General features: G+C 38.4%; 3 protein-coding genes and 1 pseudogene across 4 annotated transcripts; all 4 read left to right on the top strand.

The window, feature by feature from the left end:
* The first annotated feature begins 830 nt into the window (after positions 1–830).
* LOC148818536 (cytochrome P450 3A40-like) lies at positions 831–15,714 on the top strand. 2 transcript variants are annotated; one of them, XM_088936560.1, is made up of 13 exons: positions 831–963; positions 2,007–2,100; positions 2,619–2,671; positions 3,450–3,549; positions 6,076–6,189; positions 7,486–7,571; positions 8,201–8,349; positions 9,165–9,292; positions 9,445–9,532; positions 11,673–11,833; positions 12,518–12,741; positions 14,029–14,191; positions 15,301–15,714. In XM_088936560.1, exons 1-13 carry the CDS (start codon positions 893–895, stop codon positions 15,403–15,405), a joined length of 1,536 nt encoding a protein of 511 aa, XP_088792686.1. In that variant the 5' UTR covers positions 831–892; the 3' UTR covers positions 15,406–15,714. The 2 variants fall into 2 exon arrangements, with proteins under 2 accessions (XP_088792686.1, XP_088792687.1); XM_088936561.1 differs by lacking the exon at positions 2,007–2,100 and having other exon boundaries at positions 859–963.
* Positions 15,715–16,969: 1,255 nt separating this feature from the next.
* Positions 16,970–42,294, top strand: LOC148818535 (cytochrome P450 3A27-like; annotated as a pseudogene).
* Positions 42,295–53,966: 11,672 nt separating this feature from the next.
* On the top strand, positions 53,967–65,956 carry LOC148818534 (cytochrome P450 3A40-like). Its single transcript, XM_088936559.1, has 13 exons — positions 53,967–54,144; positions 55,828–55,921; positions 56,611–56,663; positions 57,495–57,594; positions 58,387–58,500; positions 58,952–59,040; positions 59,890–60,038; positions 61,031–61,158; positions 61,525–61,612; positions 61,869–62,029; positions 63,330–63,556; positions 63,758–63,920; positions 64,380–65,956. Exons 1-13 carry the CDS (start codon positions 54,074–54,076, stop codon positions 64,470–64,472), a joined length of 1,530 nt encoding a protein of 509 aa, XP_088792685.1. The 5' UTR covers positions 53,967–54,073; the 3' UTR covers positions 64,473–65,956.
* A 5,348-nt stretch (positions 65,957–71,304) lies between these two features.
* Positions 71,305–114,395, top strand: foxk1 (forkhead box K1). The gene is made up of 9 exons (XM_088936576.1): positions 71,305–71,822; positions 93,683–93,880; positions 100,801–100,957; positions 103,574–103,720; positions 104,623–104,816; positions 108,475–108,641; positions 108,877–109,146; positions 110,227–110,457; positions 110,943–114,395. The coding sequence occupies exons 1-9, from the start codon at positions 71,422–71,424 to the stop codon at positions 111,155–111,157; spliced, it is 1,980 nt and encodes a 659-aa protein (XP_088792702.1). The 5' UTR covers positions 71,305–71,421; the 3' UTR covers positions 111,158–114,395.
* The last annotated feature ends 2,473 nt before the right edge of the window (positions 114,396–116,868 follow it).

The following is a 116,868-nucleotide window of genomic DNA, read 5'->3' as shown; positions in this document are numbered from 1 at the left end:
ATTCCCAAACTCCCAGAATCATTTGCTTAAAAACTTAACTCCTGTACTTGATATTATATGTACTGTACTTCCTCTTGGTTTTCAATTGTGTCAGTTTGAAATTTTAAACCCGTATCTAAAATACAGCTATTGATGGTTAAATTATATATACTTATTGCATATATAAACAATCTGTGTACTTGTACATCCATTATTTGCATCTGCAACTGTCTTTTCAAAACTTCCCTTCAATTTAAAGTTTAACTCATGTAGCTATTTTGGTATGACGTTCTGCTTAATTTATGATGTTTTTAATTTTGTTAGAATGTTTTTTTAAATTTAAAGGAATGTCTTCTGATTAATTAATGTCAGTCTGGCCATTTGTGTTATTAGAAGTCATAACATTTCGTACACACCTCACTATTACATGCTTCTTCACAAACATATTGGTGAAGGACAAAATAGAACCATAAATCCAATAATTATGTAATCTACAGATAAACATTGACAGATATGACATCACACTCTTAACATAGTGTAATGTCGCAAAAACAAATGTATACTGTAACAAGCAGATTGAATTAACAAGGAATTCAGTAATTTCATAATATTGTTCTATAATATTGTACTGTATGGTTAACTTCAAAATATAAAGGAAAAAGAAAATAATTAAGAAAAAGGTTTCTTGGCCATTTAAGACCATTCTTTGATCATATGTATCTGTCATATTCCGATAACGTTCAAGTTACCTACAGCCAAGTTTTCTTATCTGAGAACTTGGAACTGAGAAGTCTCCGCCCCCGCTTCAAGCTCTTGGGATAAAACGAGTTGATATACACGGAACTGTGTATATATACAAAACAAAACTATAGCAGAAGGCGAGAAGGCAGTGAATAGAAAGGAAAAGTGCATCATGGCCGTCCTTCCATCTTTTTCAACCGAGACCTGGACGCTTCTCGTTTCGTTCTTAACTCTTCTGATCCTGTGAGTTACATTATTCGAAATTTTTGTACTGTTCGTAGAGAAATTTAGTCGGACTCTATATTACCCGAACGATTTATCATTTTAAAGTAATAAATAAATAAACCAATTTTATTAAAAAAACATACTTGAATTTAAGCGATTGTTAATAGTTACCGATTTGTCACTGCCTGAATTCTTTAAAGAGTACTGTCATATAGGTGGGTGTTCATTCCGTGTTGTTCGTCGTGAATTACGTATCAATGCAGAACACATTCAATTAATTGTTGAAAGGGTAAATGAAGTGCTCCTTAAATATGCATGAACTTTAGTAACCAGTAGGGTTATTACCAAATGTGCTAATAACATTAACGCCCAAACATCTGGTGTTTTATTTTACCAATCGACTAAAACGGGTAGCAGGTTGGGATGAACGCTTAAAATGTTTTTGACATGAATTTGTTAACCAAACTTAATGAAATCTTAAATTAAAACAACAGAAAAGGTTTTTTTATTTTTGGAAAAGGTTGATTAATTTGTGTAAACTGCTATTATGTAGTAGTACTGGACAAAAGAATCTGTTTATTTTTATTATCTCAGATGTTGCTTATCGTTGTGTTTTTAACAGTTCACTAGGGATTCTCAACCAGTAATGAAACGGATTTGAGCCTGGACCATGTCACTAATCTGGCTGTATTCTGGCCAGTATGGCCAGTATTCTTGTGGTGCACAGCAGCCTGGGCTGAGGGTAGGGTGAGATTAGTGGGTCTGAGCTCTCTGCAGAAACACAGCATGAGCTGTTGCCTCCTGAGCTCTTGTAAGCATGGGGAGCTGTTGGTACGGGGAACACCTGAACACTGAAGCTCCGGTACAGGGTTGAGGTGTTAAATGACAAAGCAAGTGTCTTTACTGTTTAAGCCACTTGGGAGGCATCAGAATAGCAAGAGCTCTGTGTGTCCCAAAACCCCCAGGTGAATTATTCTAGCCAAATCCAGATTTGTTTGAGTAGATAAAATTTTAGTTAGGTAAGTACTTTCAACTGTCTTGTGTGTCTTTTGTGTCTGAAGGTATGGCATTTGGCCATATAGTTTCTTCAGAAAACTGGGAATTCCTGGTCCTAGACCTCTGCCCTTTTTTGGGAATTTCCTGGAATTCAGAAAAGTAAGTTCTAACAAATTTTGTAAGTTTGAAACAAATTATTTCACAGCCATATCATTACATGTGTATGTACACATTCCTTTAGACAGTTTGAAATATAAATATAAATATAGCTCAGCATTTGAGAAACCATGCTGTACATTTCGATTATCCTTTGTCATTGCTATTTCTGCTTTTTTGAATTTGAGTTCTGCAAATATTTTTTTTGCTTCACAGCTACAATATAGTTTTGGGCAAGGAAGAGTAAGAATTGGTTAGTGTTCTCTGGTTGCATATGCTGAACCTCCTGTACAGTATGTACCTACTTCTGTTGGTTACTGAGCCAAGGACAACAGAAGGTGGTTCCCATATGGGGTTTTCAATATTCTTTCAATCATTGTTTTAATCTACTACAGTCTACAGGAATGGAATGCAAGATTTGCAGTCTATTTAAATATCCAATGGAAAGAGATACTCTTGTATTGTATTTCTCTATGGTTTTGACTGACTTTGGAAAACAATAATAATACGTTTTTCCACAGGGTGTTCATGTTTTTGATTTGGAGTGTTTCTGCAAATTTGGAAAAGTCTGGGGGTGAGTACAGTGATATTGCTGGAGTTGGTTTCATTCTAGCGTTTTTATTTTAAATTCCAAGCCTGAATTGCCAATTGTTATTCTTTTCAGAATAACTTGTAACTTGAGTCTTGTAACTCAGGGCTTTGTGATGTCTTCCCATTTCAGAGATTGCATCACTGTAACAAGAAGCTTAAAGTGAATGATCCTGTTGCACTTGCCTTCCCAGACAGACACTGTCAGAAGGTCCACTTTGTATCTAGCCACAAGCCCAAAAAACAACAGAGCTGGGATATTACATTAAGCTTTTGATCACAGACACACATGCACTTGGGGAATTTGGTGTTTTAATTGAAAGAATAGAAAACCATGCTTGGCATTTAAGCCAGACAATCAGAGGCGCACATCTCCTGGCTCTTTGGGGGCTGCACATCACAGCTGGCTAATGATGTCATCAATCAAAATCCATCCACATCAGGACTGCTGAATTACAACCTGTATTACACGTAGAGCCTTTACTCAGGTGTAATTTGGAATGGAATACTTAGACAAAGTTAGCTGTATAATGACCTGTCTCAAAGAAAGGCACTTGTAAATCTTACTGAACACCATAGGATGCTTGAAATAAACAGAAAATGGAGGATATAACTTCAATTTATTGTGCTAATTATGCTTGGTAAAGTTTTGAGTATAAACATTTTGTAAGCGCACACATTCTGAAAAAAATAAGGAACTTGACATCTGGGACTGTATTTCAGTTTTGTGGTCTCACTTTCAGTTTTTTTCTTTTGTTATCCAGGGTTTTTGAGGGCAGGACACCTACACTGGCTATCGTGGATACTGCAATAATCAAAACTGTAATGGTGAAGGAGTGCTATTCTTTGTTCACTAACAGGAGAGTACGTAATTTTTGTCATCTCTTTAGATCTATTACTACTATTTTTTCAGCATTGAGGACATAATCACATAGAAAGTTTGGAAATGAGAAGAGGCCACCCAGTCCATCTAGCTTGTTTGGTTTTTAATAGCAATGTGATCCAAGGGTTTCAGGTTCAAGTTTATTGTCATACGGTATAATCCGGAAGTGACTGGAAAATGGCTATGGGGAAAACACAGTTAGGAAAGGAAGGGATGGCGAACAGGGGGCGGTGCCGACGGTGATCAGGTGGGGGGAACGCTGGCAGACAAGTCCAAGGAAGTCCAAAAGGGAAACCGGGGCACAGTCCATAGTCCAAAACTGGGAGGTCCATCCAAAACAAGGACGATTGAAATCCCCAGGAAGGGGGAACTCGAACAGGAACACAAAGGTTAAAAATAGAGTGACTAGGCCGGGCGCTCTGAGCCCCAAACTGAGCTTGGTCAGGACGCTTATGCCTTCAAGCCGCGGACGTAGGGCGACCTGAAGCTAGGTGGGCATCCGGGTGTCCGTCTTCCAATGCAGAGCCCTGATCTTCCAGAGCACCAGGTTTAAATAAAGGACGGAACAGGGGGCAGGTGAACGTGATAATGAAAAACACAAAAGGCTTGGAGCGCCCTCTAGAGGATGGATGACGATCGTGATAGTATGTACCTGAGAACAATGAAATGCTTACTTGTGTGTTTTCCTCACATTACAAATGACATAACATTGACAAAGAAAATGACATATAGTAAGTAACAAATGACATCACACTTCTTGGAGACAGGGTACATGGTAATAGCTACACTTTTAACCAGCATTTACAGTAGATAGCAGCTGAGTACAAAATTCAGCAGTGGCAGTATTTTCAGTTCAGTCTAAAATTCGAGTGGTGGCAGTATTTTGAGTTCAGTGTAAAATAGGGGTGTAAGTGGGGGGAGGATTTCAGATGTGAAGTTCGGGAGTCTGATGGCTGTGGGGTAGAGGCTTTTATACTCCTATAGCTTCTGCCAGAGGGAAGAAAAGAGTAAAGTGCTTTCCCAGGATGGTTTTGGTCTTTGATTCGATTATTCACCATTCTGAGGCAGAGTGTGGAGAAGATGGTCTGAATGGAAGGGAATTCTGTGCTATTGATGGCCTCAGGTGTCTCCACCACCTTCTGTAGTTTTTTACATTCATGAGCAGAGCAATTGCCATACCAAAGTGCAATGCGTCCAGTGATAATACTTTCTACAGTGCATCTATAAAAATGTATGAGTCTTTGAGAAGACATATCAAATCTCCTGAGTATGTAGAGGTGCTAGTGTGCTCTTGTCATTACTTCATCTATGTGATGGGACCAGGTCAGATTGTTGATGATGTGAATACCCAGAAACATGATGCTGCTAACCATCTCCACAGCAGCCCCATTGATGAAGTCAATAAATAGCCCCTTAGTTTTGCTGACATTGAGGGAGAGGTTGTTGTCTTGACACCATACCACCAGGTTCTCAACTTCTTTCATGTACTCTGTTTCATCATTATTTGTGATCAAACCTACAATGGTGGTGTCATCAGTGAACTTAAAGATGAAGTTGGAGCTGTGTCTTGCTGCACAATTGTGGGTGAACATGGAGAACAGCTGGGGACTGAACGCACAGCTCTAGGGGGCTCTTGTGTTGAGGATCAGAGTGGAGGAGGTGTTGCCTATTCTCACAGATTGAGGTCTGCCTGTTGGGACGTCCAGGATCCAGTTACAGAGAGAAGTACTATGGCCCAGGTTTGAGAGTTGGTGACTAACATGAATAGGATTATGGTATAGAAATCTGAACTATAATCTATGAATAGTAATCTATTACTTTCAGCCATTTCATCCAGCTATTTCTCAGTAACTTGTTTTAGACTTCTACAGCTATTCTACAGTGCCTTCAGTTCTCAATTTTAAAAGTGCTTTCCCATTGGAAGAGCCAGTAATGGCAGTACTACTAATTTTGTCAAATTTAGTCCTGAATTGAATCTAAATATTTTGATTTTTATGTAGTTTGTACAGTGTTTGTTAATCCTTCTATTTTGGAATCATATGAGAATTTCACTAGTTTGCTAAACATATCAGAATCTACAGATTGTGGACAAATCTGGAAACATCTGGGTAAATGGGCATCATGTGTAGTGAAAGTAAGGGCTTCCACACAGGGGTGGCATATGTGCTAATAGAGCAGATACATCCCAGCATGCTTAGGGTGTATACATGTATACAATGCTGGACAGGCCTGGTCGCCCATAATATTAATATTATATATTAATATTGTCAGATGTTGGTAATAGTGTTCATATTGATAGAGTATTGTTACATCAAAATTGTAATTTGTGTTGCCAATATAGCAGATTATATTCTCAAAAGCTGGACATATTCTTTATTGTGAGTTGTTTGCTATCATTTTCATTTTAAAAGAATTGCTTTAACATCATAGTTTTGTTTTTCAGAATTTAACACATAACATAATATCTGTCAAACCTTTTTATTGTAGTACACTCTATTGTATTTCAGGAAGCAAAAATGGTAGGACCAATGTATGATGCTCTGTCATTGGTAAAAGATGAGAAATGGAAAAGAATTCGCAGTGTGCTTTCACCATCCTTTACCAGTGGACGCCTGAAAGAGGTCAGTGCTTTTTTCCCTTGTGCCTGATAGCAAGATGCATTCATTCAAAAAGCACTGGCCTTCCATGCAAACCACGTGGAAGGATCCAGAGCTGTGAAAAGAGCTACAATAATTTCACACCACTTTTTCAACAATTTGTTCAAGTATGGTATTACCAAAATAAAAAATGGTATTGGCCAAAATAAAAAAATGGGGTTATGGCAGTGCAATACTTTGAATTAGTTAATTGGCAGAAGTGTTGTGTTTCTATTTGATTGGCATGAGAGTTCAGGAAAAACATCCCTCTCTTTCAAAAGCAATCAGTCACACAGCTACAAGAACTAGACACATCCAGCTAAATAAGATACAGTAGTTGGAATTTGGACTCTGTGAGAGCCATGTCAGTGAAGTCTCAGACTACTATAGTGATAAAACATTCGTGCTTGTCGTTTGTTGATTGTACAGTATGTAGATTACATTGAGGAACTACTAAATGTCTGCATGTAGGTTGCAAACAGAGGAAGCAGAGATAAATTCAGCACTCAAAAAAAGAGTGAAATATTTGTAGTTTCAGGTGTACTCTTCACCTGAAATACACCTGAAACATAGTATTTGTTTTTATCAGTATCCACATCCACAAGAATTAAAGCATTAATTCTGATGTGTTTCTCTTTTTTTATATTGTTTTGTTTTATGCAAGTTAAATAGAACCTCAAGGGTCCTGAAAATTTAATTTGTAATATATTATACCTTTTTTGGATTTGAAATGATTATACTATACTGTATGTAATGCCCCCTCAGATTTAATCATACTCCTAATGAAACCAGAACAAAAAATGCACACAACAGAATGAGTTATGGATTAGTCTTGTTTAAAAAATATCAAGTTATACTATAATAGTAATAGTATTTTAACACACAGAGCAAAATCATATTTGGTGTGAATCACTGAATTCCAGAAAGTTCAGGGGTCCTTTATTCAAACCTTTAAGTATTCTTTTAGATCAAGGTGGCTCTTTTAGATGAAGGGAGGTTGGGTGGCAGGGAGACTCTGTGCTTGCCCTCACAATGGAACAGTATCAAAGCGTAATGTGTAAAAAAACAATCAGGCTGACACATCTCAGGTGATGCATGGATATCTGTTACCCTGCAAGCTCAGTTAGGAAATGCAGAAACCTGCACATGCCAGCTAGAAAGGCAGTAAATATATTGATGTGCACTGTAAGATAGAACCTTGCGGTTATAAGGTTTCCCGTTACTTTGATGTACAGGTCTTGCATTCTTGGAGGTGATCATGAAGGAAGCTTTCTCTTACAGGTTTTTCCAATTGCAAAGCAGTGTGCTGACACTTTGGTTATAAATTTACATAAGAAAGACCGGAGTCAACCTGTCCAAATTAAGGAGTAAGTAACTTAGATACATTTAAGCTTGCATCCATCTATACATGACACAATGAATAAACTGTAGATTCACCTATTAATATTGCTAAGCAGGTGTGAGCCTGGTCAGTACCTGGATGATAGAGACCACCTGGGAAAAACTCAGGCTGCTGCTAGAAGAGGTGTTAGTGAGGCCAGCAGGGGGCGCTCACCCTGCTGTCTGTGTGGGTCCTAATGCCCCAGTATAGTGACGGGGACACTTTACTATAAAAAGGCGCCGTCCTTCGGATGAGACATAAAACTGAGGCTCTGACCCTCTGTGGTCATTAAAATTCCCAGGGTGTTTCTCATAAAGAGCAGAGGTGTTACCCAGGCATCCTGGCCAAATTTCCCCTTGGCCTTTACCAATCATGGCCTCCTAATAATCCCCCTCTTTGAATTGGCTACATCACCCTGTTTTCTTCCCCACTGATAGCTGATGTGTGGTGAACGTATTGGCACACTGTGGCTGCCGTCGCATCAACCAGGTGAGGCTGCACATTGGTGGTGGTGGAGGGGAGTCCCCATTACCTGTAAAGCGCTTTGAGTGGAGTATCCAGAAAAGCACTATATAAGTGTAAGCAATTATAATTATATAATATCGCTTTTTCTAGTGTCATTGGACCCTACAGCATGGATGTTGTTACCAGTGCCTCCTTCAGTGTCTCCATTGACTCTCTCAACAACCCTGATGACCCCTTTGTGACCAATGTCAAGAAGATGCTCAATTTCAATTTCTTCAACCCTATTCTGCTTATCATAAGTATGTTTTTATGTTTAGCTTCTTCGATTGTCCAGATACTGATTCAGAGGATATAAAGTATAGGGTTAGTCAAAATGCTGTCGACAAGTTTGACATTTTATTACAAATTAATTGCATGGGTTATTGTGACAAAAAAGGATTCAAACAAAAGCATAAATATCAAAGTTTCTAAATGTTACCTTACAATCCTTCGCCATCTGTGGAGGAGAAAACAAAACTTTAGTAAAATAATTGGCATTTATACTTGTCAACAACATTTTGACTAACCCTGTATACAGGTACCTGCAATTTTATACTGTACTGTTGGTAAACGTTGAGATGATTTAGATTTCTTATGGCATGACAGTTTGAATAGTTTTCTCTGACAGTGATATGTTAGTTCTTTTGTCAGTCTATCTCCATTTCATAGTATTCTCCATGAAAGCACTATTCTCAAACTGGACTCTTCTTATTACTGCAAAATTAAAAGTTATCTTGTCACCACTGCTAAAGTCCAGCAGCACCTGTTCTGCATGATCATCTGCACTAAAATTATCATATTCTGAACAATTAATTAATGAGTTAATAGAAGAAATCTGAGGGGAACTTTGTACTTTTGTCAGACATGTATTTTTCATTTTTAATGGTTCCAGTGTATTTTGTAGTACTATCTTTATACTGAAGTTATAATGCTCAAGTTAATGAGGAAGTGTTACAAATGCATGTATGCATGTGAAATGGAAAAATTCCACTGAATAGTTTTCCCATAAAATATAAAACTGTTGCTAGTTCTTATTCATTGGAAGACCTGATTGTTTTTTTTCCCATTATTACAGCTATATTTCCTTTCACTGCTACATTGTTGGACAAGCTGAATTTTAGCCTTTTCCCTCAGTCAGTGATGACCTTTTTCTACGACTCCTTTCGCAAGATAAAGGCAGAACGTAAACAAAATATTCCCAATGTAAGTTCTGAAAAAGACAAATGCTTTGTGCGTGCATACTAAATACATATATACTATACATCCATATTATATACATTACTATACAAAATTACCTTATATAGTCTGTCTCTTGAAGAGTAAGGTGACTTCTGTCTATGTACTTTTCTCTACAGAATCGAGTGGATTTCTTGCAATTGATGATGGATTCACAACTTCCTGAGAATAACTCAAGCATATATGGAGAAAAGGAAGTTATAAAAGGTGCTGTACATTTATTTAACTGTGTTTCATTAGATTTTAATTTTAAATATCCAACGATTACAGTTTCTATAATTTTTTTTCATGCGCCCTTCTTTTACTTTATCTGCTTGTTTATCTGATGTTACTATGATTTATGCTGACTCGGGTATATATTTATGAATACATATTCAGGGTGTTATATTTGAGCTTGACATCTGAAACAGTTTTTGATAAGCCAAAAACAAAATGAAAAACCCTGTTTGGTATAGCCTATGAAACTTATGCAGATACACAATGAAAATCATGCCTGTATTAAGCATAATAACTCATTAGGCAATTATTTTTTAGGCAAAAGATAGTTTTAATAAATGCAACAACCGCTAAATATATGACCATGCCTCACTCAAGTAATGGGGATCAACTAGTTGATATTGGTATAATTTAATGGGGCCCATCTGTGAAGAATATGTCTGGAAATGAGATGTTCTGTTTCAATGACCAGCAGACTAAAGCACGACAGTTTCTGGTATAGATCAATCCTTATTAAATGATGACCATCCTCTTTTGGATATCAGGGCACAGATCAGAGAAATGAGGAAATTGGCTCTGTAAGTGACCGGCCACAACCAAGAAGGCAGCCATACCAGATCTGACTTACCAGTATTTCACTCTTATCCATCTTTGTTAAAAAGAATTCCAGAAAGAAATAGCCTGCATGTCAGCTGAGAGAGTAAATCCCTCACAAAGTTGGAATGTTTGTGATGAATTCTGTTTTGCCTTTAAGAGACACTGAATAGTGACATTGCAGTGAGCTTTATGTTGCCTTTTGTGTTTAAGCCAATCAATGGGTCAGTGGAAATGTGAAAATTGTGGGAAGGAATCTCCTTTAACACTAGAATGCCTTATGTGTAGACAGTGGACGACCTTACTACTTGGAGATACAATGACAAAGACCCTGAGTTCCTGGAAATGTCTGTCAATTTTCCAGTAGGACATTGACAGAACACACAAGTGCTAGGATTACAGTGGAACTACAAGAAGAAAATAAGAGACAATAAGTCTTGTAGCGGCCAGTTGTTTCTCCAGATCTGAGTCCTATGGAACATCTTTGGAATAAATTTGCCAATGGGAGACGACCTTGCCAACGTCTTACAGCAGGCAATCCAAAGGCTAATCAGGCCTATCTATCAACATGGAATTTTTAAGACTCAATAAGGTTCTACTAACTTCAGAATAATTTTTTGACTTGTATTTTCTTCAGATTTTCTTTGACGTTGTTTGATGTATAGGTTTAGACTGCTTGATTAAATCTACTAGACTGGATTGTTTAATTCCTTTTATGCATCAGTACATATAAAAGCAAGCAGAAAATAATAACCTTGTGATCTTATAGTGTGACCATATTGTTATCCAGACAGTTTTTATGCTGCTGTAGTTTGAAGTAAAAAAACTTCAATTGTAAATTTGTATGCCAAAAACAAATCCATTCATAGTGGCTTGATGACTGCTTCTTGACCACAGCATTTGGGCTTTATGCTTCTGCAGCATTTCTGCATCACTCAGTTGTAAAACCTGATAATGTCTAAGCAGGGACACCAAAAATATTATTGAGGAGCAAGTACTGTAAGAGAACTATGTGTTTAGACATGGAGTCATGATTGAACTGCATTCCCCAGAAAACTGTAGATAAAAAATAGAGAATGACCTGTCATCACATGGCCAATCAGACTGTTGGTCTTGTGATAATCTAAGATAAGATCAGGAAGCAGAGGCTTTTAGATTTCTTGTATCTGCTATCTGGAGACTGAGGGCAGATACATGTGTGTGCATCGCACCGTGGGAGAAGTAGCCAAGACAGAATGAGTGAAAGACAAAAGACCAAGAATTACTGATTTAAAATGTGTCTTTGATTTTATAATGGCATTATATACTGTACCAGTGCCGGTAAACAGCTTAGGTGCCTGGATTTATGTTTAGTCAGGGTCTAAAAAAGTCACCTAAAGCTAAATAAAGGTACCCTTAATCTGGGATAAATGACACCATTGTCCCAAAATATTGTGAGCTGTCACAATATGTTCCTTTTGTTCTATAACACCATGTAAGATACACTCCATTTTGTATATTAACCTATATCAATATTTTGCTTTTCTACATTCAACAGGTCTAACAGACCATGAGATCCTGTCTCAGTCCCTGATTTTTGTTTTTGGTGGTTATGAGCCTACAAGTACATCCCTCTCCTTCTTAGCATACAATCTTGCCACCAACCCTGATGTCCAGAAGAAACTACAAAAAGAAATTGATGAAGTCTTCCCAAACAAGGTAGTAATTTCTCACTACTCATTCACATTCTTGAGCAGCCAATAGTTAGGTGTGTTTTTTTTTTGTCAGGGAGCAATTGAAACAAAGCTGCAAAGTTTGAACTTTATTATTTGCTTCATTTTGTGTTTTGATGTTATTTTTTTAATTGTTTCTTTTGTCATACTTCTATTTTACCAACATCCTATTGTTCTACTGCCTTGCTTGAATTGTCCTTGACAATGAAACCACACATTACAGGCTCTTGACTGTTCATGAATATGCTTTAGTAATTGGCAGCTTTAGACTGCATTTAGCCATCAAGAACTTTTGTCAGGCCAGACAAAAACATAATTTAATGTAATGTTTGTAAAAGTGTTTTGGCTTTAAAGTGCTTTAGTTGAGAATAGCCATGTGGGCAAGGTAGACAGAACTACTCTATAAAATAATCCAAAGGGTAGCTGTTGTGTGGGTGGCAGTAATGTTGGTGGAAGAGGACATGAGCTAAAAACTCTGTGAAAGAAAGTCTGAGTTGCTGTACCCTAGTGAGCAGGTAGTTGATGGGAGTTGGGGTGAACGTATGTTATTAAATTATGTATTAATGAATTACCCTCGCTAAACAAAATAATTTAAAGTTAGAAAGAGCAGCTTTATTGGTCTCATTGGAGGCTGGTGGCTTTACAAATTACCTGCTGCCATGTTTTCAAGGCTCCTGTAACATATGAAGCACTCATGAAGATGGAATACCTGGACATGGTCATCAGCGAGTCTCTCAGGCTGTTCCCTTCACCCCGTCTTGAGAGGATGTGTAAGAAGACTGTTGAGATTAACGGGGTGACCATCCCAGAGGGAATCATTGTTACAATACCAGTGTATGCTCTTCATCATGATCCCGATCACTGGCCTGAACCTGATGTCTTCAAGCCTGAAAGGTTAAGTTCTGTCTGACTTGGTTTTTTGGTTTTCCTGAGAATATGCAATATCCTCATTGTAGGCTTATCATAGTCTCCGATTAGCACAAACCTCCTAATTACCTGCCTCTTTGTCAAATGTTTAATCCAGAACTAAATGTCAGTTTGCCATTGTGTAGACTAAAGTAACCTCAGACTTACTTCATGCTGCTTTCACATGGCATTTGGAATTAGTTATGGAAAGTTGGGTAAAATATTCAATTTCATGTGGGTCTGGGCAACGCCACTTAGTTTTCTGTTATACTTATCTGATGTTTGTCATCTCCAGTTGTGTGCTTTTTAAAATCTCAGCTCACTTCTACAAACCCCATGACCACACACAGGAGATAATTAGGAAGTGAAGGCAGACACCTTTGACCTGCCTACTGTCAGGATTGACCCACTGAGGAAACGGGAAGATGGACCCTATGTGGTACCTTAGGGGTCTAGACGAGAGGCAAAGTCCGCGTCAAGTTCCGAGGATCGTAAAAAAAGGCAGGAGAGAAGGTTTCCAATCCAGAATAGGGCAAGACTGAAGTTGTAGTCGAAAAGGCAGTTCCACGAGTCAAAAGGTGAAGGTCAACGAGTAGGCTTCCAAATCCGAAGGGGCAAGACAGTAGATGTAGTCAAAGGTGAGTTCTGTGGTTAGTAACAAAGAGCAAGAAGGAAAACAGAATCTAAGGGGAGGTAGGTGAGCAAACAAACAAAAAACAGGGGCTTCTGGAGGGTTTAAGTATTGTGCAAGGGAGAAGGTGCGCTGATTGATGGAGTGTCGTGGTTGGCTGATTGGCAGGAGCGGTGTCGTTTAGCAGAAGTGCTCAGGGCTGGAGTGTGATTAGTGCGAGTGCGCTTCCGTGTGAGAATGTGGTGGGATGAAGGCGCGACACCTTCCTTCAAACCACGTGTTTTAACACATCATGGGCACCACAGCCGCATAACAGACGTTCAGTGTCAATTGGAGAGCTCCCAGAAGGCCACAGAGGTCATTTTATTTGTCAAGAACAGAGAGAGGCCTGGCTGAATATTCCTGTTCTACTTGCTTGGAGAATCACAGTCCCAGTTACCTAGTGACATGACCCTGGCTCAAACCAGCAACATAGACCATAGCTCAGCCTGTGCCCAGATATGCCCGTCTACCAGTTGAACCACTCAGGAGACTAGGTTGGGGTAGCTTCAACTTTAGTAAAATCTAAATGCTGCTTAATGCATTATGCATATACTTCTATCCGAAAGATTCTGAAATTCATCATCTACCTGGTATGTTTGAAGATTTAGCAAAGCCAACAAGGAAAGCATGGATCCCTATGCTTACTTGCCATTTGGAACTGGACCTCGCAATTGCATTGGAATGAGGTTTGCCCTAATGGTTATGAAACTGGCTGTTGTGCAGCTGCTTCAGAGCTTCAGTTTTGAAACCTGCAAGGAGACTCAGGTGAGTCATTCTGTTCATACAGTCTTTGTTTTAATTCAGTCACCTTCTTCGTCTTAATCTCTGGGGAAGACACTCTACTTAATTGCCTAGCAGACTGAGTAGAAGACTATAGATTACAATGTAGTTCAGGTGGGTAGCTGCGTCAGCATGCGTAGGCTGCAAAGGAACAAGTAATAGGTTTATTCCATGCTGAAAAAAAGAAGAAAGAGAACACAACGTTTCGGCCGTGGAGCCTGAAGAAGGCTCCACGGCCGAAACGTTGTGTTCTCTTTCTTCTTTTTTTCAGCATGGAATAAACCTATTACTTGTTCCTTTATAGATTACAATTTCCAGCACAGTAGTGGTTTTCTGACTGCATAAGATTCAAGAGAATGGCATGGCATTCATTAGTTATTGGGATTTAACAAAATCCTTTATGTTAATGGTGGATGCTCTTAATTGTTTGCTCTCATCATGTCAACGATCAAATCAATTAACACTGAGATTGAATTAAGTGAGCATTCCTTTGACTGTCTGTAATTAAAGTCACTCAAAAACTGATCTGTTCTTTGATCTGTTTTTTTTATGTTTGTGAAACAGAATTAATTTAATCAAACAAGTAGTGTATAGTATATTGTATATATCAGCCTTAAAGTGAGAGCAATATGTTTTTTTAAAAACAACTACAAAAGATATTTTTCTCATTGCCATTGTAATTTTGGTGAGAATTTAGAATGCTTATTTTTATTATTTGATTTAAGTCAAATACCTATTGTAGTACAGGATGAAATATCAAAATCAAAATCATGGAACCTTAAAAGCTTAAAGTTTTAATTGAGGTGATTGATTATTTAAAATGATCAGCTTTAAAATTACATTGCAAAATTTTCTAAAATAAGGCTAAATAGATAATCCCATTAATTGAAACTGAATACATCAGTCATTCTAATAAACTGAAATGTTTCCCTTCAAGAGGATTTTATAAATAATTTCTTTTTAATATTGCTAAAGAATACATTTTTGTCTAGTGAAATGCATTACACATAAAGTCTGCAAATTATGTTTTGTTTTTTCCAAATGCAATTTAAAAATTATGCCCTGTATTTTTCTATTATTGATTGCTTTTTCAGGTCCCGGTTGAATTGAATGCTATTTTTCAGCCAAAAAAACCTATAACACTGAAGGTTGTCCCACGAACTCCGTCAAGTGCTGATGAAGTGCTGGACTGGAGATGAATTAGAACAGAAGACATTTTTATCTGAATTTTCCTTTGTTAATCACAAATAAAGTCCGTAATGCGATGTCAACTGATACCAAGATTCAAATAAATTTATCAGAAATACTTTTTAAAGTTACTCCTAATCTAAGAATATAGAAAACATATTTACATGCATCCTTGTCGGTCTAGTTGATGTGTCTAAAAAGACCTTCCTCCCCAAAAAGGATGAAGAATGAAGGATGATGAAGGTTTTTTACATTTCTTTGTTAAATCTTAAAAAGTCACATTTTTGTTTCAATAAACTACGCTTTTCAAAAAAGAAAAACTGTTGTTACATTTCTAGCAAAAAACATTTATCTTCTAAAACCATCCTTATCTTTAAAAAAAAGGGCAGAGTGGTGGCTCTTTGGCTAAGGATCTGCACCTGTGGCTGGAAGGTTGCCAGTTCAAATCCCGTAGCCTGCAGAGGAATCCTACTCTGTTGGGCCCCTGAGCAAGGCCCTTAACCCCAGCTGCTCCAGGAGTGCTGTACAATGGCTGACCCTGTGCTCTGACCCCAAACTTCTCTCTTCCTGTCTGTGTGCCTGTATGTCTCATGGAAAGCAAGCTGGGGTATGTGAAAAGACAAATTCCTAATGCAAGAAATTGTATATGGCTAATAAAGTGATCTTATAAAAACAAAACACTTTATATTTGTTAAACAGAAGAGATATGGTGACTTGGGTTACAGCACATACTCAAATCTCAAAGAGGATTGAGAAAGTACATTTTTTTGTACCTTAATAGTACACAAACTCCAACACAGAATCTGAATCAAAGCACATTGCAGGTTTTTAAGAATGAAGGAAAAAGTTTTTTAAAACTTCAGATACAATGAGCCAAAACAGAATTTCCCATCAAGAACTTGAAAAAGCTGCAGTTCTTCAATGAGGAACTTTTTTTCAGTTTTATTTGTATAGCCCTTTTTACAATGGACATTGTCACAAAGCAGCTTTACAGATTTCCAGGCCTAATCTCCCAGTGTGCAAGCATAAAGCGACAGTGGCAAGGAAAAACTCCTTAGACCAGTGGTTCTCAAACTGTGGTACGCGTACCTGCAGTGGTACGCGGAGTGCCGCCAGGTGGTACGCCAAATGACCCTGGAACTGTGTTGTGTGTGCTGAAAAGTCGGGACGGGTTTTCATTTTTTGTATTTTAATACGTGTCGAATACGCAGCCTACGTACTACAATACAGCACGCGCTAATACTTCAGTGGACACAAGAGATACTCTGTAATTCTATACCACTCTATAGGAATGCGTGCTACGGACGCAAGTGACCAATTGTATTTAAAAAAAGCTACTGTATCTCCAGCAAATAGGGAGGTAAGAGAATGTGCGTGATTTTGGAACAATGCCAACGTTGTAAACACAGGAATGCATAGAAATATGTGCCATGAACGCTGGTAATCTTGTGAGCACAGGAAAGCGTGATAGATAGAAAAATATTTAGGAACTGTTCTAAGTTAATTTGAGAAAAATACACAGAGCGTCTCTGTGTTTCGCTCCCATGCGCATGAAATAAAAACTTAAACACGGAAATGCGGAAAAATGCAAACTTGCGGATTGCTAAAGCAGGTAAGCTACACTATTAGGTGTGGAGAAAAAGCTGCTGAACAGCTCGACCTGCTGCCCCCCCGAAAGACACAGTCACTCATAGAATTATTGAAATGAAGTATTATATCGAAAGTACGCTGATAGAGCACGTTAAGATGAGCAGATGTTTTTCACTGCAATTAGATGAGTCTGTAGTCGATTTGGCCAATTTGCTCATTTACGTTAGATACGAGTTTGAGGGTACGTCCCGTGAGGACTTTCTGTTCTGTAAACCGCTACCAACAGGAACTACAGAAGAGCACATATTTCAGCTTCTGAATGAATTTATCGAAGAGAATGGCATCGAGGCTCGAAAAATTAATTCACATCTACTTTGCTCGACTAAACAGGCTCATCCCTCTGACTGAAATGGTGCCTTTTTATTATTTTTATTTGTTGTTGTTACTGTAAAACACTTTGAGAAGCCACCTTTAAAGGCGCTACGAAATTTATTATTATAATATTTATTATATGTATGTGTGAGTGTGTGTGCACTCACGCTCATGTTGGTCATTGAGAATTTCTGGGGTTCCTATGAGATGATGACTTGTAGGTGGTACTTGGATGCTTTGGTTGGATTAGGGGTGGTACTTGGTCCAAAAAGTTTGAGAACCACTGCCTTAGACTAAAGTAGGAAGAAACCTTGAGAGGAGCCAAGGCTCGAAAGGGGGAGCCTATCCTCCTCTGGCCGGCACCGGGTTAAATTGGAATTAACACAAATGAAAGTCATCTGTATTCTATTACATGGTGGGAAAAGTACAATCATGTATGTTAATGTCCAACAGTGTCAATGTTCAATTGGTTTCCTACCAGTTGAGATTTCTCTTGTAAGGGCATTGTAGAGGATCGGGTGTTGGTTTTACAACCAGTAAAAAGAGCTGGATTCTGGACCTGGCTTCCAAACAGTCCACCTCACAATGGATGGATAGAAAAGAGATAACAAAGTATTAGTGAATGACAATGAAAACAGAAATTGGTAGTTTGCATGTCTTGCTATTCCTAAGTATTTATTTGAAAGCTTGACTAAACAAATATGTTCTTAGCCTAGATTTGAAGATTGAGAGTGTGTCTAAATCCTACAGAGCCCGGGAGCTAAATCCTAAATCGTTCCCTCGTTTTCTTTAATCCATGCGCACGAAACAACATTTTCTATATCTTTCGTTTTCAAAGAAAAGGTGTGGTACTAGCAGTGAAAGAGAGGTGCAGTTCTTACTAGCAGTTCAAAAGTACAGTAGCTACAATGCCCTAATAACGCATCCCCAAACCAAAATAAAGCTTAATCAGTTCATCTCTATCCATTATCCTAATCTACAGCAGTGTCAGATAGTTAGGATTTATTATACTAATATAAAGACACAGTAACGTGTTAACTAGTGTTTGACAGCATTGTTGTTAGGAGCTGGGGATAATGCTGGTGCTTTCTAAACTTTCCATGTGCATGTGACTACCATGACACAAAGAAAATGAAGGAAAGAGAAAAGATTAATTATCTTGAAGTAATAAATGCATGGATTAATTTTTCAGCATCACGGAGAGATAGCAGCCTCCTAACCTTGGCAATGTTTCTTAAGTGGAAGAAGGCTAGAAATATTTTTAATGTGTCAAATGAAAGATCAGAATCTATAGTAATACTTATAGCATGACATAAGTCTTTAATTACTGTACTGGGAGCAACAGAGAAGCCGTTAACAGTCAAGGTGCATTCAGCTAGCCTAGTTTTAGCAGCCTTAGGACCAAGTACCAGCACTTCTGTTTTGTCAGAATTAACCAGAAGAAAGTTGCAAGCCATCCAGCTTCTAATGTCTTCCAGTTTTCTATCTTGGCAAATTGAAATACTTCATCTGGTTTGACTGATATGTACAGCTGAGTATCATCTGCATGACAGTGGAATTTAATGTCATGCTTACGAATTATATGACCAAGGGAAAACAGCAAAGGACCTAGCCCTGAACCTTGAGCGACTCTATATTTTACCCTGGTAGGCTCACAGTATTCATTATTTACCTGTACAAATTGATGTCATGATGTCAAAGAATTTTATGATCTACTGTATGGTATCAAACCAAAACTTTTTTTAGCTACACATTGAAAGCAAATTGACTGATGTATTAAATTAGTACAGTAAACCTTCATTATCGGCAACCACAGAATTTGAGTATACATGGTTGTCCTTCTGCAACCAGATCTGGTAACCCCAGGCTAAAGATTTGAGTATCCAAGAGTGGGGCAGCACGGTGATGCAGTGTTCAGCATTGCTGCCTCACAGTGTCTGGGTACTGGGCTCAATGCTGGACCTGGGATGTTATCTTTGTGGAGTTTGAGTCCACACACATACTGGTAGGTTAATGGTTTCTGGGAAGATCGGACCTGGTGTGAATGTGAGCATGTGTGTGGTTGTGTCTGTATCACGGATGTCGGAAAGGACGAACCGTGGAATGGCAGGAGAGTGAAAAGACCCTATGCGTAGCAGTGAGACAGGGGTTAGCCCGGGCTCAGCTGTTCAGGAAATGCCGTATAGAAACCTATGCCCTCAGGTAGTGGACGTGGGGCGACCTGGTGCTAGGCGGGTTTCAGGACATCCGAACGTCAATGCTGAGCGAAGGCAAATGAAAGACCCAGAAAGAGAGAGAGAAACACCGGAAGGACAGCAAAGCACCAGAAACAAGAGACAGGACAGAGAAGGAGCACCCTCTGGCTGCAGAGGGCATGACAGTCCGTGTGTGCCCTGTGATAGACTCAAGCCTGTCCAGGGTGTACACCACCTTGTGTCTGTTGCTTGCTGGGATATGCCTCGGCTCCCACCAACAAAACAACAAAAATGATGGTTTAGAGTTTGGGAACCATGGGAAGCAACTGCTTACTCATGTGCTCATGTCTATTCTGCATATTCATTCACAATACGTCCATGCTTTACACCCAGTGCAAGAGGTATAATGCTTTCTTTTGTGTCATTACTGTGGATTTTGGTGTAGAACAGTAACTTCTTCATTTTAGCACTTTTTTTTCAGACCTTAAGATTTGAAAAGAAAAGAGGCAATAAAACCATTGACAAAAGGCCTCAAAGGATAATGTCATTAGAATCAAAATTACCATTTTTAGATAAGCTTACCAGTGGTGAAACTTTAGCTTTAGTGGGGAGGATATCCGTGTATAATAATGAAAAAACCATTAAACATTTGGATCAAAGCCCATAACAAAAACAAAGGGGCTTTAATAACCCTAGTGATTTGTGAAAAGTCCAAAAACATCCAGGATCATCTTCTGGAATAGTTGAAAGGTCAGAAAGCTCAGAAAACAACATTTCAAGCCAGAAAAGAATGGATTCAAAACTTTTAAAAAATGCTGAGGCAGTGAAAAACTTCCCTGGTTAACTTATAAAACTTACTGAAGAGAGGTTCTTTACCAGAATACATCGTCAAGTGAGATCGAACAGGTCTGTACTGGAAACCCATGACTAACTGGATATTGATTTCTAAAAAAAAAAATTTCCACATAGTTTCAAAGCTGTAAAAGACTTGTGGAAATGCACCAGGAGAGTATCTCATCAAGCCTTTTGATGTTTTACTTTGCTCTAAAATCCCTTTCTTTAAAAAGGAACTAAAAACAATTCAATTTCTTCTGATGTGCAAATGCAAAAGAATGGATTACAACTGGAATGTTTATAGAACTGTTTTGTTCATGAAGTAGTGTATTATCTTGCCAAAAAGATTATTGCATTCAAGGTGCTACTCATTTTGGATAATGGATAATGCTCCAGTCAGTGAAGAATGTGTACAGTATTTGCATCCCAAAACTGAAGTCATCTTATTATCCCCAGATATAATAGACCTCAACCTGTGGATCAGGGCATTTTAAGAACCTTCAAGAATAATTATTTATGCTGCACTTTTAGGTGCATCTTGAACCTTATTGAGAATAAACCTAGACTAACTGTAAAAGCATTGTGAAGTCATTTTCATTACAGAGTAATGGATGAGTTGAAACATTCAGCTTTTAATGCATACTTGTGTAAACTACTTGTATAATATACTCGTATAATGGATAATGTATAAACTGTGGACAGCTGCAATATATGAATTTTGAAGATTTTGTTCAAAAGTGAAGAGGATTGTGGGTGCTGCACAATGATTGTGAGCTGACATCTTTGAAGACATTACTGAACTTCTGGACCCACACTTTAAAGGAGGAAGAAATTAAGAAAGTGTCTAAAAACAAAGGCAGAAAATGAGAATCTAATAGAAAAGCTTAGGATGATCTTGCCATAGGGATGCTTTTTGCTTCTGAGCTCACTGACTCCTTTATGGGGATCAATCACTTTACAAAGTCTTAACTTCAAGCAAGGTACATACTGTATGACAGTGTTGTGAAGGCCATACAATGAAGTACAAAAGGGTTTAGCAAACTAAGTAGAAGCAGACTACCATCCTGAAGTTCTTTTTTTTAAATCAGTTGGTGTTGCAGCACACTCAAGAGAAAATTTACATCACCCGAATCTGTTGCTGTAGATTCGTCATCAAACCAGTCCTCTAATATTGATCACCCAGAGGTGTTGCAGGAAGAGGGAGGTGCTGACCCTTCAAGACGCCCCCCTACTGCAACAGTAGGTTTTGCTTAACTAATGTGTCAGGGGTCTTTGAATATGCAAGAAACGTAATAGACTCACAGAATATAGGATATTGTGTATTTAGATTTTCAGAAGGCTTTTGATTAGGGCACAGATAAAAGATGAATTCTCAAATTACAGGCAGCAAGCATTTTAGGGAATGCATGATTTTTGTTTGAGAACTGGTTAATGGATTGTGATGCCACATGGTGTGGCAGCCACTTAAGGGTGTGAACCAGGTGAGCCCTTGAAGATACATCCATCACAGCTTTTTCATACTTATTTTCTACTCTCGCATTTATTCTCCTCCAAGAGCACTGTTGTCTTTTATATCTCTTTCAGTGAAACTCATAAGACCCAAGGCTCAGGCGAGAAAACCTCCAGACCACTTTCTCCCTCTCGCTCTGTCTCAATTTTAACTTTACTAAGGTGATCTGAGTTCTTACTGACAGTATTCTAACCTCAGAGACCTGTTCTCCAAATACACCGCCTTTGGTGTCACCACAAAGGTCTCATTCCCTCACACCTTAGTCTTTTCATGACCTCCTCTGAGGTCAACTCGAGGTACTCACAAACTCGTGCTACAAACGCAGTGACCAATTGTATTTAAAAAAGTTATCTCCAGCAAATAGGGAGGTAGGAGAATGTGCGTGATTTTGGAACAATGCCAATGTTATAAGCACAGGAAAGCATAGAAATGCGTTCTACAAATGCTGGCAATCTTGTGAGCACAGGAAAGTGTGATAGAAAAATATTTAAGAACTGTTCTAGGTTAATTTGAGAAAAATACACCAAGCATCTCTGTGTTCTGCTCCCATGCACATGAAATAAAACTTCTTTTAACTTCTGAGACAAACTCCTGAAATAGAAACGGGGAAAAGTGCAAGTTTGTGAATTGCTAAAGCAGGTAAGCCCCACACTTGTGAAGTACTTCGTTTACCATTGCCAAACAGCTGACACGTATTATGTCTGGAGAAAAAGCTGCTGAACAGCTCGACCTGCTGCCCCCTCCGGAAGACACAGCCACTCATAGAATTATTGATATGGCGGATGATGTCAAAAGTACACTGATAGAGCGAGTTAAGATGAGCAGATGCTTTTCACTGCAATTAGATCTATAGAATCTATACATGTTGTTGATTTGAGCAATTTGCTTGTTTACGTTAGATACGAGTTTGAGGGCATGTCCCATGAGGACTTTCTGTTCTGTAAGCCGCTACCAACAGGAACTACAGGAGAGCACATATTTCAGCTTCTGAATGAATTTATCGAAGAGAATAGCATCGACTGGATAAAATGCGTCGGAGTTTGTACAGATGGTGCTAGAGCGATGACAAGCTGACACAGCAGTGTCTAACGAATTAGAGAGGTTGCTCCAGATATAAACTGCAGCATCTACTGCGAGGCCTTGGCCATCAAGAAAATGCCTGATGATTTAAAATCTGTTAGACTCTGTTGTGAATTGTATCAAGGCTCAACCAATGAATTCACATCTGCTTTGCTCGACTAAACAGGCTCATCCCTTTAACTGAAATGGTGCTTTTTTATTGTTTATTTTTAATTGTTGTTGTTGTTCCTTTTGTCATTCTGTAAAGCCACCTTTAAAGGCGCTATATCAAATAAAGTTTATCATAATACTTACTATACGTGTATGTGAGTGTGTGCGCACACGCACTCATGTTGGTCATTGAGATTTTCTGGGGTTCCTATGAGAAGATGACTTGTAGGTGGTACTTGGATGCTTTTGTTTGATCAGGGGTGGTACTTGGTCCAAAAAGTTTGAGAACTACTGCTCTACACCATTCTAATACTTGGAGCCTCCCTGCTTCTCCCACTAACTGTAACTGAGCCCCATGCTACTTAATGTCACTGCCACATCTCAGGCAGTATTACAGGATATTTAATATTGTTATGAAGTGAATCTAGATACAATGGTATCTAGACAATAACAACTTGTCTACTAACAACAATAACAACTGGTTATTGTTAACATTTCCAGCTTGAAGGCAAGGGGATGTTTACTGAGATGTAGATGTTCAGATTAAGTGATTAAAGCAATCATAGTTTACTTTGGTTTACCTTAGTTAATTAAGTTGTGGGTAAATGATTGTCCAGGAAGGCAGTATAAAACAGGGAGCCAAATAGAGAGTAGGGGAGAGAGCTCCTTATTCAGATAATCCCGAAAGACTGGAGTTAAGTAATTGAACCTTGTTCAGAGAGCTTGCTATTTGGTTGTTGTTTTCCTGTGTAAAGAATACCTCGGTTTAAAAATGGTGTTTCCATGTTTGTGAATGCATTTTCAGCATAGGGAGATTGGTTTCTATTCATTTTCTAACATCCAGGTTTACAGAGAGAGAATGAACTGCAGGTTTATTCTGTTAAGTTTACAAGGCAACTTATTTCTTCTTTTGGCCTTTGTAGGTGTTATTTAAGAGTTACTGTATATACTTGGTAGCAGTCTAAGGTTTTTCTGGGTGCTTTGATCTCTGGCTAAGGATCTGCACCTGTGGATAGAAAGTTGCTGGTTCTGCGGACAGCATAGGAATTCTACTCTTTTGGGCCCCTGAGCAAGGTCCTTAACCCCAACTGCTCCAGGGGTGCCATATAAATGGCTGACCCTGTGCTCTGCCCCCCAAGCTTCTCTCCATGTCAGTGTTTCTCATGGAAAGCAAGTTGGGGTATGTGAAAAGACAAATTCCTAATACAAGAAACTGTATATGGCCAGTAAAGTGATCTTAATCTTAAATTTTTAAATAGTGTAACTTGTGTGTTGTATGTTTATATTATGTGTAGTTTATTGTTTGTTTTGTCATTATTAAGAAATATGTGTTTAACCCAGTGTGCTTGAATTATTGTTTTTATTATTATTCTTTTTTCATAAGATGTGCCAGAGAACAAAGAGCTCAGGTGTCTCTAAGTATGTCAACCGCTCGGCAAAATCTTTACAATAAAATCTTATTTTACTTACTGATTTACCTTCTTGGTTATTTCCTGATTTACCTCTTATTTGTAACAATACTGTATGTATAGGTGTGAACTATTGCATGCATTTTGCAAGCTCAGAAACTACAAAAGCTAAATGTCTCTGGAAAACAACTTCGATCAGACAGTTAACCTGGATGAGGCTTAAGATGGCACAATATCTGAGACTGACCCTCTTGACTAGTTATATCTACACATTGCACTGATGTTTTGTTCCATTAGTCACATAGATTTTCAGCCTGTAAACAATTGAAATTTGCCCTTGGAGGCATAAATGATATAAATCTTATCAAAGGATGTGGGCAGACTTCCCTCACTTGCCTTGAAGGAGAGTGTACCTTATCAGTTCTGACCACTTATTTATGATATTGGAGGCTGTGAAAATCGTGAAAACTCCATTATAACATTTGTTTAAGAATCCTTATCAAAGAAGTAAGAGATAAATAACAATTATTTAGAAAGAACAGTCCGCATAAATGTATAGCTATAACAGTTTTTAAGATCAAACTGAATGAGCTGAATAGCCAATATCTTTAGTTCAATTATATTAATCTTTCCCATCTTAATGCCTCATATGCTCAGTAAACAGCATATACTCGTACTATACATGTACTGTAATTCATTTATTTTATATAACTTAATTTAATAATTAATTAAATGAACATATATCATTGGCATGAATATATGATATATGGGAATGACAAAGAGAGCAGCAAAGACCCTATGCGTAGCGCCAAAAGGGGCAACACAGAGGTTAGCCCAGGCTCAGGGGGTCAGACTATGTTGGGGCAGAAACCTATGTCCTCAGGCCACGGACTTGGGGCAACCTGGTACTAGGCGGGTCTCACGACATCTATACCCTCAGTGCTGAGCCAGGAGCAGAGCAGACACAGGAAGTAAATAGGCTACACGACAAGACAAACCGAAAAGACATGAATAATCACAGGGAACTAAGAACAGCACAGAAGAGCAGTGCCCTCTAGGTGTAGAGGGTGTGACAGATACTTAATTTTGGCATCATACCAGAATGTTGATTAAAATTTATGCTGGGTTTTGTTGCTTGTACTGTAGTACCCATTACCTTCTTAATTATGGAGCTTATGCTTGAAAAATACAATTAATTTAAATATACAGATTTTTATTATTGATCATGGGATTTTGTGATCCCATGTATTCATGGGATGTGTGATATACTGATGACAAGTTACAAGTCTTGTAGTTCTTGTTAAGTATAGTTTCATTGTATGAGTTTGTTGGCTGAGTACTTTTATTGAGTTTTAAATGTACATAATTCTAAAAGACATATTTTTTTCCTTGCGATTTTCCCCACAGCCAAGCCCTGGAGGACTCCATTACTCTGATGAAGACCTCTGTAATAATTACAACAGAGCAGTGCTGACAGAGAACACCACTACAAAACCTATGGAGGTTTCTGAGTCAGAGGTACTTTTTCCTGTGCAACTTTATTTCTCTAACATCAGCTACAACACCAAGTTAAAGCAAAGTACATTCTCTTTGTTTCTACTCTACTCATCTCCTTCCATTCTGAGTACAGAAAGGGAAAGACTAGAAATATCTTGTTTTATATGTTTGTCCATCTTACTTACATTTATTTCTCTGCAACAGTGTGAGACATTGCTTTAAAAATGAACATAATAAGGGATAATAAGGGTGATAACACTTTTATATAGTCTTGGCTGTTAAGTACACAATGGACATAACCACTCTAAATTGTCATGAAGACAACAGAGTGATAGATACAGTGTCTTCAGACCCTTGCCCAATTTTCACATTTTGTTTCTTTAAATCTTGTAGTCAAGACACTTTGCAGTAGCGATTAATATTTGTCATATAAACAACCTACTCCACACATTGAAAGAAAAAAAACAAAATGAAATAAGTAAATAGAAAGTATGAAAGCAAAATGGACTCATTCATCACTCATCATGAGTGGATGAGTTAGGTGGCTGTGATAGGAAAATGTCCATGGGTCAACAATATTCTGGTCACTCCACAATGGGGGCTTGTATGAAACTGAAAAAAAAACCCATCTTCAATGTCTCATAGGGTTAGCAACAAAGCATCTACTGTATGTGATACTACATAAACGAGACAAATACTGTCATACTGCAGAAAAGAAAACTGTAACTTTTATCTTAAGCACTTTTTGGTCGAAGTGCAAAGTGTTACACCTGACACATGCCGTCATGCACGGTGGCAACATCATTATGTTACGATTCTGCTTCAATGTATTTTTTTCTCTTCAGAATTTGCTGTAATTTTTTTAACCCTTAGAAGTATTTCAGTTTGAGCATTTGGGTTTTTAATAAAATATATATTTTTTAAAAGAAATATGAATGCATCGTTTTAAATTTCACAAAATAGGACATTATAGGTAAGGTCTGAATACTTTCTGCCCTTCTATAGTTCTCTGATGAAAAAAAATAATTTTGATGTTTTATGCCACATTCCACTCCTCACAGTGCGTGGTGTCTCATAAAACTACTTCAACTGCAATTATCTTCATGCTGTGTATTGAATCTCTTGACATTACCTCTATGTCACTAAAATATTTTTTATATTTATTGTAATGGTCAACATTTTTGTACAATGACATGTTGACTTCAGTGAACCTGTAACCATAAATGAATTACAGATAGCCAGGAGTGCTCAGCAGGTGTTTGCTTAAGGCTGCTCTCATTATATGACATCCATCATCTGTGCTTATTAGATAATGTTTCAAAGGTTGCAGCAGATCCAACTAACTTATTGGCCATTTCTTAAAAGCAGCTAAAATCATCTTTGACAGTATGTCTGGATTCCCAGACTTACACAACTCTCTGTGTGCAAAAGTGCCTCCATGCACTGCCCCTTGGTTTTCAATTGTGTCATTTTGAGATTTTTTTAAATTAAATCCTTATCAAATATACTGCCACTTATAGTAAGGCATATATAAATAAATGTTGTCTGTATTTGTATATATTTGTATCTACACTTTTTCCAGAGAGATCTTAGTTGTTGTGTTCAAAACAGTTCACTAGGGTTTCTCAAGTGGTCCAACCGGGAATGACATGGGGTTTTTTTCTACCGCGGTAAAGACCGGGGTAAAGTTAGCTTGAAGTTCGAAAACGATTTTGGCACACCTGTACCATTTTCACGAAACATCCTAGAGTTACGAAAACATTTGCTTTGTGTGTAAAGTACATTGTGAATGTTTTCACAGCCTTCACTATGTCGTTTTTAAGCCATTTTTCTGACCACGCACAAATATTCTTTTGTCCCTATCTTTGCAAGGGAAACAGAGAAAGCCTTCAAACCAAATGCATTTTAAAGACCTTTTCTTGTGAAAATTTTCACAGCCTCCACTTAAAACTATCGGTGAGCTTATTCTCTTTTTTTAAACCTCTGGTTTTTCATCAATGCTTAATTACGCACTAACTGGAACCCGGGGGGACCGCTGTGTACACAGGTTCACAACGCGAGAAATACTGCTCAGTACGGCTTCGTGCGAAAAACCCGTATATCACCATAGGAAGCAGGACAGTGCAGTCTCCAATTACCCAGACTGTAAGCACGGGAATAAAGCTTTGTTTGATTTCTGAAACCCTTTCTTTATGTCCTGTTTTCAACTATATTCACAATACTGCTGACAGCAGGAAAATACAAATATTCTTTACTCAGCAGCTTATTAAAAACAGCTCCCATGATGTTCAAACCGATTTTTTACACAGAAGACTGACACAGCTTTGCGTTCTGAATCTCTTTTTCTCGTGCTTTTATTTAATGTGGCACTCTGCACTGGGATAGGGGAATGCTGTTCACAAGCCAATAGCATTTAAACCACAGCACCCACAATGCTGCAAGTAAGTGTTTTACACACTAAGCAGGTCCTCTGACCTTTCCAAGCCTTGCTTTGGGTTGTGAAACATTTCTTTATTTTTATGATTTTTTTGAAGATAACACTACAGGTTATACACTGGAATAGGGGGGACTTCTTAATGACTTAATAGCTTTTTAAGCATAACATTCACAATACTGTAACCAAGTGTTTTACACACTAGGCAGGCCCCTCACTTTATACAACCTTGCTTTGGGTTGTGAAACTTTTCTTTATTTTTTTAATGATTTTTCACACAGGGCCATGTAGGTTTGGATTTTTTTTTTCCTTAATAATAAAAACCTTCTTTTAAAAACTGCATTTTGTGTTTATTTGTGTTATCTTTGTCTAATATTTCAATTTGTTTGATGAACTGAAACATTTCAGTGTGACAAACATGCAAAAAAATAAGAAATCAGGAAGGGGGCAAACACTTTTTCACACCACTGTATTATTCTAATGTAGTATTATATAGAATTTAATACATAATACAATGCTTGATTGCTTTCAGTAAAACATATCTGGGCAGATGCCAACTTGGTTACAGTCATTATTAATCTGGTAATAAATGTTACTTCTTACTTAGACCATTTGTTTCTGTGATCCATGAAACAGCAGCTCAATCCAAAAACAGTTCAAGAGGCAATGATTAATTTCTGTCAGTCCATTGCTTTTGTGAATGTAGCACACCCTATTTCATTTCAGGATGTGAATTTGGTAGGACCTATGTACTGTATGATGCTCTGTCATTGGTAAAAGATGAGAAATGGAAAATAATTCACAGTGTGCTTTCACCATCCTTTACCAGCGGACGCCTGAAAGAGGTCAGTGCTTTTTCCCTTGAGCCTGATGGCAAAATGCATGGAGCATTATGTCTCCATCATTTTTAAAAACTATATTTTCAGATTTACTCAGCAGTAACCTTACACCAACTGATCAGTTCATGTATGGTATTGGCCAAAATTATGGTTATAGCAGTGCAATACCTTTAATTAGTTTATTGGCAGAAGTGTTTGCCATCCTGGAGCCTCCTTCTCATTCAAAAGCAATCAGTCACAAAGCTAAAAGAAATAGACACATCCTGCTAAATAACATTTGTTAGTTGAGTTTTGAATTCTGAGAGCTATGTCAATAAAGTCTCAGACCTGTACAGAGATAAAGCAATTTTGTGATTTAGATGGAGGAGCTATTTCAGTCTGCAGAGATAAACAAAGCAGACAAGACTGAAATAAAATTTTTGCTCTGGAATTAATCTCTGTTTGTTCCTTTATTTCTGTAAAGGTTTTCACCTTTTGTAATACTGTTTTGTTTTAATGTAAAGTCAGCTAGAGCCTAAAAGACCCAGAACATTTAATATTTTTATGTATGACACCTTTTCTGAACTGTAAATTAATACATACAGTGACCTCCAGATTTATTCATAACCCCAATCAAATAAGAACAAAACACATTATATAACAGAATGGAGTTATGGATTAGTCTTGCTTAATAAATCAGTATTTTAACAGGCAGAGCAAAGTCATACTTGTCGTGAATCACTGAATTCCAGGAAGTACAAGGGTCCTTTATTCAGACCTTTAAATATTCTTTTAGATCAAGGTGGCCCTTTTAGACGAAGGGAGATTGGGTGGCAGGGAGACTCTGTGCTTGCCCTCACAATGGAACAGTATCAAAGCAGATATGTGTCCTCACTGAGTACACCTATGTGTAAAAAAACAATCAGCCTGACACATCTCAGGTGATGCATGGATATCTGTTACCCTGCAAGCTCAGTTAGGAAATACAGAAGCCTGCACATGTCAGCTAGAAAGGCAGTAAATATATTGATGTGCACTGTAAGATAGAACCTTGCGTTTTTTAAGCTGCAGGTCTTGCATTTTTGGACGTGATCATGAAAGAAGCTTTCTCTTACAGGTTTTTCCGATTGCAAAGCAGTGTGCTGACACTTTGGTTACAAACTTGTATAAAAAAGACCGAAGTCTGCCTGTCCAAATTAAGGAGTAAGTAACTTAGATCTTACTTACATCCATCCATACAAAACACAATGAATAAACTGTAGGTTAATATTGCTTTTGCCAGTGTCATTGGACCCTACAGCATGGATGTTGTTACCAGCGCCTCCTTCAGTGTCTCCATTGACTCTCTCAACAACCCTGATGACCCCATTGTGTCCAATGTCAAGAAGATCCTCAAGTTCAGCTTTTTCAGCTCTATTCTGATTATAATAAGTATGTTTTTATCCACTCCTTGTACACAAATTGATTCAAAGGATATAAAGTATATTTTATACTGTACTGTTGGTGAAGGCTGAGATTATTTTGATTTCTTATGGGATGAATGTTTGAGTAGTTTTCTCTGACACAGATATGTAGTTTTTTTGTCAGGCCACAGTCTACATCTGTTTCAAAATATTCTCCAGTTTACCTACTATTTTCGAACAGGACTCTTCTTATTACTGCAGAATTACAGGTTATCTTATCACTACTGCTACAGTTCTCCAGCAGCACCTCTTCTGCTGAACTAAGTTTATTTTCTCATATATCGACAATTGAATGTATTAGTGAAGAAATATGAGGGAAATGTTACTCTATGCTTTTTTAAAAATGTATATTTAATGTCAAAATGTTTCAATGTATTTAATAGAACTGACTTTATAGTAAAGGCCTGAGTTAATGAGAAAATGTTACAAATATGTTACAAATGCAGCTGTATGGTGAACTGGAAAAATTCCAGTGAGCAGTTTTCCATCATATGAAAAAATATACAATTGTTGATGGTTCTTATTTATTGGAAGTGCTGATTGTTTCTGTTTCTACTGTTTACAGCTCCATTGTTGGACAAGCTGAATTTTAGCCTGTTCCCTCAGTCAGCGATGACTTTTTCAACGATTCCTTTCGCAAGATAAAGGGAGATCGTGAAAATAATGTTCCCAATGTAAGTTGTGAAAAAGGCAAACACTTTTTTGTGTGTGTGCATAAATAATATATATACAGCAATCTTTTGCCAATAGGGAGTGTTACATTCCTATAAACCTTTTTGGTAGGTACATTTGTGGTAAGCAAACCTAAGACCTTATGGGGAAAAATAGGGTTAGGAGAACTGAAGTCATGATTCAAACTATTCAAATCCCTCAAACATTTTTTTAACCTACAACATTGTAAAACAATAACATTAGAGTAAAGAAATCAGTGTATTCTGGAAAAAATATTGTATAGATATTTAAAACGACTATGATATAATTTCTTACCTTTATTTCTATGATGACGCTCGTGTATATTGGGTCAAGTGGCATGTACTAGACTTTAAGTGGGCTTAAGCAACAATTTGCTGTGGCTTCTTAACACTCACTCTGATAGCTTCCTCACTTATTTTACTGTACAAATTGCATATTCATTTACAACAAACTACCGACCAACAACACTATTACTCATTCTTTTACTCTACTTAGCAAGCACTTTATTTTTTTCTTCTAAGCTCATCATGGATCTAGATTGCTCAGCAACACTGGACTCTTTGTCCTTTCTCATATGCTTCAGAGACATTTTAATTATTAATTTATTTTTTATTATTAAATTACTGTCACTTTTGTTTAGGAAATCACAATCCCTGAACACTTCTTTGCACAATCAAATATTAATAACCATCAAAGCCTGAGGCAAGAATGCACACTAATATGCACAGAACACTTTAAGAATGTGAGAGAAATTGTGGACACATCTACACCAAAAGGAGGCTGACTGAAAAAAAACAAGGTCAGATCCTCTTCTTGTGAAAAGTGCTTTTGAACCAGCACACATTGCAGTTTATGGATGCTGAGATTATTGTTGGTTTCGGCAGAAAGGGAACGCTGGCGCGTTTGACTGCTGCTCCTCTCACCAGTTTTTCATTTTTTAAATCTATTTTTTCCTTTTTCTTCTCTGCAACACTAATTATTTGTTTTTATCCGCTTCATGTTATCCACTCCATGTTGCAATATAGAAATGCGACTTCCACTTGCATTGTGAAATTGCTCAACTGAAGACTTTCACCACCTGCTACTGCCTTACTCTGGATTTTCTTCCCGTTTTGTTGCACCGTCTTGGATTAATCAAATATGTCTCTGAGTTGCACTGCAACTGCTTCAACTAAAACAAAACTACTTCCTGGTAAAAGACACATTTGATTATTGCCGTATTACTGGGTTTTTACGACCAAGGCACTACTTCCATCGCAGCACAGGAGGCCGTTTCTTTCATTCGTCTGCCAGCGGAGTCTCTCTCCCTGCCTTACGGCGCAAGACTGTAAATCCATCCTGTACCGGCAATGACCTAAAAAATCTTCTCTCACTACCACGCCTGGAACGCACTCCGCATCCCCCTGCATCCCCGAGACTGGCCAGATCTGCTCTACTCAATATGTGCTCCATAAACAACAAGGCACTTCTTTTGTGACATTATTAAAGAAAAAAAATGGACTTTCTATACTTAACCGAAAACTGGCGCAGACAAAATGATGGACTGCTGTTTAACCAACTAGTCCCTCCTGGGTATGGTTTGTTTGACCTTCCGTGTCTCTCAGGCAGAGGCGGGGGCAACATTCTTATTTACAACCTTTTTTACAATTTAAGTCCCACTACTATACCTCCTCCCTCTTCTTTTGAGTGTCTTGTTTTAAATGTCTCTATCCCCCAATCTACTATCATTGCCACAGTTTATAGACCACCCAAACCCAGCGAAGCCTTTTCAGGTGAGTTGTCCGATTTACTCTGATTTTAATGCCTTAAGTTTGAAAGGATCCTTATTCCAGGGGACTTTAATATACACATTGACTCAAGGTCTTCCAGTCTGGCTACTGTTCTCTATTGGGATGTTTTGATCGTACTCAGAGTTTGTACCCCTACACATAACAAAGGACACACCCTAGATTTAATCATGGCAAACAACTCTTTTGTCTCCCACTGCTCTTCCCCTGAGCTAGGCCTCTCTGACCACTTAGCTATTCTCTTCAGTCTGGAATTACCTGTTTCTAACACTTCCCCCTCATGCTCTGTAAATATTCACAACTGTCAATCAATTGATCACCCAAGGTTTGCAAATTCTGTTCTGTTCTCCTTATCTTGTTTCTCTTCCTCTGACCCCCTAGAGGACAAAATACAGTTACTTGACAGTGCTCTTTTATCTACCCTTGACACCTTTGCTCCTTTAAAAACTCAAACAATCTCCTTCTATCGCACTACCCCGTGGTACACGACCATCTGCGATCTATGAAGGCAGCCTCCCGCAAACTTGAGCGTAGGTGGCGTCTTTCTTGTCTAAATGTGTATTATCAGGCTTGGAGAGATTACTTGTCTGAATATAAGGTTACAATAGAGTCTGCTAGATCCACCTACTTCTCTCACATCATTGAAAATTACCATAAAAACCCCAGACATGTTTTCTCCACCATCAACAGTTTTCTAGAGCCAAACTGCCCACCACATTACCTGCCACATCGTAACTTTGCAACAGATTCTTAGATTTCTTTACCTCCAAGATCGACAACATCTTGCATCACATTCTCTCCACTACGCATATCATTTCCATACCGTAGTAGTTCAGGTGGGTAGCTGCGTCACCATGCATAGGCTTCAAAGGAACAAGTAATAGGTTTATTCCATGCTGAAAAAAAGAAGAAAGAGAACACAACATTTCGGCCGTGGAGCCTTCGGCTTTTTTTTAGCATGGAATAAACCTATTACTTGTTCATTTCCATACCTCCTCCTTCCTTATCTAACTTTTCTGGTTCTTGACTCAGTATCCCTCAATAAACTAGTTACACACAAGAAACCCACCACATCTATTTTAGAATTTTTTCCCACCACTTTATTTCAGTCCTGTTTCTCTTCTCTCTTTCCCATTGTCCTCAATATTATAAATGAATCCTTGAGCACTGTTGGTCCTCAAAACTGCTGCCATTACCCCCGTGCCAAAAAAGCCTTACATGACTCTCGACAATCTAAACAATTTTTGCCCCATCTCCAACTTATCCTTTCTTGCAAAAAGTCTAGAACGTGTTGTCATATTTCAGTTACATAACCACCTCATGGCAAATAATCTTTTGGAACCCCTCCAATCTGGCTTCCGACACCTTCATAGCACAGATTCTGCCCTGGTCAAAGTCACTAACGATCTTCTAATAGCTTCTGATTCTGGTTCTATACTCATCCTTCTTGATCTCAGTGCTGCTTTTGACACTGTTGACCACTTACTTTCTCATTTTGAGACTGTGTTTGGAGTTTCTGAAACTGCTCTCAAATGGTTCAAGTCTTACCTCACTGATCGCTGTCACTTTGTCTCTCTTGATGGGTATAGGTCTAAAATTGGTCTTGTTAAGTCTGGTGTTCCTCAGGGCTCAATACTGGGCCCCTTGCTCTTCAGCATTTACATGTTTCCACTTGGTCAGCTTTTAAGATCACATGGCATCAGCTATCATTTCTATGCTGATGATGCTCAAATATACATCCTTACCAAACCTGACACTGATGTGGCTGTCTCTATTCTATCTAATTGCATCTCTGACATAAAAACTCAAAATTTCCTTCATCTTAACTGTGACAAGACTGAAGTCATGCTTATTGGCACCCCCCATCAACTTTGTAATGCCAATCCTGTAACCCTGTCTGTAGATGGTTCTGTACTTGAGCTTCAGTCTAAATTCAAAAACCCTGGGGTGATATTCGATTCTGGCTTAACATTCGACCCACATGTGCAGTATATTGTCAAAACATCTTTTTTTTCACCTCAGAAATATCTTTAGACTACGCCCTATGTTATCACTAACCTTGGCCAAAAAGCTGATCAACACATTTGTGTTTTCCCAAATTGACTACGGTAATGCTATACTCGCTGGGGTATCTACATCTACTTTGGAAAAACTGCAGTATGTCCAAAATTAGGCAGCCAGAATCCTGACCAAGCCTGTGCAAGTGATCACATTACTCCTATCCTGAAGTCCTAACACTGGCTTCCTGTCAAATTCTGTGTGGACATTAAAAACCTCATGCTCACCTATAAGGCTCTGCATGGCTTGGCACCTCAGTACCTGTCTGAACTATTATCGCACCACTCCCCACCTCGCAACCTTCGCTCCTCTAATGCAGGTCCCCCAAGCCCATCTACATTCTATGGGTGGCAGGGTCTTCTCCTGTTCTGCCCTCAAGCTCATGAACTCTTTCCCCAAGGATATCAGTCACCTTCTCTTAACTCCTTCAAATCCAGACTCAAAACCTTCTTCTTCAGAAGTGCCTTTACTTAACTGGTTCCATTCTTTACCCCTCTTCTCCTACTATACTTAGTACCACCATCCACGGTATCCTCTGTGTACTGTAATTGTGTTTTATCTTGTGTATTATTTTAATTTATTGTTTTTTTTTGAGAAGCCACCTTTAAAGGCGGTATATGAAATAAAGTTAATATTATTCTTGAACTAAGAAACTGAGGGTCGTGCAAGACAAAATGGTATACAGAAACTTCCATGCAGATACTCAATTCTGTGCAAGATAAAATCACGCATAGCAAGGGACTGATTTATATAATTGCCATATACTGTATGGTCCATATATATGAGAATGACTTCTGTTTATGTAGTCTTCCTTACAGAATCGAGTGGATTTCTTGCAACTAATGATGGATTCACAAATTCCTGAGAAGTACTCAAGCACAGATGGACAAAAGGAAGGTGTCAAAGGTACTGTACATATATTCATCTATTTATCATAATACTTTAATTTTAAACTCCCAACCATCCATCCGTTTTCCATCTGCTGGATGGCATTTTTCATTTGCCAATTCAGGTTCATGGGGGAACCAGAGCCCATTCTGGCAAGCAATGGGCACAAGACAGGGAACACCCTGGATGGAGCACCAGTCTGTCACAGGGCACACACAGACACAAACACACTCACATCAGGGCCAGTGTTCCCAAAAGCCAAATAACCTACCAGCATGGACTGTGGGAGGAAACCAGAGCACATGGAGGAAACCAATGCAAATATGGGGAGAACATAAAAACTCCATGCAGATAGCACCACAGGTCTAGAATTGATTCTGAGGCAGCAATGCTATGAGGTGTGCTGCAGTGTTTAAACTTCCAAGTATTTTAATTTCCCTGCATTTTCTTTTTTTTCATTTTTCTCTTCTTGTACTTTATCTGCATGCTGTTACAACTTATGTGGTATGTTGATTCAGGGTTGTATGTACAGTATATAGTTCAGGTGGGTAGCTGCGTCAGCATGCGTAGGCTGCAAAGGAACAAGTAATAGGTTTATTCCATGCTGAAAAAAAGAAGAAAGAGAACACAACGTTTCGGCCGTGGAGCCTTCTTCAGGTGTGAGGGTATATATACTACAGTATATATACTCAGGGTGTATATATAGTACAGTATATATACTCAGGGTGTCGTATTTGAGCTTGCCATCAGAACCAGTGTTTGACAGGCAAAAAAAAATTGGTATAGCAAGTGGAAATTAAATGCACAATGAAAGCCTGTATTTAGCAGCATAGCCCATTAGGCACATGATTCTTTAAATAGGGAGTAGTAGATAGGTTAATTGATTGTTCCTTGGAATAAAAAAATATTGAGCATTGGTTACGTGGGTTCATAAGAACGCCAAGTGCCCCTTTTTGCTTTTTAAGTTCAGTTAAATTGCCTGGGTTAGTCTATCGAAATTCTGTAAGAAGACTCCATCCAAGAAGGATGGTTCTCATCAAGTTGTTCAAGCAGGTAGCTGCATCAGGATGCATGGGCTGCAAAGGAACAAGTAAAGGTTTATTCCATGCTGAAAAGAGAAAAAAGAACCACACAGTTTCAGCTGTGGAGCCTTCTAAAGGTGTTCTTCAAGTTGGTTTTAATAAATGCAAGAACAACTTAAGTTATTGGCCATGTCCCACTTGAGTAATGGAAATGAGATGTTCTGTTTCAACAACCAGGAAACTAATCAAAATAGGTGTTCTGTGCATCAGTATATTAAAATACACGGAAAAATAAAAATATTAGAACCTTATTGTGCCATCATACTGTTACCCCAATTCAGGAAATGGTGCTTTCATGTGACTCAAAGTAAAACACCTGTTTTTACAACAAACAAATCCATTTAAAGTGACCTGATGACTGTTTCTTGACCACTGCATTTGTGTTTTATGGTTCTGCAGCATTTTCTTTGCTGATTTTTTTTACCCTAGGCTGAGGTCCTCATAATGTCTTGGTAAGGACAACAAAAAATATTAATGAGGAGCAAATACTGTGAGAGAACTATAGGTTTGGACAAGATGTGGGGTCATGATTGAACTGAATTCCTCAGAATGGGACTGACCTGGAACGCTACCAATAAGAGAAAGACTTTTGGTCTTTTCATAATTTAATGATCAGGAAGCAGAGGGTTTTAGATTTCTGTATCTGCTATCAGGAGATTGAGGGCAGATCCATGTGTATGTGTTGCACCAGTAGGAGAAGGAGCCAAGACCAAGAATCCCTGATTTAAAAGTTGGACTTTAATTTTGGAAAGGCGTTATATACTAGTTCCAGTAAAAAACTTAGCTGCCTGGTTGTATGTTTAGTCAAGGACAAAAAATGTCTGTCAGAGCTAAATAAACATACCCTTAATCAAGGTTAAATGACTTTATTGTCTCAGAACATTTCATGTACACTAAAGGACTGAAAGGAAACGGGACCAGTTCCCTGAGATCTCACAGTATATTCTTACTTTTCATTTATATTTAATATACTTTCAGATACACTCCATTTTGTATATTAACCTATATCAATATTTTTCTTTGCTACATTCAACAGGTCTAACAGACCATGAGATTCTGTCTCAGTCCCTCATTTTTGTTTTTGGTGGTTATGAGACTACGAGTACCTCCCTCTCCTTCTTAGCGTACAATCTTGCTACCAACCCTGATGTCCTGAAGAAACTGCAAAAGGAGATTGATGAAGTCTTCCCAAACAAGGTGAAAGAATACTGTACAGTTCAATAGCTTCAACTCACCTTACAGGCAATAGGTGTCTTGAAACGTTTGTGAGATAAGAACATAAAGAAGTATTCAACCCTTGTTTTTGTTTGGTTGCTAGTAGCTTATTTGTCTAAGAATCTCTTCCACACCGTTTGTTGAAGGATTCTTGAGAATCACCTTGAGCAATATGGCTTGACAGCTGTCTTCTAGTATCCACCATTAAGTAAAACTGTTGCCTTTCGCTTGACACTCTTCTCATTATCTAAAATATTTATCAAGCATTGATTTATCTTTCAAATGTAAAGAAATAGCTCCAGAACAGGGCTGGTCTCCATGGGGAAACAAAATCTCTCAGTACCATTATCTTATTACTGAAATTTATTTCATAGCAGACTAAGCACATTTTGCACCATATGGACATTTCCGATAAAGTAAGTTGTTATGAAACAAACAATACTTAGACACCTCTACACGATGATGTTTAAATGTTCAGCACACAGATTTGTTTTTGTGTGTTTGTCTTTTATTGAACATATTGAGACAACTGTGTCTATTACTGTCTTTGCTACAGTTGATTTTTTGTAAATTCCAAATTTGTTAGTATTCAAATTGTGATAGTCAGTGGCACTATATGATATAGCTATTAATGGATTTAGAAAGTTTACATTATTTTCTACTCATGTGTAAAGTTGTTTCTTACATATCTTACAAATCACAGAAAATGTGTATCTGCAACCATTTGTAAGGCATCTGAAAATGGAATATGCTCCTGAAAATAAACTCAAAATGGGTTTTTATATGTCGGGAAAATTTATAAGACTGTGAAACATTGATAATGACTTTATGGTCATTTACTGCAATAGAACTGCAGTTAAAGTAGTTAACAGAAGTGAGGGAAACAATTGACATTTAAATCTCTTCAGGACCATGCAGTTGAACTTTTCCATTGAAATATTAATTCTTCAAGAATGTATTTATAAGTCCTGACAAAGGATCTTTATAGTCAAAATACAGTCAGTGTTTTTTCTCTATTCATGCACATTCTTGAGCAGCCAAAGGGTTTATTTATCTTGCCAGGGAGAAATTGAAACAAAGCTGCGAAAAAGTTTAAACTTTAGCATTTGCTTCATTTTGAGTTTTGATCATATTTTTCTCTTTAAAAATACTTCTGTTTTACCAACAAACTATTCTTCTGCATCCTTGCTTGAACTGTCCTATGACAATTAAACCACTATCTAGGCTCCTGGCTGTTAATGAATATTCTTTAGTATTTGGCAGTTTTTGACTGTGATTAAATATGAAGAGGTTTTTTTGGGGGTAAATACCTCAATGACAAAAATGTTTATAATAAACTTATGTTTTGCCTTCAAAGTATCTGAGTTGATAGACAACAGCCTGGCCATGTGACCAAGGTAGACACTCACCTATAAAATAATCCAAAGTGTAGCTGCTGCAGGGTTGACAGTGGGATTGCTGGAAGAGGACATGAGCTAATAACATTTTACAAATTGCTTGCTGCCATGTTTTCAAGGCTCCTGTGACATATGAAGCACTCATGAAGATGGAATACCTGGACATGGTCATCAGCGAGTCTCTCAGGCTGTTCCCTCCTGTGCCCCGTCTTGAGAGGATGTGTAAGAAGACTGTTGAGATTAATGGGGTGACCATCCCAGAGGGAACCCTTGTTATGGTACCAGTGTATGCTCTGCACCATGACCCGCAACACTGGACAGAACCTGAAGCCTTCAAGCCTGAAAGGTGAAGTTTCACCTGACTTCCTATTTGGGAGGGTTACTGTAGACTCCAGTTAGAGAAAGTTTCCTACTCACCTGCTTCTCTACAATTTCTTAACCCAGCAATAAATGTCCATTTACCATTCCATACAACCATAGTTGTAAACTAGTAGTATTGAGTAGTCTTATGAAACCTGAGACTAACTTCATGGTGCTCTCACATGACATTTAAAATGTTATGCAGAGGTGAGTTAAAACTTTGATTTCATGTGTACCATTTAATTTAACAGTGGCACTTATTGTTCTGTTATACCCACCTGATATTTGGAATCACCAGCTGTGTGTTTTTCAAATCTCATCTCATGGCTGTGAGCCTTGTGACCTCACACAGGAGATATTGAGGAAGTGTAACCAGACTCCTCTGATCTGCCTAACTTCAATCTACTTGTCATAGAACACATCATGGGCACCACAGCCCCATACCAGTTCAGTGTCGACTGGCGAGGCAGAGAGAGGTGCCCAGAAGGCCTCTGGAGTCACAGTATATACCAAGAACTGAAAGAGCCCCAGCTGACTATTCCTATTCAACTCACATGGAGACTCACAGTCACAGTTGGCTAGTGATATGACGCGGGCGCAAACCCACAACACGGCATTCCTGTATTACAGAGCTAAACTTGCATTCATGAGTGTCAGTCTACCTGTTAAGCCACTCAGGAGATCAGATCTTAGTTTGGTTAGGTTCAAGTTTACCAAAATCTAAACGCTGCTTAATGCATTACTGTCTGAATTATTCTGAAATTCATCATCTACCTGGTATGTTTGAAGATTTAGCAAAGCCATCAAGGAAAGCATGGATCCCTATGCTTACTTGCCATTTGGAACTGGACCTCACAATTGCATTGGAATGAGGTTTGCCCTAATGTTTATGAAACTGGCTGTTGTGCAGATGCTTCAGAGCTTCAGATTTGAAACCTGCAAGGAGACTCAGGTGAGTCATTGTGTTTATTTTCTAACCACTTCTTTAAATTTGGGGTAACGGGGGAGCTGGAGCCTATCCTGACAAGCAATTTGCGCAAGGCAGGGTACACCCGAGATAGGACACATAGACATGCATGCACTCACACCTACAGTATGGTCCATTTTCCCAGTAGCCCATTAACCTAACAGTATGTTTTTGGACTGTGGGAGGAAACCGGACAACCCGGAGGAAACCCACGCAAAAACACACAGATAGCATTTCATATCTGCGATTGAACCCAGGATCCAGTGCTGCAAGGCAGCAAGGCTAACTACTGTAGTGCCCTATTCTGTTCATATTTGTTTTAATCTAATTACATTCTTCAGACGTTCATGTCTGGCACAAGCACTTTTTAATGGCCTTGCAGTCTGTGTGGCAGCTGTGCCTTTTCAGTACTTGGCTCTACAGGATTCTGGTACTGTACATTTGCTTGTCATTTTCCATCCCAATAGTAGTTAGCTGGCTGCATAAGAGTGCCATGGTGGTCAGTAATTATTGAGATTTTGCCAAATTGGTCATGCTAATAGTGGATGTTTTTAATGGCGTAGACTCATCACGAGAAAGATCACAATTAAAAATAAATTAAGAAACTATGAGACTGACTTCAGTGAGCATTCATTTTGGTTCCATTTAATGTCACGGAAAAACTGTTTTTGGACTGTTTCTTTGATAGTCTCATTCCTTGGAGTAAGCTTCAGTAATTTAAAGAACTCCCTTGGTAAATTAGTCATTCCAGTTGTCTCTGTCAAAATCTTGCTTTTTGATGTTTGCTATTTTAACAGAAATCTTTTTGTGGAACAGAATTTACTTAATGTGTGGCGTAGTTTGTATGTCATCCTTGAGAGCAATACTGTATGTTCTTTCAAGACATGCAGAAATAATGGTTTTTGGTTCTGTATTCTTAAAATATTAATTTAATTCCATACAATAATTTATTACACATAATGTTTGCTGCTGCTTATGTTTTTTTTCCAAATGCATTTTTAAAATGATACCCTGTTTTTGTCTGCTATTATTTATTGCTTTTTCAGATGCCTGTTGAGATAAATTTATTTCAGCCAAAAAACCCATAATACTTAATGCTTGTCCCACGAACTCCAGTAAGGGCTGATGAATAAATGCTGGACTGGAAGTGAATCAGAACAGAAGACTTTTTTTTTCTTTTGTTGAAAAAAATAACACAAATAACAAATAACTTTTTACCTGTCATACAAAATAATCCAAACGTTCTTACTGTGATGCCACCTAAAACCAAGTTTCAAATAAATTAATCAGCAATACTCTTTTCTAAAAGTCACAAGGAGAAATTTGAAAGTACAAGAAAACAGAAAACGTTGTTATCATTCATCCCTGTCAGTACAGTTGGTGTCTAAAAAGGATGAATGTTCAACAGAGAACGATGGTTATCTGCAATATCTGACATCATTGTATTGTTTTTTACAGTATGCCTGTAAATACTTTAAATATTGGTAAACATTGATTGTTTTACATTTTTAATTATCTAAGATGTCAGATTTCAATAAATAACACTTTAAAAAACAAAAATGCTTGTTCTTTCAAAAAATATTCTTCTTCTATAACCATTGTTATAAAACCAGCACAATACAATATCATCCCCTGCAACTCACAACTAGCAGCCCACTGAAGCTAAGCAGGTGTCAGCCTGGTCAGTACCTGGATGAGAGACCTGAGAAAAACCAAGGTTGCTGCTGGAAGAGGTGTTAGTGGGGCCAACAGGGGGTGCTCACTGTGATGGGGACACTATAATGTAAAATGGCACCGTCCTTCAGAGGAGACGTAAAACCGAGGTCCTGACTCTCTGCAGTCATGAAAAATTCCAGGGGGTTTCTCGAAAAGAGCAGGGGTGTAACCTGAGGTTCTGGCCAAGTTTCCCATTGGCCCTGGACAAGTTTCCCATTGGCCCTTACCAATCATGGCCTCCTAATAATCCCCATCTATGAATTGGCTTCATTACTCTGTTCTCCTCCCCATTAATAACTGTGTGGGGAGCGTTCTGGTGCACTATGGCTGCTGTCCCATCATCCAGGTGGATGCTGCACATTGTTGGTGGTGGAGGGGAGTCCCCATTACCTGTAAAGCTTTGGGGACCCTTTGAGTGGAGTGTCCTGAAAACTTCTTAATAAGTGTAAGGAATTATTAATTAATATTACTCATACAATGTAATGTAAACAGGAACAATTGTTGTATGTTCTATTATATATAAATACATGACAAAGCTTTATAAAACTGCTCTTTTTAGTAAAACATTACAAATGGGACAAGCTAACATGTCATAGTTAACCCTGCAGGCATCTTGCAGTTTGAATTTTCAGCACCCCATTAAACTAAAGTCAATGTCATTATAATTACCAATGCAAATTTCTGCTATTCGCTTGCTTCAAGTTTTACAATTTCCATACCCTGGAGCATCAATCCACATTTCACTAGAATTTGAACACCTCATGTACATGGGTTTTCTTGGTACCCATGAATCAGAATTAAAACAATAATATTTAGCCTCAAAGCTTAATACAAGGTCTGTCAACAGAAAATGTATTGGAAGATTTAAAATTCACCTTATTTTATAACATATATTATCTAAGATATTTTTCCCCTAGAAATTTGCAGTGCATACACAAATATATATATACTTATACATTTAATTACTTATTTATTATGATTTATTTATTTTTTATTGCTTTAAATTAAAGGGAAACTTTTAGTATATGTAAGGCCTAGAGTGGACACTAGGCTTATCACCGCTACTCTTTCAAACAATGTCATCTTTTATGACCAATTATTCAGGATCTCGATTTATTATATAACAGACTATAGCCTAGCATAAAATATAGTGTAGCCTAGTATAGCCTTGATTTGAAACTTTTGGTCCATAGAGGGAAGATAACCACCTACTGGTCCACTAACACCAGTTACAGCAGCAAACTAATTTACTTTGAAGGTTTGTTATCCCGCTACTAATTAATTTCTGAGATATTGCTTAGTTATTGTGATCTGAGGAGACCAGGCTACATGATCGTAATGTTGCTGTCAATCTATTTGGAATCAATTTTCTTTCTATATTATAATTATTAATTAGCCCACCTACAGTAACTCATTTGGTAGTTAGCAGTTAAGCCATCCAACTATCCCATCCATGTGTGAATGAAACCATGGTATCCATTTCAGAAACATGGTGGAGTAGCTTATTCCACTCTCAACAAGCCTTTAACTAAAAAAGTAATTCCTCCTGTTCTTCGTTTTAACTGCACTTCCACACAGTTTCCACCTGTGTCCTCTGGTTAGAGTTTCATTCTTGATCCTGAAGAAGCTTGTTGGGTTGTTTTTGTCTATCCTTTCAGGATTTTGAATGCTTGCATCATGGCCCCTCAGGGTCATTTGATCAAACCTAAAAAGATTCAGCTGTTTCAGCCTGTCATTATGGAATATGCCTTTAAGCCTGTGAGTGTATCTGATTGTGTGGATTGTGAATGTGGAGACCAAAAATAAGGTCTTACTAGTTCATTATACAACCCTACCAGAAAATCCCTTTATTTAAATGCTTCTCCTATCTAGATGTAAATGTTTCCTTATAAAGAAGTTAGTGAGCTCAGAAGCAAAAGGCATACTTTTGGCATGATTAGGATGAGTCTAATCCTGAGCTTTTCGACTAGACTCTCATTTTCTGTCCTTGTTTTAAAGGACCTATTCTAAGACCTATGGATGAGCACTTAGAGATCTCCGTCCATTAACTTAAAAGTGTGGGTCCAGAATTCAATATTGTCTTTAAAGCCTTTAGATCACAATCATTGTCCAGCACCCACAATCCTCTTTACCTGTACATCAAACGAAGTGAAACAGTCAAAGTCATCCACGGCATCTGTTTAAAGTATACAAAAATATCCATGAAGAGCTGAATGTTTCAACTCTGTCACTCTTTAATGGAACTGAATTCACAATGCTATACCATTTCCAACAATATTTTACTGTAAGTCTAGGTTCATTCTCAATAAGGTCCAAGATGTAGCATGTGTAATTCTTGAAACTTGGCTAAATGAGATCTTTTATGTTTAGGGATAAGAAGATGACTTAAGTGTTGAGTTGGCCAATTCAAGTTTTTCAGTATGACTGGGGCATTATCCAATATGAGTGCAGCTTGAAGGCTTTTTCTGCTGCTTCTTCACCATTGTCAAGCTTATCTAAAATTTAAGTTTCTTGCTCATACAACATTACTCCTTGAGGCCTTTTGTCAGTGGTTTTATTACCGTTCTTCTGTATAACATAATGCACCTCAATGACACAATAAAGAGCATTATCCTTCTTGCACTTGATGTTATGTATGGACTGAGTGCAAAAGAAGATGCAAAATGGACTCCACTGCTTGAGTAAGCAGTTGGTTTTCATGGTTCACACACTGTAGAACACTTCTTAATGTTTGTACTTAATAAGTCACTATACTTAGTGGGATGAGTGCGTGGTGTCCCAGTATACTGACTGTTTAGTGTTTAATAAACTTTTGTCAAATACTATAACACTGTCTGGTCTCTGCCACCCACGCAACACAACACAAACTAAACCATGTACAGTATATTCAAATATTTTTTCTGTGGTTGCCAAATCTGGCAAAGACAACCATGCATACTCAAATTCTGTGGTTCCTGATTTGGGTTTATTGTATACATTTAATATATCAATAATTTTACTCGATCAAAAAGCTTCCTATTATTGGTCTCTAAATGGTAATGCCTCGAGAAACAACAGCAAGAGCCTTTTAGTCTTTTTAGAGTTTAAAGGCTAAAAACGGTTCCTCACTAAAAAACTGATATGTATTAAAATACTTTATTGGGAAATTAAAAACATTATGTACATGAAGTGTTTTAAAAACTTTTACCTCATTCTTAATAACCTCTGCAATGTTACTCAGACTCTGTGTCAGAGGTGGTAACCTATGTAAAGCATTACAATCTGCAATACGTAACCAAAGTCATATCTTATGGTCATAACCTCTGCTCTTGTTGATTTAAAGGTGTTAAGCACAGTGGATCAAAGGTATTTAACCCGTTAAACTGCTGACTGCTGTTTCTGGCTCATGGCTCATATGTTATGTAACAACATTGTACATAATTAGCAGGTCAGCCTTTTTCTTTTTGAGTCCCCTTTGTCTTGAGCCTCATCTGTCTTATGGAAAAAATATATACACTGTATGTCTGCTGGCGAGTATCCTTTGCAGTTCTCACTACAAAATTCCAATTTTTTTCTTAGCTTTTTTAAGTAAACACAAAAAATAATCACGAATCAGTTGATCATTTCAAGTTCACAACCCCAGCATTTTTTAGCTCAATTATCAAAATTTGTTTTTGTCAAATTGTTTTCTATGAGAAACCCATCATTTTTATTTGGTCTTCTGGATCTTATAAAGTCAGGAAATTTACAATAATCTTATGCTAGAATTCCAATATAACCACTTCACAACCATTTCTGTATAAATACTGCTTCAGACGGTACACATTTTTTTGGATTTTATCTAAGTGTTACAGTTTGGAGGATTGCAAAGTAGCAGTAATGAGTGTAAGCATGATTAAATCTATACTATATATTGTAGTTTCTCATGTTCCCTTCCACAAACACCTGTTTCTATGGAATTGTTGAGCTATTATGATGACAGTATGATGATCCGTTGGTTAGCTTTGCTACCGCACAGTTCCACAAGCCTGGTGGATTACAATCACAGGCACCTGTCTGTTGCTCATTCTCCTATTTTGTATTTGTTTACAATTGGCTTTTCCAGTTTCTTTCCACATTACAAATATGTGCTGATTATATAAACATCTTTTCTAATTTGCTTTAATGTGGAAGAGTGCCTTTCTGCCTCTCTGTCCCTGTGTCCTAGCAGGGTGTGGACTACACACACAGATTTGCTCAGAACTCAGGCTCAATAGGGTTTTGAAAACCGGGTTGTACTGAAGGAAGAGAAGAGTCAATAATGGAAAATTAGAGTGTGCAGCTACAGTATGCAATTGTCAATGTTTTCATGAATGTCAGTATTTTATTTTAGTCTTAAACTTACATTCTTTTATAACTTACGGAAGTTTTCTTCCCTATTCAGTATTAGATTAAAGATTGACAAATATTAGACAAGGTTGTGGTATTATTTCTGTTTTTGCTCACTCTTTCATGTTAAATTGTTTAAAGTATTGTAATGCATACTGCCGACATTACAGGTTGTGCAAGCTGGCTTGCCAGAGCGGTGATGTCACCGCCCTTCCCTGTGAATAGCAGGGACCTTAGCCGCCAGTGGGCTGGTTCCCTGTTGAGTGACGCCAGCAGTGGAGGGCCAACCTGAGGCAGCACTGGCGAGGCCGCATACCCACGTGAACCCGAAAACACTACAGTATTCAGTTCTCCTGAGCACTTGTATGATTCCTTGTTGTTGGCTACATATCCCCATTGGACAAGAAATTCTCTCCATGGAGAAATTCTCTCCATTGTTCACCAATAGATAACTAAACTAAGTCAGTTCATTTTCTTTATGGTTTTTATTCACTCATTCATGTTTAACTCATGTAGCTTTCTAATGATAACCTCTCCAGGTTTACTAAAATTCCACAGTCTGTATAATTTGCATTAGAGTCCTATATCTTCTTTTCTTAATAGCTCTTACCTTTAAACACCCATTTTCAAAGCCCTAAGTTTCTTTGACTCTTCCCTAAGAGTTATACAAGTACAGTGAAGAACAGCCTGTAGTAACAGATGAACAAAACTTTCCTTAGTTGATCTGTACGCTTAATGTATGCACTTCTTGTCCTCCAGCTGCATTGGCCTCACTATTACACTGGATCATCACAAAGCTTCATTCCAGCAGATTATTAGTTCATGTAATGTAGTTGCATTTTTCATCTTGATCAGGCAGCTCTTTTTTAAAAAAGAGATATGTGTATTTCATATCAAGCCTTAGAAACTAACTATATTCTAAATCAACCTCTCTTACGCATTCCTTCCACTTAAAACTTAAGTTGAAAACTGAATGTTATGATAATTATGGAACAGAGAGCAGTTCTTTGCTAAAGAACGTTTGCATATGCTTTTTTAAATGGTTTAAATTGTTTAAAATAGCATTCTCCTTTTTTTAAAACATTTGTCAGGTTGTTACAATATATGATTGTTGCCTGTACACCCTTCTGATTCAGAACTGATTCTTTCCATTATATATACGTAATATACATAGTACACCAAAGTGATTAACATCTAGAAGCTTCTTAGAATCTCTTTCTTAAACACTTTCTTAAACTTTCTTCCTTATTCATAGTGCTGTGTTAGTACAAACAAAAAATGTTTTTTTTCTCACAGCGAGCAAAGTTTAATGAGTCTGTAATCTTAGAAAGGGCATTGCAGTGGCACAGTGGTTAGCATTGCTGCCTCTCAGCACTGGGGTCCTAGGTTCAATTCCTGGGTGTGGTCTCTATGGAGTTTTCCTGTGTTCATGTGAGTTCCCTCCGGGTGCTCTGGTTTCATCCCACAGTCCAAAATTATACTGGTAGTTAATTGGCTTCTGGGAAAATTGTCCCTGGTGTGAGTGTCTACAGGATGTGTTCCCTGTCTTGAGCCCATTTCGTGCCAGAGCAAGATCTGGCTACCCCATGAGCCTATATTGGACAAAACAATTAGAAAAAGGATGGATAGAAAATTAACAAAAAACCATGGCATAATGGCAACCTAAATGGATTAGCACAAAGTTAATCATTTTTTACTCCATTCAATACTCGATATTTGAGAGAGTGTTAAGTGACTATATAGTTATGATTAATGTCTTTTCAGAGTTGTTCACAATCAATTTGAAGTAGGGCAAACAAATTAAAATTAAGATTACAGTAACATATTTTTCTTTTCAGTCTATTGTGATACACGAAAGATTATGTTACACACTGTTGCATAAGGCATTGCTGATGCAACTTCATTCCCAGGACTTTTCCTTCCTGAATGACAAAATCTTGAGTATTTTACCCATTGAGCCAGTTCCTGTAAAGAAATGTAACAGGGGTGTAGCTGGTCATCAGACAGGCAGAACTTATTAAATGCTGTAACGGCATGTACATATTACACCTACAGTATGTGTGAAAATCCTGTTACACCGCTTAACCCCAGTATATAATTTTAAAAGATACATTCAATCAAATTTTTAATCTGTAAGGCCTTAAATAATAACACACACCCTCCGTAGTGTTTCCTGTTATAATGAATTTTATTTACAAAAATGTAGAATCTAGATTCGGGATATTGATTGAATGTTTTTGGTGTCATTTTAATCAAATGCTCATTCATACCCATTAAACACTGTCACAAAAGCTGTCACCTTCCTTACAGGAATTAGCTCAATGGGTAAAATACTCAAGATTATGTCATTCAGGATAGGAGAAGTCCTGAGAATGAAGTTACATCATCAATACCTGTTGCAACAGTGTGTAACATAGTTGTGCAACACAGTACCACGTGCTACTGTATATTGTTTAGAAGGACACATGATTCATTCATGTATGACCATAGACTGGAAAGTAAGATATATTACTGTTATCTTGATTGTTTTTTAAATTTCTCTCTAGACACTCAGACTCCAGCATAGATAACCATGGCCAAGTACAGAAAATTATACTCTCACCTTAAGTTTGCTTCATTGCAACAACCTTCCCTGCTGCCTTTAAGCACCACTGTACAGTATGTCAATTGTGGCTCACGGATTTACTTAATTAAATCAGTCCTAATAATAATAATAATATAATACAAGTAATTATCTAATTACTGTATATATAATGATTATGTTTTAAATTCTACACTGTCTCGGATTTAAGCTGATTTCCCGAAATGCGTGTTTTATGTTAATTTTGTTTTTATTGTAAACAGTTTTGATCAGTACATGAAATGTAATACAGTAATGATTTTGTGTTACAGAAAAGAGAGAAAATGTCATCTTGTGTCTTTAATATCCTGAAAGCTGACATTATCTTCTCTTCTGTTCTTTCTTTTGGATAAATACTTCATTGATCCCATGAGGGAAATTACAGTGCAACAGCAGCTTAGCACAGTCAACACAGCACAGTGCAATGAAATGATACAATAATACAACAATACAATACATACAATACAATCAGTACAGTCAGTGAGAAGTGCACTAAGAAGAGTTGCTCACAGTCCAGAATATACAAAGAACAAACCAGAACAGTACACAAAACGTTGTATTGCACATTATAAATATAAATATATTGCACATGTCCCTGGCATATATTGCACAAAAAACAGTTGTAAACGGTAAAAGCCAGATGTAAGCTGAGAGTTTATTGTTTAGTCCAAAAACAGGTTAATGTCAAAGTTGTCCCTGCCCAGACACAAAGTGGATGAGTTGTACAGTCTTATGGCAGAAGGCAAGAATGACCTTCTGTAGCGCTCCTGTAGTGCACCATTGTTGGATCAGCCTATTGCTGAGCATGCTCTTCATTCTCACAAGCATGGCATAGAGGGGATGGGAGACGTTGTCCATGATGGCCTTTAGTTTGGACACCATTCTCCTCTCAGCCACTACCTCCAGGTGTCAAGATGCGTTCTTTCCCTATGCAGACGACACAATTCAAGGTAGAGTGAGGAAACACTGGGAAAAAGGCATGCAGGAAACGGGAATGAAAACGGGGGGGCGTGTCCATGGAGTGCTGGTGGTCGGAGGAGGTGTGGCCAAGGCAAACGATCCAGGGATGAATCAAACAGGAAATCCAAAATGGTGCAAAAAGTCCAAGGCCAGGCGATCCATCCGAGACAGACGATTAAAATCAGAACCGGGTCAGGACTGGTAGGGGAACGGGAACAGAAACAGAAACTAAAACCATAACGGAGCCAGGCGCATCCAGGTCCCGGGCTCGCATGATGCGGGAACCAATGCAGAGCCCGGATTAGCGTCAGCGTCTGGCTTTTAGGGGGGAACTGAAAAGGTGCTGGAACAGGGAACAGGTGCGGGAGATGAAACTAATGAGAAAGGGCTGGAGCGCTCTTAAGAGGAGGGGTTGCGATCATGACACCAATGACACAGCTTGCTCTTCTGATGAGCTTGTTAAGCCTGTTCCCCTGCTCTAATCCCAGAGCCCCAGCATACCACCGCGTAGAAAATGGCGCTCGGCACAACCGACTGATAGAACATATGTAGCATCTTACTACACACATTGAAGGACCTGAGCCTCCTCAAGGAGTAAAGTTGGCTCTGACCCTTCTTGTAGATGGTCTCGGTGTTCTTAGACCATTCTAGTCTATCATCGATGTGCACTCCCAGGTACTTGTATGAGTCCTCTATCTCCATGCTACTCCCATGGATGTAGACAGGAATAGGTTGGACGCTTTTCCTCCTGAAATCTATCACCAGCTCCTTTGTCTTTGCCACATTCAATGCAGGTGATTCTCCCCACACCACTCCACAAAGCTGCTGACCAGTCCTCTGTACTCTTCCTCCTGCCCACCCTTGATACATCCCATAATTGAAGAGTCGTCTGAGAACTTCTGCAGGTGGCACTACTTTGAGTTGTATTTAAAGTCCGAAGTATAGAGGGTGAAGAGGAACGGAGAAAGAACTGTCCCCTGAGGAGCCCTTGTGTTACTCACTATCTGTTCAGACACACAGTTCTGAAGTCTCACAAATTGTGGTCTGCCTGTCAGATAGTTGGTGATCCATGAGATCATGGAGGCACCCACTTGCATCTCCTCCAGCTTCCTCCTTAGCAGTAAGGGCTGGATAGTATTGAAGGCACTGGAGAAGTTGAAAAACATAATCCTCACAGTGTTGCCAGCCTTGTCCAGGTGTGAGTAGGCCCTTTGCAGCATGCAGATGATTGCATCTTCCACACCAATACTGGGCTGGTAGGCGAACTGTAGGGTGTCCAGTGATGAACTGACTAGGGGTCTCAGGTGGGACAAGGCTAGCCTCTCCAGTGTCTTCATGACATGGGAAGTAAGCGTAGCTGGTCTACAGTCATTGAGGACAGAGGGGCGCCCTTTCTTTGATACAGGGACAAGGCATGATGTCTTCAAGAGCACAGGGACTGTCTCCAAGCGCAGGCTCAGGTTGAACAGTCGCTGGAGCATTCCGCTCAGCTGATCAGCACAAGCCCTCAAAACTCTGGGACAGACGTTATATGGTCCTGTGGCCCTATCCTGGTGAAGTCTCCTCAATTCCCTCTTCACCTGGTCAGCCTGGCCTGGGGGGTGGTGCTCATAGCGCTGTCAGTGCTGCAGGTGTTAATGGGGGAGGTGTTGGACAGTGCCAGCTGCGGGGGATGGGGAGGTGAGTAGCTGTTGTGGGTTGTAGCTGTAGGTGGCCGTGATTGTGGGGGGATGGAGGAGGTGTTGGGCAGTTGCAGCTGCAAGGCTTAGGGAGCGTTTGGCTGTGGGGGGATGGGTGGTGAGCCACAGAGGGCCCTGAATCAAACCTGTTAAAAAACTAGTTCAGGTGGGTAGCTGTGTCAGCATGCGTAGGCTGCAAAGGAACAAGTACACCTGAAAAAGGCTCCACGGCCGAAACATGTTTTCTTTCTTCTTTTTTCAGCATGGAATAAACCTATTACTTGTTCCTGTTAAAAAACTTGTTCAGCTCATTGACCATCTCCAGGTTCCCCTCTGATACACCCCCAGCCTGTTTGAAGCCAGTGATCTCTCTCTTGCTGCTCCATACGTCCCTCACCCTATTCCTTTGCAGCTTGTCCTCTACATTCCTCCTGTAGGCGTCCTTGCTCTCTCTTAACTTCTGCTTTAGTTCCCTCTGTACAAGCTTAACCTCTTCCCTGTCCTCCTCTTCCTTGTCATTCAGAAAAGCCTTCAGGTCACTGGTGATCCAGGGTTTGTTGTTGGGAAAGCAGTGTAGTCAGTAACACAATCCACCATGTTGTCTATGTCGTCTGCATGCTGCTTGCACAGCACATCCCAGTCTGGAGCCTCCAAAGCACCACGTAGATCCTCCATAGCCCCCTGAGACCATCTCATCACAGTCCTCATGGTCGCATGTTGGCTCTGCACAATAGGCTTGTATAGTGCTTTAAGCAGGACAAGGTTGTGATCTGATCTGCCAAGGGAGGGAAGGGCTGTGGAGCTATATGCGTCCTTAGCACTGGCATATAATAAGTCCAGTGTTTTGTTTTGTTTTCTCTGGTCGGGCACTTAATAAACTGGTGGAAAGTAGGCAAACTGGTGGAAATAGAGACGTGATTAAAGTCCCCTGAAATAGCCATAAAAGCGCTATGGGTTTTTTTTTTCTAGCCTGGCTGCGACTGTGTGTATGACGTCGTGTTTTTTTCCGTATTTGGATACAGTTATGATAGCTTACCTGTTGCTACAGTATAGGAAGACTCACAGAAGCCATATCAGACAGGTGCTTTAACTACCTGTCATCTAAAATACATCCATAAAAAACGATAAAATAGAAAATAAAAAAAGCCCTTTCGGTTACATTTTAAACTGTATTTTACCAAGTCCCTACTGAAGCGTAAGGCGAAAGAAAACACAACCTCTGCCTTATCTCTTTTACACTTACAAATAAATGAAGAAAAACTATACCTGAATTAAAAGTCCTATTAAAGGGAATCGGGTTGTCCAGAATATTAGAGGAGAATAATTAATGTATTGTTATACAACCTACGAATCTAGATCTGAAGTTAGTTGCCATGGAGCGGCGTAAAAGGATAAGTAAAGGATAAAAGGAAACCTATCACCTATTTTTTCTGTCAAGCCCCACCTCAAATGACACATATCTCAGAAGGTTTAAATAGTCCAACAGCGACTGAAAATCACGCGAAGACGAAAATACCGTATCGACAACAGTTCAAAAAAGACTTAAAATAAAATAAACATGAGCTACTTTCCATCTTTTTCAACAGAGACCTGGGCTCTGCTTGTTTTGCTTCTAACCTTGCTGATCGTGTGAGTATTGCCAACACTATTTCGTTCAGGATTTTTTTTGTCTGCGGTTTTGCATTAAATGTTTAAGTGTATCGAGTAGGGCCGCCACTTGGCTACGTTATTTGTCGGTCAGTTTAAGAAGGAACATGACTTTTTAATGTTGCTCTAATACCGAAATAAATTCATGGGTAAGTTGTGCGTTAAACGTTTATTAAAACGATGTCTTCTTAAATACATTACGGGACCTCACATAAAAAGTGACATTTCTATTCTGTCCATATAGTAAATAAAAACGACGGTTAATTACAGTTTTCGTTGCTTACATTTTACTTATCGCTCTAATTGTTCTACACTGTAAGACTTACGTTTTACGATTTGCGAGTTTGCTCATTATTGATGTTCATTTTTTGAATTTGTGTATATTGTAATAAATAGTATGTGTATACTGTCTTCATCCTAGTGTTTTTCAGCATTAACACAAACTTGTTAAACGTACAGTACCTGTAGGAGGTAACATATCAACATCAACAGCATATGTCAAGCCGTATTGTTTCACAGTTCAGATATAAGCACCAAGTCTCGTGTTGTACTGAATGCCTGCCCTCTGAAATAAAAGGGGAAAAGCACCAACAGAAAATGCTTTCTTGAATTTGTTACACAGGTTTCATATCAAACAAACAGTAAGGCTGAAAAGGTGATAGCATTGGTCACTATAAGTTAATTAGCAACCAGCTTGCAGATGTTTTATATTTGTTTTTTATTAAGATAAAATGTTTTCCATAATTATGAAAAATGTACAAAGTTCAAAAAGAAGAATGCACAATCGAATTATAAAACAAAACATACACCCACTCACCTCTCCACCCTGCAAAAAAGAAAAAAAACTTTTTATATATATAATATATAACACATCCTAAATATGTGTATATATATATGTGTTTATATATTATTTCATATTTATGTTTCTTGGAGTGGAAGTTTATATTTAAATGATCAAATTTAATTTACATTTACAAATTAATCATTAAATTAAACAAACAAACTTGCTGATTTAGCACACAGCTGCTCATTATTCACTGAACTATCCAGTTAGTAAACTGCTTTCAGTTAGTAAAAATGAACCCTGTATGTTAGGTATTGTTGCTCTTATTTTTTATGGAAAGTCTTCTTCTTTAGCCTTCATCCAAATACATTATTTTAATCTGCACTGAAGGCCAAGTGTGTACTTCACAGTCTGTTTCCTTCATTTGATACATACAGGATTCATCATCAGGATTCTATTATGACAAAAAATAGGGAGAAACATGGACGTCTTCATGATCATTATAAATCATTAGCCTTTTAGATATGAGTTGTTACTAAAATACATTATATGAGTATTTATAATTATATGAGTTACTTAAATAGAAAAAAATTAGTCTGCACACAGTTTAGAACAATGTAAAACCATTCCCTTCATTTCAGAGTATATTCATTTTCTTTAAAAAACATTAAAGACTGCTTCAAGTACTGTATGTACTGTGCATGTTTCAGCCAAACTGATGTTGTCAGCATATTGTACTTGTGTCTTACAGTATGTTCAGGTGAGTGTGAGAAGTGCTGACTGCTTTACAACTTTGAAATAGCACTTTTTATTTATTGCCTCTGTCCCCTTTGAGATGACTGCTTTGATTTTAACATGTGCTTTTTCTTTTTAAATGTAAGGTATGGGTATTGGCCATATGGAACCTTCAAAAACATTGCTGTACCCGGACCTAAGCCTCTCCCCTTTTTTGGAACATTTCTTGAATACAGAAAGGTGAGCTATATTGTATGTGCAGTGTTTTGCTAGCTGGGTAAGTGAAAATTTGTTAAATGTTAAATTAAACATCATGCATGATTGCATGAATACCAAAATGAGTGACTTCACTTACATATTATGGATTCTAACTTTTTTGGTATCTTAAGGAAGGAAGCTTAAGTATCTTAAGGTTGTTGATTCATTGTTCATTTTGTTTTATCGGTCCTTCCTTGAATCTGTTCTAACCTTTACCCTGATCTGTTGGTTTGGCAACCTGAATCTGAGAAGCAAGAACAAACTGGGCATTCTTGTGAAAATATGTCAAAAGGTCATTGGTGCTGATCTTCCAGCCCTCTCCTCCATCTATCATACACATGTTTTGTGAAAAGCAAAATCCATCTGTGACAATCCTTCACACCCCTTGTTTAATAATTTCTAGTTACTCCCATCAGAACGCAGATACTAACTCCAGATTTAAGTTCTAATTATTTCATGTAGCCATATCATTATTTAACACTTGACTTCCTATGCAAATATGTATGTATATTGTTGTTATTGTTCTTTTCTTCTGTCCATCTGTACACCAAGTCTGTTGCTGTAAAACAACTAAAAAAGGCTCTCTCTCTCTATCTTGCCGTTAAGAACAAATTACCTCTTCCTTTCTCACTGTATATGGAACAAATGTAATTATAAAACATCTTTTCTAGGGTATCCACAACTTTGACATGAACTGCTTCAAGAAATATGGAAAATTGTGGGGGTGAGTTTCATAAATGTGGATAAGCCTGGAGGTTTTTGCACACTGACCATACTTGTCAGGGATGTCACCATGTTTTTACTTATCACGCATACCTACTACGCTACCCTAGTACATTTATAATTACATATTTAATCTCGGAAGGGAAACAGATGTTGTCTGTCGATCTCACAGTGCTTAATGCTGAGCCATCCTTCTCTTCAGAGTTAAGAATTACATGAGCAGATTCCATAGTTTATTACTGCGTTCACTGATGCAGAAGGAAAACAGCTTTCCAATGAAAAAGTAGTGTTGGGATCTCCTTCAGTCCCTCACTGTCAATGGTTTTTAAAGGTAGGAGTTCCTAACTAGTCCTGGGGGACAATGCTCCTGTTGGGTTTCATTCCAGCTGAGCTCTTTACTTTGAGTCTATAATAAAACTTGGTTTAAATCAATTTAATTAATGTTTCTCGACAGGTTAATAAAATCTGGAAATCGTGTATGACTTATCAAATGCTTTAGTTAAAACCTCCAACATATTTAGGAACTGGAAGTAAATAAAGAGTTCAAATGAATCCTGTTGAGTAAATTACAGGTACAATTACAGAACTGAGAGCTGAAATGAAAACCTGCAGGTACAGTATGTAGGTCCGAATGACCAGTTTTTTTTTTCTCTGAAAGTTGTCTGGTGATTTCTTTACTGCAAATACTGAAAATACTGACACAAGACTCCCCCCAATATTTTTTACAATGCAGTTTTTTGATAATTGAGATTTAACCATTTAAAGGAAATCTGTAAAATGGAAAAAGCAGATTTTTAAAGTCCCAGATTGTTTATTTTGTTGTTCTCTGTAGGTTTTATGATGGCAGGCAGCCAGTAATGTCTATAATGGACACTGCAATGATCAAGACAATTCTGGTCAAGGAGTGCTATAGCCTCTTTACTAATAGAAGGGTAAGTCCCACTACTTATCACCTTTTCTACTTCAGCCATTGCGAAAGCTATGGGAAGCAAAGCTGAGCACCCTAATTATGCACATATCCACCTGTTTTAATTAATACAATTCATTACCTTACAGGGCTTGGAAGAATATCACTACACTTCTAGTAAGTGTGTCCTGAGCACAAAACACCAGGAAATTGCAATCCAGTACAACACAAAACTTTTTATTCACAGTACAGAGAACACAAAAGACAAAGCAAACAAAAATTGAATTCTTCTCAAGCTCCTGTTTTCTGTAGTCTCTCTTGCATGGTTCTTCCTATTAATACCTGGGCAGTTAAGCTGCTTATGACATGAAAACCAAATACTCGATCTTGCAGATTTTATTACACAGGGGTCTGTCAGTAGCTTCCTTCTTCACTCTGGTACTGAGCACAGAGGTCCTGTTCTCTTTCCTAATGGGAAATGTTGGAATGGATCCTTCCACTTTCTGATTTTTAGCTTTTTTACCTGACCAGTTATCTTTCTCCATTTGGTCAGGAGACAAAGGGCAGTAGTTCATTTTTCGCTACTTTCTGGGGAATGTAGTTCAGACAAAATGTTACCTCTTGTCTAAACCTGCCTTCCGTTTACTACTATATATACAGTATGTGGAATTGAACCTTGGTCTATGAATGTTTTTGTTAAAAATGTGTCAGATAAGTAATGTTTCATGAATAAATTGGAAGAAATTACAGTATTTGCTCAGTTCTTTCCACAGACAAATGCAACATGTTTTCAGTGATATATCTGTTGTCTGGTTAGAATTTCGGTCTGAATGGTCCACTCTATGATGCCCTGTCCATTGTTGAAGATGAAGAATGGAAGAGGATGCGCAGTGTCCTCTCCCCATCCTTTACCAGTGGACGATTGAAAGAGGTCAGTGTTGTGTTAAGTGCAGTCCAATTCCATAGTATGGCTGTGTGAACAGGTATAATTTTAATGACATGGTATACAAATTGAATTTCTTGCTTAATTATAAAACTTTAATAAAATACCAGGAGGTTATTTTTATTTAGTAACTCATTTTGTTTAATTGTTAGTGTTTTATTTGTGTTGCCATTGTCCTTGTTCTTTGTTCACAAGGATTTTACATTATAAAGCTGCAAACCTGATTGACATGGGGTTCAGTCTGTCCAAAGTGTGATAACTTTCATCAAACAAACTATGTTTGAGTAGCACATAAATACAAAACACTTTAAATTATTCTCACTTTGAAAAGAATAATAATGCTGTTTGGGGTATAACCGTACAAACAGTGCTGTTGTATATTGTATGTTCAAGAGTAAAACATTTCCTTGTTGTACTGAATCCTTTAAATTTTTTACAGATGTTTCCAATCATGACTCACTATGCCAAAATTTTGGTACAAAGTCTACAGAAGAAATCTGACAGAAATGAACCAGTACAAATGAAAGAGTAAGTAAGGACCATATGGTGGTATTACAGATATATACAGATATCTATATACTGTAGGCATACATGTCTGAATGTCACTCCATGTCAACCATACATAAGTTAATGTCTGTAAGTTAATTTGTTTTTCATAACAGTAGTCAAACCTATAAGAATTTATGCTATAATAACATCTAGTGCCGTACTGCAAGCTGAGTGAAAGGAATTTTTTATTGTAAGAAATTTTGAAAATTTAAACAAGACTTACAAAAACTAAGAAACATACAAAACAGCACAGAAAAACAAACAGCTGGACAAAGAAAAATATCTCACACTTGCTTTTACCTTTTTACTTTTCTTGTTGAAATAAGAAAAGAAATGAATTCCATGATAAAAGGGTTAATAGACTATTTGAATGTGTAAAAAAATCAGGAATATGTACAAAACATGGTCTTTTTCAAAACCTTCATGAAAGGGACTCTGGAGCCACTAAAATCACTTTACAGTGCTTGTCCTATAGAAATGAATCCCCTCCATTGAGATTGCGGAGATCTCTTTGAGGCAGCTCCTGAAACTAGGTATTAATGACAGATTTACATTATTTAACAATATTTTTTTACCACAACCATTCCGAACAATCGGTGCTGATTGTTCTTCCTTTGTTAGTTTGAGAGCTGGCTCTGGGGAACCAAAGATTGTTAGGTCAGGATCTGAGGGCATATTCTTCTCAAGCAGGTTTAAGTAATGCTAAAATGATTGGGCTTTTAAACTGATAGGGTATGTTTTTTAAAATTCAGTTAAGGGGAGGGTTCAGTTAAAAACAAAAAATTTAGCTGCACTCATGTTTTGCTACAAAAAATTATTCTGTTCTAGATTCTTTGGTCCATACAGCATGGATGTTGTTACCAGCACAGCTTTCAGTGTCAACATTGACTCTCTCAACAACCCCGATGACCCCTTTGTGGCCAATATCAAGAAAATGCTCAAATTCAACTTTTTACACCCTCTTCTTATAATTATAAGTAAGTCTCTATTTCTTACATTGTAGAGTTGGAAGCTGTCAACAAAGCAACAAACAACAGTATAGTTAATTCTATAGTGAAAAGTAAAAACAAAAAGATAAAATACACATTTTGGGTGTGTAGCCTTCCTTGGGTGCGTAAAGACGAAGGCAGGAATCAGAGACAGAAAGGGATGGGTCAGAGAATAAAAATAAGCAAAAGGTGACTGGAGACTTAAAAAATCACCTTTTTTTCAAATATGCATTGAAATAATTTGGAAATTTGTGATGCCTGAAATGACTTACTTGACTTTGTCTGAAAGATATGCTGTTTGGCAATCTCCAAATCAAAATAATGTTCCATATTTTGAATTATGGTGCCCAGAACTGACCACAGTGTTCTACGTGAGATCTTAGTGCATTCTAAATCTTAAGCATCACTGTCCAGCTTTTAAATTCTGTGGTTCTTACAATATATGCAATCATGCTTTGCTTCCCCACATTGAATTGAGAAGGACAAAAACAAACTAAATAAACAGCCACATCCAATTTGGGTGTAGTACAGTATCTTGAAGTTCTGAATCCCTGCAATATGTGTATGTTCCTACTTTCAGTGAGCACTTACTGATCAAAAATTTCATTTACCACATGTCTGCCCAGTCCATATTGAAAATGATATTGATGGGTTAACTCTTGACAGAGTAGTGGCTCTGTGGCTAAGGATCTGCGCCTGTGGCTTGAAGGTTGTTAGTTCAAATCCTGTGGCCGGCAGAGGAATCCTACTCTGTTGGGCCCCTGAGCAAGGCCCTCAACCCCAACTGCTCCAGGGGTGCCGTACAGTGGCAGACCCTGTGCTCTGACCCCAGGCTCTCTCCCTATCTGTGTGTCTCATGGAGAGCAAGCTGGGGTATGCAAAAAGATAATTCCTAATGCAAGAAATTGTAAAGGGTTAATAAAGTGATGTTATTATTATTATTATTATTTTACCCAAACATCTACTTTTTTTTTGTTTAGGTCTCTTCCCTTCCCTTACCCCATTGCTGGAAAAACTAGAGGTTACTCTTTTTCCTCGCTCAGTAATGACCTTTTTCTATGACTCTCTTCGGAAAATAAAGGCTGATCGTCATAAAAATGTTCACAGTGTAAGTGCTAAAAATAAAACAAATATTCTGGCTGCCATTTCAATTTATTTTATGCTTATTAACCTCTTAATAACAACGCTAAAAAATAAAAACAATTTCTGTGTGTTTTTGTCAATCATATCATTTGTTTCACCTTTAAAGTGAAAATGAAGTGAAAACCCAGAATGTGGCGATAGCCTTCAGTGGGTCATTCAAGTATCTTGCCTCTGTGGTTTAAATGAAATGTGCTGGTGTGATGGAATTTGATTTAATGCAGTTATTAAATTAAACATTTTAATAATAAATCCTGTCAATGACACTTTCAACTGTTTGATTTTAAGACTTAATATTATTGTCTTTAACATTTTCATGGGCCTTTTCTTTTAGAATCGAGTGGATTTCTTGCAATTGATGGTGGATTCACAAATACCAGATGAAGCAACTGAGACCAAGGAAGGAGAAAAGCCACCTAAAGGTACAGTGTAAACTTGGCCAGAAATGTGTTACACTCAATAATCTCAAATTGAGACATCTGCTTCTCTGAATCATGTTATCATTTTATGAGATGTTTTCTGATGTATGGAAACATTTCTCCCTCAGTTTTAGGTTTCTTTTTTGCTATCTTTGTTATGGCTGCGATGATATTCACAGACTCCTGATGTTGTTTAAATTAAATGCTAAATTGTGTTTCAGTTCTGTCTGTCTTCATTTTCTTCACCTTTTCTCTACAGGTCTGACAGACCACGAGATCCTGTCTCAGTCCATGCTGTTCATTTTTGCCGGCTACGAAACTACTAGCTCAACTCTTTCATTCTTGGCTTACAATCTAGCAACTAACCCAGATGCCTTGAAGAAACTTCAAAAAGAGGTTGATGAAGTTTTTCCAAACAAGGTGAGAGACAGTTTTACACAACTCATTGTATATTAATTTGGTTAAGTTTGTGTTTAGGCCAAGAAATTAATTCCATGTATCAGGAAATAACAAAATGCATAAAATGAAGATGTCAAGTACTGTAATTATATCTAAATAAAGCAGCCATATCACTGCACCTCACAACTGGCAATCCACTGAAGCTAAGCAGGTATGAGCCTGGTCAGTACCTGGATGGGAGACCTCCTGGGAAAAAACTAAGGTTGCTGCTGGAAGAGGTGTTAGTGGGGCCAGCAGGGGGCGCTCACCTTGCGATCCACATGGGTCCTAATGCCCCAGTATAGTGATGGGGACACTATACTGTAAATAGGCACCGTCCTTCGGATGACACGTAAAACCGAGGTCCTGATTCTCCGTGGTCATTAAAAATCCCAGAGTGTTTCTCGAAAAGAGTAGGGGTGTAACCCTGGCGTCCTCGCCAAATTTCCCATTGGCACTTACCAATCGTGGCCTCCTAATAATCCCCATCTATAAATTGGCTTCATTACACTGCTCTCCTCCCCACTGATAGCTGATGTGTGGTGAGCGTTCTGGTGCACTATGGCTGTTCTTGCATCATCCAGGTGGATGCTGCACATTGGTGGTGGTGGAGGGGAGTCCCCATTACCTGTAAAGTGCTTTGAGTGGAGTGTCCAGAAAAAGCACTATATAAGTGTAAGCAATTATTAATTATTATTATTAATGATAGCATTGCTAACCAACCTGATCAAAAAGGGTGGAGATTTTGGTAAGTGAATGTGATCCATATTGATCTGTATTGATTTAGAATTTACCTAGTAAAACCAAGAGTGAAATACATCAAAGGCAGTCAACATGCAAATGGTTCACAAGAGTTGCTGAATTAAGCTTGAGCTCCGTTCATTTTACTTGGCAGCTGTGACTTAATTCCTCAAAGCAGTAGCACACAAATACAAGCAGCAGTGTGTCATTTGGAGTAGGGCCAGGAGTGACAGGCCAAGACGTCCATGGATGTCAATGAATGGGTGACTGTGAGTCCTGTTGTCTTGCAGTGATGTCAGTGATTTTCCTGACAGAATTTACTCTTCAGTCAGGCTCTGTGGAGCATATCAAAAGATAAATGGATTTAATGATCAGGCTGGCTGGCCACCACCATTCTCTCCCTGTTTTACAGCAAACATTAATGTGAGCCAAGAAATAAATAAAAAAATAGGTTGGGCACCTCTTAGTGAATAATTAAGAAGCACCTATTGAATGATCAAGTAAATGATCAATTATCCTTTCCTGTTTGTGCTCTTGGTAGGCTCCAGTGACATATGAGGCACTGATGCAGATGGAATACTTGGACATGGCACTGAATGAGTCTCTCAGGCTGTATCCCCCAGCAGGGCGAGTGGAAAGGGTTTGTAAGAAAACGATTGAGATCAATGGGGTGACCATCCCCAAGGGAATGGTCATCATGATTCCATCATATGCTCTGCACCATGACCCTGAGCACTGGCCAGAACCTGAAGTCTTCAAACCTGAGAGGTAAAGTTGCTTAGACACTATATACAATATACCTGAACTGTGATGCAGCTATGAGTGGAGAAAATATGGTCTATATAAAATAGAAAACAGGTCTCTTTAGTCTGTATAGATATAAACAAATCTGCATTATATCCTTCCATCTGAGTGATATGTTTAAACAGATTTAAAAACTGTTCACTCAGCTCTTCGTGTTTTTTTTAGGTTTAGCAAAGAAAACAAAGAAAGCATAGACCCATATGCCTATTTGCCATTTGGAGCTGGACCTCGGAATTGTATTGGAATGAGGTTTGCCATCATCGTCATGAAAATGGCAATAGTGCAGATACTTCAGAATTTCAACATTGTAACCTGCAAGGAAACTGAGGTGAGAATGGCCGAAATAACTGAAATGTTTTTAACCTCTTTAATTCCCTTCTTATTTAAAATTTGTTCTTAAGCACAATCTTTTATGTCTGCAAATAACTTATTAACATTCATGAAAAGTTGGTGTTCTTCATATAAATGCTTAAGGGTTATTTTTTAAAGATTGTATTTATAATATTTACATGTGTAAACAATGGAGAATCATGTTAAAATCAAATAATTGTAGTTTGTCATAATTTATGCACCCTTAATCTAATTGTCTGAAGTTTGTTGTGTGTATCAAATTCCTCAATTCACTGTCTTTAAGTTATTATATACATTTGAATACAAAACTACTGATTTGTAAACCTTTTTCTTGTAAAGTGTAATTTCACATATAGTATGAAGAAATGTCACTCCTGTAAGAGAGCAATTTGGAAAGGATTATAGCAATTTATGACTTTCAATAATGTGTCCTCAGATCCCACTTGAACTGGATAATCAAGGATTCATCGCACCCAAAAGACCCATAACGCTGAAGCTTGTCCCTCGCACTCTACACCTCGAGGAATAACCAGCCAGTATCACCTTCTCTGGCATCTGATCAGCAGTTTAAATAATTAATAACAGACGTGACAGAATAATCAGAGAATTTTAGAAAGAAATCAGCTTTTTTATTACAAAAGGTTTCTACAGAAAAAATAAATGACAAATATATACATTTTAAAAAATTTCAATGAGAAAATGAACCAAGATGAGTTTTATAGATAAATTTGTTTCAAGATTTTTAGCCTTGTAGAAAACAGTGCTGTAAAACCATATACACCATACAATCAGTGCCTTGTATTTGTTTTTGGTTAGATACAGTATAGAGAAGGTAGTAGTAGGTTTTTTCTCTGTATTCCTTTAAATTATGAAAACCATCTAATTATATAATGTTTTATCTTACTGAGATACAGACATCCACATGTCATTTTTAGGTAGGATAGTTTTGGTTTAATCCACTTGGTTAAATGGCAGCTGTCACGGAACAGTTCTTTCCAGGCCCTATGCAGATGACACAATCCGGAGAAGTAAGGAAACACTGGGGAAAAGTCATGCAGGAGACGGGAATGGAGACAGGGGGCGTGTCCTTGGTGCGCAGGTGTCCAGGGGGAGTGAGTCCGGGGCAAACAATCCAGGAAGAAGTCCAAACGGGGAATCCAAAACACAAGCATAAGTCCATGACCAGGCGATCCATCCAGGAGATTAAAAACGGGAACTGGGTCGGGACCGGCAGGGGGAACAGGAACAGAAAGTTAAAAACATAACAGAGCCAGACGTATCAGGACCCGGGCTCACATGAACCGGGAGTCAATGTAGAGCCCCAGTTATCGTCTGCGTCTGGCTTTTAAGGGGGAACTGAAAAGGGGCTGGAATAAGGAACAGATGCAGGGAATGAGGCAGAACGAGGAAGGGCTGGAGCGCCCTTAAGAGGAGAGTTAGCGATCGTGACAGCAGCCCCCTGGCCCTAGGACTAAAACTTCACTTTTTAAAGGAATATATTAAGAAATTAAAAAAAATATAGTTCAAATTCTTCTTTCTCTGTATCCATTTATTTTTTAATCACTGGAAAAACCTTGGAAATGCTTGCTTTCTGTATGAAGATTTTAATGCCTTAAACGTAGTATGGAAGTTATTCACTGAAGTATTGTAGGAATAATGACAAGAAGTCAGACTCAGCAGTTCCAAATCATAATCATTACTGAAATTAGCTACTGTATATACTATGTCCAGTACTAAATACTATATATAATTTCACATTTGTCTCATGCCTCCCACCTCTACCCCATCTCCATCTTGCAGCTACAGTTTGGTTAATTCCTTTCTCTAAATTGGTTTTGAGCCTTCTAGTCTTAGGGCCAAAGGAGTGCTCCCTAATAAAGTGGGTTGAGCCAAAACTAATTTTCTACCTACTTTTTACATAAGGCTTTGCCTAATAGTTTAAACCAGAAGCATACTGCCTTGTTTTTTTGTTCGCGTTGAGTGTACAAATGTTCACAAATAAAACATGGTACTTTACCACTTGTCTGCAGTTGTATAACTTGAAGGCAAAAGCTGATAAAGAAAGTAATAGCAGTAGTGTATACAGTATGCTGGGGCAGTGTTTCCTAAATTCATTTTCACATGTAGAATACTGTTTGTATATATATTGCGATTATCTTTGCGTCCAGCTGGAATACCACAGGTTGTGATTGCAAGAAAAGCAATTATTGCACTTTGATACATAAACTACTAAAGCCTTCTAGGTATTTTAATCAATCCTGTAGGCAGCTACTTTGTTAAAAGGTCTAGCTGTATTATGCCCTGGCAAGTATTCCTCAGCTCTTATTTTTTAGTGCCGTAATGATAAGGCTCAGCAGGAAAGAGGATTCATAACCTTTTACATATAATAAAGCCCTGATACCTTATCAGGTATAGAGACGTCTTGTCACGCAACAGAAAATGAGGCTGTGTTCTCCTTTTACAAGCATATAAAACATGCCTCAACAAGTCCCTTTTCAAGCTCCACACTGTATGTCTAAAGTGAGGGTTTTACACTAATAACTCACATTACAGCATTATTCCTGAGAATGTATTGGTAATAGAAATTAAACATTTAAGCACAGTTTAATTTAAGTTGCCTAATTAATCACAATTTAAATTTCCTTTTTTGCTCTGCAACCATTATTTAATTAGTATCCTACAGTCAGATTTGTTGTAAAATCTCCTGACTCGTAAATGTTATACAGTAACAACATCACTTAGTTCTGTTGTGTAGCCTAACACACCCAGTTACCATGCAAATCTTTAAATCTTTAAATGTTTAGATTTATTTTTAATATGGTTGATAGCAATACTGTTTTTTCTTGTTTGTCACTTTTGCAACAACCTGAAAAAAAGAATAATAAAATAGTGAGACTTTATATAAAAAGACACTTGATACTTAAAAAGATTAAAAAAGATACTGGGCATAAAATGCTTGATACTTGATATAAAAGATACTTGATATAAAAAGATACTTGTATAAAAAGGTGAACAAAACTCTTTTTGTATTATTTTATTGGCTGAAGTCTTTATTCAAGTCAAATCACAATCAATGAAGTAAAATATTAATACTAATTTTAATGTTCACTAATGTTTAATGTTAGTTGGTTTTAGTTAACAGCAGTCAGTTCATGTAATAATATTGCATTGGATATTGGGCTGCACAGCACAAGCGAGATGGTTACAGTGCTACTCAGTGATACCCTAAACAACATCCACTTACACTTATTTTATTTAGTTTATTGTGTTGTATAACTGTGAAAGCACTCTGTGTCAACATGTGAAAGGTACTAAACAAAAAAGAAAACTTAATTGAATTCAATAATAAACAAGAAGGAAAGGAAGTCCAAAAGGGCAGAGCTGCAGTAATCCGGTCAGCAGATGTTGTTAAAGAAGTGTGGATCATGGACAATAGACGGAGTATGATGTAGGATGGTGATGATGATGATTAATAATAATAATTGCTTACACTTATACAGCGGTTTTCTGGACACTCCACTCAAAGCACTTTACAGGTAATGGGGACTCCCCTCCACCACCACCAGTGTGCAGCCCCACCTGGATGATGCGACAGCAGCCATAGTGCGCCAGAATGCTCCCCACACATCAACTATCAGTGAGCAGGAGAACAGAGTGATGAAGCCAGTTAAGAGATGGGGATACTTACTGTAGGAGGCCATGATTGGTAAGGGCCAATGGGAAATTTGGCCAGGAAGACGGGGTAACTCTTTTCAACAAACACCCTGGGATTTTAATGACCACAGAAAGCCAGAGCCTTGGTTTTACATCTCATCCAAAGGACAGAGGCTTTTTACAGTATAGTGTCCCCGTTACTATACTGGGGCATTTAAACCCACACAGACCACAGGGTGAACACCCCCTATTGGCCCCTCTAATACCTCTTCCAGCAGCAACCTTAGTTTTTCCCAGGACGTCTCCCATCCAGGTACTGCTGAGCTTCAGTGGGTTGCAGGGCAATATGTATTACATGTTATGGGGTGCAAGTCCTAACATTACTGTATACTATACAGCACAGGTCATCAAATAATAATTCACACACAATTACAATGTGCATTTTTGTTTTACGTTGCCTTATAAAGTCAATTTTAGACTAAAAATATTTGAGAAAGCTGTTTTTGTTGTCTTATGTGGTATATAAAGGAATGCTAAAACTATGTCTCAAATTTCAATATTGCAGAGAATGGTCCTGGGTTTCTTTTGTTTTAAAAACATCATTACAGTCTCTTTTGTATTTGAGGTACTTTTTTTGTATTATTTACATTTTCCTCTTTCCCAGCAGTAAAGTTTTTTTCCACATTGAGACAACAGCAGCTGTTCACCGAAGGTTTGCTCCTGAGTCTAAATATTTTTCACAGGCAGAGGGGTTCTGTGAAGCTGTTTTTTGAGTTTTAAAAAAACGATCATTCTTAACTAAACCAATTAAAGACTACAATATTTTGGCATTGTATTTGATTTCAATCTTTGAGAATGTTTTAGGATTGATATAATACTTGCAATTTTCAGATCATCTTTCCATTTAACACAAATCCTTATTCATCGCTTGTCTCCAGATGTCAAAACTTGTGTGAACTTTTGGCCTCACTTTGTTTTCCTGTTTCACTTCCTGTAGCATTTACCATGGCAGGATGCCCATACAGGCTGCTGCAGACTTGGGAATAATCAAAACAGCCTTGGTCAAGGAATGTTACTCCCTCTTCATGAACCTGAGGGTATGACCCTGGTGCTTATTTACACTATATTGTAAGAAGAAGAAAAAGAATACAGCACCCAGCATTTGTATTTCATGTACAGAAACATATACACAGGCTGATTACATTCAAAGTCTGGATAGAAATGAACTACATGTCTAGCAATGCATTGGCTTCAGAAAAATAATCTAGATTTAATTGCATGTGATTAGTGAAGATGCACAGTAATTAATACACTTCTTGTTCTTATTTGCCTGGATAGTCTCGTATAACTTGCATTTTGTTTTCAAGTTTAAAGCTGAAACGTTTTAAAACAGGGGTAGAGAAACGGATGTGCCCCTTACTGTCACGACCGCCAACCTGCCCAGACCAGCCCCCAAGAGAGCTAACCAGTGCCAGTAGCGGGGCGATGATTACAAGCGCTGCCGCACGTGTTAACTCGGCACCAGACGCCCTACCGTGCGGCAGGCTGCAGTATTTAAACCGTTCAAACGCGCTTCTTGCTGTTCGGTATTGAGTCTACTCTTTGCGAGCTCTACCTGGTGTTTATTCTGTACTTCGCATTCTCCTGGATACTAGACTCCCCTTTTGCCTCTCGACTTTGGTCTTTGCCTTTCGATTCGGATTGTTTGCCTCTATTTGTACTTCCTGGATTTCGAACCACCTTTCTCCTTTTGACCACGATCTCGCTTGACGTTCCGGATTGTTTGCCTGCCTCGACATTACCTACTCCTGCGTCTGAACAGGATCCACATTTCTCTTCATTGCGAGTTCCTTAACTTACACAGGCTTAAAACAACTGACAAACTGCTAGTTTCTGAAAATCAATTCCCATATAGACTTTTGTTAAGTTCTTTTATATTTATGAATATCTATGCCTCTAATGGAAAACATGTAATGCCCAGCATTAATAGCACTTGAAAATATAGTAAGAAAACCAATATGATGACAATGCAGACATATTTGTTCATACTAGAAAATGCAGGAACTTGAGTCCAAAATTTAGTTTACAAATTTTATTAAATAATGCATGGAAGAGGCATACCTGTACATATTACAGGTACTAGAAGTGCTTCTGTTAAAAAACAAAGTGTGCATCCATCCATAAAAATAATAACCAAACCAAGTAATTATTGTCTCATAAGTAGTAGTTCAGGTGGGTAGCTGCGTCAGCATGCGTAGGCTGCAAATGAACAAGTAATAGGTTTATTCCATGCTGAAAAGAGAATCTCTCGAGTTTTCATTCTCGTATTCAGTATATAGCGAAAGGGACAATATGCTAATTCTATGTCAGCACACAAAAGTCTTCTCACTGTAAAATCCGTATAATTGTCTAGATATTGTTGATCTTCACGTCAATAGCCATGCGTTGTAGAATCAACAATACAGCAGTTTTCATGAACGTTGCTGGTATTAATTGGAAGGAATTAAGTTTAATTGTTTAAAATTCCTGCACGACATAAGTAGTACTGGATATAATAGTGTACTGCGTTATTAGAGTGACTAGATTGTTAAACTCATGTCATGTAGGCTTTACATTATTTATGCTGAAAAGGTTATTCATAGTGAAATCTTTTCAAAATATGGTTCCAACACACCGAGTCTTTAAAACAATTGAACGATCCTAAGGGTCTATTTCAAAAGGGCAGCTATGCATTTACAGTTCGTGCTCTCTTCCCCTTTGATTTGTAGAAACAATGTTGTGAATACCAGGCGAATTTGATATCTTTCAAATGTTCCATAAAGCCGTTTTCTCTTCCTGAGAGTGTATATACTGACACCTTGCGGACTCCTCTGTGCTATTCTGTGCTTCTCTGTGGGTGTTAATTTGAGTTATCCATTAAAATATTTCTTTTAACTGCCACGTTCAAGTGCACAGGTTTAGTGTGAATTATGTAAGAAAGGCGCAGTAAAAAAAAAACAACAAATGACTTCTTAGCGGTTTCTTTTTGATGCCAAAAGGCCAAGTCAGGTCCACCATCATCCACTTTCCGGATTTTTCACTTCTCTTGTACCTTTCGTGTTTATAAACAGTGAAGCAGTAGACGGGTTACAGTTGCACTGACGTCACCGTCAAAGTCACGTTGAAAAAGTAGAACTCCGAAAACTGCACTGCGTGGTTTTAAATCTCCTTTTTCTCAAAGCAAAAAAGGTGGAATTGAAATCCTACAACGAATCACCAGAATTTAATAATATATCGCGGTTAAATTGTTGTTTTTTCGTTGTAATCAAAGTTATGCCACATGTAATGCACGTGCTGTCCGGTTCCTGGAACTACAATAAAATTAACTCTTAATAGACTGTGCAACTTAAAAGAAAAACAAACATATTGAAGTGAATAAAATTCGTACAGGGGCTATTGATCTAGGAACTTTTGTTAAGAGAGATTTTTTTAATGGACGGGTTAATGAACAGTAATAATTAACTTGCAGTTAATAAGCCCGTAGTATGCCACTATTATAATCAGTTGAATTGGTGATTTTTTCAGCCAAAACAATATTGCAATTTACTGTGTAAACAATGGATAGCTCTGATTATCCTCTCGCAACCATTTGTTGCGTTTGTGCGATGCTGGTGACATTATCTGTGCAGGAACTGAGAAGCAGACTTCCGCTGGTTCCTAATCCTAACACTCCGCCGCGGGTGTTTGCAGTAACCCGATCCATGTTTCATCTTTTCCTCCAGCAGCAACAGTGAGTTTCTCCTGGTGGTAGCGCTGCAATTCCCGGTGTGTTTTCCGACAAGAATATGGCTGATTTAGGGGACGATACCGGTGCCCGGGCCTTGCTGGCACTGAAGTCTGCACCTTGCAGCCCGGTCCGAGTGGCGGTACCACCCGTGTACCCGCTTTCCTCGAATCCGGTTGGGATCACACCCATTCCCCTCTCTTCTCCTCCGAGGGCCCTAGCCCGCCTGGAAGGCAGGGACTTCGAGTTCGTGATGCGGCAGAGGACGGTGACCGTGGGCCGGAACTCCTCGCACGGCTCCGTGGATGTCAACATGGGCCACTCAAGTTTCATCTCTAGGCGACACTTGCAGATTACTTTCGAAGAACCGTTTTTCTACCTACGCTGTCTGGGAAAGAATGGTGTTTTCGTGGACGGTGTGTTCCAGAGGAGAGGGGCTCCTCCACTTCAGCTACCTAGAGAGTAAGTAACCAGTCAGCGATGTGCTTAAATACTAAGTACTTAAAAGTCGCGGAAACACTGAAAAGTAAAAGTATGTGGTCGAAGTCTGCAAAAGTGCGGTTGCCCATATGCGTGAATTATATTTCGTGAAACATGAGCGTGGTATGCCTTCTTATAAAGGCCTATAAACATGACATTTACTTTAAACTATTTTACCTTGGATTCTGACCTTGGCATGATACTGTATCTGCATGTTTTCTAAGATGTTTGCAATTTGTTAAACACAAAAAGGCATCCAAAAGAAGAAGAACAATGTTTTCTAAGTGACATAGTTCGTTTCTGATATTTTTGGTATTGTGTAGGATATTACTGAATATTGTTTTTCAGAACTTTAAATCTGCGCTAATGTGCTGTATCATTTCTTGGATAGGTTCAAAATGGTAATAATTAAGACTAAGTAAGAGTAATTATAACTTTGAGTTAGTAAAGTAAAAGTTATAAAGTTAGTAAAGAAACAAAAGTTTCCTTTACTGACATTCCAGTGATAATGTTGAACTTATTTTGTGCTAACTTACTATAAAAAAACCTCAGCCACGTTGCATACTTTCGTTCTCACATGCACAGTCTCAAGTTTAAAAGAGGGTTTTCATACTGTTAAAGTTGTTGACAAAATATGAATTGCTCGACTTGAAGGTTTACAGGTTCCTGTCCAAATTTAACCTCTTGTGTTACAGCATACCCAATTTCCAGATTACAGTTACAGTGAAATCAAATTTCATTTCTTTATTGCAGAATGTAAGGCGTCCTATCATAACATACACACCTATTTTCCATGTGCTAATACAGTCTTTTCCTCTTCTACAGATTAGTTGTGAGGAAGGCCCGGCCTCTGTGGTTAATACAAACTTTTTTATATTACCTAGGCAAACAAGCGCTGGAATGCGAGCTACACATGCAAATATGTTGCAAAGCTGCATAAGTAAAAAAAAATGCTTCAGATATCGGTACTGGTTTTGATTTCTCCCAGACTTATCAGTTTGCGCTGGACTGTCAATACGTCACACCTCATGTTTCACCATGCTTAAAATTTTTAAATGTGCTTTCTATTGTATACAATTTGGACTTTCCATTTTGGAAGATGTTTTAAGTATCGTTTTTACCGTTTCTCCCCACCGGTATTTTTGGAGAGGATAAAACCCGAAGGTAGCGTTACAAAAATAAGCTTTGCCGTTTGGCGTACACGTGAGGCTTGTACTTCACTAGATAGGCCTCTTGCTGTGATGCCTGCGCGAATATAAACACGTGACGTCACACGAGCAACAGATGGGCTCTTGCTTAGGGAGTCCGAGGAAGAGACGTGCGACTGCTAACAACTGAAATGCCCTTCAGTTTTGCTTCCTCCCCCGCCACTCAGAATGATATTTTCCGAAATTTTAGATTTGACTTGAAGTGTATTTTGAAGCGTCTATCGAGAGAGACAGGAGTGGAACTGTAATCACAACCGACGTTTTTCATCTGACTTCCCTGTTGTAGCACGAGAAGACCTTGGCGGTTCAGCCAATCTCTGATAAGGAAAAAAACAAATACTAGTTCCTTCATGTGCGTTATCAAGATGAAGTGTGTATTTACCAAAACATTAAACCGTAGAACTGCATTTCAGAAGATTTGATCAAAGCTATACTCATTGGACTCGTTGGTCACATCACTAAAATTTTCTTCTCGGGGTGTCTGTCCATACTGCAGTGAATTTAAGGCACTGCTTAACAGACGAGCTGGCATCCCTGAACTATCAAACCATTTTGCACAATTGTGCAATTCTTCAGCTCAGCAGGAGAACCCATTCTATGCCTCAGGAAGTAGGAACCAAAACATTTTTTTTTCTTCTTTGGTCTTCATTATTAGATGATTAAAAATCACATTTATCCAGCACATTCACACATTACAACACAAATCTTGTCCCATACAATTTTGACATTTTTAAAAAATAATGCCTTTAATATTCTATTCCTTGATAATATTTTCATTGTAACCCATGGGTCTACACATGGTGAAACTGGACAGATTCTTTTAGAAGTGGTATTGGAGGAGTTACTGTAGAGGTCAGGTTCTGTTTGATTAATTATTAGTCTTTGTGCTCGTCGCACGATCTGCTCACTAAGCATTATGTAGATCCATGGTCTAAAGTTGTCAAGATGGGTCTGAACAGGCAGAAGAATATTTCTGAAATGAATTAATGTACAGTCAGATGTTTTGTTTAAAATGTTTGACTTGTAATGCTGAAAAGAAGTTTAGAGCAATGTGAAGGTTAACAAAATATTCTTCTAACACTGCAGAGTGTATGAAATGGTTAGAGACCTGTCGCATTACTGTGGCAACAAAGACCAAATGGAATTATTGTGCTAAGTTGTCTAGTATATAGTGACTGTTTAGCTTTTTTTATATATCAACTAAATTGGAATTGTCTTTTCAGAATGCAGTAACTACCCCTATACACACATGGGATAGTGAGGAAAGAGCTTCTTCCCCCTACCTGCCCAAACTGCTTCTTTTTTGACAAGCAGGATTTGCAGTCATTTTACGGGAAGGCAGTGCCAGTTGGAGGAATGGCGTACCTCTTGCTCAGGGAATTGCAAGGCTGCAGGCACCCATGAAGTCACAGAGGTCTCAGTTTCGCAGGCGGTTCAAGCCCATCTGCTAGTGGTGCTGACCCAGCTGTGTTCAGGGGAACCTAGAGGAGTCACGGTGAACTTGTGAAGTCCGCTGCTCTGTCCTGGAGGTTAGCCTGTGCTTTACATATCAAGCCACTTAGTAGCCTTGTGTGTTTACTTTTAATTCATCACCAGACAGCTCTTCATTTGTTTAAAGGATACTGTGTTTTCTGGAGACGATAACAGAATGTAATTTCTCAAACTGTGCACGAATAGAATCCCCCCCCTCCTTGAACATCTGATTGTAGACTTTCCCGCCCACCCATCTATTTTCTTAACCGCTTTATCGAGTACAGGTCTGAAGGGAAGCTGAAGCCTAAGCTGGCAAGCAACAGGCACAAGGCAGGATGCATCCTGGACAGGACGCCATACACACTCACACCAGGGCCAGAGGTGAATAAACCTACCAGTATGCCATTGGACAGTGGGAGACAACCCATGCAAACACAGGGATAACATACAAACTCCACACAAATAACACCCCAGGTCTGGAATTGAACCTAGGACACCAGTGCTGTGAGAGAGCAATGCTAGCCACCGCACCACCAGATTGGCCTTATTAGATAGATAAGACTTTATTGATCCCAAAGGGAAATTGATTATTATTACAGTGACCTTTAGCAGAATTTGAAACAACAAGAAAGTTTTGAGAATGACTGAATTATTGGTTCATCTTTTAGAATTAAATGTATTCCTGATGTCCATTTTGTAAACTAACATTCATGTTGTTATGCCTGGGAGTGCTACTGTAGCAACTCAATTATTTATTTGCAGAAGGGACAACTGTCTTTACTTCAACTGTTCTTTTAAAAGCCAAAGATGTTACAAAATCCAGACTGCCACAATGTTTATTGGTTGATTTTGTTTTTACTGTTAACAAGAAGTTGATGATCTAAGTCTTTGTTGTTGTCACTGCTTCCAGCTCACATATGTTATCATTTCCTTCAGTTGTATTGTTTACTCTTGATGCCAAAAATACGCCCTGGGCATTCAGGTCAGTTTAGAACTTAAAGATAAGAAAAAGATAAAATCATAAAAATGGAAGGAATGCTCTTCATGAAAGATAGCCTAGATCTGATGGAGCTACAGAAATGAAAAGTAACTGCATTACTCTTAATTCAGTTTTAGGGAACTAGATCAGTCTATATTGATGTACATAGGTTGCACATCCTACAGTCAGTGAAAAGTTAGGAGCCTAACTTTTTAAAGAAATTTAGAATTGCCAGATTTTTCTCAAATTATGATTTGAAATAACCACTTGGGTTTTTCACCTCTCAGCTCATGAATGACTATGAACCATTTGACCTTGCTTAGGGAAGAATGTGGAAATGTCTGCGGACTCTTCTGTTGTGCCCACCATGATCGAGCGGGTCATTTTTTAACATAGTTGCAGACTATATAGATTTGTCCAGGAGACTCAGTACAGATTGGAGGAGAGGCACGCCCCTTACCGACAGCACCCCATGATTGCAAATGTCCTGGAGGCCTGTGGCCAAATGAGCCAAGACATCAACAGCACTCAGCCAGTTGTGCGTTTTACCATTGGGGAGTCCTGATTACAGTCACTAGTGACATCACCCAGGCTTGAACCCACATTCACAGAGCACCGTGCTCAACCTGTGCTCCGATGAGCACTGTTACTGGTTGAATTGCTCTGGTGCCTGGGAGCCTTAAATATAATTCACTAGAAATAACAATACCCAAGAATTAAGTGTACTGAAAGGATTACAGTGTGTTTAGTCAAAATTTGGCTTACTTCCTGACCATAGGTTGAGGAGACTGGGACCCCCATGCAAAGTGAGGAGTGACCAAGGGGCAGCTGCAGAGGTGACATGGGCTGGAGGTTAGATGCAAAAGGATCTATGTGAGGAAAAGAAGGGTATCATGTAAAGTATTTATAGTGTTTTGGAGAGGCAATAACATCAGCAGTGATTGCTAATTACTGACAGCTGAGTCAGATTGAACTTGGTTGTTGTCATTTCTCATGAACTTTCATTACAAACTCTATTAAAATAGTTTTACCTGTAAGCTCTTTTCAGGAAGCTCAAAGTGCTGTACAGTAGGAGACGTAATAACACAACAAAAGAAGAGAAAAAAACGGCCAATTGATAGAATAAGACTATAAAGTACAAACACTGGCCTTTAAGTGAGGTTTAATAATGTCCAAAGTTTGAACAATGAGTTCAGTAGATGATCTGCTGCCCCTTTTTTTCCTTTTTGGTTTAGCTTTCTTAGTATACCTGCAGTAAGACCTTATGTAAGGTAGAGCTAAACCACTCAGTGTCATATTCATGAGCAGGAAAATCTGTAATTTCACTGCATGTCACAGGGAGACTGTAATTAATAGAGAACAACAAAGCAGAGGTAGTGGACAACAAAATGGAAACACTTGGGTAACTGAGGGACATCAAGCACTAATACTTAAATAATAATGCTTGACAGACCTTATAATAATAATAATTGCTTACACTTATACAGTGGTTTTCTGGACACTCCACTCAAAGTGCTTTACAGGTAATGGGGACTCCCCTCCACCACCACCAATGTGCAGCCCCACCTGGATGATGCAACAGCAGTCATAGTGTGCCAGAATGCTCCCCACACATCAACTATCAGTGAGCAGGAGAACAGAGTGATGAAGCCAGTTAAGAGATGGGGATACTTACTGTAGGAGGCCATGATTGGTAAGGACCAATGGGAAATTTGGCCAGGATGACGGGGTAACTCTTTTCAACAAACACCCTGGGATTTTAATGACCACAGAAAGCCAGAGCCTCGGTTTTACATCTCATCCAAAGTTTAGTTTTTCCCAGGAGGTCTCCCATCCAGGTACTGACCAAGCTCACACCTGCTGAGCTTCAGTGGGTAGCCAGTTGTGAGTTGCAGAGTGATATGGCTGCTTTTCTATATTGAAAACATGCTAACATGGTTGCAAGAGGAGACTTCACTTTGTTACTATAAAAAAGGGTTGATTGTTGGGGCTTGTTTGCCAGGAGCTTCAGTGACCAAGACAAGTAATGGTGTCTAAAAGTGATGAAAAACTGCGTTATAGTAAAACGTGTGCCTTCAGGGAATTTTTGATTGCATTGTTTTTACCACGTTGTGGCACAACCATGCTGGGGGAAATTGCATTGGTGGTGGGGTTTACTGTATTTCAAAGTGCTACACAAAACAGACAAGAATCTGCTGACTGTAAATTTCAACCTGGTGTACAAGCAGCCAGCTTAATCAAAAAACAGTCCAGAGGGATACCATAGTCTGGTTGTAGTGTACAAACTGCTTATCACACCTGGCAGCGTACCTTTGTAGGGAGTACAGACAGTGGACTACTGAGCAGTGGAGAAACATGATGAGACGAATCATCCTTCACCATGTTTTCAAAATGGACAAGTGCATCTATGGCACCAACCTAAAGAACTCTACAGCCCTGAGTGCTATAGCTGTTGAGAGCACGGCAGCAAAACCCATGTCTGTGATGGCACATAATCTGACCAAGAGGCAGCATGTAAATGTCCTAGCACCCTGTCCCAGAACCCTGTGTAAAATGTGGAGTAAGTGAGGTAACATTGTATTTTTAGGCTTATGAATTAGCTACTGGTAGCCAAACTAGGAGCAAAAAGTGCTTTGGATCTCTGGTTAATTTTCCATGAGATCCAGCAGCAGCAGGAGGAAATCTCAAGAGCTGAACTGAAGTCCCAATGGAAAAGAATATTAATTGACCATACATCAGTAAGATGTTTACTATCTTAACAAGTATTGTGTCAGTACTGTATCTCTGTTTAAATCCCAACTGAAAGGTTCCAAGAGCTCTTTTAGAGCAAGATTAGAATGTAATTGAGCTGCCACTGCCAATTCCAGGAATTTGTGAGAAAACTATTATTTTAGTGCAAAAAAAATATAGCAATTGGATCTACAGGAACTGTAATCTACAGGAACAAGACCTGATTCCGGAGACTGGTTAATGAAGTTAGTAACAAAACAGTAAAGAGCAGAGAAGGTAGCTTTTTCCATTTGGAAAAGAGTCCAAGGTGCAGTAGAAGGTCTTCTTACAGCCAATATATTTGTTACTTGGTCACATAAACCACATCAGCAATTTTAAAATGAGGAAAAATGAAAATGAAAATAGTAGTTGGTGCATTTGGCATGACTGCAAAAGGTGAGGTCAGAAATTGGTTAAAAATACTGTATTAGTTATTTTGTTGTGAAAGAATTGCATGAATGAGTAACATTGTTCAGTGGAGGGATCTGAGCTGTTTTTTAAATAAAGGTAGGATCGCCAACTATTTTATGTTCTGAATTGGAACAGCCAGTTATGTGTTTTTCACCTCTTTTTCACTGATTGAAATTCAGGAGTTCTCTAGTATAGCAGGCTTATTCTAGTTCGAGCATTTTGATAGGACTACAGAATTACTGTAACCTCTCTCAATAAGTTGGCAATAGAAGAAGAAACTGTCCACCTTAAGGATGTGTAGGCCTCCTGGTGTTGTTCATAAGCATGTAGAGATGAATTTTCATCATCTCTTTCTGTTGTAGAGAACTGTTCATTTGTGTCCTGGGAGAAGAACAGTAGAAGTGATACAAGTCTTTGTAGGAGATCAGCTATCAGTAACTTGTGTTGGGGTGTTAAGCCTTGTATTTAGTAACTGGTAGAAGCTCCTTTAGCAGCAATTACCTCCACCAAACGTTTCCTGTAGCTGCTGATGAGACTTGCACAATGGTTAGGAGGAATTTTAGACCATTCCTCCTTACAAAACTGTTTCAGTTCATTGATGTTTCTGGGATTCCTTGTGTGAACAGGTCTCTTCGGGTCATGCCACAACATCTCAATTGGGTTGAGGTCTGGACACTGACTTGGCCATTCCAGAACATGAGTTTTCTTCTGTTTAAGCCATTCTGTTGTTGATTTACTCCCGTGTTTCAGGTCATTCTCTTGTTGCATCACCCAAGTTCTGTTAAGTTTCAGATGACGGACCGCTACCCTGACATTCTCCTGTAACATTTCTTCACACAATTTTGAATTCATTGTTCCCTCTATGATAGCAAGCCGTCCAGGCCCTGAGGCAGCAAAGCAGCCTCAAACCATGATGCTCTCTCCACCATGCTTCACGGTTGGGATGAGGTTTTGGTGTTGGTGTGCAGTGCTTTTTTCCTCCAAACATAGCGTTGCATGTTTCTGCAAAAGAGTTCAACTTTTGTCTCATACGTCCACAGAACATTGTCCCAGAAGTGTTGTGGAACATCCAGGTGGTCTTTTGCAAACTTGAGACGTGCAGGAATGGTTTTTTTTGGAGAGCAGTGGTTTCCTCTGTGGTGTCCTTCCATTAACACCATTCTTGTTCAGTGTTTTTCTTATAGTGGACACATGAACGGAGACTTTGGCAAGTTCAAGAGATTTCTGCAGGTCTTTTGCTGTTACCCTAGGGTTCTTTTTCACCTCCTTCGGCATTGCACACTGCACTCTTACCGTGATCTTTGCAGGACACCCGCTCCTAGGGAGAGTAGCAACAGTATTAAATTTCCTCAATTTGTAGACAATTTGTCTTAATGGATTGATGAACACCTAGGCCTTTAGAAATACTTTTGTAGCCTTTTCTAGCTTTATGCATCTCTACAGTTCCTCTAAGGTCCTCTGATATTTCTTCTGATCAGAGCATGGTTCACATGAACAGCTCATTCTTAAGAAGAGCAGACTCTCTCAGTAACCACCCTTTGTGTGCCTTTTTTATAGGGCAGGGCACCTCCAACCCACACCTCCAATCTCATCTCATCTCATTGATTGGAACACCTGGCTCCAATGAGCTTTTGGAGAAGATATTAGCCTAGAGGTTCACATACTTTTTCCAACCTAGACTATGAATGTTTAAACAATGTGTTCAGTACTTAAGAAGTACAGTTATTAGTGTGTTATTAGTTTAGGCAGATTGTGTTTGTCTATTATTGTGACTTAGTTGAAGATCAGGCCACATTTTTATGAGTAATTAATGCAGAAATCTAGGTAATTCCAAAGGGATCACAAATTTTTTCTTGCAATTGTTTGGGTTGAAATAGAGCAGATAGCCATGATCAGTACCATTGCAGACTCAAATCTTGAGATCAAACAAAAATTTTGTTGGCTATTCTCCTGCCCACCATGTAGTTCAGAGGTGTGTTTGAGAAAGTGTGTAAAAAAAGGTCAAAACTTATAATATTGCAGAACAGCCCCTTGTTTCTGTAATGCACTCTGCCCCCTGCCGGAGAACTACATTTTGTCAGTTGGCAAAACAGTGCACAAATAGGAAGAACTTTACTAAAATACCAGAAAATCATGAGGTGAGGGTAGAGCACAAAAATACCAGGCCAGTATGGTATATAGGGTCATTTGGTGAAATCTCTAATCAATAATGTTTTCCTTGCAATAAAGGGGAATGCTTCCATGTTTTGCATACAGGACATTCATATAGCAAAGTTTGCAACTATTAAAGAGAGCCAGCTCATCAAGAGCTATTTGTGGAGTACATTAACATGATCATACAGAAACAGTTCTTGAAATAGTTACATAAATCACATTTTCATATGGTGGTATTGGGTGAAAGAAGGGACTCTCGGTAATGCTTGCAAAAAAAACACCAGTGAAAGTCAGTGGCAGATGCAGCAGTGTTGAGATGTGAAATCAAACACACCGAAGCACTGTTAGTAGAGCATTACCTTCCCATATAAATGATCTTGGAATAGGCTGTACGTTTTGATCGAATACTGCACAGATCAAGGAAATGGGCTTATTTGATTCACCAAACAAATATATTGCTTGAAAATTGTAATAAAGTCACTGTTGGATTGCATTGACAGTCCTAAATGATGTTCTAGGTCAGTGTTTCTTAACTGGTGTACCACAACACAGTGTAGTGCTGTCAGACGTGAAGTGTACTGCAAATTTTAGAAAACTTGTACTAGAGATAAATGAATAAAAAAAAGTTTCCAGGTAGTAGTAACTGGTATGACTGATACCATGGCTGGGCCCAAACACATCACCACTGCTCTTTATTTGTGTTACTTGAGGGTTTTCTTAAACCTGTGTTTAGTGGCAACTGCTACGCTTGAGTGTTTCACATCTACAGAATACCAAGTTTAAGGCTTTGCTCCAGGCATTTTGGATGTGATTCAGTGGAAAAAAGCTAAGTGAAATATGTTCTGTTCAAACTTTAGAATCCCTGACAACTTCTAAATGCCTCCATCTACCCCTTGTTCATAGTTTGGTAAAAAGGTAGTAGACTAAAATCATTATTATCTATGAATTGGCTTCATTACTCTGCTCTCCTCCCCACTGATAGCTGGTGTGTGGTGAGCGTTCTGGCGCACTATGGCTGCCGTCGCATCATCCAGGTGGATGCTGCACATTGGTGGTGGTGGAGGGGAGTCCCCATTACCTGTAAAGCGCTTTGAGTGGAGTGTCCAGAAAAGCGCTATATAAGTGTAAGCAATTATTATTATTATTGGTTCAATAAACAGGAATTACCTCATTAACGTTGAAGGAGGGTGTTTGATTTGCTTGTACAACATCATATCAAGCTCATTACATCAATTACATTGCATTAATAATTGCTTCATGTAAGAGGGAGAGAGTAGATTGAAAGATCCAGCCCAGTTTCTTAATTTCAGGTGACATTAAACAAGCATGAGTTGCAAAAGGTAAAAAGAACTATGTTCTTGATTTTGATACCTGATCATTCTAAAAGAATATCTTTAATTTAGGCCTGTTAACAGCTTTGCAAGTTCATAGTTGTAATATAAGTATATAAGTACAGGTGGGTAGCTGCGTCAGCATGCGTAGGCTGCAAAGGAAAAAGTAATAGGTTTATTCCATGCTGAAAAAAAGAAGAGAGAAAACACAACTTTTCAGCTCTTTTTAACACCTGAAGAAGGCTCCACAGCCGAAACGTTGTGTTGTGTTTACTTGTTCATATAAGTATATAATATAAGTTATCTAAACATTCTGAAAACAGTGGAGTTAGAGAGTCATACAAGTATTAAAAATTGCCTTGTTTTTTCTCTTTGTTTTTCCCTCTTTTGTCTCCAGTCACAAAGTTTGTTTTCAGTTAGCTAATAACGACCAAATGAGGCCCCTCCCCTCCCCTCAAGGTTGTGTAGCAAAATCAAGTAAAAACAATATTTTCAGACTTATATAAACCCACTAAGCTCTCTGTAAAGAATAATGAAACCAGGGATGCAGCTGGTAAGATTCTGAAAATAGTGAAAGCTAATATTTGCTTTTATTTTTATTTTCCACTGCTCCAGCTTTTCGGCTGACTTCAATTGTTAAATAAGGGCATAACTTCCTGTTTTTCATTTTTGTGTTTTTAAATAATGTATTAATTTGGCAACCCTTCTTATTTGGCCTTGTGGAATTAAATACATCGCATGTGAAGGTGTCTCCATGGAAACTCCCCCCAAGCCTCCGAGCTGAGCAAACAGGTTCAAAGCTCCTACCATTGAGCTTGAACTTGCATGGTTCATATTGTCCAGATGAAATCAACTAAGTATAATATAGACTTCTGTATACAACTGTTTAATAATATTTTTAACATTTATACTGTTTATTTGATCATATCTCTAACTGTAAAAAAATAGAGAAATACACATAACTTAATCGGTACACTGCAAAAATATTTCTGTATGGCTTCTGCTCAATGGATGCTCTGGTTTATATATGCTGATCACACTACTAGGAAGACTGCATAAGCACCATAGAAATAAGAGGGAACATTACCCACATTAGCTTTTGTGTGTTCCTGTTGTCCATGTAGTATAGCACTATTGAAACGTGGCTTAGCTGAGAAATGGAAGTGGTTTCATATAACCTTCCAGCAAAAATAAAACGTGGATCTTGCATTCATTGTAAGTTTTTTTTTTCAAAAACATCCTCCATTAGTTTATTCTGAGTGGTTTTAGACAGACCACAAAAGAGGAATGCATTTTCCAGCCAGTGGGTTTTTTAGCTGTGATAAAAAATTGTCAGTTAAAACTATATTGGGTTTCAAAAGAAGAATTGAAAAGCTAATTAGAAATTACCCTGGTTGTCAGATGGTTTGGAAATTGCACAGCTAGACCAAGGCAACCAAAGTGTTCTCCAGAGTCATCAGGCAATGCTTTTCCAGTGCAAAACACTTTAACAAAGTCTGTAGCAGTCAGATCCAGGCCAGGAGGCTGTATTTTACAGCACAAAAGTGGAGAGGCAAACAGCGATGTGAGCCAGCAAACAGTAGCTGCAAGGGGAAAAAAATCCAAGAATGACAATCCGAGTTAACACAGGTCCAGTCATCGAAAACAGTGAACCATGGAAAGAGGCACAAAAGCAGTGAGCCACGCAGTGAACCAAATGGGCAGACAGGGTCCGACAGCACGCAGGGCTGAGGCAGGCTGCAGTCTTGGCTTCCCGGGGCTGTCAGATTGTCAAATCGAGCAGTCAGACGGGCAGTGGCAAGAAGGGATTGGAAAAAGGCAAAGAAAAGGCCCAGCCGAGCACGTGAACCAATCCAGAGAACTTGCGGGAGGCCACATCGAAAACTACTGAGTGAGAGAAATTGTACTTTCAAATGAACAAATAAAAACCAGCAAACAAAAGTGAGACATTAGTGAAGAAAATGAGGTATTGATGAAGAGCAACAAGAAGCAGCAGCCAAGGTGTGCCAGTTCATATTCACGGTGCACTATGTGGGCAGTGATTCTGTAATTGGAGTCAGAATAAAAAACATGTATAATGCACATGCTTTGCTGGATCCTGCTTAAAAGCTGCATTAAACAGTTATTAATCATTTAGAAATAATGACTGAAAATTACTCTTGAGCTGTGATTTTTAGATTTAGCCTAGTTTTAGTGGTCGATTGGCAGAACATTTACTTTTGAAAATCTCTTTCCTCGCTCAGTGATTACTGCCTCTGGAAAATGCTTGTATTCAGGCTGTGTTGTACTCCAAACCTGTAGTGGTTTCTAGACAGACAGTCCTAATTAAAGTAAATCAGATAATTTTCTCATGTGTAACTATCTTACTTTGTTAGTGGCAAGTTTTTGATTCCTGTCTTTGTGGGTGACCACATCAAACCATTAGACCAGCACACTTTGTAACTAATTTGTTTCCTCACCTAAGATCTGAATTCTAATTGTGAATGGGGGTTGCACAGGGTATGGGTGTTGAGCACTCATTGACTTGTTACATTTTAACACTGAAGAATTGTAATTGCAGGTTTTAATAGTAGGGAAAGTCTAATGCAGATGTCTGCAGTGATACACAGCCCATGCTAAGAGATGATGTAGTATTCTGGTTGGGAAAATCAGGCAACAGTGATAATTAGTTATCAGTATCATGAGTGCTCATGGAGTAGGTCAGATAATTCTTGTGAAGTAAAATTAATGTTGCAAAATAAATGTATTCCTTAATCCTGTACAATGCATTACTTCAACGGTACACTTTGTAGTTTAAGTCAAAACAAGCGCTTTACAGCACCACATGTATGCCTTAAGATTTAAATGTACAATTTTGTTATAGTTTGTATTGTGTGAATTTACAAGTAAGATGGTGCTTTCAACCAACTTAAAATAATGGCTGGTGTAGTGCTGTGTTAATTTTATATAGTGATCTTATTGACAGGTACATTCAAGCTACTGTATTATCAGGTGCTCTCGATGTTGTGGATGAATGGACCTGTGAACTTTAGTGTAATATCCTAAAAGCATAAAGCGTCTGCAGCAGATTCAGTGGTGCAAGTAATGGTGTGATTTTTTTCTTCTGCCTCCACTTCCTATTTTTCTCAACATAATGAGGCAAAATAAAGTACGTAAGGAATATGCAGTGTAAGGACAAATTGCATTGTTTAAAACATCTGACACTGGTTTCAACATAATATAATTATGAATGAAATTTTATCATTCTTATACAATACATTAAAAGGGAATTCATCACTCTTTTATGCATAAATGGTTTAAGAAAAATCTCAATTTTGGATATTCATTAAATGTTTTTGGTGTCATTTTCATTAATTGATTTACTATGAGACACTGGTATGACTTTTAACTATTACATAAACCCTAAATCTTCTCATTAGTGAGAAAGTTGATCGGGCACAGGTGATGAGGTGGATTAATGTGTTCAGTGTCAAACCTGATGAAAATCAAGGAAGAAATACACAGCATTGCATTGATCCAGTCCTTAGACCTCACTTGCTGCCTTTCCTGCAAGGTTATCCTGCATATGACGGTATTCATATGGCTTGCTTTCCAGGCTTGAGAACCACTGCAAGTTTGTGAGATGATCTGGGATAAGATGAGACATGTAGCGGTTCAGAGATCAGTGAACAGATTTGTCCAGGCTCTGTGAAAGAAATGGGACAGAATCCCACAAGACCACTTCTGAAAACTAGTGCATAGCCTGCATAGATGTACAGCTTATATTGCTTTTAACCATGGCCACATGCTACGAGCCTATGACTTTCACAGTAGACCCCCTGTTGATCAATCTTGTTGATCAGCATAATGAATTCAGCTGCCGTGACAGTGCACCAGACACAAAAAGATAATTTTCTTCTTAATAACTGTGGTTATATGCATAGTATATTTTCATGGTCATCCTGAGTACGGGAAGCACCGGGAAAAGATAAGGAATCAGAATTTGAGCACCTGCTATAGCTAAACAGTGGCTCAGTACCTTATAGGTGTCTCTGCATTTTTTTATGATGTTTAGTATGGGCTATGTATGCAGACATGATTGGGTGTGTTTTTATTTCCACTACTTAGAATACTGTAAAACAAACAAAATGGTTATCAGTGGAAATCATTTCCATGTACAACCTACCGTCGAGGTAAAATCAAGGATCAGATGAATAAGGTGATATATTGCAGCAGGCTAGTAACAAGGCAGGCAGTAATAGTAATAGCAATGTGGAATGGTCTTACAAAGTCTTACAAAATTGTGATGAACTTGGTTCCTTTGTCAGCAGCAACTTTTAATTGACACTTTTCCATTGAAGAATCACAGTAAAACCATCTAAGACCAATTTTGTCACATGTAAGTATTCTGTGCTTTGTCACATCTATATAGCTTGATATTACCTTAGTCCTATTGAAGGATATGGATCTAGCCCAACCCTTGTCCTTGGGGGGGGGGGACATTGAGCTCTGGGGAGACCAAGCCGTGCGCGGAGGGCCCAAGGGCGGGGGTGTCCAATTGCACCACCGGGAGCTCCACCGCAGTCCAGAGGAGAAGTTAATACTGGGCTCTTCCTTACTGGGGCAGAGCGGTGGCTCTGTGGCTAAGGATCAGTGCCTGTGACTGGAAGGTTGCCGGTTCAAATCCCGCAGCCAGCAGAGGAATCCTACTCCGTTGGGCCCCTGAGCAAGGCCCTTAACCGTAACTGCTCCAGGGGCGCTGTACAATGGCTGACCCTACGCTCTGACCCCAAGCTTCTCTCCCTGTCTGTGTCTCATGGAGAGCAAGTTGGGGTATGCAAAAAGACGAATTCATAATGCAAGAAATTGTATAGGGCTAATAAAGCAACATTATCATTATTATATCATTGTATCACTTTGTTTGTTGTAGAGGAGATCTTACAGACTTTTTTCAGTTTCTTTTGAGGGGTATATTTTTAACTACATGCTTTTAAGTTTAAACCATTTTTAATTAGATTCAATTCTTTTCCAATTTCTGCGTTTCAGAAGTTACCTGTATTCAGTTGTGTTGACTAAAATATAACCAGTTCAACCTTGGAAAAAGCAAAACAAGCTCATTATGGGAGTGTCAGATACCCTTTCATTTCATGAACTGTTTAGTCAAAACTAAGAGTATGCAAGTTGAGGAGAGGCTGATTAAAGTTTTTTTTACGTGGAGGTTGTTGGGGAAAGGTGCCTTTGAAGTTGGACATATTTGTAACTTAGAACTGAGAACAGAAACAAGTTAACCAAGAATCTAAAAGTCAAAGAGATCAATTGGCACTGGACCAGCAAACAGAGAGAACCTCTGTAAGAACTGTTACACTAGGCATACATGAAACTGTACTCAGTTCTGACCTGTAAAATATATCCAGCTCCAAACTCAATCGACCACCATCATCAAAAGGATGATCCATCATATTTTGAATGAATATCTTTGCAGATACTAAGTGAATGGCATCTGCCAACAGGTGTTGTATGCTAATATTTTCCTAAACATCTCCGTAGATCTGGCAAAGCATGACCACAGATTTATTGATTTATTGAATGCCTTTGCCCATTGCACAGTCCTCATGTTATTAAATATACTACTGTTTGAATCTTTATTGGATGATTAGTTGAGTGGATTATTTTGGACTAATTGAAAGAGACATGAAAAGCTGTCTAATGATCAGCCTCTGTTAATTCTCTGCTCTCTTCCCTGAGAGGTACAGAGGACACAGAAAAGTGCTACACAATTGTTATCTATTTTTCTACTTCCATTTTGAAAAAATGCACTCGATCAGTGAAACATTTCAGGTTGATTCCTTTATGTATGACCATTGGACTTCTCTTATACCAGTTTGCTAAAATAATGGAGCTACAATGCATCATTAAAAAGTAAATTCCATTGTGTTGCTTGTGTAGTGCTGTTGCAAATTTTTCATCACTGTATTTATGAAAGTGGAGGACCGGAAAGAAGTACAATTCTACTGTTATTGCTTTCAGGTGTCATGTAGAGCTTTCTGCAGGATTCACAGATTTGCAGAGTATAATTGGATGCATGCCATTTACCACTTTTATAGTTTCATGTTTTCTGTTTTCTTCATCCTCTCAAGCAGTTTTCCAAAATGTGATCACGCATTGCTGCATGTTTCTTCACTTCATTATAGCTGTGATGTTTTTTTGAGGCAGTTCTTCAAAAGGCACTTCCATATCAAGTGCAGATCTACTTCTCACAGGCACCAGTGTCTAAATCAGATAATCAAAACATAATGTGTGGATCTTACATAATAATTAATTAAATGCTGCAGGATCTTACTTTTCCCTTTAGGAATTTAGAATGGATTGCTTATTTATCAAATGCATTAGAAGCTGGATCTTCAGTGAAATTTCAGGCTTTAGGATGCACTGAAGCTATGTATTGGTCTAGGCTAAATTTTTATAACTCTTAAACCATTTTTTCCTCTAGAAAGTTAAGGGAAAGCTAGAATAAGCTCTGCCAACAAGAAAAGAAACTCTGATCTCGGTCTGTGATTAAGACTGAAATAATTATTCAATTCAGTTTTATTTTGATGGCCCGTCTAGGAGGCTGTTCCGTTTTGATCTTTCTTTTTACAGTCAACATTTTGTTTTTGTTTCAGTTTTCAAGGGTAGTAAACTGAGGCCTTTTCTGAAAAATCTTGTCTGTTGGTTTGTTGTGTAGTCATGGTAAAATGGTTGCCTTAGAGATGCTACCATAGGAACTGCTAAATATAACAGCACTTATTGGAATGTGCAACTAATTGGTCAGAACAATTGTAGCTCTTTGTTAAAGAACATTGTACAGGACCAATCGACATACATGTTGCGTTGATTGTTTATAATGCAGTGTTTATACCACTGCGTTTAAACTGACGCCATTATCTTGGAGAGTACAGACATTTATAGAATTGCCAAATGTTTATGATCATGTTTGTCATGTGATTCTCTTGCAGCTTGGCTCATACAGATGTGCTGTGCCTCTTCAGAAGTAGAAGAACCTATTGCCCCTTCCATAAAAAGGGATAAAAACCTGTTAAACACTTGAAAGCATAGGGAGTGTATTTTTGCTTTTTGAAAAACGTCTTCAGTTTTCAAGTATCTAATGGTTTCTATATCTAATAATCTCGTGTAAATTGAAAAGGCATCTTCTGTTGGTTTGCCCGGCATCTTTCTATTTACTTGCTTATTGAACACTGTAGATTATAATCTTGGTTCTGACGATGCTTATAATAAGGCTAAAGCTTGTTTTTTTCTGATCTGTCTTAATACTTTTTATTCTTTTCTATGTATCCAAATTGAGCATTTTTTTGGGCTTAAATCCTACACTAAGTAAAATCCTGTTGTCTGTTGAATGATCTCAGAAAACACATTGATCTTGAAAAACCATGTGCTTTGAAAACTTTGACAGGGTCAGAATTAGCTGTTTATTACAGTACTTTCCATACAAATGATATCTGTTCATTAAAACAGTGAAAACAGAATTATGGAAAAAAAACTCTTTGGAAAGAATTAAAAGGGTTCATCACACCTCACAACTGTTCTGGAGATGGCAAGAATTACTATAGTTAAGTCTCTCCCACATGACTTGTTGTGTTGTTAGTATAGTAAACCTTTAAATCATTTTCTTCCATTTAAATCTTTTAATTCAAATTAGTTATTTCACATTAAAGGCGTTAATTCAGCTTTAACACGAGAGAATACAAAGCTTATGTGCAGAATACACATTAATTGTGTGTAATTGTGGAGAGTGGGAGATACATACTTATGGAAGATTGGTTATCCAGATTTTCAGTAATGGGCTAATAATAGGGGGCTTGAGAACTATACATTTTATTTGGAAAAAAAATAATCTGTTGATGCTCTCCATCAACTCTTTTTTTTCATTTTGAGAACAGGAATGCTCTGTAAAAATGTTTATGGAAAGACTGCAGGGTGCTGGTATTTTTGTCTGCTCTTTTAAAAATATTTTACTTTTAATGGAAATTAAATAGAAATAATGTGTTCCTCTTCTGATCATGTCTTGATTATTCTATCTTCTACACCAGTGCAGTCTCACATTGTATATATTGTAGAATATGTCTCACATTCTTATATTGAAAGAATGTGTAGAGGTTTAGGCTAAGAGGCTACCAAGGAAACAAGTTCTTCTGTTATTCAGTCTGCTTGCCACAGGCATCCAACAGCAGTAACCTTTCATGATGTGGTGTGAGTTAATGCTGGGATACATTTATGACACCAAAATCTTGTATTAATAATAAATATTGCTTTGGTTTACAGCTTTGTTAGACGTTCTGCTAATCCTGCATTCCTTTTATTGTTAAGTATAATAAAGGGAAAACAATATTGCCATAATGGGGCATTTATGACTTGACATGACAAGAATTAGTACTGCACTGTTAACGGTTTGTATGAAGTTTTTTTTACCTAGACAGCTTTTACTTGTATATGGAAAAAGTTGCAAATGTTTTTTTTTTACGTAGTGAAAACAGAATATGTCTTTGCTTAATTCGAACCTCTAGGAGTCCCATTTTTTTCCTTAGAAGCACAGTTATCCCCCAGTTTTCCTGGTTGTATTTTTAGTTAAGAGTGCAGCATGACATATGCAAAGAAATTGTACTGAACAATACATGCTGTGCTATTGATGTGAAAGGTAATCTAAACTACATTACTCCTCTCACCATGTTCTGTACGAAAAGTCAGCCTGTGACAAAGCCATCATCATAGTGCAGTAAAAAGAAACAAGCATATACTTAACTTTTTGTGTCTTGCCCAATAATTACAGCAAAGAAGCCTATACAACCAACAGAGTATTAGTACAATCTCTGTAATCTCCTAATAATTATTAAATTCTTCTGCTAATTTGCTCCTGAAAAGCCAATTCTTTTTTGTCGTTGCCACTGTATTTGTTTTCCCAGCTCCTCTGATTTTCTGGGAGATGTGCAATGGGGCAATGCCAAAGGAAGTGTAAAACCTTAAGTTTGAGGGCTTTGCTGCTTTCATTAGCCTGCAGTGGAGAAATAACAGTAATAAATAGGTGGGTAGTAGAGTGTAGGGTCCTTCTTACAATTGCTGTAGTAAAGGTGATTATTTGAGTAGAAAGGTGGCACAAAGCAACAGATGAAAAAGAGCAAGTTTCTGAAAATCTCTGGATGGGCGCCAGCTTGACTTCCAAAACAACTGTACTGTGTACACTGCAGCACTAAATGTGGCTTTCCTTTGTGGGCCTTGTGTAAATATTTCCTCCACTGCACCAATATTCCCAGAGGAGAAGCATTAACCACCTGAAGAGTTGTCATCATTTGTCTCCGATAGGCTGTGCAAACAAAAAAAACATGAAGGGATTTTTGCTTAGAAAGTTTTGCTTTCCTTCTTGGGCTCAGATTGATTTTTTTAGAATTTATGATCTGCAGGTAAACTAATTTGAGCTTGTCGTTGACTATTTATGTTGTTAAAGTAATACTATATCTGTATTAAGCTAATTCAGATTCCCTGGTTTGTCTTTCTGTTCAGTTGCTTTTCCTGTGTTTTCCTGTGTTTCACTAGCATTACTTGGTAGTCTTTCAGCATGGATAGCTTTGCAGTCTTGATATTCTAATTAAGAAAAACATTAGTTTGTCACGCAAATTAAGGTTTTGAGGACTTCAGATTTTTTTCCCTGTTGGTAACTTTATTTATCTTGGTTTATCATGCCAAATGTGGTCTCTATGTGAGAAGAGGCATTATAAGACTTTGTGTTTCAAATATTTATATCTGACTAAGGTCAGGAGTTACAGCGGACTTATAGGTTCTGGACTTTGCTATTACTTTCTCATTAGAACCTTGAAGTAGGGCTTTTTGTCCAAGGCATGCATAACACTAGTGACAACGTCTTTCTTGCAGAGTTTATATAGCTTTCAAAGAATTATTAACGCAAGTCTGTTTCAGAATCAAAAGCCATTCTAATGTAGCTTGTCAGTATGTTTTGTTTATGTAGCAAACAGAATCCTATATAACATTACAGTAGATTTCAGTGTCTGTCAAGAGCTTTATTAAATCATTTTTCCTACATCGGTAATGCAAAATTTATATTAAAAATTTTCAGCTTTATAAATATTTGAAGTATAATACAAGCATAATTGTCAGTTTCAACAAATGACTGGTATTACCACTTTCTAACAGCCTGTGTTTTTTTGGTTGCTTATAGCAATTGGTTAACTTTGTCTATTAATAAAAGTGGGTTAAATGTTTCACAATAATTACAAGTCAATATAATTATAGAAGGGTTGTAAGTTTTGGCCATGTGACTTTTACCGGAAACAGAGGTAGGCTTTTTTTTTAGGTCCTGTAACTGGTTTTCTCAATCTGCACTGAAGCGGATTCCCGTAGCAACGCAAACAACAAACCTGTCTTTCCCCTGTTAGTTGGTAAAATTTGGAGGTTCCTCCTCAACAACCACATCCTGACTGAAGAGTATTGCAATCGCACCTTACAGCCCTTTTCTCCACATACACCCCTCTGTGAGCACATGAGCACATCAGTAAAACTCTTTTATAGTTCTCTACTGTAAAACCAGATTTCAGTTAGGACCTTTATAATAACAGAATTGTTGTATTGTATTTAGAATTATAAAATACTTGATGGTGAAACATTGACAGCATCTTAACATATTGTTATGTAACATGATGTTAAAAAGGGAATTTAATTTCAACGAAAGAATGCATTTGTGTTTTGTGTGTCTTGCACTAAAGGTACAGCAGTAAGCATTTGTTCTTTGTCAAAGACTGGGTAATTAAGGAGAAATTCTCATCCTTTCAGATGCCATTTTGATGGACATCACACAGTGATGGTCAGTGAAAAGGTTGTTTCATTGTAACTGAGATGTACAATAGAGAACTGTGGATGTGAACACCAATATTACAGTGGTATTGTGTTTATGGGGAACACGCAGTGCATATTTGCCAACAAGCCACCTCTGCCAGGCAGTCTATTAAACTGTAATCATCATTGATGTAGCATTACACTGTTTGAGTTGAAAGTGCTAGGTGTTTATCTTGCAGATTTAGACAAACAGTATTAGGCTTTGTGTGTTTCCAAACATTACTGCTGAAGCCCAACAGCAGGTTGATTTTGCATGCTTCTATTATGTTTTTTTATTTTTTCCTAATGTTGCAGATATTTTATCAGGAACAACAACAGATGTGTATTTTTTTAGTGCAGATTTATTTTCCTATAATACAACTGGAATACTTTATATGAGAAAAAAGGTTCCAGGGCTTGCACTGGACCTAGAGACTTATTTAATATGACACAATATTTGTACAAGGACTTAATTAGTGCGATTCTAAATGTAATCCCTGTTGGTATATTGTGTGTTTCTTATTAAGTCTTAGTTTATACAATGTGAACAATTCATCTTGAATTTTGTGTTAAGCTTGCAATGAGTTCAATTTCCAATTTCCTTTTAGGCTTTTCTTTAAAAAAAAAAAACCCTGTATTGTTCTTTTTCCTTTTTTCCAGGTGTACATTTCGTTTCCCCAGCACTGTCATTAAGATCCAGTTTACCTCGCTGTACCACAAAGAAGAGGTGAAGGAGGAAGCCCCATTATCCCCAGTGAGGCCTCTTTATGCCCAGATCTCGCCTCTGAAAATCAACATTCCTGATCCCGATTTCAGAACCATGATGAGTCCGCTGCCCTCTCCTACTGGCACCATCAGGTAGGGACGGACCTGCCAGGACTTTGGAAGAGTCTGCTGTTTGAATCAGTTCAGCCAGTTTAGCCTGTAAATTAGTGACCATGTTGCTGCTCCAGCCTTAATGTGGCTCCTGCCTTAACGAATCCTATAGCCTCCTTCCTGCTTCATTTTCTTATACTAGAAGGCAAGTTGGCCAACCCCACTCCTGGAAATTTAAAATGTTAATCTTTAAATGATTTAAATCTTTAAATTTTTAGTTTCAAAGCTAACTGCTGCATTCTTATAGACCTGAAACAATATAACTGTGCTCTCCTTAGCATTTGTTCAATTATGTAATTGAGAGATCATTTGAAAGTATCTTAATTTCCTTCAGGTTTCAAGAATATCGGTTCCCTGAATCGATCAAATTACTTGCTTAATTAGTTGTAACCCTACAAGTTTTCCAAATTGTTGGATCTAGGTGGTTTAGAATGACCTTTTATTTTTGGATCGAGATCAAGGTCAGGGATCCCTGTGGTCACGTCTGCCCTACTACACCTTCATTATGTTTTACAGGGTAAATAATATATGCATTGTCATGCTGTGCTGTGATGACAGCCTTTTTCTTTCTTTTTTGTTTTTTCTTTGGAAAATAAATATTGACCTCTAAAGAACTGAGCAGAAATAAAGAACAATTAACAAACATTTCTTTTTCTTCAGTACTGATGTAGGCTGTTTTAACAACCTTGCATAGAATGCATGCTCTAACATGATAGCCATGGGATTTGTTTCCTCAGCAAAAGTAAGAACTTTTATGTGGAAAGAGAAGTGCACAGGAAAATGTCAAATATTTCTGAAGCTGCAGATTAAACAGAAAGGCTCATTCGAAGCAGGTGTACTGTACTGCTAATAGCTTCTGCCTCCTCTGCAGAGACTGCTAGTGGAATGCTAGTGAAAAGTTTTTAAACTTAAAAAGTTACTCATATGAGGATCTGCATTATAGAATTCAAAGACCATTGCTAATTTTGTGGTTTTACTACTGAAACGTAGTTGTAGTGTTTTAAAAACATGTTTATAGAATAGAAAATGTGAGGTGAAGTCATACAAGAATATATTCCCTGTAAGATATCAGTTATTTGGTCCTGTTTATCTACTGTAACTATTCCTACTGAAACTCCAAAATGTGAAACTTAAGTTTATCTGTTGATGCTTAGGAACTGTTGGGCACAACAGGTCAGACTCTTTTGCCAGGATGTTGTTCCTTTTAATTCTCTAGCTTCATTGCTGGTCTAAGTCATAATGGATGTCTCTGCCATGATATCAAATGAGGTTTACCTTATTTTGTTTGAGGGGTCACCATAAAACTGAGGAATGCCCTAACATGCACAGAAATAGGTCTCTGGGAATGAATTGTCAGCAAGGGATTAATCAATGCACGACTGCAGAGCATAGCACCCAAGAATAGCAGCCTGTCTTCAGAAGCTGGCCTGCACAGTTCTCTAGTGTGTCTTCTCAGAACAGCATCCTGAAATGAAGAGCGCATATGCTAGGAGCTTGCGTAACAATCAGAGTTAGGGAAGGTGTTCATATACATACTGTTTACAGTACTTGGAAAACAGATGTCTGATAAACAGCTTTCACTCCAGTGCTCAACAGCAGTGCAGATGTTAATTATGTTGTGTAAATTTACATTTCTATAAAAAAAACAGGCATTTGCATAGCTGGTATAACACATGTAGGCCTGTTTCATTTCTGTTGCTTGTATTTAACTCTTTCCTTCCTTGAATTTCTTGATGAAAGAAGAACAGTCCTCACTGCCAGTATATGATTTAATTAAAATGAATTTATGAGGAAATATTTCTAAATTTTTACTTGAAATGCATGACATGATTCTGTGTAATTGTCATAACCAATGCCGGGGTCACACTACACGACTTTTCCTAGGATTTTCAGTCATACCCTTCATTTACATAATCGTAAGAAAATCACAGCGAGTTGTAGAGAGTTGCAGCAAGTGCCCATTACCATCAGTAGTGTTGTATGACACCCCCAGCGACTCAGTCATAGCGCTCTTAACAGCCCCTACGACTCTCTGGGACTTCCTATGATAAAATCAAACTCTTGTGTCTGTGACAGTCGGTGCTTGTCCTCTTATTCGGGTGTGCTCCATGTTGATTGGCTGCCAAAATGAGGCAACCTCGCGGTACTTTCGCTGCTCAATATGGGATTTGGAACCGTGATGAAAAGTCATGAGGGAATTGTGTAATTAGTCACCCCCTGCGATTCCTAGTCGTATAATTTGCCACCCTCTAGGACAGAAAAGGCAGCGAGATTCAGCAACTGCAGTCGTTAAATTTGACGTTCTCCCTGACTAGAAGTCATGTCAAGTCCTGTAGAGTGAAAAAGGCTTAAATGAAACAGGACAAAAGACTGTTCTCTTGTGTGCTTTCTTACATTTCAGTGTGGTGAGAAAATGGTTGGAAGGATGGTTTCATTTTGTTTCTACAAAGACACTAGCAGCACCAGTATAAATAGTGCAAATCTTTTTTTTTTAAAGACCCAATCTGTTTCATTTTCTTGTGGTGGTTACGTCTTTGTGTTCTGCCCTCTTTTCTCCAGGCTCTGTCTCCATGTGGCAAAGTTAGTTTTTCAGAGAAACCTGCCCCCCAGTGGCATCACCTCTCCTCTGCTGCATCAGGCTCTGTCTGTGTGTGTGTACATATGCCATATATGGCGTGCGTTGAGCTTGCTGTTTTGTGATTGGTGGAGAGGAGATTGTTGTGGTAAAGCATTTCTCAGCCACAGTGAGTTTCCTTTTTCTGAGAGAGAGCTCCCTGTTGCCTCCCCCTTTGCGTCCCCTTATTCGGGCAGGCTCCAACGGCCAAGTCTCACACCCAAAACAAACAGAGCTGGAGCAGCAGCAGCTCCCCATGGTCTGGGCCCCTCTAGCTGTGTTTGAGAGTTCTCCAGTTCCGCCATTTAGACAGGTTTCCCTTTGTGTTAGAGGAGTTTCTGTATATGTTGTTGTCCCCCTCCCCATCTCGGTGTTAAAACTGAGAAAAGCTTTGTTTTAGGAGGGGAATGATTTGTTAACTGCAGAACTGTTATTTGCTGTGGGTGGGACTTCTGACGTAAATGTAGTCTCTCGATACCAGAAATCTGGATGCAAGTCAATAGGGCACACAACAGCAGTGATTGCATTTTCTTGCATTGTTTTTGCTTTGGTGACTAAAGCTGTAGCTCTCTATTAAATGATCAAGCAGATGTTAGTTCCTTTCTAAAAAGGAAAACACAACATGCTTTGCCCAGCTTCAGGGCAGTGAAATGATTTGCACACAGAGAATATTCAATGTTTCAGACTGCTGTTTTACACCATAGCTTTTTTTTTCTACTTTCTTTTTACATGGCCAAAGTTAAACCTCTCCAAACAGTTTTGGTCACTCCTGAGTGGTGGAGTGGGGGGATTGACAGAAAAGTAGTGTTGCAGTGGAGTTGTTCTGCTCTGCGAAATCAGTTAACATGCACACGACCTCTTATCACTGCTTTTGAGAATGAGTGTATTGACATTGAGCAGGAAAACATCAAACGTAAGGATCTGAAAAGGTACATTTTTACCCAGACCTGGTTTGTACAAGAATTATAACTTTCAGAAATGGCAGATTACATTTTTCTGAAAGGAGGATAAATGAACATTAGTCTCCAGATCATCACTGTTAACGGGAATTACAATAGTTCTCAAGTGACTCATCAGGCTAGGAAGATTAAAAAAAGAAAAGGGTCTGTTGAATTACAAGAATGATTTCTTTTTCTAAACTACAAAAATATATCTTTTAATAATCTAAAGATGAGTGACATCATCCCTTCATTGTAGGAGGTCTGAAAAAGGATATTTCAGATAGCAGGAGGTTTTGCTGGATGTTTTGGATTTTCACTGACTGTAACACTTGGTACTCAGTGGTAGTTAATTATTGATCTATGTTGGACAAATCTGTTAATCTGTTAATTTGTTAATAACTAGCCATTACATTAGCTTCTTTGTGCTCGTTAGCTTTCTGCCATGGAAGACTTTTCTTTGAAGTATACACTTTTTGCTAATGTAACCAATTTTTCTCTTGGAAATGCACTCATGAAACCATACAGGCTGTATGCATTTGTTTTGCGTGGACACTTGTTTTTATTCTATACCAGTCTATCAAAATTTGCTTCATGTACAGTGTCAAACGGAAAAAGGATCTAGTGACTTTGCACTGCCCATCTGGACGTTCAGCATATGCAAGAGTGCTCTTTGTGTGTTTACTTCTGCAAGGGAGTGTTTACTTGACAAGTAATGGGATGATAAAATAAAGAAGAAAAGGAAAAACATTTACTTGGAAATCAAAAACAACAGATGATGAAGCCATCTGTGTACTGTATTTAATATTAATAATACTTGGCATGTCAGATCAATGTCATGGACTCCTAGATTCTAAAGCACTTTCTTCAGGACAAATATATATTGGTGTTCATGTGAGTGTGTCATCTCAAATTCCTCCATTATTTTCTAACATTTTGATGTGTGACAAGGACTCTAACGAAAAGCTTGTGTCCCGCTGAGAGCTTGGTTTGTTTTTCAGCCTTTGTGAGTGTGCTGCTTCAGGTTTGTACTTTGACCATGTGTGTGTGCCAGATAAAGCCATTAGCAGCACTTTAAGGCCACCTGAACATTTTTAAAAAAGGAGTACAGGGGAGTATCGCTCAAAATGCTTTATGTGAATTAAATTATAATGTAGTCACTTCAAGCTAGCAGCACAAATGGTGGCACGTCATACTCAGACACCACAAGGATTTATTGAAAGAGTGGAATGTTGTTATCGTTTGATAATCATGGTTATGTCTATGAATTTAATTGCTACACCAATAGTTGAACCTTAAAATGATCAACTCAAACAAAAAAAGAGGTACTTTCATCATTACACTCTTCTCTTTACATTTGAAGTGAATAAAAGCAATTAATAGATTCTTTAAACTGGAGTTAACCCCACTTGAAATAGTGCAGATATACAAGCTGTTTTTCCAGGGCCATCTGGATCACTAAATTAAGAACAGGGGTGTGAGCTGTTGCTATTTTTCAGTGTCCAAGCACACTGTACACATAGTTTGATAATGAAAAGCTTGCTGAATGCTGATGAAAGAATTGGAGTTAAACTGAACGAAAAAAAGAGGCATTTACAATTCAGGCCACACTCGAATAGGCAAGCTGGTGTAAGTAAAGAGGATTGAAATGAAATAGCTTGTCACTCTGATTTTTTTTAGGGAACTCAGTTAAGAAGACTTAGTTTAAAGATGGGAGTCAAATGTCTTGAGTGTTTCATAGTTGTGTTTCATAAAGTAAAATATATTTTTAAATTGAGCAATATTGTCAACAGACACTGACAAGATAGTGTGGTAACAGAGCCATCTACTGGCTGAAAATTGTGTACTTTCTCAGTAACTCAGCTGTTACCACTTTTATGCCATTGGACCACGTAGTAAACACTAAGTGCTTTGGTAAATGTGCCAACTCCTAGGGGATCATGTTTCGTTTTTCACCAAACTATTTTTCTTTGGGCTGTAATTCTTCAAAACAAACATATTTTTAGTATGAGAATTATGCAAGCGTTCTACTGATTATTTACTATTTTTTTGTTTTGTATTTCGAATCTAGCCACCTTCTATTAAATTTGTAGTTGAAATAAGAAATCACACGAACTGTGTTCAGACAGCATTGTGGAATAGTGCCTGGAGCTCTGGACTTGTAACTGGACAGTTGTAGGTTTAACTCACGGGTCAGACACTGCTATTCTACCCTTGAGGAAGTAACATTAACATGACCTCTGGTAAACTGTCCAGCTGTATAAATAGGTAAACTGTAGTTCATCATTCTAAATGAGAATTTGTTTCAATTGGCTTATCTGGTTAAAGGCTTCTTAACATGTTATTAAATGGAGAACAGAGATTTGGGGCCGTTCTTCCTGTGGCATGGATGTATACTTTAGCAGCATGAAGAATTAAGGTGTGTCAACAGCTGTGTCCTCCATCAGGAATGTGTTGTCTAGCGTCAGTGTGATGTATTGTGCAAGGATAATGATGTACATAAGAGGGCACACATTTTGTTCCTGCAGCTGAAAACACTACTCAGGAATGTAAACAGAACTTCACTAAGATCCTTGTTTCTAAACTATGTTTGAGATTTCTAGACAGGTGTGGCTTAGTCTTATTGTATTTTATTTTTTGTTACTGTTATAGAAATGTACATCAGAAGAAACAGACTTTTTGTTATATACTGTCAGCCACCAAGTAGATGTTAGCTTAGTAAACTTTTTATCCCTTTGCATTTATGTTACTCATGGTGGGCTTTTGTTCTTCACACTTTCAAAACTGTTCTCCAAGAGATTCCAGGGAGACTAAGAGAAGTTTAAGTGTTTATTTTAAGTGACTAGGCCTAATCTCTATTGGCACAGTTTTTGTCATTCTCAAAACATGTTTTTTAAAAATAAATTCAGCATATTATGTTTTCGTAGTCTCATAATAGCACAGCATGAACATGCATGCATATAGTGTAGCACTGGTCAACATTTAGTAACTAGAACCTTTTTTCTTTTTTCATTGTTCTCTAATATTATAGTTTCTGAAGTTAAATAATTGACAATGACAGCTTCTGCTTAAATAAGCTTACCACACCTCTTAAAACATGTTAGGTGCAAAATGACATCTGCTGCTGTTTCAAATAGTTTCAGTTAAGTGATAATGATGAAGTGTTATTAATGGTCTCAATATATCATTGCATTTAATAAATAATTTTTGGTCGCACAGAAAGTGATGTTTTGCATTGTGTTGGTGGCAGTTATCACCGTTTATGACAACATGATTAGCCCTTGAATTCTGAATTCAGATTTTGTTTTGCACTTGTGTTGAGTTTCCATTTTTTTTTCTCCCCCCCACAGTGTTCCCAATTCCTGTCCAGCTAGTCCACGTGGAGCGGGATCCTCAGGGTATCGGTTTGGACGAAATATTACCTCAGAACTGCAGCTGGCTGCAGAGTTCGCCGCCAAAGCAGTGTCGGAACAGCAGGCTGAGACATCGGGAGGCGACAGCCCAAAGGTGACAGTCCTGACCTCGCTGCTCTCTCAGGCAACAGGCGCAGGCTCCTGAGTAGCTCGGCCAATAAAAGTGGTCGCCTGCCATGTTATTTGGGCTCTGTTGCTGGTTCGAGTCTAGGCCTTGTCATTAGCGCCTTTTGACTTGCATTCTCCAAGCAGTAAATCAGCAGGGTGACTGTTAGTGGCGCAAGGTCCTGTCTGTTTCAGTAAAACAGAATCTCCTGTCCTGTGGGACGCCTACTGGATTTCCGATGCCAGAGAGATGTATGGTTCCTCCACTCACTCTCCTGTAAGCAGATGCTGAAAGATGGAGGAGTCTTGATGGAAGTGGCTTGTCTGAGGAGCGTGTTTTCCTTTCCTGTGCTGTACAGAGTAGCCAGAAAGCCAAGCCTTAAACATGTGGCGATTCCAAATTGTGTGGGAATGTAATCAAAAATTAAATGAAGACTGTCAGGAAGCAGAAAGGAGATTTTTGGAATTTGCTGGGGCCCTTTCTTTTTTTTCTGGTATAAGATCAGCCTCTGAATTTGGACCTTGTGCTTCTAAGTTATACATGAAAGTGCTGAAAGTGCTTTATTGACCGTATCCACTTTGCTTTTCTCTTCCAATTCAGAATGCCTCACATTTTGCTTCAACACTGCAACCTCTGATCCATGGGATTCCTGAGAAAAATTTTAACTGAAGTGTTATTAACATATGGGGAGGCATGTCCTGGGTTGGGGGATGGTAATGGTGCTTAACCTCACTGTACATGAACTTGTGTGGTAAATATAAAAGAACAAAGAAGTACTGATGATCGATAATGATTCTAGTCACAGAAAACTGCAAAAAAAGTCTTAAAAACAGTTAGTGCCGAGGGTTTAAAATAATGCAGTAAAGTGAAGACTCCATGAACATTTTCATTTCAGTTTTTTTATCTGATAATATAACAAAATGTATTGAACATACTTTATTATCAATGCCACATAGCTTTTTGTAGTCAGTGACAGTGCTCACTTCATATGTAATTTATAGAGAACAGATAAAAGCATTTTAACTCACATACTTGAGAATTTAGTCTATTCTTACCCATTCCCTTAATATTATACAATTAATATGTAATAATGTGCTCACTTCTTACCAAAACATATCCATTCAAAATAAGAAAGAGGGAGACAGGTTTGTAAATATACATGTTCAGATGGGTAGCTGCGTCAGCATGCGTAGGCTGCAAACGAACAAGTAATAGGTTTATTCAATGCTGAAAAGAGAAGAAAGAAAACACGTTTTGGCCATGGGGCCTTCTTCAGGTGTGAGAAAGAAAGGGCAGACAGCCCTTTTATTTATAGTGCAGGGAAAATAAGCAAAACAACCACCTAAACAAAAGCCTGAGTTCCTCTTTGAGCTCCTGTCTGACTTTTCCAGTTCCTTAACATAGAGCTAAACCGCTTATATACATTCAAAACAAAAGAGCTCACTGTTTCTCTGAGGCTCAAAATAAACACATCTTTCTCCATGACTCTTGACAAAAACTCCAGTCTCTTGAAAAGTCACTCACAGGTTCAATAGTCCCTCTTTTGGTTGCTTCCTTCACTGGCCCCAGATGGCAAGCCAGTGTAAAACATTGGAACCTCTGCTTCTGCTTTTTAAAATGACGGAGGGCAGCACCTAATTCCCCACACTTTTCTGGGAATGTGGTCCAGATAAGGGCTGCCATCTTGTCTCACCCTGCTGTGTCATCCCAATATATTTGCTTTAGGAAATGTCATTTGCCATCCCTTATCTTAACTCATTTTTTTAATAAAAGAGGCTTTCAAAATACATAGTTTTTCCATTAAGCTTATAGATATGGACCTCCACTTTTTCTTGAAGGTAGTTATAAAGGAAAATATTCTTCACAGAGAGAAAATTACATGCTATGTAGAGCTCTGTAACAGATTTATTTTATTTGGAATTTGTAAAAGGATTACTTTTACATGAGAGGACACTCTAGCATCCTCCACCCTATTACAATGTCTATATTTTGACTTGCTGCAGACCACAAAGTGAGATCAGAACAGAGTTCATCTAAGATCATTCTCAGCTCTCACATTTGTTTAAACTCTGCACTGTGTGAATGAAAGTGTGTTGTTTTAAAAACACGTGCAGGTCTTGTTGTTTGTGAATGACATAACTAGTGTGCAAGGTACATTTCCCCACCTTTTTTTAAATGTGCACTTTTAATATAAAACCAAAACATACTATTGCCTATATAGTAAAACATGCAGCAGTACATCCTAATTATCTTATTCTGAATCTTAAAGCAACCAGTAACACATAACATCTGCGGTATAAACATCCAATTGTAATATGTAGCTAAGTCTTACTGCGTTTGCAAAAGAAGCATTTTACTTATGCAGTGTTCATCGAAGTGGGGAGAATGGAGTTTTAATGGTTTCCCATGTGGTAGGCAACATATAATTCAAAAGTGTTCATAAAAAGCTGGCCAGTGCAGAAGATATTTTTGTATCCGGTATATGCATAATGTTGAAAAATACTGCTGATTTAAAGTGTCCCAAAAATATTACTGTGTGTATTTAATTTAAATGCATTGAATCTGCATATAATGTTGAAAGTATGTGTTTTGTTTATCCCTCAGGATGAATCCAAGCCTCCCTATTCATATGCGCAGCTCATTGTTCAAGCCATCTCTTCTGCTCAGGACAGACAGCTAACACTAAGTGGCATCTACGCTCACATCACCAAGCATTATCCCTATTACAGGACTGCTGATAAAGGTTGGCAGGTAGGCATGTGAGCTTTAGACATTTGTCCATTTCTTTGCTTTTTTAGATTCCTTGAAGTGATCTAAATCTACATGCATCGACTGCCTTTACAGATGTAGATCCAAATTAATGACGTGCCATTTGAAATTTGTGATCAGATTTCTTAATGTTGACTAACATCTGTCCCATACAGAGTGCTTTTCTGTTCTTTTTACAAAGCAGTATATATTTTCATAAGTAATGGCAATGCATTGGGACATTTCTTTCTGAATCACTGTGCCTCCTTATACTTTCTGTACATAAACAAACTGCTAATTTTGTGCTCATCTCCATAGAGGTCTACTAGATCCTTGGACTTGTCGTATAGGTCAAAACTGTTCCACAAATTAGCTCTTATCATGACTAAATAAAGTTTTAATCTTGCTTTTAAAAAAAATCTACTTCTAACATTACTCATGGGGAAGTGTGACAGTCTCCAACACTAGTGGATAATTCCTCACTGAAATGTAGAAGGAAAGAACACTGTGTTTAAGCTGTTGAGGCTTCTCACACTTGATGAAGGCTCAACAGCTAAGATATTTTTCTTTCTACTTTCCAGCATGAAATTGATCTAGCTTTGTTTCTTATATGTCAGGTAAAAGTGTTAAAATATTTTGGTAAATTTATCATGGTAAACTGTCCTAAAAGGCTTATTAAAGCACTTTGCCACGGAGTTCCTTGAGTGTGGAATTGCTTTACCCACCATTATTAAATCACAGGAATGCAATGATGAACTTGCTAATAATCCTTTGGCTATGTCAAAGTCAGTAGTTACAAAAGCCCTCCTTCTGTTTGATGAACCATGTTTTGTGATCAGATGTTCCCAGTGCACTCCTGTCCTTCAGCTATATCTGTGCTCAAAGTTAGCTCCTTCCTCCTGCAGAACTCCATCCGGCATAACCTGTCCCTAAACCGCTACTTCATCAAAGTGCCGCGGTCACAGGAGGAGCCGGGCAAGGGCTCCTTCTGGAGGATCGACCCCTCCTCTGAGGCCAAGCTGGTAGAGCAGGCTTTCCGCAAGCGGCGGCAGAGGGGAGTGTCCTGTTTCCGCACCCCCTTCGGACCCCTCTCCTCCAGGTAGGTCCTCTTGTTCACCCTGGATGGACACCTGACCACCCTCTTTCTCCTGCTGGGCCACACTGATCTCACTGCGAGGCACAGTTTTACTGCCTATAATGTTCGCAGAGTTAAAGGTTCTGACTTCTGTGCTGTATTTTGTTTCTGTAAAGGAATGGAGGTAACCAAGTTGCTTATTTAATAAGTTTATTTTCTTTTGGTAATTGTGCTGTTTAAATGGTTCTAAACATAATGGCATGTGTCAGTGCTTTGTGCTTCCTGGGCTCAGAGTGACACCTGTAATCTGCCTGCTGTCCTAAATAAGGACTTTGCATTTTACAGTACAGAAATCTTTGCAACAACCCCTTCACAAATGTGGTATGCAGCTTGGTGGGGCTCTTCCTAAATTTTACTGTAAAATGTAAAATCAGTACAATTTTGGTGTAAAATGCTGGTAATCTTATTACTGACGACACAGTTGAGCTGAGCTTGCAGATTTGTATTGCTCTGACTTTTGCTGTACTTAGATTTAAGGACATTCACTGTGGAAAGTGTGGCTTGGTAGGTAAGTCACTTTCTCTGACTTCAGTATAGTCATCTGTTGTAGAATGTCACACCAGATGCTCAGAATATCTGATATGACAACATGCTTGCTCTGTTTGCTGGTGATTCATTGAAATTAGCTGCTCTAACATTCTCAGTAGCTGACAGCAAAAGAAAGGGGATTTTTGAGGAAAGCAGTGAGCAGTTCAATTGCGTCAAAATCCTGGAATGTTTGTGAAACTTAGTTTCAAGCTGTTTCACTCTTGCCACATAGAACGTGTCAGACTCGACTGCAGTAAGCTGTGGATATAGTCAGTTGCAGTTGACAGGCGAGCAAGTCCAGTTTCTGGCCAAAATGTCTAATCTATTTTGCCATATTAGAAATTTTCTGCTATTTCATGCTTTATTCGCTCTGTAATTCAATCAGTACAAAAAAAATCCCTTGGTTAATCATCATTGTCCAGGTCCAAAAACTCTGAGAATTTCTTTCACTCTCAAAAACTCTGTTACCTCAATATATTCCCCATTTCAGCCAGTGTACCTCACAGGTGATGCGCAGATAAAACAGACTTTTTGGCCACTGTACAGGCAAACTTTGATGAGGGTAATGCAGTAAAAGTAAATAATAGGTGGTCTGATTGTAATACCTCATACAATGTCTTTCTAAAGCTGAAAACTTTTTTTAACGTGAGTTTTTGCACATTAAGTTCAAACCTTGCTGTAACAAATGTCCTCCCGTTTTGTACAGTTTGTCAGCTAGTAAGAGACAAGCAGCTTCTCTGCGATTTTCCTTTTTTGTCACATATCTTAACCAAAGTCACAGTGGCACTTGTTGGTTATGTCTGTTGGTTCATACAGACTTTTTTCTGCTGCCTCTCCATAACTTCTGCTGTTTTTCTTATTTATGATTCATGTTTTTTTTGTCCCAATAGAGGTATTTTTTACTTTTGTCCATTTCTTTAGTTTGGGGATTTTTCCAAAATCACATCCACGCATGTACAGTAACGATGCAGTCTATTAAAGATTTGTAGCTTGCATGGGCTGTAAGTCCACATGATTTGTCTCACATGAATTGTCTCGGGGCTACTTTTTGTTTCTGATGGCACTTAAGGGCTGTGAGAGTCTGGTACAAGCTACTCAACTGTGTTTTTGAAGCCGGTACTTCTTTCAAGAAATGAGCAGATGAGATCTGTGAGTCTCTTAGCTACTAACTACAAGAAGACTAAATGGGCCGAATGGCCTACTCTCATTTGTAACTGATAATAAGCTCTTTTTGTTTAAGGTGCTTGACTTGTACTAAGATAAGATAAGATCACTTTATTGGCCATATACAATTTCTTGTATTAGGAATTTGTCTTTTCGCGTACCCCAACTTGCTCTCTATAAGACACACAGACAGGGAGAGAAGTCTGGGGTCAGAGCGCAGGGTCAGCCATTTATACGGCACCCCTGGAACAGTTGAGGTTAAGGGCCTTGCTCAGGAGCCCAACAGAGTAGGATTCCTCTGCTGGCCACGGGATACGAACCGGCAACCTTCCAGCAACAAGCGCAGATCCTTAGCCAAAGAGCCACCACACCGCCCTGTCATACACAATGGAGCTTTCTTGGGAGAAGTCCCCATAAACATCTTCAAAATATCTTTTTCATATTATAAATTTTGCTTCAATTGTCAATTGAAGATTGTCAATCTGTCAATTGCTTGCAACCATTGTCATTACTGTAACAGTAACACAGAAGCCGTGTAAGTGCTACAGTTCAGTAACAAGGGGAAGATTTAATCATTGCTTTATTAAAATTTAATAAATTGATACAAAGCTGTTATGCCCATGTTAGCCAGAGCTCACAGCCCTTGGTCTCCAGGGAACCCAGGCACATTCACACAAGCAGTCAGTTGCCTCCTGGGGCTGTGCAACCTTGCTTCAATTAACAACAGGTGCTTATTTCATCAGCCCAGCTGGGCAGGATATTTAAACCCTGATCTGTCACTGATCCAGTGCTCTGTCATTGAGCTACTTCTGACCAGAGTAGTGCTCGCAGCACAAGAATCCGCTTTCCATAGGGTCACTCAATATTCACAAAATCTAGTCGCAACAGAATCTCACATATAGGGATTGATGGCAACCTGAGTGCCAGTGGTACATCAGTCAGATCCTGAGACCTCTCTTGCTGCCCTTCCTGTGAGATCCCGATGAAACAACATTCCAGGAGTATTTTTTCCATGCTGTTATTGTAGCACTGGAGTCCCCATGATCAGTTATATCATGATCTGGGATGGAGGGTGGACCCTAGGGATCAGAGACCAGTGAACAGACATGCTTGTCCTGGGTGTCTTAGAGGAATGGGACAGAATCCCAAAAGATATGCAGTTGGTACCAATACTATTGCTTCCAGTGCTGGCCACACACTAGCTGCTACCCTGTGACTTTCACAGTAGACTCCCTGTTGATGAAGAATATATATCGGCATACTATATTTCCCTCCATCATGTCTGTTCAATGAAATGACTACATCTACTAAAAAAAAACTTCTGTCATTTTCCTAACCGTAACTTTGTAAATGTGGTGTGGGTATAATTTATACATTTTTTTATAGTATTTTTTCACACTGCCATGAACGCTTTCTGATTAGCTTCAGCCTTTTTTCTTTTTCCCCTTTTGCGATCATGTGACTGGGCAGAGCAAAGTAAGTGATTGTTTCACTTGGTTTCGCTTCCTTCCTCCTCTCTTTTTTAGACGCTGTTGCCATGAGCTCGTCGCAGTTTTTGTTTTAGTAAGGGCAATTCATTTAAGTCTTTTTTTAATGGTTTGATGTTAAAGTTAAAAATGAATAATTAAGAGTTATATCTTACAATGAATTTCTGGGATATGGAAAAAAAGATGAATGATTAATTACAAAGCCAAGGAACGAAAAACAAGTTATACAGAGGTATGGATTAGAAGGATAACTGGTAGTACTTCATGGGAAACAACACATTAAAATCGATTTATGAATGCAATTTCTGCATCATTGTCTTATCATACCAAGTTTGTAGCATGCCGGGAAGTACAAAACGTGGCTGGTACCTCTCTGACGTCTGTGCAGATCCTAAGGTGCTGTTCCTAACCCTGGGTTTAATCTTCCTCGGCCTGTCTTTTAGGAGTGCACCTGCCTCTCCCACCCACCCCGGCCTGCTCTCTCCTCACTCGAGTGGGCTGCAGACCCCTGAGTGTTTGTCTCGAGAGGGCTCTCCCATCTCACACGACCACGACTTTGGATCGAAACTGGCTTCTGTGCCTGAGTATCGGTACTCACAGAGTGCGCCAGGTAGGGCACTTACATAGCTCCAAGGGACAGCTCTTTAGAGGCATCATGATGCAGTGCAGCGTCAGAGACTGTAACGAGCATCAGGATTGGAATCCTTAAGATGTTTTTAAGTTAATGTAACTAGCTGTACTCCTTTATCTAGTTTTTATTTTTGGAAAGATTTTCCATGCATCTTGTTTGATATTCTGAAGGCCTCACGTGTGTTTATTGTGTCCTGTTCTTTTGAAAACTGCAGGATCCCCAGTGAGTGCCCAGCCTGTGATCATGGCCGTTCCACCCAAGCCACCCACTGTAGTGGCTAAACCTTTGGCCTACATGCCTGCGTCATTAATCACCTCCCAGCAGCCCTCAGGCCATGCCATCCATGTGGTCCAGCAAGCGCCCACAGTCACAATGGTGAGGGTTGTGACCACCTCGGCCAGCTCCTCTAATGGCTACATCCTTGCCAACACCAACCCATCGGGAAACTTGCAGAGTGGAGGAGAGAGTTCTGGAGAAGCCAAAGGTACTGTAGCTTATCTATTTCGTTATTCTGGGGAAGGTAAAAACTGCTTTGTATTTCAATTTAAAAATTTAAGGTGGTCAAACAAACATGGGGAAAAAAAATGTCAGCCTTGCTCTGATTCCAAATTGAACCTCATTGTCCGAGTGTCAGCTGCTGACGCCTGACTCACACCTGACTGGGATTCCCCGAGCAGCACTGGCCAAGCACCAGTAGGTTCTGGTTGGCTTGAATCCGCCATTGTATCTTCCAGTTTCCTGACCTGCAGGAAATTCATGTTGCCTGCGGGGTCCCTGTGGATTTGCAGTTTGTTGGTTGGCAGTGAGAGCTAAGTTGTTTCTCCCTCTGATATTAATGCTTGAGACAGCATATAAAGGGAGGGTGGGTCCAAAGCGTTCCCTCCTGTCTTGGTGCAAGGGCTAGTGATAAGCCAGTTTGATTAACAATTGGCAATTTAATTGGGGGGGGGGATAATGAATCTGTCATTTAATGCTTCATTTAAGATGTTAAGATGCTTAATTAAACTACAGATAAAGTCTCATGCAGGAGTAATATTTTTCTCCCTAGGCTTTTCTGTGGATCCCATTACAGGAACTAAATAACTACACTGAAGTGTTTTTGCTAGATTTGTTAACAGATTAGCTAGATTTGTTTCTCTTCAGGAGAAAACAGTTGCTTTTTTCCAATATACTGACTTGGTTTATTGGTCTTTTTTATTTTTGGCATGCAATATCACCTAACCTTTCCAGCATATTTAATTCTGCTTGCATGCTTGTATTTGATCCCCTTTCCTACTGCACTGTTGTAAGCACAGTTGTTTTCCCTCTCTAATGTGCAGTTTTAAGCCCCATAGATCACAGCACCTTGGAAATAAAACTTTCGGTGCCAGTCCTAAATAATGGTGCAATATTAACATGATGGTGGTAGACTATAACAGTAAATCAGCTGTGACCCAGCTCAGAGGCAGAATGACTTTAAAGAAGCTGAAGAAAAACGAAATCCATAGCTGCTCAGAAGGTTTGGTGAGTGGACAGGATCGGTCCCTGAGAAGATGGCCATGTGATTGAGTGCTGTCTTTTGTAGGGGCTGGGGGTGAGGAGAAGCCTGTGGTGACCTATACGTCCATCCCCACTGCCAGCAGAGTGATCCAGGCAGTGAGCAGCCATGTCAGCCAGGCTGGTGGCGGGCAAACCTTTGCCATCGTGCAGCAGGGGGCACCCATCTCCCTGGGCCAGCACCAGCTCCCTGTCCGACCCGTGACCCAGAATGGGAAGCATGCTCTCCCCATGTCCAGCATCTCCGGCAGTGCTTACGGTACCATAGGAGTCTTTCATCTTGATTCGGAAACCCTCTTTTTAAACGCATACACAATGAATATAGAAAATTTAACTCCTAGTTACAGTGAGTGATTTATAATATGTAAACCGCACCTTCATTTGAAACAGAGTTAGTCGTTAATTTATTGATTGCTGGTTATCATTTTAATGTTTCGTGGTCCACATCAAGACGATGCATTCTGGTGTTCTGTAAACACTAGAGTGCATTAAACTTAAGGACGTTATCAAGCTAGTCTGTCCATTCATCCATATTCTAGCTGCTTCTTTTTGATTGTGTTAAAAACATTTAATCTACTGGAGATTAAATTCTAAAATGCATTCAAAAATGTTTGGCTAAGAGTTTTATGCTTAAAAATTATAAATGAGAGGAGGGCTTTTGGCCCCTCTAGCTTGTTCGCTTGCGAGTAGCTTATTGATCTGGTGACTTTACCTAGCCTGTTGTGTTTTTTCTTTGTTTTTCAGCCATCACTAACCCACTTCAGATCTTGGCAGCGCAGGCCAGCACCTCCACACCTGTTGTGGTCAACAGGCCACCAAGCGCTGAGGCAGAGCAGCCAGCTTCTGCACTAGGCGAGCCTGAAGCTAAGAGGCCTAAGGTGGAAGAGGACAGTGCAGCCCCTGTTCCTCAGCCTGTCATTGTGGCCGTGACACCACAGGCCCAGGAGGCCACCGAGTGAGGGGCAGCATAAGAGGATAACACCGGAAATGGCTTTGATCTTTTAGTGTGTTCCACAGTAACAAAAGCCCAAGGTGCCAAATGAATGGAGAAAACCATCACTTGTTGTGTACTTTAAATGTCAAAGAGGGAGGAACAGGCTATTCAAATACAGACAATTGATTGTATAATTTTGGGGGAATGGGTTTTTGCTGTGTAATGAGCAGAAAAATGTATTTGTCCATTAAGCCTTAAATAGTGTTCCTGCTAGTTTTTTGACCTGGAGGGTTTTAAATATAATTAGTCCTTCAGAAAGGGAGAGGAACACAATTCTGTATAAGTTCTCATGAGTAAGAGCATTAATGTTGCTTTTTAATAGGTACCCTTGAAGTAGTGGTATGTAATTTAAGTCGGGTCAGGGTGGGACCAAAATGAATGCAGCTATCGTTATTCATTGACATCACTTACTTTTTATAATTAAAAGCATTATCTGTTTTAGGAGGCAGGAGAATCAAAGTATTGTCTCACCTTTATGTGCAACTATTGTGAATAGCTATTTATGTCCCATTTTATTATTTAAAGTGAGCACCTGGGTTGTCAGGCATGCTTCTTACACAAAAATAACATCTTTACAAATTTAATGGACAGAGAATTGAAGCTAGTCTATTGTTTGCCAGAGCCCTGGGTAGCAGAAGCTGCTTAATGTGGTAATATTTACAGCATTTCTTAGCAAACATACCATTGTCAAGCCTATATAAATGCATTTTTAAATATCACTTACAATTGTCACAGTTTGTGATTTGTCAGTCTAACACGTAGTGCAAACATAAATTCATGTTGAATGTAAAAAGTTTGTTTTTTTTTACTTTAGTGGTTCTTTATTTCCACTTTGCCCTTCTGTTGACATTATTGTAGATACAAAAGAACATAGATTATAACAGGTTAAGCACAACAAGAAAGAGGGTTTGTATTCTGGTCAAAGTGTAAAGAACAGATGCTGGGGTAGAATATAGTCCCAAAACCATTAACAGGGAATCAGCAGCATTGTCTATCCCAGATATTGCAGGAATGCCCAGCTATTAGAATAAACATAGTGATTAATTGGCATGGAAAGGAATACTTAATCTTTAGCAACAAAACAGAAGAAGCAGCTTGGCTTTTTGACAGAATCAGTTGCCAGGGAATCTGAACATTTCTGCTATTGATGGGAAACTTGATTGCTGGGCTCTATGGAAGTCTCAGAGTTAGTGCTGTTCATTGGAAAAGTGAGAAAATTGTAATTTATTTACAGGAAATTAATTTAGAGGCTGGCAACTTGGTGTGCTTTGATAGCCATCATTATGAAGTAGTGGGTGTGAAAAACAATAGGCAGCTGACCTGCATCCCTCAGAAAAGATACTGAATAAACCACAAGTGAATGTCAATGATTCTGCAGGACGTTTGGTAAATTTCCTGTTCTGTAAATATTTTTATGTTTTAAACTATGTATAGTTCTTGTTTTTGGCTCTTTAATTTTTTATGAAGTACTTGCAAACAGGGCCCTTTGTTTTTGGTTTATACAGAAGCATTTCCAAAAAATTCCAGATTGATTCATTTATCCTGGGTTTTCACCTGAATTTTGATTAATTCATTCAGTTTAAGAAAATACGTGACTTTACATACAGTACATTATGCTAATAAATGTCTACAGTATAAGCAACATTAAAAAAATAGTTAATATTGAAAGTTAAATATTACTATAAAAGTTAATATAATGGAAAATATGCAGACACAATACACACATGTATAGTACATGGTTTCAAAATCTGTCAGAAGAAGTTGTAAGCCACTGTCAATTGCAGTACTTCCCTGGAGGTTTTCACATTGAATGAGCATTCTGGGAAGCTGTTGTGCTATTTAAATCTCAAGTGTAGCCTCAAATGCCATTCCATGATGGCAGCTATTGGCGTCTTCACTTCTTTGGTATTCTGTGTCTGCTTTCCAAATTTAAGCCCTGCTGTTTCTCATGTCCTCGGTGATTCATCTTGTTCAGGTGATATGGAGTATTTTCTGACTTTGACTACATCCAAGATTGCAGGAGCTCTGGAAAGGACACTTTTCAAAAACTATTTCCAGTCTGTGCTACTGTGGCCTCAGAATTCACACACTGAAATCCTCTGTATCAGGCATTTGGCATGGATTTCTAAGACTGGTAAATGTATGTACTTAAATATTGTAATGGATGTAGCTTTAGCAAAATAATTCGCCCTAAGTACTTGAAAGAGTATTTATATGGGCTGATATAAGTTGCCAGCGTTAAACTGCTTCTTTAAAAGGAGAAGAATCTTTTTTAAATCAAAGGGTTAGGAGTATAGCAATGCTTTCAGAAACATTACAGCACCTCTGGGTATTTTGAGTTCTGTGTTGATTCTATAGCAAACCATTTTCAATTATGTTACCAAAGCATTACACTTCTTGTACATTCTGGACCTTTGTGAATGTGATTCCTCTCTCGCCACCAAAACGAACCTCAGTATTTACCTAAAAATGTGGAGATTTGCACCAATTTGAACAACAAACAAAAATGAAGGGCCCTACAAATAAGGCAGAGAGAAAAATAACCCTGCTGACATGTAAAATTTTAAACGTGTCAGGTAACAGATCTTTTAGTAGTGGGATGTGTGCAGCTGGGAAAAATTCCTGAATTTGACACCGGTATTAAAAGGTTTTTGAAAAAAAGCAAGAATATACCTATGTTAATGGTATTTGCAGTTTCTGTGCTTGCCTGGGTTAAGTAACAAAGTGAGTCTGAATTCAACTGAAACATGTCAGAAACAGTAAACCCTTAATGCCTAGCTGTTAGTATTGTATAAAGATGAAACCCTTTTCAAAATATTTTTAAAGAAATACTTTTGCCAAAACAATTCTTTTAAATTATTTTTCCCCTCCAGACAAGTGCCTTAAACCTTTACTTAAACTCATCTCAAGGAGAGATTTACACCAAGGATGAATTTTGTAGTACTCTGGTTTGTAATTTAGTGTTACATGGAGCAGTATTTTATTTTAAAAGGTGTTATACTTTCAGGGACTCGCGGGCTTTTGAATTTTCCCATTCAATTAATAAAATCTACTCCTATTTTTGCATGCACAATTTTAATGTTGAAAGCTCACGGTATCAGGTAAATGCATATATATCAGTAAAATAACTGTACATTGTATCAAGAGTAAAATCCTACGCCATGTAGGAATTTGCAATAAACGTAATTTTTGTTCTTTTAAAATTTGGAATTGGCAGTTATTTTTCATTTACTATCCCCACTGATCAGCTCAATCCATGACAATAAGTTGATGAGATCTGCATGCACAGTTCTTCCAGAGAGCACTGTCATGCCTTGTATGCTGGTAGCTCTGGTGGACCTGGGTTTCTTGTGCTCTTGGCCTGGAAAATCTTAGTTGAGGTTGTTTGACAAGGCTTCAAGCACCAATGTTAAGGGGACTCAACTGCTCTGAAGGATCATAATTGCCAGCTAAGGCACATGGGAAACTATGCCTTTTAAACTCTGAATTTGTCAATTACAGTCATATTCAATTAGATTGATCATCTATGCTTGTGGTTTACTAAAACAAATCTATGACTTAGTCTATTTTCACTTCACTTTTCCTTCTTTTTGGCTAATTTGTGTCCTCCTTGAATGATAATTGCTGTATGCCTAAGTTATTAATGAAGATATTTCTTTTTACACTAGCCAAGTCCTGTTTTGCTTAAGTTTTGCCATAAAATCTATGAAAACATTTTTCTGGTCACTACGGAAAAGTGTACGAATGAATAACTTAAAACATATACTAATGTATGTGAATGTATTTGCCTTTGTAGTGACGCATTGTGTTACTTTCTCCAGCTTGGACCAGTTGGATCCCCTTTTTAATCTCTCAGGAGAATTTATATCATTTTTTTGTTACAACTTGGCAGCCTGGTGGGCATTGTTTTATAAATCTGATGTAACTGTTTTGCCAGAGAGGCCTGTCAGGTTAAGCCAACCTTATATAGTTCATCACCAATAAAATGACTTCTTTCATTGACACACGTTTGTCCTGGAGCATGTGAGGTTTTAGTCTTTGTGTTAATTGCTTTTCAGTTTAGCTGTGGACAGATTCCTCATCCTGCTTCAGCAAACACTGTTGTTGCGACGCTGTCATCCTTTAAAAATTAATTAGGATTCAGGACTAACAGTTTCCTAATCGTGTAAGATAAGCATATTCAGGAAAATTCAGTGAAGTGCAAGTTCAGAATCTTCTTGTGAATGATTTCAGTGCAGGTGGATGCCAGTTTAGTTTTATGACAGCTCCTGTATATTGCGCACTTGCGATGTTGAATGCTGCAATACTACAGCTATTGTTCACGGTTCAGTGTCTTGTCTGGGCTTGGCGAATTTCTGACTTACTAGGGAATACATATACCGAATGGGGGGGTTTCCTGCTATGGGGATCCCCAAACCTTCCTTTCCACCTCTTTTGCAGATCTTTTGTCAAGCCCCTTGTTACCTCACACATAGAATGTAGGTTTTCCCAAAAATGAAATAGAACTCAAGTGCTTTAAAAAGTGGTAACACAAACATCTGCTCTTATTAATACTTACTAATGTTTAGATCATTTGCAGTCCTAAGGATGTGGAAATGTTTCTTGTAATAGTAGTCATGTCCAGCCTGTAGTTATATTTTTCTCCCCTTTTTGCACTTCAGTGGAAGCACACATTGATGGCAGTGGTGCTAAAGCTTTCTGTTTTCCACCGAGTTCAGAAAACACACTTTGTTTTTTAAACATATTTAACCAGCAGAAAGTATTTCAGAAATAAACGTGATTATAATAATACAATGAAAGTGATAAGTAAAATAAGTTAAAGCGTGGTCATTCACTTCCTACCATATGTGTTTCAGAATTTACTCGTTCACGTGACTTGTCACTCATTAGTTCCAGCAGAATTGAACTCATAGATACAAGACTAGATAAGCAGCAGTTTAAATTTTAATGGCAACTGTATTTATAAAAAAAATGGAATCCAGCCGGTGTGGAATTGGCTGGGAATGTGGTCAATAAGATACTGGAAAAGCTGTTCTTATTTTGATTGTTGTTCATCCAAATGTTTGTCTGTCCTATAGTTGTCCCTTTATTGGAGTCTATGATGTAAGAAACATCCATTCAGTGCACACCTTTTTTGGTCTTTTAAACTCTTGTTCCTGATTATCTCTGAAGTGTTTTCTTTTATATCCTGTTTTAATGTTTTTGTTAGTGCTCTCAGTATGTCATAATGGGGAGAAGTTTCACCAGAACAAGTATGTTTTTATTTTCATAACTAGACAGCAGTAGTTTTTATAAACCGACTCATAAATGTTACATTTGTAATTTCTGTGCAGTACTAAAACAGTATTTTGTGAGTTTATTGCCAGCTTGTTTTAATCCACATTATGAAAAATATAGTTTATGACCATGGTCTTTTTTTGGTTTGATTTTGCATTTTATTTTTACAGAAAATGTTCTCTGCAAGTATCAGGAATAGCAGTGTAACCTCCTCTTGCCATGGAAATATGAAAAACAGTAATATGGGGTGTGAATTTGAAATGGTAAAATATAATGTCTATGTGGAATTCCAAGAAGTGACTGAGACAGGCCACCTAAAGAAAGGTATTTCATAAGATAAATGATACTGTGCCCTTTAAAAGTGCAATGCAGCATTGAAAAATTCAACAAGATATCTCT

Source organism: Atractosteus spatula, chromosome 18 (genome assembly GCF_055471065.1).
Source record: "Atractosteus spatula isolate fAtrSpa1 chromosome 18, fAtrSpa1.hap1, whole genome shotgun sequence".
Classification (NCBI taxonomy): domain Eukaryota; kingdom Metazoa; phylum Chordata; class Actinopteri; order Semionotiformes; family Lepisosteidae; genus Atractosteus; species Atractosteus spatula.
This window is presented reverse-complemented; position numbering and strand designations above follow the sequence as displayed.

What these genes read in the sequence shown, in the direction of transcription:
- LOC148818536 (XM_088936560.1), top strand. Translation starts at nt 893, where the DNA reads ATGGCCGTCCTTCCATCTTTTTCAACCGAGACCTGGACGCTTCTCGTT. An exon ending in GTAAACAAAATATTCCCAAT is followed by an intron (nt 9,293 to 9,444) that starts GTAAGTTCTGAA and finishes TTTTCTCTACAG; the next exon opens with AATCGAGTGGATTTCTTGCA. An exon ending in GATGTCTTCAAGCCTGAAAG is followed by an intron (nt 12,742 to 14,028) that starts GTTAAGTTCTGT and finishes GTATGTTTGAAG; the next exon opens with ATTTAGCAAAGCCAACAAGG.
- LOC148818534 (XM_088936559.1), top strand. Translation starts at nt 54,074, where the DNA reads ATGAGCTACTTTCCATCTTTTTCAACAGAGACCTGGGCTCTGCTTGTT. An exon ending in GCCTCTTTACTAATAGAAGG is followed by an intron (nt 57,595 to 58,386) that starts GTAAGTCCCACT and finishes TTGTCTGGTTAG; the next exon opens with AATTTCGGTCTGAATGGTCC. An exon ending in GAACCAGTACAAATGAAAGA is followed by an intron (nt 59,041 to 59,889) that starts GTAAGTAAGGAC and finishes ATTCTGTTCTAG; the next exon opens with ATTCTTTGGTCCATACAGCA.
- foxk1 (XM_088936576.1), top strand. Translation starts at nt 71,422, where the DNA reads ATGGCTGATTTAGGGGACGATACCGGTGCCCGGGCCTTGCTGGCACTG. An exon ending in CCACTTCAGCTACCTAGAGA is followed by an intron (nt 71,823 to 93,682) that starts GTAAGTAACCAG and finishes CCTTTTTTCCAG; the next exon opens with GTGTACATTTCGTTTCCCCA. An exon ending in TCTCCTACTGGCACCATCAG is followed by an intron (nt 93,881 to 100,800) that starts GTAGGGACGGAC and finishes TCCCCCCCACAG; the next exon opens with TGTTCCCAATTCCTGTCCAG.